The sequence below is a fragment of the Hyla sarda genome, chromosome 4 (genome assembly GCF_029499605.1).
Source record: "Hyla sarda isolate aHylSar1 chromosome 4, aHylSar1.hap1, whole genome shotgun sequence".
NCBI classification, from domain to species: Eukaryota; Metazoa; Chordata; class Amphibia; order Anura; family Hylidae; genus Hyla; species Hyla sarda.
The window spans coordinates 309,497,219-309,641,397 of NC_079192.1; the positions used below are offsets into that span (position 1 = coordinate 309,497,219).

General features: G+C 45.1%; 1 long non-coding RNA gene and 1 pseudogene across 1 annotated transcript; one reads left to right on the forward strand and one right to left on the reverse strand.

The window, feature by feature from the left end:
* The first annotated feature begins 46,697 nt into the window (after nucleotides 1-46,697).
* Nucleotides 46,698-91,124, forward strand: LOC130369493 (uncharacterized). The gene is made up of 3 exons (XR_008892785.1): nucleotides 46,698-46,780; nucleotides 85,635-85,728; nucleotides 90,742-91,124. It is a non-coding gene; the product is annotated as an uncharacterized LOC130369493 (long non-coding RNA).
* A 30,128-nt stretch (nucleotides 91,125-121,252) lies between these two features.
* On the reverse strand, nucleotides 121,253-121,394 carry LOC130267970 (U2 spliceosomal RNA; annotated as a pseudogene).
* Between the last annotated feature and the right edge of the window lie 22,785 nt (nucleotides 121,395-144,179).

A 144,179-nucleotide genomic window follows, 5' to 3' on the forward strand; every position in this document is an offset into this window, starting at 1 on the left:
TCCATATCTTTTATCCTTTCCTCATTTTCTTACCGGACCGCAGAGTCACGGGAAAAGGGACGCGGAGGCTGCTACCTTCATTGGCTCATAGGGTCTATATGTTATCGAAGGTGTTGCACTCTCAGTGCAACACCACATGGTAAGGTGCATCATTTTACATTCATCTTACTGATTTACCCCGCAATATTTCACTAGGAGCGCACCTCTTTTTGTTCATTTTTACTTAAATGGCAAGGGACAGACTCATAGCTTATTGGTTCCACCAACTGTCAGTCCTTTCACAAAGCATTGTGGTACACCATGTGACCCACTCACGTGGCCTGGAAGGTCCTTAAGCTTAACCTAACAGTAGACGTAGTAGTCATGTGACCTAAGGTCCTGGAAGCACTATACACATATATAAATTATATACAAATTATATACATTAAACACATAAAATTAAAGAAGGAAGAGGTGACAAGGGGTTATCCCACTAGGAGGACCCTACCGGTATGCAGGAACTCTGACTTTGGGGACTTAGCACAAGAGGTATGGTACAAATTACGGTACCGGGACACCAAATTTTTCCTGACTTTGGAAATACCCTACATGTGGCACTAAACTGTTGCCTAGAAATACAACAGGAAAGAGCTCCATGCACATGTGAGGCCTAAATTAATCACTTGCCCAGGAATGGCTGACCATTGCAGAGATTCTGAGGGCCTTGGATAAAGGTTGTGAGCAGAGGGCTCGCCCTTCTCACAAGCGAAAAGGCCAACTTGTGACACGTAAAGTCACAGAAATATACATCACCTCTATATGTGGTGTATATTTCTTCCCCCGATGCAAGGGTTAAAATGGCAGACCGAAAATAGGCAGAGCTCTATTTGTATGTAGCTTTACAGGGGTTTACATGTTTAAAACTGTCCCTAGCACTTCTTTCAATCACATACATATACCGAGAACACAGATGTGGTGTTATTCTATAGCTGAACAAGGAGCCATAAGCTATATGTCTAGCCATACACTCTAACAGGCTGCAGGCACTAAAGGGGAACTATTACTGTGTAGCGGAGTAAGGAGGGCACAGTATGTTCAGCTTTGTATTTGAGGGATATCTGCAGTTATAATGGGGACACAGCTTATAGAGTATTGGTGAAATTAGCATAAGCAGGATGGGACTGTATAAGGGGAAGCAGGGTGGCAATTTTGCGTAGGGGGAAATTGGTAGGGAGGGTACAGGAAAACTGTGCTGATACAAGTTGTGGCTGAAAAATGTTTTCATGGACAAACAGAGAAGGGAGAAGAAAAGAGGAAATGAATGACTCTAATAAGAAAAGATGTTGCTAGATGTGTCACTAGATGTAACTATAGTAGTTACCCCAGTGATGTCACAGCTCTATATATTCGTCAGCCATTTTGCTGCTCGTCATTTCATTCATTACACTGCATAGAGATAGGATGGACATTGCTGTGTGTGTGTTAAACAGAAAAGCTTATTGCAGCAGCATTTCACCTCTTAGTCACCTCAGCCATCTGTAGGACACAGCGTTGTTGCACAGAAATTAATTCTTACTGCAGCATTTAACCCCTCAGTCACTGTGAACAGCATTGTATTACAGAGAGGGGCAGAGAGCTATGCGTTGCCTCAGCTGCAGAAACGTTTTTACAGGAGGGGGAAATCATTTTTTAGGGCAAATCTGTGTCTTTGTTCCACAACAACTGGTCTGCTGGCTATACTAGTCTGTAGACAGTATAATCCATACCCAGCAGTCCATTCCTAATAGTATTTGAGAGAGCGTATTTTTGCAATTTTGGGTTTAGTACACAGTGACTGTGTGCTCCAGCATGGTTGTGTACTTCTGCTGTACTGCTTTTTTTTTTTTTTTTTAGCATACTGTAGCGCATTTTTCTGCCCTCATGAGTGCATAGCACATACCTACATCTAAGTGGTGTACTATGTTGTACCTGTTAATCTGTTAAGGGCCTACATACTGTGAAATTTCTGCCAAAATTAATCACCGGCTGGTGTTTTAGTCAAATAATTTTTTAAACTTACAGTAGTGCATTTTTCTGCCTTCATAAGTGCATAGCACATGCCTACATCTAAGTGGTGTACTATGTTGTACCTGTTAATCTGTCAAGGGCCTGCATAATGTGAAAGTCCAGGCAAAAGTAATCACCGGCTGGTGTTTTAGTCAAATAATTTTTGAAGCGTACAGTAGCGCATTTTTCTGCCCTCATAAGTGCATACCACATGCCTACATCTAAGTGGTGTACTATGTTGTACCTGTTAATCTGTCAAGGGCCTACATACTGTGAAATTTCAGCCAAAAGTAATCACCGGCAGGTGTTTTAGTGAAATAATTTTTGAAACGTACAGTAGCGCATTTTTCTGCCCTCATAAGTGCATAGCACATGCCTACATCTAAGTGGTGTACTATGTTGTACCTGTTAATCTGTCAAGGGCCTGCATACCTTGAAAGTCCAGGCAAAAGTAATCACCGGCTGGTGTTTTAGTCAAATAAGTTTTGAAGCGTACAGTAGCGCATTTTTCTGCCCTCATAAGTGCATAGCACATACCTACATCTAAGTGATGTACTATGTTGTACCTGTTAATCTGTTAAGGGCCTACATACTGTGAAATTTCAGCCAAAAGTAATCACCGGCTGGTGTTTTAGTCAAATAATTTTTGAAACGTACAGTAGCGCATTTTTCTGCCCTCATAAGTGCATACCACATGCCTACATCTAAGTGGTGTACTATGTTGTACCTGTTAATCTGTCAAGGGCCTACATACTGTGAAATTTCAGCCAAAAGTAATCACCGGCTGGTGTTTTAGTCAAATAATTTTTTAAACGTACAGTAGCGCATTTTTCTCCCCTCATAAGTGCATAGCACATACCCACATCTAAGTGGTGTACTACGTTGTACCTGTTAATCTGTCAAGGGCCTACATACTGTGAAATTTCAGCCAAAAGTAATCACCGGCTGGTGTTTTAGTCAAATAATTTTTGAAGCGTACAGTAGCGCATTTTTCTGCCCTCATAAGTGCATACCACATGCCTACATCAAAGTGGTGTACTATTTTGTACCTGTTAATCTGTCAAGGGCCTACATACTGTGAAATTTCAGGCAAAAGTAATCACTGGCTGGTGTTTTACCCAAAAAATTTTTGAAGCGTACAGTAGCACATTTTTCTGCTCTCATAAGTGCATACCACATACCCACATCTAAGTGGTGTACTATTTTGTACCTGTTAATCTGTCAAGGGCCTGCATACTGTGAAAGTCCAGGCAAAAGTAATCACCGGCTGGAGTTTTACCCCAGTGCTTTTTTAAGCATACTGTACAGCATTTTTCTGCCCTCATAAGTGCATACCACATACATACATCTAAGTAGTGTACTATTTTGTACCTGTTAATCTGTCAAGGGCCTAGATATTGTGAAAGTCCAGGCAAACGTACTCACGGGCTGGTGTTATTACTCAAGATACTTTTTTAAGTATACTGTAGCGTGTTTTTCTGCCCTCATAAGTGCATAACACATATGTATATCTAAGTAGTGTAGTATTTTGTACCTGTTAATCTGTCAAGGGCCTGGATACTGTAAAAGTCCAGGCAAAAGTAATCACCGGCTGCTGTTCTAGACAAATACTGTTTTAAGCATAGTGAAGAATATTCTACTCCCCTCATATACGTAATAAGAATGTCAGGCAGAGTAGTGCCATGACGTGCACAGAGGAGTGACAGAGGCCTAAATTTATCAGGCGCAGGCAGAGGTCGCAGCAGAGTAGGGGTGTGTGGCAGCCGGAGTCACAGCGAGAGGTCTGAGCTCCCGGTGTCAGCTAGCAGTCGTGTCGCGACCAGCAGCCGTGATTGATCGGTTCACTCGGTCATCCACTTCATCCCAAGTGACATCTGACACCCCCAGTCAACAGTTGGTTGGTTCCTCAGACTCAACCCTCAGTTGGCATGGCCCTCATGCTGCTGCTGCCATCTCCAGGCTCTCTCATTGTGCTGCTCTATGGTCTCCTCATGCTAATACTACTACCTCAAGGCTCTGTCATTGTGCCGCCATATGGTCTCTTCATGCTGATGCTGCCACCTCCAGGCTCTCTCATTCTGCTGCTCTATGGTCTCCTCATGCTAATGCTACCACCTCCATGCTCTGTCATTGTGCCACCATATGGTCTCCTCATGCTGATGCTACCACCTCCAGGCACTGCCATTGTGCCGCCATATGGTCTCCTCATGCTGATGCTGCCATCTCCAGGCTTTCTAATTGTAGTGCTCTACGGTCTCCTCATGCTGATGCTGCCACCTCCAGGCGCTCTCATTGTGCTGCTCTATGGTCTCCTCATGCTGATGCTACCGCCTCCACGCTCTGTCATTGTGCCACCATTTGGTATCCTCATGCTGATGCTACCACCTCCAGGCACTGTCATTGTGCCACCATATGGTCTCCTCATGCTGATACTGCCACCTCCAGGATCTCTAATTGTGCTGCTCTATGGTCTCCTCATGCTGATGCTACCACCTCCAGGCTCTCTAATTGTGCTGCCATGGATACTGCAAAGCATAATTAAGGTGCTGGTCACCAGTTTCAGAAATTCCTTGCATTAGGGTCATTTTCAGGACTCCTGATGCCAACTCCAGGCTGTCTCATTCAGCCACTATATGGTCTCCTGATGCTTCAGACAACTCCAGGCTGTGCCATTCAGCCACTATATGGAATCCTCATGCTTCAGCCAACTCCAGGCTGTGCCATTCAGACACTATATGGTCTCCTCATGTTTTAGCCACCTCCAGGCTGTGCCATTCGGCCACTATATGGTATCCTCATGCTTCAGCAACCTCCAGGCTGTGCCATTCAGTCACTATATGGTATCCTCATGCTTCAGCCAACTTCAGGCTGTGCCATTCAGCCACTATGTCCTATCCTCATGCTTCAGCCGCCTCCAGGCTGTGCCATTCAGACACTATATGGTCTCCCTATGCTGCCACAAACTCCAGGCAGTCATTCAGCACCTATAGGGTCTCCTCATACTGATGCCACCTCCAGGCTCTGTCATTGTGCCACCATGTGACTCCTTGTTCGATTTGGTCCTTTGTACCCACACGCCGGGGCCCGGGACACTAAAAATTGGGAGTTAAAATTTCAATTTCAAAATCCTCAATTTCAATTTCAAAATCTTAAATTTTAATTTAAAAATCTTAAATTTCAATGGTCTCCTCATGCTTCTGCCATCTCCAGGCTGTGTCATTCAGCCACTATATAGTCCCCTCATGATTCAGCCACCTCCAGGCTGTGTCATTCAGCCAATATATGGTTTACTGATGCTGCTGTGCCTGCACTAGCTACCATAAATCTTCAATTAAAATTTCAAAATTAATCTTTTAATCTTAGGGATTGTGAAGCCCTGGTGTCTACTCATGCTGCTGCCAGCTCCAGGCTGTGTCATTCAGCAAATGTATGGTTTAGTGATGCTGTTGGACCTGGGACATTACCTTAAATGGTTCATGGTAGCACTAGCTACCATAGATCTTCAATTTAAATGTCAAGATTAATCTTTTAATCTTATGGATTGTGAGGCCCTATTGTCTCCTCATGCTACCAACACCTCCAGGCTGTGTCATTTAGCCACTATATGGTCTCCTCATGCTGCCAACACCTCCATGCTGTGTCATTTAGCCACTATATGGTCTTCTCATGCTTCAGCCACATCCAACCTGTGTCATTCAGCCACTATGTGGTCTCCTCATGCTGCCAACACCTCCACGCTGTGTCATTCAGCCACTATATGGTCTCCCCATGCTGTCAACACCTCCATGCTGTGTCATTCAGCCACTATATGATCTCCTCATGCTGCCAACACCTCCACGCTGTGTCATTTAGCCACTATATGGTCTCCTCATGCTGCCAACACCTTCACGCTGTGTCATTCAGCCACTATATGGTCTCCTCATGCTGCCAACACCTCCACGCTGTGTCATTCTGCCACTATATGGTCTCGTCATACTGATGCCACCTTCAGGCTCTGTCATTGTGCCGCTCTGCAGCAGTGATTCTAATAATGATGCCTGTAATCTGCATGTCATACTGAATAACAGTATTATTTCACTACCCAAGCACACGCCATATGAACAAAGCGAATCGGCCAAATCAAATTTTTCAAAAGTTCGCTCATCTCTAATACACACCATCTACAGTAGCTAAACATTAATGTAGACTAAGTACACCCCTTCATGGAAACTGCATTTCCTAATGAAAGTGGCCTCTTACATAAGGATATTGTTGCCTCTATGCCTCAGTAAATGTTCAGAAATGATTTGAGGAACATGACAAAGAGATCCAGGTGTTGACTTGGCCTCCAAGATCTCTAGTTGGGTAATGGGATGTGCTGGAAGTCCAATTCTTTGAGGTAAAACTTCACAAGTAAATGCCCCTTTTCAAGGGTCAATTATAGGGCAAATTAGAGTTCATAATAAGGATCTTTCCCAATAATCCTCCTGTGTAAAAATACCAGTGATAAGCCAATGAATGAGGAAATGCTTGTTCATCTGCTGATCACATCTTTTTTACAGGCAATAAAATCTTTTTTTATTGGCTGCACATCGCACTGTGTAAACAAGAGATGTGCGGGCAACAATGATGAAGTCAATGGCAGCATGATCAATTCAGCAATCAAACATGCAGCCCTATGGTACAATTAATTGAGAAGTGCGAAGGCTCAGTAAAAAGGGCTTCAAGTATCCGGCATAATGTAAAACAAAAATAGAGAAACAGTTTAAAGCCGCACATCTTACTTCTCAGCATAATTTCAAAAATTAACAGGTTGTTGGTATACATTTGGATCAAAAAGTACAAGCCCACTCGCCACGTCAAGGCCACCTTGTTAGAGTGGGTTCCTAACCTAGCACTGGCGTAGAGTCGGGCAGGGACCACTGCCTCAGTGACACCAAGCCCATAGGGGGGATGACCCAGTGGCCAGGCAGCCCCGCTGCTGCCCCCCTAACAAAGCCCCTGGCTCTGAGCCACTCCCCCCCACAGACAAAGCATCACAGCAACAATGGCTGCCACAGAGCACCACACCAGTGTGAACACCTACCATTCTGCTTCCTGCCAGAGGACTGGGAGAATGCTAGGAGGAAACCCATATGCAGTCTCCTGCTGATTATAAAAGCCTGGGCCGAATGGGTGCAGTGGAGTGCTGGCCATGAAAGAGGGGACAGACTACAAATGTAAAACAAAAATAGAGAAACAGAAACATGGCCGCAAATCCACAATTCATATTTTGATTTAATTGCTTCTCAGCATAATTTCAAAAACTAACTGGTTGTTAGTATACACTTTGATCAAAAAGTACAAGCCCACTCACCAGGTCAAGGCCACCTAGTCAGAGTGGGTCCCTATCCTATCCCTGGCATTGCGACTGGCGGTTACCACAGCCCCCGCGATGCCTTTCCCAAGAGTGGGCTTGTACTTCTTGATCAAAATGCATACTAACAACCTGTTCGTTTTTTAAATTATTCTGAGAAGCAATTAGATCAAAATACAAATGGTGGATGTGCGGCTGTGTTTCTGTTTCTCTTTTTTTGTTTTACCCAGCATAATGTGATTCTACAACACACAGGGCCTTGCATGGGAGAGTGAGGAAAACAGCACCTCTCCGTTGAGGCATTTAGGCACTGAATTAAAAATGAAGACGAGTGCACAGTTACTGGCATTGCTGGTGTGTGGGTGTGAGATTACATGTAATGTAAAAGAAGTGTAGAGGCAAAATACAAGATATTCAGTTATTTTAAGAGATATCCAATACACAAAACAGTGTGATTATAATTTACAGATCATATGGTCCCTAGACATACAAACTACAGGGGTAGGACAAAATAACTAGAACATCAATTACAGATCACACATTTTCTAGGGGTTGGACCCCCATTTGCACATAATACAACTGAAATGCATAAAAATTTTTAGAAATGTAAATCATGAACAAAATTTATGTCATTTTTTCCACTCTTTAATACAGATGCAATTTCATTGACAGGGCAGGTGGTGTGAATCTATCTAACCATATTCTCTGGAATGCCCCACACAGGCTCAATAATATTTCAGAATAGTGATTAGCCAGGGTCCAATGCACCAAGCAGTGTGGATAGAAGCCTGGAATATTGTCATCCTGGAATACTGCATCACTCTACAGGCTGTAACACATGTTTACATGCCTCCAGTGTCCATATTTTTTGACATTTCATGGTGTCAAGAAAGGTCTGACCATTGCAGCTTTGCCATCTTTATGCAGTGCATGCCTAATGGTTTTCATTGATACTGGTGCCCCAAAAGTTACATTTAACTCTGCAGTAATTTGATCTGTATTTTGGGCTCTAATTTTGTGTTTTAGTAGCTACAATTTAAGGGTGAAGAAGTTTTTCCCTGGATGAATAGTGCACTTCCTGAAACCTGGTTTCCACATATGATAGGTACCTTGGGGAAATATAGCAATTCCTGAGGACCATTCCTGTCATTGTCTCACACTAGGTACCATCTTTGCCTAAAATCAAGTCACTGTTCCATCTCCTGTGTCAGGATAAATAGCTGTTATAAAACCATCAATTAAAGGAACAGTGACCAAATATCCATTCTTCTGGCTAAAAAGCTGCAGCGTTCTATTTAATGGAACTACACCAGAAGTTTGAGTAAAGTTGTTCAAGTTGTTTGACATAATCCTAGCATCCAGAGGTCTCATTCCTGCACTTTACATATGGAAACAGCTTGACATATATCCCAGACTACTATACCCAGCACAACCCTCTTCACAGTAGGTGAATTTTAGGCTACTCTAAACTCCCTGTGGGCATTAATGACTATGCTGTAGTCGCAGATCACAACTCTTCCCAACAGAACATAGGTAAAAAGAAGTTTAAGGGAAAATATCAGCAGTTTAGAGCATGCTTACACCTTAATTTGCATATTTATGAAATTGCATATTGTAAATAAAGGGTGCACAGGTAACATGATAATCACAGTACTGTGGCCTATTAGCCTACAACAGCAGGTTAGCAATAACTGAGGAAATGAATAACAGGAGAGCATGACAAAAGGTACTTACATTATTTATAAGTTCTAAAGATCAGTTTATCTTAGATATTCACATTAGATAGGGATAAGCAGCTCCCACATTTCTCCTTCCCTAAACATGCATGATTTTGAGGGTGACCGTTGGGGTGCGACATGGGTATACGACAGCGGCTGTTTTTTTTTTAATCATCCTGCCAGATCCGGCTACCGTATCCCATATTGTGGTATAACTGCTCCCTTAAGTTGTAAAGATAGATCCATTGTTACATGAAAGCATCATAGATATCGTAAGTTAGATATCTATGAAGTTCCCTGAATAATTATGAATCCAGGAATGCCACTCTGCTGGGGGAACACTTAGAAGGGTATGCAGTACTACATCTACATCATTTCAGTGTTGTATCTTCTTATTGTGAAGATTCTTGGGGTCCCAGAGGTCATAAAGTGAGGGCATATCCTGGTTAGGGTAACCATTTTTTCTTTTTCCCTTATTAGCTTCCTTGTTTGGAGCTAACTACAATCTATTCTACTAATTTGGTGTCTTATCTTTATTATATTGATTACTTACCGGTATATAATCAACAACTATTACCCGAGTCAACTGGGGATTGAGAGATAAAAAGGCTGCATACTGGTAAAATATTACATTTATTGCATGCATCACTATTGTAGGCCAATTTGGAGATCATGAAACTCCATTTTGTATAATTTTTTTTGTGTGATATTCACAAGATATGTCTTGTCTCAATCCCCTGTCTAGATGTGTGATGGTAACTTTTTTGTATTCTTTGTTACATTTCAAGATACCAGCTGTAGGATTTACAGTAGCAGTAAAATATGGCAGCCTATCGGAACCCCCACATCCCGAGAACATTATCAATAATATCATATTCTATATTCAAATGTACCTTTTAAATAATAACTATCATTACGTTTAGGGCAAGAATAAGGACATGTATATGCTATGCACATATAGCCTGATTCATTACATAACGTGTAACTAGAATGTTAATGGGGTTATGTTTCCACCCTTAAAACAATCATCCTTTTCTCAAATGATCTTATTCTCTGAAGATTTGGGAAACCTATAAATTAACTACAATTCTAGTTTTACTTACAGTTATTTAAATTTCATCTTGTAAGCCAAAACATTCCTAGCTGAAGGGAGTGTGAAATAACTTTCCAATTGGTGTTCTCTTGGTACATTAATAGCAAAGATTTTTGTGGTTTACTGAGCCGCAAACTATTTATCTTGTTCCTTTTGAATGCCAATGTATGGGAAAATATTGATAAATTGCCCACCCTTGAGACAAATAACTTTATTTTTATTCTTTATAACAGTTTCTCACTGGTATTAAAGAGAAAATTACAAACATAACACTCCTCACCCTTACTGTGATTATTCACATATGTGCGCGCCCACATATGTGCGTTCCCTTTACCTCACTTGTTTGCACTATAGTATCTGCAGAAGTCCTGCAGGGACAATTGAGTAGAGAAAAGGTAAGCTAGTTGAGAAGGTAAGTCAGGTGATTTACCATCTCCCAACCCTTCAGGAAGGATCAGAGCTTGGCTGTTTGCCAGTAGTACACACACAGAGGTACTTTTTCATGACTTCTCTGGCCAATCACAGTACACACTCCTCTCTGATGTCATTACATAGTCAAAATGCACTGAACAGGCTGTTTCTATGCTGGGGATTATTTACACTGTATACTACTAAAGATGGCATGTGGAGGGAGAAGAGTTTCACTGGGTATAAAAGGTGCCGTATGAGAAGAAATGTAAGAAACTGCTGCAGCAATGAAGGGGTTTCACTAAGCACTCGCCTGCTGCTGAGCAGCTAAAGGGAGGTGGCGATTACAATGTGGACATAGAGCAGTAGGTACACTGATATTTTCACAAGGGACAGCTGCCATGAACTTGGTCATGAATGGTCAGAGATTAGAGGAAAGCCTTGATTTACCTTTGAGGAACAGTGTGGATCATATTCAGTAGGCTGACTGGCTAAGCTTGCAGGCACAAAGCCAAGGCTTTCTCAGAATCTCTCCCTCTCCTGCACAGAGTACATGGCTAAATCCTGCTTCCACCCAGCCCTTGGGTGTTTGTTTGTTACTAGAGACAAATTTCCCCAAACAACAGGCAGGGCACAGTCAAGCTGTTGTCCCTTGCCTGTTGCTAGAGGAATTCTGTACTGCATACAGTCTCTTGACATAAATTTTACATTACAATATGTGTAGGGTTGTTGTTGGCTAGAGCAGAAAGCTTCTGAAGAGGGAACAAAGGCTCACTACACAGCCAAACTATTTGGTTTCCCCAGGGAAGCTCTGATGGTGTTATTGTGTATTTATGAACAGTTACCATATCTAAACAGCCTTTATATGATAACTGTATGTGTGTATATATATATATATATATATATATATATATATTGTTACGCTGAGCGCTCCGGGTCCCCGCTCCTCCCCGGAGCGCTCGCAACATCCTCGCTACTGCAGCGCCCCGGTCAGATCTACTGACCGGGTGCGCTGCGATACCGCCCCCAGCCGGGATGCGATTCGCGATGCGGGTGGCGCCCGCTCGCGATGCGCACCCCGGCTCCCGTACCTGACTCGCTCTCCGTCGGTCCTGTCCCGGCGCGCGCGGCCCCGCTCCCTAGGGCGCGCGCGCGCCGGGTCTCTGCGATTTAAAGGGCCACTGCGCCACTGATTGGCGCAGTTGGTCTAATTAGTGTGTTCACCTGTGCACTCCCTATGTATACCTCACTTCCCCTGCACTCCCTCGCCGGATCTTGTTGCCATTGTGCCAGTGAAAGCGTTTCCTAGTGTGTTCCTAGCCTGTGTTCCAGACCTCCTGCCGTTGCCCCTGACTACGATCCTTGCTGCCTGCCCCGACCTTCTGCTACGTCCGACCTTGCTCTTGTCTACTCCCTTGTACCGCGCCTATCTTCAGCAGTCAGAGAGGTTGAGCCGTTGCTAGTGGATACGACCTGGTTACTACCGCCGCTGCAAGACCATCCCGCTTTGCGGCGGGCTCTGGTGAATACCAGTAGTAACTTAGAACCGGTCCACTAGCACGGTCCACGCCAATCCCTCTCTGGCACAGAGGATCCACCTCCTGCCAGCCGAATCGTGACAGTAGATCCGGCCATGGATCCCGCTGAAGTTCCACTGCCAGTTGTCGCCGACCTCACCACGGTGGTCGCACAGCAGTCGCAACAGATAGCGCAACAAGGCCACCAGCTGTCTCAACTGACCGTGATGCAACAGCAGCTACTACCACAGCTCCAGCAATCATCTCCTCCGCCAGCTCCTGCACCTCCTCCGCAGCGAGTGGCCGCTTCCGGCCTACGACTATCCTTGCCGGATAAATTTGATGGGGACTCTAAGTTTTGCCGTGGCTTTCTTTCGCAATGTTCCCTGCACTTGGAGATGATGTCGGACCAGTTTCCTACTGAAAGGTCTAAGGTGGCTTTCGTAGTCAGCCTTCTGTCTGGGAAAGCTCTGTCATGGGCCACACCGCTCTGGGACCGCAATGACCCCGTCACTGCCTCTGTACACTCCTTCTTCTCGGAAATTCGAAGTGTCTTTGAGGAACCTGCCCGAGCCTCTTCTGCTGAGACTGCCCTGCTGAACCTGGTCCAGGGTAATTCTTCCGTTGGCGAGTACGCCATCCAATTCCGTACTCTTGCTTCCGAATTATCCTGGAATAATGAGGCCCTCTGCGCGACCTTTAAAAAAGGCCTATCCAGCAACATTAAAGATGTTCTGGCCGCACGAGAAATTCCTGCTAACCTGCATGAACTCATTCATCTAGCCACTCGCATTGACATGCGTTTTTCCGAAAGGCGTCAGGAGCTCCGCCAGGATATGGACTTTGTTCGCACGAGGCGTTTTTTCTCCCCGGCTCCTCTCTCCTCTGGTCCTCTGCAATCCGTTCCTGTGCCTCCCGCCGTGGAGGCTATGCAAGTTGACCGGTCTCGCTTGACACCTCAAGAGAGGACACGACGCCGCATGGAGAATCTTTGCCTGTACTGTGCCGGTACCGAACACTTCCTGAAGGATTGTCCTATCCGTCCTCCCCGCCTGGAAAGACGTACGCTGACTCCGCACAAAGGTGAGACAGTTCTTGATGTCAACTCTGCTTCTCCACGCCTTACTGTGCCTGTGCGGATATCTGCCTCTACCTTCTCCTTCTCTACTATGGCCTTCTTGGATTCCGGATCTGCAGGAAATTTTATTTTGGCCTCTCTCATCAACAGGTTCAACATCCCGGTGACCAGTCTCGCCAGACCCCTCTACATCAATTGTGTTAACAATGAAAGATTGGACTGTACCGTGCGTTACCGCACGGAGCCCCTCCTAATGTGCATCGGACCTCATCACGAAAAAATTGAGTTTTTGGTCCTCTCCAATTGCACTTCCGAAATTCTCCTTGGACTACCGTGGCTTCAACGCCATTCCCCAACCCTTGATTGGTCCACAGGAGAGATCAAGAGCTGGGGTACTTCTTGTTTCAAGGACTGTCTTAAACCGGTTCCCAGTACTCCCTGCCGTTACCCTGTGGGTCCCCCTGTAACCGGTCTCCCTAAGGCTTATATGGACTATGCTGACGTATTTTGCAAAAAACAAGCTGAGACTTTACCTCCTCACAGGCCTTATGACTGTCCTATTGACCTCCTCCCGGGCACTACTCCACCCCGGGGCAGAATTTATCCTCTGTCCGCCCCAGAGACTCTTGCTATTGTCACGATGCCGGCTGGCAGGTAGTGGATCCTCTGTGCCAGAGAGGGATTGGCGTGGACCGTGCTAGTGGATCGGTTCTAAGTCACTACTGGTTTTCACCAGAGCCCGCCGCAAAGCGGGATGGTCTTGCTGCGGCGGTAGTGACCAGGTCGTATCCACTAGCAACGGCTCACCTCTCTGGCTGCTGAAGATAGGCGCGGTACAAGGGAGTAGACAGAAGCAAGGTCGGACGTAGCAGAAGGTCGGGGCAGGCAGCAAGGATCGTAGTCAGGGGCAACGGCAGGAGGTCTGGAACACAGGCTAGGAACACACAAGGAAACGCTTTCACTGGCACGATGGCAACAAGATCCGGCAGGGAAGTGCAAGGGAAGTGAGGTGATATAGGGAAGTGCACAGGTGATCAGACTAATTGGAACCACTGCGCCAATCAGCGGCGCAGTGGCCCTTTAAATCGCAAAGACCCGGCGCGCGCGCGCCCTAAGGAGCGGGGCCGCGCGCGCCGGGACAGGACCGACGGAGAGCGAGTCAGGTACGGGAGCCGGGGTGCGCATCGCGAGCGGGCGCTACCCGCATCGCGAATCGCATCCCGGCCGGAGGCAGTATCGCAGCGCCCCGGGTCAGTGGATCTGACCGGAGCGCTGCAGTGAGGAGAGTGTAGCGAGCGCTCCGGGGAGGAGCGGGGACCCGGAGCGCTCGGCGTAACAGTACCCCCCCCCCTTGGGTCTCCCCCTCTTCTTAGAGCCTGAGAACCTGAGGAGCAGACTTTTGTCTAGGATATTGTCCTCAGGTTCCCAGGATCTCTCTTCTGGACCACAACCCTCCCAATCCACCAAAAAAAAGGTTTTCCCTCTGACCTTTTTTGATGCCAGGATCTCTTTGACGGAGAAGATGTCCGAGGAGCCGGAAACAGGAGTGGGAGGAACAGATTTGGGAGAGAAACGGTTGATGATGAGTGGTTTAAGAAGAGAAACGTGAAAGGCATTAGGAATACGAAGAGAAGGAGGAAGAAGAAGTTTGTAAGAGACAGGATTAATCTGGCACAAAATTTTGAAAGGACCAAGATAGCGTGGTCCCAACTTGTAGCTAGGGACACGGAAGCGGACATATTTAGCGGAGAGCCATACCTTGTCTCCAGGGGAAAAAATGGGAGGAGCTCTTCTTTTCTTATCCGCGAACTTCTTCATGCGTGATGAAGCCTGTAAGAGAGAATTTTGGGTCTCTCTCCATATGATGGAAAGGTCACGAGAAATTTCATCCACAGCGGGCAGACCAGAGGGCAAGGGGGTAGGGAGGGGGGGAAGAGGGTGACGGCCGTACACCACGAAAAATGGGGATTTGGAGGAAGATTCAGAGACTCTGAAGTTATACGAGAATTCGGCCCATGGAAGGAGATCTGCCCAGTCATCCTGGCGGGAGGAAACAAAATGTCGTAAATAATCACCCAAGACCTGGTTAATTCTTTCTACTTGTCCATTGGATTGGGGATGATATGCAGAAGAAAAATTTAATTTAATCTTGAGTTGTTTACAGAGAGCCCTCCAGAATTTAGACACGAATTGGACGCCTCTATCCGAGACGATCTGCGTGGGCAACCCGTGAAGACGAAAAATGTGTACAAAAAATTGTTTAGCCAACTGAGGCGCTGAAGGAAGACCAGGAAGAGGGATGAAATGTGCCATTTTGGAAAATCGATCAACGACCACCCAAATAACAGTGTTGCCACGGGAAGGGGGTAAATCAGTAATAAAATCCATACCAATCAGAGACCAAGGCTGTTCGGGGACAGGCAGGGGATGAAGAAAACCAGCGGGCTTCTGGCGAGGAGTCTTATCCCGGGCACAGATAGTGCAGGCTCGCACAAAGTCCACAACATCCGTCTCCAGAGTCGGCCACCAATAGAAGCGGGAGATGAGTTGCACAGATTTCTTGATGCCCACATGACCTGCGAGATGGGAGGAGTGACCCCATTTGAGGATTCCGAGGCGTTGGCGTGGAGAAACAAAGGTCTTTCCTGGAGGAGTTTGCCTGATGGAGGCTGGAGAAGTGGAAATCAGGCAGTCAGGAGGAATGATGTGTTGCGGAGAGAGTTCAACTTCCGAAGCATCCGAGGAACGAGAGAGAGCATCGGCCCTAATGTTCTTATCAGCAGGCCGAAAGTGAATTTCAAAATTAAATCGGGCAAAGAACAGAGACCACCGGGCCTGGCGAGGATTCAGCCGTTGGGCAGACTGGAGGTAGGAGAGGTTCTTGTGATCGGTGTAAATAATAACTGGAAATCTTGATCCCTCCAGCAGATGCCTCCATTCCTCAAGTGCTAATTTGATGGCTAGAAGCTCTCGATCCCCGATGGAGTAGTTCCTCTCCGCGGGAGAGAAGGTCCTAGAAAAAAAACCACAAGTGACAGCATGCCCGGAAGAATTTTTTTGTAGAAGAACAGCTCCAGCTCCCACTGAGGAGGCATCAACCTCCAATAGGAAGGGTTTGGAAGGGTCAGGTCTGGAGAGCACGGGAGCCGAAGAAAAGGCAGACTTGAGTCGTTTAAAGGCGTCTTCCGCTTGAGGAGGCCAAGACTTGGGATCGGCATTTTTTTTGGTTAAAGCCACGATAGGGGCCACAACGGTAGAAAAATGTGGAATAAATTGCCTGTAATAATTGGCGAACCCCAAAAAGCGTTGGATAGCACGGAGTCCGGAGGGGCGTGGCCAATCTAAGACGGCAGAGAGTTTGTCTGGATCCATTTGTAGTCCCTGGCCAGAGACCAAGTATCCTAGAAAAGGAAGAGATTGGCATTCAAACAGACATTTCTCAATTTTGGCATAGAGTTGATTGTCACGAAGTCTCTGAAGAACCATACGGACATGCTGGCGGTGTTCTTCTAGATTGGCAGAAAAAATCAGGATATCGTCCAGATATACAACAACACAGGAGTATAAAAGATCACGAAAAATTTCATTAACAAAGTCTTGGAAGACGGCAGGGGCGTTGCACAGGCCAAAGGGCATGACCAGATAATCAAAGTGTCCATCTCTGGTGTTAAATGCCGTTTTCCATTCATCCCCCTCTCTGATGCGGATGAGATTATAAGCACCTCTTAAGTCCAGTTTAGTAAAGACGTGGGCACCTTGGAGGCGATCAAAGAGTTCAGAGATGAGGGGTAGGGGGTAGCGGTTCTTAACCGTGATTTTATTAAGACCGCGGTAGTCAATGCAAGGACGTAGGGAGCCATCTTTTTTGGACACAAAGAAAAATCCGGCTCCGGCAGGAGAGGAGGATTTACGGATAAAGCCCTTTTTCAAATTTTCCTGGACGTATTCAGACATGGCAAGAGTCTCTGGGGCGGACAGAGGATAAATTCTGCCCCGGGGTGGAGTAGTGCCCGGGAGGAGGTCGATAGGACAATCATAAGGCCTGTGAGGAGGTAGAGTCTCAGCTTGTTTTTTGCAAAAAACATCCGCAAAGTCCATATAGGCCTTAGGGAGACCGGTTACTGGAGGAACCACAGAGTCACGGCAAGGGTTACTGGGAACCGGTTTTAGACAGTCCTTGGAACAAGAGGGCCCCCAACTCTTGATCTCCCCAGTGGACCAATCCAGGGTTGGGGAATGAAGTTGAAGCCAGGGAAGTCCAAGGAGAATTTCCGAAGTGCAATTGGGGAGGACCAAAAGTTCAATCCTCTCGTGATGAGATCCGATGCTCATTAGAAGGGGCTCCGTGCGGAAACGTATGGTACAGTCCAATCTTTCATTGTTTACACAATTGATGTAAAGGGGTCTGGCGAGACTGGTCACTGGGATGTTGAACCTGTTGACGAGAGAGGCCAAAATAAAATTTCCTGCAGATCCAGAGTCCAAGAAGGCCACAGTAGAGAAGGAGAAGGCAGAGGCAGACATCCGCACAGGCACAGTAAGACGTGGAGAAGCAGAGTAGACATCAAGGACTGTCTCACCTTTGTGCGGAGTCAGCGTACGTCTTTCCAGGCGGGGAGGACGGATAGGACAATCCCTCAGGAAGTGTTCGGTACTAGCACAGTACAGGCAGAGGTTCTCCATGCGGCGTCGTGTCCTCTCTTGAGGTGTCAGGCGAGACCGGTCGACCTGCATAGCCTCCACGGCGGGAGGCACAGGAACGGATTGCAGGGGACCAGAGGAGAGAGGAGCCGAGGAGAAGAAACGCCTCGTGCGAACAGAGTCCATATCTTGGCGGAGCTCCTGACGCCTTTCGGAAAAACGCATGTCAATGCGAGTGGCTAGGTGAATGAGTTCATGTAGATTAGCAGGAATTTCTCGTGCGGCCAGAACATCTTTAATGTTGCTGGATAGGCCTTTTTTAAAGGTCGCGCAGAGGGCCTCATTATTCCAGGATAATTCTGAAGCAAGAGTACGGAATTGTACGGCATACTCGCCAACGGAAGAATTACCCTGGACCAAGTTCAACAGGGCAGTCTCAGCAGAAGAGGCTCGGGCAGGTTCCTCAAAGACACTTCGGATTTCCGAGAAGAAGGAGTGTACAGAGGCAGTGACGGGGTCATTGCGGTCCCAGAGCGGTGTGGCCCAAGACAGGGCTTTTCCAGACAGAAGGCTGACTACGAAAGCCACCTTAGACCTTTCAGTGGGAAACTGGTCCGACATCATCTCCAGATGCAGGGAACATTGGGAAAGAAAGCCACGGCAAAACTTAGAGTCCCCATCAAATTTATCCGGCAAGGATAGGCGTAGACCAGGAGCGGCCACTCGCTGCGGAGGAGGTGCAGGAGCTGGCGGAGGAGATGATTGCTGAAGCTGTGGTAGTAACTGCTGTAGCATAACGGTCAGTTGAGACAGCTGTTGGCCTTGTTGCGCTATCTGTTGTGACTGCTGGGCGACCACCGTGGTGAGGTCAGCGACAACTGGCAGAGGAACTTCAGCGGGATCCATGGCCGGATCTACTGTCACGATGCCGGCTGGCAGGTAGTGGATCCTCTGTGCCAGAGAGGGATTGGCGTGGACCGTGCTAGTGGATCGGTTCTAAGTCACTACTGGTTTTCACCAGAGCCCGCCGCAAAGCGGGATGGTCTTGCTGCGGCGGTAGTGACCAGGTCGTATCCACTAGCAACGGCTCACCTCTCTGGCTGCTGAAGACAGGCGCGGTACAAGGGAGTAGACAGAAGCAAGGTCGGACGTAGCAGAAGGTCGAGGCAGGCAGCAAGGATCGTAGTCAGGGGCAACGGCAGGAGGTCTGGAACACAGGCTAGGAACACACAAGGAAACGCTTTCACTGGCACGATGGCAACAAGATCCGGCAGGGAAGTGCAAGGGAAGTGAGGTGATATAGGGAAGTGCACAGGTGATCAGACTAATTGGAACCACTGCGCCAATCAGCGGCGCAGTGGCCCTTTAAATCGCAAAGACCCGGCGCGCGCGCGCCCTAAGGAGCGGGGCCGCGCGCGCCGGGACAGGACCGACGGAGAGCGAGTCAGGTACGGGAGCCGGGGTGCGCATCGCGAGCGGGCGCTACCCGCATCGCGAATCGCATCCCGGCCGGAGGCAGTATCGCAGCGCCCCGGGTCAGTGGATCTGACCGGAGCGCTGCAGTGAGGAGAGTGTAGCGAGCGCTCCGGGGAGGAGCGGGGACCCGGAGCGCTCGGCGTAACAGCTATGTCTGAATACATCCAGGAAAATTTAAAAAAGGGGTTTATCCGCAAATCCTCCTCTCCTGCCGGAGCTGGATTTTTCTTTGCGTCCAAAAAAGATGGCTCCCTACGTCCTTGCATTGATTACCGCGGACTTAATAAAATCACGGTAAAGAACCGCTACCCCCTACCTCTTATCTCAGAACTCTTTGATCGCCTTCAAGGTGCCCACATCTTTACCAAACTGGACTTAAGAGGTGCTTATAATCTCATCCGCATCAGGGAGGGGGACGAATGGAAAACTGCATTTAACACCAGAGATGGACACTTTGAGTATCTAGTCATGCCCTTTGGCCTGTGCAACGCCCCTGCCGTCTTCCAAGACTTTGTTAATGAAATTTTTCGTGATCTCTTATATTCCTGTGTTGTTGTGTATCTGGACGATATTCTGATTTTTTCTGCCAACTTAGAAGAACATCGCCAGCATGTCCGCATGGTTCTTCAGAGACTTCGAGACAATCAACTTTATGCCAAAATGGAGAAATGTCTGTTTGAATGTCAATCTCTTCCTTTCCTAGGATACTTGGTCTCTGGCCAGGGACTACAAATGGACCCAGATAAACTCTCTGCCGTCTTAGATTGGCCACGCCCCTCCGGACTCCATGCTATCCAACGTTTTTTGGGGTTCGCCAATTATTACAGACAATTTATTCCACATTTTTCCACTATTGTGGCTCCTATCGTGGCTTTAACCAAGAAGAATGCCAATCCTAAGTCCTGGTCTCCCCAAGCGGAGGACGCATTTAAACGGCTCAAGTCTGCCTTTTCTTCTGCTCCCGTGCTCTCCAGACCTGACCCATCTAAACCCTTCCTATTGGAGGTTGATGCCTCCTCAGTGGGAGCTGGAGCGGTCCTTCTACAAAAAAAATTCTTCCGGGCATGCTGTTACTTGTGGTTTTTTTCTAGGACCTTCTCTCCGGCGGAGAGGAACTACTCCATCGGGGATCGAGAACTACTGGCCATTAAATTGGCACTTGAGGAATGGAGGCATCTGCTGGAGGGATCAAAATTTCCAGTTATCATTTACACCGATCACAAGAATCTCTCCTATCTCCAGTCTGCCCAACGGCTGAATCCTCGCCAGGCCAGGTGGTCGTTGTTCTTTGCCCGTTTTAACTTTGAAATTCATTTTCGCCCTGCCGACAAGAACATTAGGGCCGATGCCCTCTCTCGTTCCTCGGATGCCTCGGAAGTAGAGGTCTCTCCGCAACACATCATTCCTCCTGACTGTCTGATCTCCACTTCTCCAGTCTCCATCAGGCAAACTCCTCCAGGGAAGACCTTCGTTTCTCCACGCCAACGTCTCGGGATTCTCAAATGGGGTCACTCCTCCCACCTCGCAGGCCATGCGGGCATCAAAAAGTCCTTGCAACTCATCTCTCGTTTCTATTGGTGGCCGACTCTGGAGACGGATGTTGTTGATTTTGTGCGGGCTTGTACTGTCTGTGCCCGGGATAAGACTCCTCGCCAGAAGCCTGCTGGTCTCCTTCATCCTCTGCCTGTCCCCGAACAGCCTTGGTCTCTGATTGGTATGGACTTTATTACAGACTTACCCCCATCCCGTGGCAACACTGTTGTTTGGGTGGTCGTTGATCGATTTTCCAAGATGGCACATTTTATTCCTCTTCCTGGTCTTCCTTCAGCGCCTCAGTTGGCAAAACAATTTTTTGTACACATTTTTCGTCTTCACGGTTTGCCCACGCAGATCGTCTCGGATAGAGGCGTCCAATTCGTGTCAAAATTCTGGAGGGCTCTCTGTAAACAACTCAAGATTAAATTAAACTTCTCTTCTGCTTATCATCCTCAATCCAATGGGCAAGTAGAAAGAATTAACCAGGTCCTGGGTGACTATTTACGGCATTTTGTTTCCTCCCGCCAGGATGACTGGGCAGATCTTCTACCATGGGCCGAATTCTCGTATAACTTCAGAGTCTCTGATTCTTCTGCTAAATCCCCATTTTTTGTGGTGTATGGCCGTCACCCTCTTCCCCCCCTCCCTACTCCCTTGCCCTCTGGTTTGCCCGCTGTGGATGAAGTGACTCGTGATCTTTCCACCATATGGAAAGAGACCCAAAATTCTCTTTTACAGGCTTCTTCTCGCATGAAAAAGTTTGCCGATAAGAAAAGAAGAGCTTCCCCAATTTTTGCTCCCGGAGACAAGGTATGGCTCTCCGCTAAATATGTCCGCTTCCGTGTCCCCAGTTACAAACTGGGACCACGCTATCTGGGTCCTTTCAAAATCTTGTGCCAAATTCATCCTGTCTCTTACAAACTTCTTCTTCCTCCTTCTCTTCGTATTCCCAATGCCTTTCATGTCTCTCTCCTTAAACCACTCATCATCAACCGTTTCTCTCCCAAACTTGTTTCTCCCACTCCTGTTTCCGGTTCTTCTGACATCTTCTCTGTGAAGGAGATACTGGCCTCCAAGACGGTCAGAGGGAAAAAAAATTTTTTGGTCGATTGGGAGGGCTGTGGTCCTGAAGAGAGATCCTGGGAACCTGAGGACAACATCCTAGACAAGAGTCTGGTCCTCAGGTTCTCAGGCTCCAAGAAGAGGGGGAGACCCAAGGGGGGGGTACTGTTACGCCGAGCGCTCCGGGTCCCCGCTCCTCCCCGGAGCGCTCGCAACATCCTCGCTACTGCAGCGCCCCGGTCAGATCTACTGACCGGGTGCGCTGCGATACCGCCCCCAGCCGGGATGCGATTCGCGATGCGGGTGGCGCCCGCTCGCGATGCGCACCCCGGCTCCCGTACCTGACTCGCTCTCCGTCGGTCCTGTCCCGGCGCGCGCGGCCCCGCTCCCTAGGGCGCGCGCGCGCCGGGTCTCTGCGATTTAAAGGGCCACTGCGCCACTGATTGGCGCAGTTGGTCTAATTAGTGTGTTCACCTGTGCACTCCCTATGTATACCTCACTTCCCCTGCACTCCCTCGCCGGATCTTGTTGCCATTGTGCCAGTGAAAGCGTTTCCTAGTGTGTTCCTAGCCTGTGTTCCAGACCTCCTGCCGTTGCCCCTGACTACGATCCTTGCTGCCTGCTCCGACCTTCTGCTATGTCCGACCTTGCTCTTGTCTACTCCCTTGTACCGCGCCTATCTTCAGCAGTCAGAGAGGTTGAGCCGTTGCTAGTGGATACGACCTGGTTACTACCGCCGCTGCAAGACCATCCCGCTTTGTGGCGGGCTCTGGTGAATACCAGTAGTAACTTAGAACCGGTCCACTAGCACAGTCCACGCCAATCCCTCTCTGGCACAGAGGATCCACCTCCTGCAGCCGAATCGTGACATATATATATATATATATATATATATATATATATATAGCCAGGCTAGATAGAAAGTAGTTTTTAGCTTTTAATGGCCAATTGACCTCACAGAGCTGGTAGATGTTAGAGACCTTACTATCCCCACCTTCTGTTTGAGGATGCCCCGCAGATGCTCAATAGGGTTTAGGTCTGGAGACATGCCAGTCCGTAATTAATTGCTCTATACTCTAGAGAATGTTACCATCACCTATAAACAGCAATAACTATCATTGGATGGTGTTAGGGGTCTCAAATACTTGTATATTTTCAGAAGTTTAGGTAAGTACACCTTTGCTATTTTGTTGCCAAAACAATATCACTTAATAACTATATATTTCCATTAACTTGTCACACTTGCACCATGTCCTGAATATCCCCACTTTTAGCTTGAATGGTGGTAACATAATAAAATCCTGGAATCCCTGTAATTCCTACTGACAGATAGACTTTGTAATTAACAATAAAATGTTTACAATGCTGACTGGTATAATGTTACATTCGTTGATTTACATACATAATCCAGGAAATGTTTAAATCATTAAGATATTCAATTTTTTTCCAGAAAGAATTAAGAAGGGAGAGCCAAAAGGAATAAAATTTAAGTCTGAATAAACACTAAGCCTTTAGCTTTAAATCAGGATTAGCTACATTTCTAAACAGTTATTCTTTTTCCTATATTTCTTCCCCAGCGTAGTCTTGACTGTCGGCAATCAGATCAAATCCAGCTCAATCCGCCCGGATCTGGTAGTGTATCTCCTCCTTATGTCTTTACAGTCATACATTATTGCCGGGTCTTATCGTAAACTAAACAGTTTGTGTGCACTTAGAAGACATTTATTAAATGTGGTTAAAGGATGAAGTTTACTGTTATATTAAACCCCTGCCACATACCTTAAAATAAAAGAGTGAAAGGAGGGACAATTTCTGCCATGCACAAATGGCATGTATATATTATCTGTGAACAGTTCAGTCACGCACTAACCAAATAAAATCACTATATGGGGCCAAATAATACCACCACACCATGAGCATGTATAGTTATGACAAATACCAATACAATACCAGTACAACTGATAATATGGCCCTACACTGATGGTGTAGTGGTGATATTCCAGTTCTACATTTGCATTCTCGAGAGCAGGGGTCCTCAAATTACGTCCCACGGGGCACATGAGGCCCGCCGAGAACATTTATCCGACCCACCGCTGCCTAAGGACATCCCTGTGTCCCGAAAGATATTTTCGGGACACAGGGATGCACTCTCGGCGGCCCCTGGGATGCACTCTTGGGAGCGAGCAGAACGTGCGCTGGCCAGCTTGGTAAGTGTTACCAGCGGCACATCAGCTTCAGTACTCAGAGCACTGAAGTGGGGCAGTACACAGGCATACAGCCTCCAGCCATACACAGTATGGCTGTAGGCTGTATGTCTGTGGGGGAACTATACTGCACCTAATGTGGGGGACTATACTGCACCTAATGTGGGGGACTATACTGCACCTAATGTGGGGAACTATACTGTACCTAATGTGGGGGAACTATACTGCACCTAATGTGGGGGACTATACTGCACCTAATGTGGGGGACTATACTGCACCTAATGTGGGGGACTATACTGCACCTAATGTGGGGAACTGACAAGTAAAAGCAAAATGTCCAGCGCGAATATGAAGGAACTGGATGTTTATTCCAATAGCCAAAAAGACAAGGAGAACATGACAAGGTGACGCGTTTCGGTCCTAAGGCTGGACCTTAGTCATACACTAGTATACAGTGAGTACAAACCTTATATAGGTGGCCCCTCAAACAACGACCAGTAATCCGGCCGCATCTGAATAGGGTCCTCCTCCTCTTTCCGTGACGTGGGGGTGATAGGTAAAACCCGGAGAAAAAATAAGAAGGTGAGGAGGAAAAAGCGGAGACAAAGAAGGAACCAAGGGAAAAAATAGAAAAAAGAGAGAAGAGAAGATAAAAAACGGGGAAGAAAAGGAAAGAAAAAAAGGGGGAAAAAAGAAAGAAAGAGAAAAAGAAGAAAAGGAAAGGAAAAGAAAGGAGAAAAGGAATGAGGACCATGGGTAATCACCCTCACGTAACAGAAAAAGGTTACAATCTTAGACAATACAGAAATATATAAAAACAGTAAATGTTTATTACATGTAAGTGAAATATTTTAAAAAGGTCAATAATAAAACACATAATCTTATTCTAAGACTGCTCCCCAAAGGGAGAGAAAAGATGAAAGGAATGAGCTATGTTTGAGGTTTCATATGGAAAAAATGTTAAGCGATAAACAGTAGATTAGATGGTAGTAATATTTTTTGTATAATAAATAAAATAAAAAAAAATTTTTTATAAGAAGATACATAATGTAATAATATAATATATACCAATCACTTTCTCACAAGAGAAAGAATACTGTATCCTATGAAACCATAACATAGATACTCTTACAGGATCAGCAAGTATCCTAATTTATCTGGGACACTGAAACCGGCCAAGGAAAAGGGGAGAAAAACTAGGGGGAGGGACGAGGGAAAAAAAGAGGAAAGAAAGCCTATAATAGAATGGTCATGGGCATCCTGATTGAGAGGAACAAAGGAAAATTAAAGAAGAATAACAACACCAATTTGATGGAGAGAGCAAAAATAGATCAAAACATAAATATAAACTTAAATATGGGGTACCCATATAAATGCACAAATAAGTGTTATGTTAAGGCGAGCAGGAGGAACAAAGCTAGATGAATCTCAACCAAAATGCCTAATAGTGGAGAATGGTGTCCATCCTTTTATTAAGGCCCCGAGGGACGCGACTGTCCAATCTCAAAATCCAATAGACCTCTCGGTCCAGGAGTTTGAGCTTGACATTGCCACCCCTCACAGGTGGGCTAACTCGTTCCAACCCCTGTAGCATAAGGGATGACGTATTCCCGGCATGTACCTCGGCTATGTGCCTGGAGACCATAGAGATATGTCTTGAATTAAAATGGGGTATATCCGAGATGTGTTTTCGGATACGGACTTTCAGAGGAGTAGAAGTGCACCCCACATATTGGAGATTACAGTCTCTGCAGGTAAGGACATAGACAACGTACGGTGTGTTGCAATTAATATATGCATTAATTTTATGGGTATCGCCCGTAGTAGTCGAAACCACCGAATCTGAATTCTGCATAAAACCGCAACACACGCACCTGTTATGTCCACACCTGTAGGACCCTGTATAACGTAGCCAGGTTGGCTGTGATTTCTGCTGTATAGAAAATAAACTGGGTGAAATGCTCTGACCGATAGTCGGGGCCCTTCTAGATATACATTTATATCCTGCAGGGAACACCCCTTGAAAGGCAGGATCACATAAAACAATGGGCATGTATTTGTGTATGATGTTACAGATCCGTTTGTATTCAAGACTGTATTTGGTGCAGAAGACCACCGGAGAATCGGGGGTCTTCTGGATACCTCGTATCTTGTTGCAAGAGGGAGAAATCAACAACGCCCTATTCTTATTCGAGGCAATATTGATACCCCTCTCTATATCCCGAGACTGATACCCACGGGCTTGGAGACGAGAAGAGATTTCACATATCTCCCGTCTGAAATCGGGGTCGGCCGAACAGTTTCTGCGGGCTCTCACCATTTCACCCGTGGGCAAGTTGCGAGTTACATGTGATGGGTGGCAAGAGGACGCGTGTAATATTGAATTTACTGCAGTTTTTTTACGATATGTAGCAGTTTTCACACAGCATCTCTCATTGTCACCCACCAAATGCAAGTCAAGAAAACTTACCATGGATACCTCATAATTAAGAGTGAACCTCAAGTTAAGAGAATTCTCATTGATGTACGTGCAGAAATCCGGTATGGCCGCCACATCAAAACTCCAGATGATAAGAATATCATCTATGTAGCGGCCATACCAGACTATGGACGACAAAAATGGGTTGGATGGGGAGAAGATTTTCCCCCTCTCCCACCAGCACATGTAAATGTTGGCGAGAGAGGGGGAGAACTTCGCCCCCATAGACGCTCCCGTCACCTGCAAGAAGAAATGATGATCAAACATAAAAAAATTGTGGTGTAACAGGTAGTCCACTGCCTGTACAATATACTCTCGTACTGTATGGGAATAATCAGAGTATGTGATAAGGAACCATGTCAAAGCCTGAAGAGCCAGAGAGTGGGGGATAACAGAATATAATGAGACAACATCAGTTGTAATCCATCGGTATGAATCTCTCCACTCTATCTGGTTCATCATGTGTAGAACATGGCCTGTGTCCTTGATGTATCCCGGCATATGTGCAATCAAAGGCTGCAGGGAAGCATCAACCCAAGCGCAAAGGCGCTCGTTGAGGGAAGATATACCCGCAACGATAGGCCTCATAGGGGGAGGAAAAGTGCACTTATGGATCTTGGGTAAGGAGTGGAAAATGGGGACCACAGGGTCCTCCACAATCATATATTCCGCCTGTTTTTTGGAAAAAATATTATAATTAACCCCAAGATCCACAAGTGCACTTAGTTCACGTTTAAAGATTTGAGTGGGGTCACTCCGGAGTGGCCTGTATGTATCAATGTCAGATAGCATAGACATATTGATTTTAGCATACAGACCAGCGTCCAGAATGACCACAGCTCCCCCCTTGTCCGCCTGGTGGACAATTATGTCTCCCATATCTGTTAGTTGTGAGAGAGCTGTTCTTTCCCTGTGGGTAAGATTGTGATTATATTTCCCTGTATTAGCTTGTCTAGCCAATGTAGTGAGATCCCTCTCCACAGCTTCCTGGAATAAATCCAGTGAAGCGGTACGAGAGCCAATGGGGTAAAAGTCCGGGTTCGGTGTCGGAAATGCAGGAGGTCCGGACCGAAACTCGGAAAACCGGAGCTCCTGCAGCTCAGAGACCGAAACCAGATCCCTAAAGGTAAGCGCAACCCCCCCACTGTTGCAATCACGCGCAGACAAACATGGGGGAATAGATGACATAGCACCAGGATCATCATGCATAGATAATATATTGGAGGTCTCACAATCAAATTCAACAGGAGTAGGCTGCATATCACTACACAGATCTGTACTGGCATTGTCCCTCGTATCAGGATTACTCTTGGAGATATTATGAAAATGTCTCTTGACGGTAATATTACGGACAAACTTATTGATGTCCAAAAGAGTCCGATATAAATCAAAATGCACCGAGGGAGCAAACGTCAGTCCTTTAGACATAACAGACAGTTGATCGGCCGTAAACATCTTTGCAGATAAGTTGTAAATAGGTATGGTGGTTACCTCTTGTTCCTCTGTGATCTCCGGACGTCTTGACCTGTGTTTCTTCCCCGCCCTCCTGCGTTTTTTGGACGGGCAGATGCATACTGGTCCCGGGTCGTTATGGGTGCTGGTAAGCTCTGTGAGGCTTGTTGCATATCCTTATGTTGCTGGAACGAGTCCTCAGCCTCAGACGCGGAGGTAATAGTCTCGGCGTCTGTATCACAGAAGCTGACTTTTCTGGCACGAACTTTACGCCCACGTTTCTTGTTCCTATTGTTGTTTTTGAGGATAGAACGTGGCGTTGATTGACCCATCTGTGTATTCGGCCATAGAAAGACACTGTCCGTTTTATAGTCTTGTAAATCACGAAGGAATTTTTTGTGTTTAATGTCCGTAATACTTTCCTCCATCTGTGCCAAATTAGTAGTGATTTTGGCGTTCAATTCAGCATACAGAGGGTGTTGTTCAAATGGGGTAAGCTCCTGCTTAAGGGCTTGGATTTGGTCATTAACCCCTTGTAAAGCGGTTTCCTCATGTGCTATGAGGTCCGGACCTCCTGCATTTCCGACACCGAACCCGGACTTTTACCCCATTGGCTCTCGTACCGCTTCACTGGATTTATTCCAGGAAGCTGTGGAGAGGGATCTCACTACATTGGCTAGACAAGCTAATACAGGGAAATATAATCACAATCTTACCCACAGGGAAAGAACAGCTCTCTCACAACTAACAGATATGGGAGACATAATTGTCCGCCAGGCGGACAAGGGGGGAGCTGTGGTCATTCTGGACGCTGGTCTGTATGCTAAAATCAATATGTCTATGCTATCTGACATTGATACATACAGGCCACTCCGGAGTGACCCCACTCAAATCTTTAAACGTGAACTAAGTGCACTTGTGGATCTTGGGGTTAATTATAATATTTTTTCCAAAAAACAGGCGGAATATATGATTGTGGAGGACCCTGTGGTCCCCATTTTCCACTCCTTACCCAAGATCCATAAGTGCACTTTTCCTCCCCCTATGAGGCCTATCGTTGCGGGTACCGTATATACTCGAGTATAAGCCGACCCGAGTATAAGCCGAGACCCCTAATTTCAACCCAAAATCCCAGGAAAAGTTATTGACTCGAGTATAAGCCTAGGGTGGGAAATACCTCATCCCCCCCTGTCATCATCCAGACCCGTCATTAACATCCTCATCATCCCCTTGTCATCATCCCACACACCCCCCCTTCATCATCCCCTTGTCATCATCCCACACATCCCCTTATCATCCCACACATCCCCCCTTCATCATCCCCTTGTCATCATCCCACACATCCCCCCTTCATCATCCCCTTGTCATCATCCCACACATCCCCTTATCCCACACATCCCCCCTTCATCATCCCCTTGTCATCATCCCACACATCCCCTTATCCCACACATCCCCCCTTCATCATCCCCTTGTCATCATCCCACACATCCCCCCCTTCATCATCCCCTTGTCATCATCCCACACATTCCCCCTTCATCATCCCCTTGTCATCATCCCACACATCCCCTTATCATCCCACACATCCCCCCTTCATCATCCCCTTGTAATCATCCCACACCCCCCCCTTCATCATCCCCACCCCCCTTCATCATCCCCACACCCCCCCCTTCATCATCCCCACCCCCCTTCATCATCCCCACACCCCCCCCCCCCTTCATCATCCTCTTCTCATCATTCGCCCTCAGTGGTCTTCAACCTGCGGACCTCCAGAGGTTTCAAAACTACAACTCCCAGCAAGCCCGGGCAGCCATCGGCTGTCCGGGCTTGCTGGGAGTTGTAGTTTTGAAACCTCCGGAGGTCCGCAGGTTGAAGACCACTGCGGCCTTCAACCTGCGGACCTCCAGAGGTTTCAAAACTACAACTCCCAGCAAGCCCGGGCAGCCATCGGCTGTCCGGGCTTGCTGGGAGTTGTAGTTTTGAAACCTCCGGAGGTCCGCAGGTTGAAGACCACTGCGGCCTTCAACATCATCCAGCCCCCTCTCACCCCCTTTAGTTCTGAGTACTCACCTCCGCTCGGCGCTGGTCCGGTCCTGCAGGGCTGTCCGGTAAGGAGGTGGTCCGGTGAGGAGGTGGTCCGGGCTGCTATCTTCACCGGGGGCGCCTCTTCTCCGCGCTTCCGGCCCGGAATAGAGCCGTTGCCTAGACAACGACGCATCTGCGTCGTTGTTAAGGCAACGTGACTATTCTGAGGCCGGGCCCGAAGCGCTTAGAAGAGGCCTCCCCGGTGAAGATAGCAGCCCGGACCACCTCCTCACCGGACCACCTCCTCACCGGACAGCCCTGCAGGACCGGACCAGCGCCGAGCGGAGGTGAGTACTCAGAACTAAAGGGGGTGAGAGGGGGCTGGATGATGTTGAAGGCCGCAGTGGTCTTCAACCTGCGGACCTCCGGAGGTTTCAAAACTACAACTCCCAGCAAGCCCGGACAGCCGATGGCTGCCCGGGCTTGCTGGGAGTTGTAGTTTTGAAACCTCTGGAGGTCCGCAGGTTGAAGACCACTGCGGGTGGGGGAGTTCACTCGAGTATAAGCCGAGGGGGGTGTTTTCAGCACGAAAAATCGTGCTGAAAAACTCGGCCTATACTCGAGTATATACGGTATATCTTCCCTCAACGAGCGCCTTTGCGCTTGGGTTGATGCTTCCCTGCAGCCTTTGATTGCACATATGCCGGGATACATCAAGGACACAGGCCATGTTCTACACATGATGAACCAGATAGAGTGGAGAGATTCATACCGATGGATTACAACTGATGTTGTCTCATTATATTCTGTTATCCCCCACTCTCTGGCTCTTCAGGCTTTGACATGGTTCCTTATCACATACTCTGATTATTCCCATACAGTACGAGAGTATATTGTACAGGCAGTGGACTACCTGTTACACCACAATTTTTTTATGTTTGATCATCATTTCTTCTTGCAGGTGACGGGAGCGTCTATGGGGGCGAAGTTCTCCCCCTCTCTCGCCAACATTTACATGTGCTGGTGGGAGAGGGGGAAAATCTTCTCCCCATCCAACCCATTTTTGTTGTCCATAGTCTGGTATGGCCGCTACATAGATGATATTCTTATCATCTGGAGTTTTGATGTGGCGGCCATACCGGATTTCTGCACGTACATCAATGAGAATTCTCTTAACTTGAGGTTCACTCTTAATTATGAGGTATCCATGGTAAGTTTTCTTGACTTGCATTTGGTGGGTGACAATGAGAGATGCTGTGTGAAAACTGCTACATATCGTAAAAAAACTGCAGTAAATTCAATATTACACGCGTCCTCTTGCCACCCATCACATGTAACTCGCAACTTGCCCACGGGTGAAATGGTGAGAGCCCGCAGAAACTGTTCGGCCGACCCCGATTTCAGACGGGAGATATGTGAAATCTCTTCTCGTCTCCAAGCCCGTGGGTATCAGTCTCGGGATATAGAGAGGGGTATCAATATTGCCTCGAATAAGAATAGGGCGTTGTTGATTTCTCCCTCTTGCAACAAGATACGAGGTATCCAGAAGACCCCCGATTCTCCGGTGGTCTTCTGCACCAAGTACAGTCTTGAATACAAACGGATCTGTAACATCATACACAAATACATGCCCATTGTTTTATGTGATCCTGCCTTTCAAGGGGTGTTCCCTGCAGGATATAAATGTATATCTAGAAGGGCCCCGACTATCGGTCAGAGCATTTCACCCAGTTTATTTTCTACACAGCAGAAATCACAGCCAACCTGGCTACGTTATACAGGGTCCTACAGGTGTGGACATAACAGGTGCGTGTGTTGCGGTTTTATGCAGAATTCAGATTCGGTGGTTTCGACTACTACGGGCGATACCCATAAAATTAATGCATATATTAATTGCAACACACCGTACGTTGTCTATGTCCTTACCTGCAGAGACTGTAATCTCCAATATGTGGGGTGCACTTCTACTCCTCTGAAAGTCCGTATCCGAAAACACATCTCGGATATACCCCATTTTAATTCAAGACATATCTCTATGGTCTCCAGGCACATAGCCGAGGTACATGCCGGGAATACGTCATCCCTTATGCTACAGGGGTTGGAACGAGTTAGCCCACCTGTGAGGGGTGGCAATGTCAAGCTCAAACTCCTGGACCGAGAGGTCTATTGGATTTTGAGATTGGACAGTCGCGTCCCTCGGGGCCTTAATAAAAGGATGGACACCATTCTCCACTATTAGGCATTTTGGTTGAGATTCATCTAGCTTTGTTCCTCCTGCTCGCCTTAACATAACACTTATTTGTGCATTTATATGGGTACCCCATATTTAAGTTTATATTTATGTTTTGATCTATTTTTGCTCTCTCCATCAAATTGGTGTTGTTATTCTTCTTTAATTTTCCTTTGTTCCTCTCAATCAGGATGCCCATGACCATTCTATTATAGGCTTTCTTTCCTCTTTTTTTCCCCCGTCCCTCCCCCTAGTTTTTCTCCCCTTTTCCTTGGCCGGTTTCAGTGTCCCAGATAAATTAGGATACTTGCTGATCCTGTAAGAGTATCTATGTTATGGTTTCATAGGATACAGTATTCTTTCTCTTGTGAGAAAGTGATTGGTATATATTATATTATTACATTATGTATCTTCTTATAAAAAAATATTTTTTTATTTATTTATTATACAAAAAATATTAATACCATCTAATCTACTGTTTATCACTTAACATTTTTTCCATATGAAACCTCAAACATAGCTCATTCCTTTCATCTTTTCTCTCCCTTTGGGGAGCAGTCTTAGAATAAGATTATGTGTTTTATTATTGACCTTTTTAAAATATTTCACTTACATGTAATAAACATTTACTGTTTTTATATATTTCTGTATTGTCTAAGATTGTAACCTTTTTCTGTTACGTGAGGGTGATTACCCATGGTCCTCATTCCTTTTCTCCTTTCTTTTCCTTTCCTTTTCTTCTTTTTCTCTTTCTTTCTTTTTTCCCCCTTTTTTTCTTTCCTTTTCTTCCCCGTTTTTTATCTTCTCTTCTCTCTTTTTTCTATTTTTTCCCTTGGTTCCTTCTTTGTCTCCGCTTTTTCCTCCTCACCTTCTTATTTTTTCTCCGGGTTTTACCTATCACCCCCACGTCACGGAAAGAGGAGGAGGACCCTATTCAGATGCGGCCGGATTACTGGTCGTTGTTTGAGGGGCCACCTATATAAGGTTTGTACTCACTGTATACTAGTGTATGACTAAGGTCCAGCCTTAGGACCGAAACGCGTCACCTTGTCATGTTCTCCTTGTCTTTTTGGCTATTGGAATAAACATCCAGTTCCTTCATATTCGCGCTGGACATTTTGCTTTTACTTGTCAGTTCCAGTCGGTGTTGCCCACGCCGGTCCTGGCGCGACGGGCTGAGGGAGTGAGCTGGACTATACACTTCTTTGTCTGCAGTTAATGTGGGGAACTATACTGTACCTAATGTGGGGGAACTATACTACACCTAATGTGGGGGAACTATACTGCCAACTAAATGTGGGGGAACTACAACCTAATGTGGGGGGAACTATACTGCACCTAATGTGGGGGGACTAAAATGCACCTAATATGGGGGAACTATACTGCCAACTAAATGTGGGGGAACTACAACATAATGTGGGGGGGAACAATACTGCCAACCCTAATGTGGGGGAACTACAACCTAACGTGGGGGGGATCTATACTGCCAACCTAATGTGGGGGGAACTTTGCTGCCTACCTAATGTGGGGGAACTGTGCTGTGTACTTAAAGGGGTAGTAATAAGATGTATAAGTGTCTATAGGAATTTGTTCATATTTTATTTTATTTTTTTAAATCTACAGTCCGGCCCTCCAACGGTCTGAGGGACCGTGAACTGGCCCCCTGTTTAAAAAGTTTGAGGACCCCTGCTCTAGAGTATAACCATATTGGCAATACAGTACGGTTTTCCTTTTCTCTCTGTCTGACCCAGACCGTCATAACAACTGTTCCTGGGCCAATTTGTCTTTGGAACTTCCCTTTTCCAGCACTCTCTCACCCTATACACAAAGTTCCTACCCTGCTGCTCCAGTTCTGCATAGAAAAAGTGTCATGCAGCTGTACCCTAAAAAGAAAACAGTAGCTCTCACTGCTATAGTGACCCCCATAGTCCCCCGTATAGTAATAGTACACTAACTTTTTCCCTGCACAGTACAGTAGAAAGGACCCCCCACACTCTAATACTGCACCTACACAGTAGTAGTTGCCTATAACAGTAATAGTGCAATCTTTTAGCCCCCACGAAGTAATAGCACCCACGCAGGGATGATGCCCTCACAGTTATGATATCCCTTAGTGTCCCCCTTAATAACGACACCCTCTTAATGCACCACACACAGTAAGAATACCCCCTTAGCTCCCCTCCCAGTATAAGGGTGCTTTCTTAGGCCCCCACACAGTAAGGATGTGCTCTTTGTCTCCCATCTACTTTATTTTGCTGATGCTTTTAATTAAATGGGCAATGTCAAATCCCCAAAATTGTTTTTACTGATGAAAATTAAAGACCTTTTGTTGGTTGCAAAAATTTCCTTGAATATTTAATAAAGAAAACAGCCATTGAAAATCCCACCACTGGGGGTCACCATACCTACTGGGACACTAACTAGTCCCGAAGCAGTATCAGTTTGTCCATAATGTAGAAATCCACACTCTTGGTGAGGTTTGGAGGAAAAGGACACTTGTCTGGTGCTTGCTGGATCTGGAGACGAAGTTATAAGGGTGCCCAAACTCCAAGTGGTTTAGAACAGCGTTCTTTATTATAACAAACAGTTGACAATGTTTTTCAAGGGGATCTGCACCTATCCTATCTTCCTCGGGTCAGGGAGAGGGACACACATAAACAGGGGTTGTTTTATACATGTCCAAATTGTAAAAAGCCCGCGAGGATGCACCCGGTTTGTGGGCAGGTCGGATGACGTTGTCACAGTAAACAAAGAACATGTGCTAGGGGTGCATTTAACAGACAATAAAGTTTTTCATTATAGATGCTGGCAGTAAAAACCTGATCTTGCTGCCATGTAATTATCATAGTAAACGCAGGGATCGCTGTATATGTGTGTCCCCCTTCCTGACCTGAGGAAGAGGGGTGCAGATCCCCCCAAAACGCATTGTCAACTGTTTGTTATAATAAAGAACGCTCTAAACCACCTGGAGTTTGGGCATCCTTACAACTTCGTCTCCAGATCCAGCATGCGCCAGACAAGTGTCCTTTTCCTCCAAACCTCATTGAGAGTGCGGATTTCTTCATTGCTACACCGCCCCAGGATGCTGGGCACGGACAGACACAGGCTGCTGCTGTTTCCTTCTTGCTTAACAGTGATGATGGTGTTGCGCTCGAAGCGTAACACATCAAGGTGAGCAGTTATATTATATACACTTATTATATCTGCCACTATAAGGTAAAGGCACAAGGTGCGCCAGTGCATGTCCCTATTTTTTCTTTTTGTATAAAGTTGCAGTTTGGCCATAAGTCATGGACAAGAGATAGCATGAGCAGTCACACCAATCACTTTCCACTCCCACAAGGGAGGGACATGCCCCCTTCTTCATTTGGTTTGTGGGATCTGACAGGTAAGCTTTAAGACAGGGATACCTAATGTAGCTACCACCAAGGCCTCTACACCTTTGGTGAGAATTTTTTTTTAGTACTGGATGTCATGAAAATCCTATTAGCAGAACATAGCACCTGACATGTGGGACTTAATTATTTTATTATACATATTTATATCCTCCATTCCATTACTGTATATGCGTAGCCGCATGCGTCTAAAAATATATGCTACTGTTACATTTATGGATAATAAAATCTTTTCTCAGACTGTAGAATCTAGAGAAGGAATGTACTATACAAATGTTACACTTTGCTTTAGTTATGACAAGATGACCTTCACTGATGTAGTTGCCAACACAAAGATCTGAACCACACTACATAACTGTGAAAGTACCCGCTATGAATTAATAGGTCATTCACTATGTTCATGAATCACTTAGACATAGATAGTGTATATAACATATGTTTATAGAGTATATAAGATAAATGTTTGGTTCAAAAAATATTTCTTCGCTCGTATTGTGTAATCCATTCATCCATGTTCACCATTTCTGTTTTCTGTCTGAATTTATTGGAACTCTACACACAACTCCTTTGTCCTCCCTCTCTGTAAAATGTTCTCATGCTAAAAATATCCCATCTTGTCCATTGTTATCATTTGACCGTAAATCTATAAAAAATAGTAGTCACCAGAAGTTAGCTGAAATACCAGCAGACGCGTACATGCGAGACGCCTCTGCTGCTTTCCCAGCGCTCAGCAACTCTGTATTTTATAGATAAAGTAATCATGAAACCTTTTTCTTCCTATGTACCCATTTCCTGCCTTTCGATTTCAGGTGCCAGCTTTCTAGTAGTAAGCATTTCAGTGGGTGCTGCCTTTCACACCATCTCTGATAAGTTTGTCTGCAGCCAAAGGTTGTGAAATATATGAAGCTTGTTTACATTCTGCTGCCAGCACTGGAGGTAGTATTTAACAATGAAAGAGAAGCACGCACATTTGGACTAGTGCAAAAAAAAAACACTACAGATAGCTGGCAGACCAACACTTTAAAGGAGAAAATTCTAATGTTAAGAGAAAGTTACATATCTTACAAAACGGAGGGAAACTGCAAGATCAAACACTGTGCTATTTACATGTCAAAAATACAGTGATCTTCTATGGGAGTGGTCTTCTCAAGGAAAAAGTGCACTTTGCACACCGTGTATTGTCAAATCTGTCAAACAAAACCTTGATCTATCTTGAAAATCTGTCAAACGGTTCTTGAATAATTGTGGTGGTCTCAGTTATGTGCTGATGCTTGGTTTAGCTGTTTTTATGCTTTTAAACATGCCCTCCTAGACCTACATTGCCAAAATAGTCTTCATCAAAACAGCATCTTTGCAAATTTCCAACACAGTGGAACTCAACATTACTCATGTTGGGCTTCCTGTACCAGCAGTGCAAAGTGGTGACAGACTCCCTTATGCAGCAGACAGACAGGTTTTTGAGCCAGTTTGACTTTCATCAGCAGGTAATCAAAGAGACCTGTCTTGTTCTTATATATTTTTGAAGAGGCAACAAGATTTGTCAGCAAGGACTACGGTAGAATTGTGATCTTATGCTGCTGATATTCCATCTGAAGCAAAGGATGACAGTGATGATTGAGTAATTAGGAATGGAGGAGGGTTAACATCTGGCAGTAGTATTAATGCTCTTTTTGAGGAGGAGTTAGATGTAGTGGATAAAGAGGATTTGAACAAAAACCAAGGTAATAATGATGGACAACCTTGGCAGTATGGGACAGAGACAGAACAAGCTGGCAAGAATGGTGAGCTGTATGCTTTCTTGCTTGCGCAGTGACAGCCATATTACGCGCTTAAAGTAAGAGATGAGTACTAGATAGCCACACTTTTAGACCCTTAGTGTAAATCCAGAAAGGGGAAAAATTTTCACCTTCTGAGAAGAAGGATAAATTGAATTTTTATAAGGAGAAGTTACACAGTCTGGTTTCCACAACATTCCAGCAGCAAAAAACCTGCCAAACGGCTGTCCACTCTCTTCCCTACTAAGTCAACGCTCCACTCCCTCTGCCCGCACTACCACTTTAAGAGGCAGGAGCAGCAGCAGCATCTTTATGTTTGAATACATGATGACAAAGCTTTTACATCCGGTATTCCTACCTGACATGAATTGTCACCAAAGGGATGTATACCCTCACCTAAACAATTAGGTTGATGTGTATCTACGATGTGCCCTGTCTCTGACAGACACCACAAGTCCGGACCATATGGACTTTTGGATTACCAGATTAAACCATTAGCCATGATGCTCTGTCTTGTCCACCCTTCAGTGTAGCATCAGAGAGAGTGTTCAGCATGGCAGGCGTCGTTGTTACCCCTAAGTGAACAAGATTGTCTGCCATCAATGAGAAAAAAAAATCACATTTGTTTAAATTAATCGGGTTTGGAGCAATGAGGAATTTAAAACTCCTGTGTCAGATGCCACTGATTAGACAGTACTATTACCACCTCTGCTGTCCTGTCCACTGGTTACTAAAACTCGCACCAGTGCACCACTGCCTGCTGTCCACTGGATACTACATCTAGAACTAGTCCACCACTGCCTGCTATCCACTGGCTACTGCAACTGCCACCAGTCCACCCCTGCCTGCTATCCACTAGCTGCTACAACTACCACCAGTCCACCACTGCCTGCTGTCCGTTGGCTACTACAACTATCACTAGTCCACCACTGCCTACTGTACTATCCGCTGGCTACAGCTACAACCAGTCCACCACAACCTGTTGTCTGCTGGCTACAAGTCCATCCCTGCTACCAGCCAGGTCTACATATTCACAACCCATGATCCCCAAAAAAGGGATAATTTCTTTGGGTTTCATACAAAAACTTCTTTTTGTCTATTTTGGGACACCAATCCTCTTGAATTTTTTGGAACACTTAGAAAAATCCATTGCGTGTTTACTTGTCAGACTCAAAACCTGTTGCTACTCCCAAAGGGGTTTTGAATTTTGAAAATCTTGGCATTTGCTAACAAAAAAGGGATCCTTTATGCACCTTTATTTTAATTTTAAAAAGACCTGCTAGCACAGTGTGTTTTTAAACAAGCTGTTAGTTACCATGTTACAAACTGCATGTTGTAACTTTGACAATTCCTTAGCCTAAAACCACATTAAAACGACTTTTTTTTCCCCAAAACTTTATTCTTATTACATGCTTTTTACAAAATATTGAGCAAACAAAGAAACATAACATCCAGTAATTCCATAATGCACAGTAAAGATTCCTAACCACCTAGACAGGCCTTCCCATAACCCAAGAAAAAAAAGAAAAGAAAAATAATTAAAAGGGGGGGGGGGTGGGAGAAGGGGGGAGGGGAGAAGGGGGGAGGGGAGAAGGGGGAGGGGAGAAGGGGGAGGGGAGAAAAGAAGAAGGGGAGGGAAAAGAAAAGAGAGCCCCTACCCACCCCAATACTCCATTCCGATATGCCACTTCAGCTACTATTTGGCCACTTACACCATACTAGCCTACTTTTCTCAGCAAGGCCCCTTTTTGTGTAAATTGCTCTCTCCCATAGCACTATCCTATGCATCCTCCTAATAAGCTGTTCTTTAGTCGGCGGATTATAATCTTTCCAAAATTGAGCTATTAATTTCCTAGCATTAAATAAAAGTCTGCCAATAGCGATTTTAGTAAAAGCTGGTATTGTTAAACTATCCAGGAAGCCCAATATGCAAATTTTTTATTCAAGAGGTATAGTAACTTCCCACACCTCCCTAATAAGATCTATTATTAAATTCCAATATTTTTGGATGCGCACGCATCCCCAAAACATACGTGTGACATCCGCCATTTCATATAGACATCGTGGACATCTTGAGTCTTTACGGTAACCTATCTTGTATAGAAGTGCCGGAGTCCTGTAAGCCCTATACAATATATATATATATATATATATATATATATATATATATAATTGAGTTAGTCTTGCCCCTTCTCCCAGTGCTTGGCTTGGGATATTATCCAGGATAGTCTTCCATTCCTCCCCACTGACTTTTGCCTCTGCTTGCCATTTTTGAAATGCCGGTATGGTGTTTATAAATAGCTTTTCAGCTATTATTTTATATATGTTAGATATGTGTCCCCTCTGTCTCTTCGGCTTTAATATATGGCTCAGCACTAGATCGTCCCCAACCGTCAGAGAACACTTCTGCTGAGCCGCTATTGCATGACGAAACTGAAGAAACTGAAAGAACATTTCAGTGGGGACATGGAAGTCATCCTGGAGTTCTGCAAAAGAGCGTAGCTTAACCGATTAAAAAAGATCTTTTACCCATATAACCCCATGCCTAACCAATCAAGCCACATTTTCTAATTTGTATATTTCTGTTAGTAATGGATTCCCCCATAATGGGGTATATCCATTAACTATCCCTACCCCCCCTAATTTGTTTAATTTTAGTCTAGGTTTTATGCATTAGATTAAAGGTTGGGAGGGGGGAATATAATTTCCTTCCAAGTTCATTCTTCTCCATTTCCATAACTAAGTTTTTACCTTGGAGCACACTTGTTATAAAAGTCATAATAGGGTTATCAATATCTAAGTTATCCCAACCCCTAAGATGCTGGGCTTGTGCTGCAAGAAAATATACCCATGGATTGGGCAGGGCCAGTCCCCCCTCTGTCTTCTGACGCTGTAAATGTTCTAATTTTAATTTGGGCTTCCGCCCATTCCAAATCACATCCCGAAACTGAGTGTTGATTCTTTGAAAAAGATGATATGGGAGCCAGCTAGGGCAGTTACCGCATGTAACAAATATAACAGCTGGGGCATTAAAACTACTAGAATGCATTCCTTGGTGACCCTAGCACCTTCAGAACCTATAGAGCTCTTAGGCAGTGTTATACATGTGTTTTGAGGCTTACTGCCTTTCTGGTTCTTGGAGAACCTGTTCACTACGAACAAAACTTTAAAAAAAAGTTCGCTCAACTCTTATTAAAACCCCATGGAACTTGCTGGGACCCTAAGCAAAATGTAGGATGCAAGACATCCTTTCTACTCTATTCTGTAACTAAAGACAACAAAAAAGACATGAAAAATTTAACAATATGGAGCAAACGTTCTCAATTTCTAAAATGGAATAATGTTTTACTAGAAATGTCACACTGCTTTTACAGTAAAATTTTTGAATAAATCCTTATGGTGAGGCCCCATGGAACTGATGTCACTACTTCATAACCTAACATTTCTCACTAGACTAAACTGAGTAAGAACAGACATTCTTTCTATTTACATTGATCTACTCTTACCACATTGGGCCCCACTTCTCTTAGAGAAGTATATTTAATAAACTACATTTCTTCCATACAATTAACCTGGCTTTCTTTCACTGGGAGTTTGTAAATGAATACATTTGTGTTTAGCTAAGTCCTGTATCTGAATGAAAGATTCATTTTTTGCAGATATGTTATTTAGATTATTGTCACGATGCCGGCTGGCAGGAGGTGGATCCTCTGTGCCAGAGAGGGATAGCGAGGACCGTGCTAGTGGACCGGTTCTAAGACACTACAGGTTTTCACCAGAGCCCGCCGCAAAGCGGGATGGTCTTGCTGCGGCGGTAGTGACCAGGTCGTATCCACTAGCAACGGCTCACCTCTCTGGCTGCTGAAGATAGGCGAGGTACAAGGGAGTAGGCAGAAGCAAAGTCGGACGTAGCAGAAGGTCGGGGGCAGGCGGCAAGGTTCGTAGTCAGGGGAGATAGCAAAGTTCTGGTACACAGGGTATAAACACACAAAAACGCTTTCACTAGGCTCTAGGGCAACAAGATCCGGCAAGGAAGTGCAAGGGAGGAGACTAGATATAGCCAGGAAACAGATGGGAACCAATTAAGCTAATTGGGCCAGGCACCAATCATTGGTGCACTGGCCCTTTAAGTCTCAGGGAGCTGGCGCGCGCGCGCCCTAGAGAGCGGAGCCGCGCGCGCCAGCACATGACCGCAGGAGACGGGAACGGGTAAGTGACCTGGGATGCGATTCGCGAGCGGGCGCGTCCCGCTGTGCGAATCGCATCCCCAACGGCCATGACAGGGCAGCGCTCCCGGTCAGCGCTGACCGGGGAGCTGCAGGGAGAAAGGCGCCGTGAGCGCTCCGGGGAGGAGCGGGGACCCGGAGCGCTAGGCGTAACAGTACCCCCCCCCTTAGGTCTCCCCTTCTCTTTATCGGGTAACTGCCTCCCCTGGGATGAGGACACCGGGAAAGGAAGGAGGGATTCCTCAACGGCAGGCAGAACCGCAGGAGTAGGAATGGGGAGAGAGGGCAGAGGGCGAGACCTGGCACGGGGCAGTGTGACACCAGGACGGGGGCCATGGGGTGGCACAGAGGCTTGCCTGACGGGACTGGGAGGGGGGGAGGGGCATTTCCTGTGGCAGGCAGAGTCCTTAATGACCTTAGGGGGACCGGAAACAGGAGGAACCACAGGGTCACGGCAGGGAGTACTGGGAACCGGTTTTAGACAGTTCTTGGAACAAGAGGACCCCCAACTCCTGATCTCCCCAGTGGACCAATCCAGGGTAGGGGAATGAAGTTGAAGCCAGGGAAGTCCAAGGAGAATTTCCGAGGTGCAATTGGGGAGGACCAAAAGTTCAATCCTCTCATGATGAGATCCGATGCTCATAAGAAGGGGCTCCGTGCGGAAACGTATGGTGCAATCCAACTTGGCTCCGTTGACCGCGGAAACGTGGAGTGGCTTGACAAGACGGGTCACCGGAATGCGAAATTTATTCACTAGGGACTCTCGAATAAAATTTCCAGAAGCTCCAGAGTCCAGGCAGGCCACGGCTGAGAGAGAAGAGCTGGCTGAAGCAGAAATCCGCACGGGTACCGTGAGACGTGGAGGAGCAGACTTGGAACCAAGAGACGCCACACCCACGTGAGCTGGGTGCGTGCGTGCGTTTCCCAGGCGTGGAGGACGGATAGGGCAATCCACCAAGAAATGCTCGGTACTGGCACAGTACAGACAAAGATTCTCTTCCTTACGGCGATTCCTCTCTTCCTGGGTCAGGCGAGACTTATCCACTTGCATGGCCTCCTCGGCGGGAGGCCCAGGCGTAGATTGCAACGGATACTGTGGGAGAGGTGCCCAGAGATCTAAGTCTTTTTCCTGGCGGAGCTCTTGGTGTCGCTCAGAAAAACGCATGTCAATGCGGGTAGCTAGATGGATGAGTTCTTGCAGATTGGCAGGAATCTCTCGTGCGGCCAGCACATCCTTGATGCGACTGGATAGGCCTTTTTTGAAGGTCGCGCAGAGTGCCTCATTATTCCAGGATAATTCTGAAGCAAGGGTACGGAACTGTACGGCATACTCGCCAACGGAAGAATTACCCTGGACCAGGTTCAACAGGGCAGTCTCAGCAGAAGAGGCTCGGGCAGGTTCCTCAAAGACACTTCGGATTTCCGAGAAGAAGGAGTGTACGGAGGCAGTGACGGGGTCATTGCGGTCCCAGAGCGGTGTGGCCCAAGACAGAGCTTTTCCAGACAGAAGGCTGACTACGAAAGCCACCTTAGACCTTTCAGTGGGAAACAGGTCCGACATCATCTCCAGGTGCAATGAACATTGCGAAAGAAAGCCACGGCAAAACTTAGAGTCCCCATTAAATTTGTCCGGCAAGGACAGGTGGAGGCTAGGAGTGGCCACTCGCAGCGGAGGAGGTGCAGGAGCTGGCGAAGGAGATGATTGCTGAAGAAGTTGCGAATGTTGGCGCACAATGGTGGACACTTCCGACAGCTGGTGGGTTAGATGGGCGATCTGTCGGGCGATATCAGAGACAACTGGCAGGGGAACCTCAGCGGGATCCATGGCCGGATCTACTGTCACGATGCCGGCTGGCAGGAGGTGGATCCTCTGTGCCAGAGAGGGATAGCGAGGACCGTGCTAGTGGACCGGTTCTAAGACACTACAGGTTTTCACCAGAGCCCGCCGCAAAGCGGGATGGTCTTGCTGCGGCGGTAGTGACCAGGTCGTATCCACTAGCAACGGCTCACCTCTCTGGCTGCTGAAGATAGGCGAGGTACAAGGGAGTAGGCAGAAGCAAAGTCGGACGTAGCAGAAGGTCGGGGGCAGGCGGCAAGGTTCGTAGTCAGGGGAGATAGCAAAGTTCTGGTACACAGGGTATAAACACACAAAAACGCTTTCACTAGGCTCTAGGGCAACAAGATCCGGCAAGGAAGTGCAAGGGAGGAGACTAGATATAGCCAGGAAACAGATGGGAACCAATTAAGCTAATTGGGCCAGGCACCAATCATTGGTGCACTGGCCCTTTAAGTCTCAGGGAGCTGGCGCGCGCGCGCCCTAGAGAGCGGAGCCGCGCGCGCCAGCACATGACCGCAGGAGACGGGAACGGGTAAGTGACCTGGGATGCGATTCGCGAGCGGGCGCGTCCCGCTGTGCGAATCGCATCCCCAACGGCCATGACAGGGCAGCGCTCCCGGTCAGCGCTGACCGGGGAGCTGCAGGGAGAAAGGCGCCGTGAGCGCTCCGGGGAGGAGCGGGGACCCGGAGCGCTAGGCGTAACAATTATGAAGTACAGTATAGCATATGTTGGCTCACGTAAGATTTATATGCTATGGCCTATCGTTTAGAGGGTCCCTTATTTAACAAATCTTTCGACATGTCATAGAAACGTGTCAAAAGTTTTGATCAGTCAGGTCTGGGTGTTCACACTCCCATCGATCATTGGAAAGAGCAAGCAAAAGGACATAGCATCAACTTAAAGAAACAAGAGCAAAGCTGTTACTTTGGTATGCCTAATGCAACATGAGGAGCCATAATTGTTATTGGCTGTTTTTATGGTTATATTACCATCACATAGCGACTGAATATCCCAATCCTGTTACTGAATACAAGACTATATACTGTTCAACATTACCCCATACAATGATCATATATTTATTATAGTGCAGTTACATCCAGTTACTCACAGGGAGCGTTTTCTCTAAATGGAGTTGCTCACTTTTCCTTTTCTCCTCCATCTGGCTCAGACCATCATTCAAGTCATGAATCATCTCCACAGAATCTGCCAAACAAATGTCTTAAACTGTGCACTTTTTTTAAGCATCTTATCCTTATAAAAACTTCCCATCCATAGTGCCTAAAAGATAATGCCCCCTTTTGTGTCCCAAAAAGTAACATGACCCCTTAAACAGTAGTTATACCCTAATTATGCCCTCACAATAGATAATTATCAATAGTAGTGCCCCCTCACTGTAGATAGTTCCCAGTATTGACCTCTCCCAGTAGATGAGGTTCAACACTGATAATTGGAAGATTATGCACATGGAGAGTAAAAATCCAGAGAAAGGAAAATGTACTAAATGATAAAATACTAGGGACAACTGACTTGGAAAAGGTCATAGGAGTTTTAGCTCTCCACAGTAGCCCTTCTCACATTAGATAGACCCCCGTAGTGCCCCTTCTCATTAGATAGTGCCCTGTAGTGCTCTCACACAGCAGAACCCCCTCCCCCCGTGGTACCCCCTTACATTAGGTAGCCTTCAGTAGCCCTGACATTAGATAGCCCAACAATAGTCCTTTCTTACCCCAATAATAAATTCTCCTGTTCGCAGCAGGAAAAAAAAGAAACTTACCTCACTTCACTCTTGTGCAAAAGCTCCTCTCCCTGCTACTGTACTGTAACTTATTGCCTGCAGCTACAAGGAAGAGGTACAGGGCAGGGAGCTGATGGCTCCCCATTCTGTCACACTAAAGTGGTGCTCGCTCTAGGATTGGGGAATATAGCCCCTTATTCCCAGTGCAGGGGCTACAGCATAACATGGATGGTTTGGACAGCCATTGGTCTACTGGGAGCCATATGTACTAGGCATAATTTAATGACAGTTTTGCCTGTTTTGTTTCTTTAAATTGGTTAAAAGAGCATTCATACAGACCCCCAGGGCCCATATAACAGTGTAAGTTACACAGCTCCCCTATAACAGTGCCAGCCACAAAAATTCCCTGCTTAAAGGGGTATTCCAGACAAAAACTTTTTTTTATATATCAACTGGCTCTGGAAAGTTAAACAAATTTGTAAATTACTTCTATTAAAAAATCTTAATCCTTCCAATAGTTATTAGCTTCTGAAGTTTTCTGTCTAACTGCTCAATGATGATGTCACGTCCCGGGAGCTGTGCATGATGGGAAAATATCCCCATAGAAGCTGCACAGCCCCCTGGGATGTGAGTCATCAGAATGCAGTTAGACAGAAAACAGCAACTCAACTTCAGAAGCTAATAACTATTGGAAGGATTAAGATTTTTTTATAGAAGTAATTTACAAATTTTTTAACTTTCCGGAGCCAGTTGATATATAAAAAAAAGTTTTTGCCTGGAATACCCCTTAACTATTCTAACCACACAACTTCTCCCTATTACACTGTGGGGAGCTGCTCACAGGTACAGTGATACCCCTCCAAAAGACCACCTCTTTGTGATTAGTCCAGCCCTTTATCAAGACCAGGTTTTGTCTGACAGATTTTGACTGTACCACACATTATGCATAGTGTACTTTTTGTTGAGTAGACCACTCTTATAGAAGACCACTTTTAAGTGCAATTTTGGGAGGTCTTTTCAAAGAGGTTTCTCTGTATCTCTTAAGACCCACACTGACATCTATGGCCACTGCAGTGAAGACAGAAAGCAATTATAGTCTAATGATGCCATGAAAAGGAGTTGCAGTATTTTGACAGTCCTGCCTTTGCGAACTATTGAGTAGTACAAGTTGTTGTAGGCACTGATATAGAAGCAGAGGAATGCATATATTTCCAAAATGTGTCCTGTTAGGATGTGGATCTAAATAAACCTACCCTTTGCATAGCACTGGTGAGTGCTGGTGTTTGTACATTACCATTTAATGAACTATTGAGACACAGACAATCATTACTGTGACCTCATATTTAAGAACTCTGTGTCAAATCTTATAAACATCAGGCCTGAACCGCCTGTATCCTATAAGAGTGAATGTGTGTTCTGCCATATCCTTTATGTACATCTGCATCCGGTGGACATGGATGTAGTTGACAGGAGTGCGACAGCTGGTTTCAAAGTATTACCGCCCTTCCTTTTACACAGTGAGAAGGCAACACCATGTAAGTGGGCCAAACCTGCCCCTCTGCTAGCTATACCACTCCTCTCAATTCTTCTGGAGTCCCACTGAATAAAAGGAGGGATACTTTTATTCTCTGCTCTGGCCTACAATTCCTCGGTCTATCAAATAGGTGGGGCTTTACCACTCAATTCACCTTTACACTTTGCCTTGACCGCATTCAACACTTGTTCTAGAGCTACAGACCACAATCCTCATGCTTTCTGTGGTCATCTGCATCAGGTTAAACAGGTGACCAGTGCCCTGACTGGTCACCAGAAGGTTTATATGAAGCAGGACCTTCAAGCTGGATGCCATCTGGTGATTAAGGTGCAAACCTCTCCTCTAAATACTAGACTTACTAGTCTGATACTAGTCTTCCAGTTTCCAGTTTTGATCTTGATCATGTGGGTGGGGTTGTTTTTTGACCCTATTCTCTTTGGCAAGGCAATCTTGGTACTTTCTTCTTCTTTCTTCTTCTGACTACATTTTTATATTTACGCCTTTTCCTTTACACTGTGTCTGCTCCCAAATCCTGCGTCTTCTATCTGCAAAGCTGCTGCCACCAACCCAATCCTATTCTGGAAACTGCGACCAGGGGAACTTCCTCTAGTGAATTCCACATCTCCTCATGGGTGCAAAATGAGAGTATTCTGGTTGCAGACTCATACCTTGCAAAAGTCCTAATTTTATTAATTACTTTTTTGCCACCTGTATAGTGCCATCCCATCAGTTCTATGCTATATTTCTTATTTCTAGCTTTTAAATTCCCTGAGCCATTTGTGGTCTAAATACATATTCTTCTCGCCACTACATTGTTATGTTATTAGTTTCCATGATTTGTTGTTAAGCATGAATTTGTGGAGTCTGTTGCCTTTTAGTTTTTTTGGTAGCATTGCTATGTAACACGAGGCAATTTTTATAGCCTTACTTTGAGGTTATTTAAGTTTGTTCAATATTCTTTTCAGAAAGTGAGTAAAAATGTTACTGCTTCTTCTTGCTCCTCAGTGATACAAGCCGTCTGAAGCATGCACTTGATGGTCATGCCATTACTATAATGTGGATATTTTTTTTTTTAAATTCCGACTGTGTCAGGCTAGGATTCCACTTGGTTTTTTTTCTGGCAGTTTTTGGAAAACTGCCACTGCAGTTTTTGGGCCAAAGTCAGAAGTGGATCCATAAGGGAGGAGAAGTATAAGTCCTTCCTTTATATTTCCCATTCCTTTTGAATACACTTCTGGCTTTGGCTCAAAAACTGCAGTGGCAGTTTTCCAAAAACTGCCAGAAAAAAAACCAAGTGGAAACTTAGCCTTAAGGTTACAATATTGTAACATGCATTATAGAAGGACCTTTCACATGAAATTGCATGATGTGAAGAATGTTGCAATAAGTGTAGAGAAACATAAGAAACTCAATATATAAAATGATTAGTTGTCAAAGGTAACAGGAAAATGTATACTCATTTGGGTGATGCCAATTTAACTGCACTTTTTGTAAAGCTTTATGACTGCCCGTAACACAACACCCCCAATGTAGGTTGACTCCCATCCCAGCCTCCCCATAAATAACAACGCTTGACTACCATATAGCGACTGGACTGGACTGGGTGGTTGGTCACAATTTTATTCAAGTAAACCAGGGATAATAACCACAAACAACTGCATGGCAGTTAACTTGTAAACATATATAACCATTTTTTTTATAACTGTTTTTATGACTGTTTATTTATTTGTTTTTCAAAAATAAAATAACATTTACATTTTCAAAATCAACCAATGAGAAAGACAGTAGTACAAAGTGACATTAGAAAGTAAGCTAATATTCCCAGGTATGTCTTTACCAAATATAAAAATAGTATATCAAATAGAAGCACAAGTAATATAACAGGTATCCATAGCTAATTTTGACATAAGTAAAGTTGATTCATTATATCATACGATACCTATAGATAGGGTATATTCTAGACCTTATTGTGCCTCTCAACACGTCCCAGCGTGAATGACTAATATCACGGGAGAACGAACAGTGCGAGCAATATCCACCACCTCCATAAGCACCGGAATCACCGCATGCCTCCAATACCTCTCCAATACACCAACACGTTGGGAAAGCCTAGGGAGTGGCCCCCAGGATGGCAGTCAGCCCTCTGAGCCACACAATGGATGTAGGAGTGTCCAAGGAAACACACCGGGCCATCTGAAAAGAAAAATAAGTTAGAGCAACAACTCAGGGCAAACATAACCCGCATAACATGAAGACTTCCATTTGCCAAACCTTTGAATATCCTGCACCTACAGGCCAGCCCTAGACGCATCCATTTGAAATGAATGGGTACCAAAATCTCAAGCTGGGACCCCCACATGAGCCAAACAATGCTTAAAAAACCCCTGGAACTGATAGTGTGTCAGATGAGACCCATCAAAATGAGACAAAAAGTTAACATCAGCAACCCAGAGTGAAAGAAATTCACTAACTGCCCTAACCAGACATACCAAACCATCAGCTGCCTGTAGACGAACCCACGCACCCTGCCCCACCTGGTCTGTCTCAGAGCATCTCACTCCAGTTGTAGGAACACACCACATCCTCCAACATTAAACCCCCGAGCCCGCCCGAGAAAGCGAAACCAATTCCTCTATGTGAAAAGTCCCAAAAAACTCCAGGCAAAAGGCAGCCCTATACAAAGCAGACTCATATGCAGAAACAAAACAGTGCAACGTGGCCTCCAAAAGTGAACCCAACAAAGAATAAGAAATAGAGTGTCTGCTGTCCTTCTGCACATGCACACACTGCCAACCATTTAACGCCTGCTGAAAAGAGAATAGCTTCGTAACATCTAACCAACCCAACAACTTAAAATAAAAACTCACCCCTGCAAGCCGCCGCATCCGTATACAACTCAATTTCGGCATTCGCATCCTCTGCCGCCTGTCAACAAGTGCACCCGTTATAGCACCGCAGAAACTCTCTCCAAACCAACAGATCCGCACGCATAGGAACAGAAATCCGGATATGATGCTCCGGCCTGGAAACACCCCTCGTCACCAAAGAGAGGCACCTAGAAAAATCCCTTCCCATGGGCATAACCCGACAAGCAAACACCAAGTGGCCAAGGAGAACCTGCAACGTGACCTTCTTGACACTACAAAAACTCTTCACCAAACCCAACAGATGTTCCCGGTTCTCCTCCGGAAGCTGAAACACCATCTCCGCAAAGCCAATTTCAATACCGAAGAAGGAAAGCATCATGGTAGGACCTTCCGTCTTAGCAGCAGACAGGGGAACACCAAAACGACCCATGAAAAAACTAAAAAACTAAAAACATAAACTGACACATCACATCTGAGAATTCCCCGGAGCTATAAAAAGAAAGCCATCCAAGTAATGAATAACGGAACGACAACCCATCTCATAACGCACACCCCCCACTCCAAGAATGTACTAAACATCTCAAAGTAGTGGCACGAAATGGAACAACCCATAGGCAGGCAGGTGTCATAGTAAAGATTACCATCCACTCGACAGCCTAGCAGGTGATAACATTCCGGGTGCACCAGCATCAACCGAAAAGCCGATTTAATATCTGACTTGAACAACAGGGCAAACCTTCCTGCCTCCCTAACCACGGCTACCACCCTGTCAAAGGAGACATAGGCATCCTCCTTAGGAATTCCGTCATCCACCGACGAACCTTTCGGATACGAAAGGAGATGAATGAAGCTGAATTTACTGGCCTCCTTTTTCGGGACAACCCCGGGAAGAGGACTTAAAAGACGACCTATGGCCGTGCCTGGCAGACCTCACATCGTCACGGGCTAGCGACTGCGGACTGACTAAAAGGCAGGAGAGAGGGAGTGCGAGGAAGGGGGGGAGGGGCAAAGGACCCCACACTAGCAGGCAGGGACTCATGTGCATCCATCCATAAAGGGGGTCACTGCCAGAACCCTCATGAGGGGTATATGGAGGGGGAAGACATAGGCAGCACTACAGCCTGGGAACTAACAGAAGGAGGAGGGAGACTTGTAACCTCCTCAGCCAAGGAAAAGAGAGCAGAGCCAGCAGAAGTAGAGGCTCCCATAACAGCACGGGCGGCAGACGCAGCAACAACACGTGCAGCTGCAGAAGACACTGGGACCCCGGAAACAGAGTGGGAAGGTGCACAAGAGAGAGGGGGCAGGGCCACAACTCCCAACAGCCTTGCTATAACTCGAGTCCTCCCAGCGCTTCCCTGCACAGGGGGCCGCACAGCTGAACAGCCCCGCTGACTGCTGGCACCAGGGGGAGAAATACTGGGGCTCAATCTGTTTGGGGGGTGGGATTGCCTAGTAGAGCGGCCACCACCCACCAGACCAGGGACAACAGCTGGGTCACAACAACCTGAGGGGGCAAAGGAGGAACCGCAGCAGGTCCTCTTAACTCAACAAGGAGCCGAGAAAGGAAACCCACGTCAGCCCGCATACGCTCCCGCTAAAACATTCTCGTCAGCCATGAGAAGGACATGCTTCCTTCCATGCTTGTGAGTAAAAGACCAGGCAGAGGGAGAAGGAGGGGTTATAACTGAAGGGGGGTGTCCTTCCCTACCTAAGCCCTCCCACTACCCTGGGCATCATGGACCGGCTGCATTAATCCCCTGCAGAACCTCCTCCTGTCTGGCCATCCAGATTCACCTACTCCTATACGAACAGGTGAATAACAGATTAGGTGCTCAATGAAAGGTAGTGGTGCAGCTATAGGGGTCACAGAGGTTGTGGTTGTGACTGGGCCTGTAAGCTATTTTTAGCTATTTGGTTTAACAGGAAAGTGAAAGTTACATTCGCCATGCTGTTTTTTTTAATGAGATTGTTCAGCAAACCTTCAGCTGAACTCATAAAGGAAAGGTGCAGATGGTCACACAGGGAAAATTTTATATAACTTTGTGCCTCTTCAAATGAAGGCGTAACCATGTAATATGAAGTCATGGCAACTTCTCCAAGGCAAAAACTATTATTTTCAGCAGGTCTGTGCTTTAAATAATACACGGTTTCCTATGGTTTTAGATCGAAGAGTGGTTCTGGGGCCAGTAAGAATGGGAAGCAGAATGGATCAGTCTATGTGAAAATGGGGGCATAAAAGTAGTGTGTTTGAGATTGGGGCATATTGAAGCAGTCTATGTGAGAGAGGTATCATGGGGAGCAGTGTGTATGAGACAGGAAGCATAGTTTACTGTGGGTGCAGTGATTTCTCTCTAAAGTTGTTTACAGCTCAGGCAGGTGGGGTGAGCTGACGCAGCAATAGAATATAATGAAGCAGAGCTGACGGTGTTATATCAGAGCTAAAGCTGTTAGAACAGAAAATATGAGAACCTCCGATGCAGCTAGGTGGAGCAAGCTTGATCAACAGACAGAAGTGTGGTTGTCAATCCAGGTCATACGCAGGAGAATGAAGCAGGTACAAGGGAACAGTCAGACCCATATTGGGACTTGTTTTTTTGCATGACCAATTGTACTTTAAAATGAGGGTGGGTGTTTTACATCAAAAATGACATGTTATCTCCATGCTTTGGGTCAATATGATAAAAATGATACTCATGTTTTGTTTTGTTTTTTCAGTAATGCAACTTAAAAGGTGAAACTAATATATGAGAGAGACTCATTACATGCAAAGCAAGGTAGTTCAAGCTGTGATTTGTCATAATTGTGATGATTATAGCTTACAGCTCATGAAAACCCCAAAGACCCCCCAAATTACTGTGATTTGGGGAGCCATGTCATCTGCTGGTGTTGGTGCACTGTGCTTCATTAAGTCCAGGGTCAACGCATTCGTCTACCAGGAGATTTTGGAGCACTTCATGCTTCCTTCAGCAGACGAGTTGCATAACTGAAATAAATGAACTTTTGCACGATGATCAAATTTTTTATTTTCACCTATATATGAAGTTAGCACAGCTCCTGCACTTGCTTCATAGTCTGAGTGCTGCACAGGATGTCAACGTATGTCCTGGTGTGTTAAGTACCAGGGTACCAGGACATTTAATGTCCTCAAAAGGTTAAAGAGGTTATCCAACATAAGGTGATTTTAGTACATTCCTGTTAGACAGTAATGGACATGCTTAAGAAGGATCTGCGCTTGTCTTGGGGCTAAATGGCTATGTTGTGAGATTACCATAATGTTGACACTATCATTTTGTAAACTGGCTATTTCCTGTTGAAGTTTGTTCCCTAAAACTGCAAATCACAACATTTCTTGTTTGTAAGTGTGAGGTCACTTTTCTTCCTCCCACACATCAGCCACTTGAACCATTGAAACCCACCTGTGAATCATTCCATGCAATAGGCCAGTGTTTTCTGACCAGGGTGCCTCCAGCTGTTGCAAAACTACAATTCTTCTCCCTCCCACCCAGCGGTCACTCCATCCATGGAAGCAAAGACATGCTCCCTCTGAATACCTGACTAGTTGTGTAATGTCTCAAACTGCATTGCAACCTAGGAAAACGCAGTTATTTTGTTTGCTGAGATGCCAGTAATTCTATATGCTGTTAAAAATAAACTTTGGGGCAATGATCACATAAGAATTGTGAGGCCACCATGAAACACAGGTACAGAAACTCTATTATGAACTACACTGACTTTACAATCCCTGCAGCACAGTCAAAAAAAAAAAAAAGGAAACAGAATACCCCCTTTAAGGTTAAAGGGGTTATCGGGCCAAAGACATCTTATGGCGGGGGGCCCGTCTCTGGGACCCCCCGCAATCTCTGTGCAGAGCCTGAATTCTATGCCGGGCTTCATCTACAGTCTCGGAAAGCTCTTTCTTTATGGGACTGGAGATGTGACGTAACGCCACGCCCCCTTGTGATGTCACACCTCGCCCCCTCCATCCATGTCTACGGGAGGGGGGGTGGCGACCGTCACACCCCTTCCCATAGACATGGATGGAGGGGACGTAGCATGACGTCACAAGGGGGAGTGGCGTTACGTCACTTTACAGTACAAATGACAAGTTATCTTTAGTCTGTAGGTCAAAACGATTACAACCGTAACAAATTATATATACTTTTTTATTTTACTACTTTCAAAAAATCTAATTTTTAAAATCTTTTTTTTTTTTTTAAAGAAATGCTTAAAATTAACCCTATTCTTAAAATCGCTTATTTGTCTATGAAACTGTGCGTGTACCATTTTTTCTTTTATATGCCACTTTTTCATCACCTGTAATAACTTTTTTCTTGACATATGATGCAACCAAATTTCACTGATTCTAGTGTATGGTATTTTCAGGGGTTTTTGTTTGTTTGTTTAATTTTTTTGTTATCGCTGGATCATAAACATTATATTTTCATAATTTGGACAATTCAACATGCAGCAGAGCCTATTATGTTTTTTTTGTTTACATTTTTTTTATTTTGACAAATTGAAAAAGATTAGAATAGAGCCAATATGGCTGGCATGGATGCCTCCTGCCATATTAACTGATTGCCACCATGCAATCTTATCGCAGGGATGCCGATCAGTCATAGATTAAAAAAAAAACACAAGAAAACTATAACAAAAACAACATAAAACATAACTCGGGTACTCCGCGTTTCAGAAGCAATATCGGCTTCCTTCGACAGGGACAAAGGAAGCCAATATTGCTTCTGAAACGCGTTGGAAGGAACTTTGAGTCTTCTCACACTCTGTAGTGACGTCACTAACAGGATACGATCTGATACCTTAGCAACCATCAAGCTAACCGCGAAGCAGGGTGAGTACGGTTGAGACGCCACCGGCCGTGGCGTACTCCCGTTATCCCCAACTGGACTTTTCAAAAGAAGCATTCAGGAACGAACGAAAAAAACGTTGCAGGAACGCACCTAAACCGCGAGTACAAACAATACAAGAAGCAACCTATAGGCAACACTGTGCAGGTTAGGTGTGTTCAGGCAAGCAATTAGCCGGCACTCTTGCACGTACAGTGCCAAAAGTGTGCACCACTAAGAGGTATCTCTTGATTTACAGGGCCATTGCCGCTACGGCTAATCACATACCATTCTACAAATTAGTCATCACTAGAAGCCAACACAGGTATTCGTACAACCCCTATACCCTGTATATACCTCTATACATTGGTATATCATTATTTCAGAAACATTCATCACTCAACTCTACATATAGGAAAAGCAACCAAATACCACTATTGGGCATCTATAAGGATCATCTACTCTCCATTACCACCACATATAGGTATATATACCTTCTCTAACTTCTTTATATATAATATATAACTTACTTGCGGTCCTTGATACATTACACTTACTTATATTTGATTTTATCCGCAACCTGCTACTATTCATTATTTGTACCACTAGTGCATCTATACTATTTATTTATATTTATCTCTTGCCAATTACAGCACCAGTGTACTTTACCTACTTATAGTGATATATTGCTACTTTATATACAGCACTAGTGCACCTTATCCATTCACATTCATTTATTTTCTTATCGCTACAGCTGAATTAACCCTGCATATATCCTAACACCGCATCTACCATATCAATTCCGATCAATGTAGGTATGCGTTATCTCATATATCATTAATTAAGCGTGTACTGGTATGTATGTGTATTTTACACACACACACATATATATATATATATATATATATATATATATATATATTATTCATTTAAATTATCGTACTATATGAGGAACGGGCACTCATATCTCAGTATCGCAGCTATCTATATTCACAATATTTCAGACTCAAAGCGCTTGTTGTATACTATTTTTTAGTACCTTTTACAGATTTGTAAATTACTTCTATTAAAACATCTTTAGCCTTCCAGTACTTATCAGCTGCAGTATGCTTCAAGGAAAGTTCAGCTGTTCTTTTTAGTCTGATCACAGCGCTCTCTGCTGACACCTCTGTCCATGTCAGGAACTGTCCAGATTAGGAGCAATTCCCCATACCAAACCTCTCCTGCTCTGGACAGTTCCTGACATGTACAGAGATGTCAGCAGAGAGCACTGTGGTCAGGCAGAAAAGAACTATACAACTTCCTCTGGAGCTTACAGCAGCTGGAGGGATTAAGATTTTTTATTTTTTTATAGAAGTGATTTACAAATCTGTTTAACTTTTCTGGAACCAGTTAATTTGAAAAAAAATGTGTTTTCCACCGGAGTACCCCTTTAAAACATTTAAAAATCAGTGACCATTTTAACTGTTTTTTTTTTTTTTCTTCACAGTTTAAAATACAAATGATAAACAAAAAAGTATGTAAATTAGTATGTACACTACCTTAAAGGGAGAATTGAAAGTAAAATGAGCATTATGGACAAAGAGACTGAGAAATAAGACACAATAAAGCATATGATCAGCAATGAAAGTGGCAAAAATGTTTACTTTTAATATGTTTTACATTACCATAACTTTTACTTTACTTGGTCTAAAGACATTGATTATTTTTTGGCACTATTTTCTTCTCTGTAAATACAACTTCTTGAGAACTGGCACCACCTAGTGTCTTTATAGGTGCATTGTTTGTATGTACTGTATATATGAATTACAGAGAGTCTGCCAGAAGATTCATGCTATTTAGGAAAGAGACCAAGTCCAGCAATGTTCTACTATGAAATCCTGCAGCGATCAAGAGAAAACATAGGTAAAAATGAGCTGGGTCAGGGGGTGAGTTGCCATCTAGGCCATCTCTGCCAGCTTTAATAGCTTTAAAGTTAAACATTCCTGCATTAAACATTCATGAACTAAATGAAAGTAAATAATTTAAATTGATGGCTTATGTTATTTTAGTAGAGGAACAAATTATAACATTCTTATATTTCACATAGTTTGTAACAAGACACAGCCACTCCTTAACATCTGAGAGTACATCACGATACAGATTATCTACAGGGGTGTAACTAAAATGTATGGGGCCCTGTAGCAATATGAGATGGGCCCCCCTCCCCCTATTGAAAGGAAACTCAAACAAGGTCATAACTAGCAATGATAATAGCACATATATCAGAGAACCCACAAAGCAGTGATAGAAAGTAAGGGGACACCAATCTGTTATTCCTTAGAGAAACTTGTTAATCCCTAGTATTTTCCCTACTTAAAAAGAGTTCTTGCACCTCTGAGCCCCATAACAACTGCTATAGCTACTACAGCTATAGTTACAAATGTAACACTCACGTTTCAGAAGACAGGAACACCAGTGCATGTGGATCTGCTGAACCTGTGTGGCAGATGACTCGGACTGTACCAGGGAGTCCGCCGCAAAAAGGGATGGACTTGCTGAGGCAGGTGGCACCCAGGTATCTACCCCTGGCACGGCTCGACCACACAGGCGGCTAAGGAGATGCTATGCACAGGAGGGATACAGCAGCTCGTAGTCAGGATAGCAGAAGGTCAGGGCAGGCGGCACAGTAGTGTAGTCAGAACGTAGTAGAAGGTCAATAGGCAGGTGGCAGAGGAGCAAGGTCAGGTCACAGAGCAAAGGATAAGATACACGCCACGCCAATGCTTTCTCTTAGACCCAAGGCAACAAAGATCCAGCAGGGAAGTGTGGGAGGAGGAGGAATTTATCAATGAGCCACAGGTGTACTACACTAATGGGCGCACTGGCCCTTTAAATCTTAAAGCCCCGGGTCGCGCGCCCTAGAGGACAGGGACACGCGTGCCGGAGCAGAGAGAGAGAGGCGGGGGTTGGAGAAGCACCTGGTAAGTGACGGACTGGGATTCACATGCAGGCGCGTCCAAGCCCCACCGGCAGCAGCAGGTAACGGGACCATGCGCTCACAACGCCCATGACTATCTCATAATGGCCAAGGAGGAAACTTTGGTTTGAGGGTTTGGCTAGTATGTAGGACCGGCGTAAGGAAGGGCAGATTAAACAAGTTCCCAGGGCCCTTATCTTTAATCTGTTAAGGACCAAGGGTGTACAGGTACGCCTTTGCTCCCTGGTACTTAACCCCTTAAGGAAACAGGACGTCCCCGCACCCTGGGCTTTAAGGACCCAGGACGTCCCCGTACTTCCTGGCGTTTTCCGGTCCCTGCCGCGTGCCGGGCAGAGATCGGAAATGCATGTCTGCTGATATCCTTCAGCAGGCATGCCGTGCAAATGCCGAGGGGGGTCCCGGGACCCCCGCATGTCGGCGATCGCCGGAGATCGCTTGCGAATTCACGCAAGCGATCTTTGGCGATTCAGGTCATTCGGGTCACTTGTGATCCGATGACCTGGAAATAAATGGTGATCGGCGGTGTACAGTACACCACCTATCACCTGCCGTTGCTGGGGAGCGGTGACAATACTGTCACCGCCCCAGCAACGCTGCTGTTGGCTGGCGATCGTCCAGCCAATAGCAGAGCGGCAGAGGAGGGGTTAACGGTCCCTTCCCGCTGCTACACCCGCTCTCTTTGTTCAGTCAGCGGGTGCAGCAGTGAGAAGAAGCCGTAAATCCCCCCTCAGAGCTCCGGAGCCCCCTTAGGAGCCTTAGAATAGGGACAGTGGATTGCAGGGACAGGTAGGAGTAAATAAGTAAAAAAGTGAAATAAAAGTTAAAAAAAAAAAAAAGTACCCTCCCCCGACCCCATATAATGGGGTCATTTGTGTGGTATTTCTAAGAAGAAGACCCTTCAAATCTACTTCAAACCTGAACTGGTCCCTGAAAAATAGTGAGTTTGGAAATTTTGTGAAAAATTGGAAAATTGCTGCTGAACTTTGAAGCCCTCTGGTGTCTTCCAAAAGTAAAAACACGTCAATTTTATGATGCAAATATAAAGTAGATATATTGTATATGTGAATTTAAAAAAATTATTTGGAATACCCATTTTCCTTACAAGCAGAGAGCTTCAAAGTTAGAAAAATGCAAAATTTTCAAATTTTTCATCAAATTTTGGGATTTTTCACCAAGAAAGGATGCAAGTTACCAAAAAATGTACCACTATGCTAAAGTAGAATATGTCACGAAAAAACTATCTCGGAATCAGAATGATATCTAAAAGCATTCCAGAGTTATTAATGTTTAAAGTGACAGTGGTCAGATGTGCAAAAAATGGCCGGGTCCTAAGGTGTAAAATGGCTGGGTCCTTAAGGGGTTAAGGACCAAGGGCGTACCTGTACGCCCATGGGAATTTCAGTCCCCGCCGCGCGCCGGGACCGGACCGGGGGACTGCTGATATCAATCAGCAGGCACCCTGCGCAAATGCCCAGGGGGGGGATCATCAGACCCCCCATGGCGGCGATCCGTGCAAATTTGCGCTATTCCGGGACATTACGGGTCTATGGTGACCCGGAAAATAAGCGGGATCGCGGTTGTCCAAGACACCCACGATCCCCCTGAAGGGATAGGAGTGAGGTGGCAGGGGTGCCACCCCTTCTATCACTGCTATTGGTGGTCTAGACACGACCACCAATAGCAGATCGGGGGCGGGGGTTAACTTTCATTTTCCCCGTTCTGCCCACCCACAATAGGCGGGGCAGGACGATGGGAAACGAAGGGGAACGGGCGCCGAAGTCAACTTACCCTGCGGGCGAGGCTGCGGGCGACGATCCGTGTCGGAGATCGGCGCGGGCGGCATGTCGTGCGGAAGAAGAGGACGGCTCCCTGGATCCGACGGAAGCCGGTAAGTTGCTTAGGAACATCTAGGGGACTACAGTTTGAGACCACTATACAGTGGTCTCTACACTGTTGCCCTCCAGATGTTGCAAAACTACAACTCCCAGCATGCCCAGACAGCTGTCATGCTGGGATTTGTAGTTTCGCAACAGCTGGAGGGTCACAGTTTGGAGATCACTGGGCTGTGAACTGTGGCCCTCTAGATCTTGCAAAACTACAACTCACAGCATGCCCACATAGCATTTTGCTGTTGTTGATGTTGCAACATCTGGAGGTCCACAGTTTGGAAATCACTGTGTAGTGGTCTCTAAACTGTAGACCTCCAGATGTTGCAAAACTGCAAATCCCAGCATGCCCAAACAGCAAACAGCTGTCTCAGCATGCTGGAGTTGTAGTTGCGTACCTCTAGCTGTTGCATAACTACATCTCCCAGCATGCACTTTGACAATCAGTACATGCTGGGAGTTGTAGTTTTGCAACAGCTGAGGGCACACTGGTTGGAAACAGAACCAAACTGAAGGTTTTCCAACCAGTGTGCCTCCAGCTGTTGCAAAAGTACAACTCCCAGCATGCATGGTCCGTTAGTGCATGCTGGGAGTTGTAGTTTTGAAACAGCTGGAGGTTTGCCCTCCCCATGTGAATGTACAGGGTACATATACACGGACGGGTTTACAGTGAGTTTCCTGCTTCAAGTATGAGCTGCGGCAAATTTTTTGCCCCAGCGCAAACTCCTAGCGGTAAGCTCACTGTAACCCGCCAGTGCGAATGTGCCCTAAAAACACTACACTACACTAACACATAATAAAGGGTAAAACACTACTTATACACCCCTTACACCCCCCCCCCTCCCAATAAAAATGAAAAACCTATTGTTCAGCAGTGTTTCCAAAACGGAGCCTCCAGCTGTTGCAAAACAACAACTACCAGCATTTCCGGACAGCCACTGACTGTCCAGGCATGCTGGGAGTTTAGCAACAGCTGGAGGCACCCTGTTTGGGAACCACTGGCGTAGAATACCCCTATGTCCACCCCTATGCAATCCCTAATTTAGTCCTCAAATGGGCATGGCGCTCTCTCACTTCAGAGCCCTGTCATATTTCAAGGAAACAGTTTAGGGCCACATATGGGGTATTTCCGTACTCAGGAGAAATTGCACTACAAATTTTGGGGGGCTTTTTCTCCTTTTACCCCTTATGAAAAGGAAAAGTTTGGGTCTACATCAGCCTGTTAGTTTAAAAAAAAAACATTTACACTAACATGCTGGTGTTGCCCTTTACTTTTTATTTTCACAAGAGGTAAAAGGAAAAAAAGACCCCCAAAATTTTTAGCGCAATTTCTCCTGAGTACGGAAATACCCCATATGTGGGCATAAAATGCTCTGCGGGCACACAACAAGGTTCAGGAGTGAGAGCGCACTATGTACATTTGATGCCTAAATTGGTGATTTGCACAGGGGTGGTTGCCATAAACGCAAAAAAATTAATACCCACATGTGACCCCATTTTGGAAACTACACCACTCATAGAATGTAACAAGGGGTATAGTGAGCCTTAACTCCCCACAGGTGCTTGACAAATTTTCATTAAAGTTGGATGGGAAAAAAATATATATATATTTCACTAAAATGCTGGTGTTACCCTACATTTTTCATTTTCACAAGGGAAAATAGGAAAAAAGCCCCTCACAATTTGTAACCACATTTATTCTGAGTATATAAATACCCCATATGTGGATGTAAAGTGCTCTGAGGGCGAACTACAATGCTCAGAAGAGAAGGAGCACCATTGGGATTTTGAAGAGAAAATCTGTCCGGAATTGAAGGCCACGTGTGTTTACAAAGCCCCCATAGTGCCAGAACAATGGACCCCTCCCACATGTGACCCCATTTTGGAAACTTTACCCCTCACGTAATGTAATAAGGGGTACAATGAGCATTTACATCCCACAGGTGTCTGACAGTTTTCTGGAACAGGGGTGCGTGAAAATGAAAAATAAAATTTTTCATTTGTTCAGCCCACTGTTCCAAAGATCTGTCAAATGCCAGTGGGGTGTGTGGTGAAGCACTATGTGGAAAGCCTTGTGGGGGTGTAGGGTAGTTGGGGTGTTGTTGTTCAATATAATAAAGGGCGCTGTTAACCCTTGTCTCTCGTGACGCCAGGGTGAGGGTTAAAACTCTGTAGTGATGCTGGGCCTATCACCACCCTTACCAAGAGTGATAGGTGAGTGTAAAACAAAATGATTGTCCACAGCAGTGCTGAACTTAAAACTTGCAGGAACTTTACTGAAGATTTTCTATACATGCAGTATTGGTAACAGTCCAGATAACAGAGTCTATATAGATAGCACAGCAGTGACTGACAGTTGCTTAGGACCGGAAAGTTCTCTTAAGATTAGGAGAATTGAACTTGCATAGATCCGCTGGATTTAGGGGTTAAATTAGGTCCAGAGGTCTTGCGGAGATAGCGGGGAATTGTAAGAACTATCCGTCTCTAGCGTAGGCCTAGGCCGCAAGGCTTTGGCCTACAAATTGCCTTGAAAGCTGTGCAGGTCCTACCTCGTCCAGAGTCAGCAACCCAAGAGCAATGATGCTGCTTGCTTGGCAGCGCAGGAACAAGAGAGGGACAAAATGGCGCAGCTCCCTTATATGGGCAGGGGCTGAGCCGTTTTGGATTGGTCCATATCAGCTGTCACTCACCGTTACAATGGATTGTGGGTGATCACCTGACTAGAACAACCAAAGGTCCATTAGCAAAACCATAGAGTTCTGTAACCCGGTCACATGACCCGCAGGTCCTGCGACACAAACAAAGTAGGAATATTAAATGTACATCTTTACATTTATATTTACATAAATTCTAGCTAACTGAGGGGTGATGAGGGGTTAACTAAGGAAGAGGACCCCCACTGTTCCTAGGGACTCTGACTTTGGGGACCTCACCACAAGGTAACGTATGAAATACGGTACCGGAACACCACAAACCCGCTAACTTAAAACAAGTCGACCCCGACGCCTGTCCCCTAAGGCAGAGGGACTAGGACAGGATTACTAACTAAAATACACATCCTAACAAAATCTGAGTAAACATCAGACACCTTTAAATTCTCTTGATACTTTGACTAGCATTTTGACTTGACAATTATGAAGCTATCAAGACATTTTGAGTCTATCTAGACACTTTGAAGCTTACTATACATTTTGAAGCTTACTAAACACTGATGAAGCTATCTAACCTTTAGTTTCTAGCTCCTTGGACCTTTTTATAGCATTCTATACATAGGCTAACTAGACATTAGTACAGCTCTCTATACCTTTAGTTTCAAGATGACTAAACATTTTTGAAATTTCACCACATTTACTTTTGTTTTGCCACGATGAATTACCTGTTAGTACACAGAAGGGTATATTGGCTTGCCTGAGGCTCTCTACTAATAAGGTTAGCTACTAGGGTGTATCGGCTACACGCTACTTACCCCTAGAACACAACAGTATAACCTTACCTAGGTTATCTTTAGAAATACGTGTTTAATTTTAAGCTCACAAGAGCACCTACTGGCCAGGTAGAGCATCTCACACACGTAATAACAGAGAGAGAAGATTAGTGGACCTAACAGTGGCAGGAATTGGAAATCAATAGGCTACAATTCCTAAAATGTTTCTTGAGTGTGAGACATATTTTTATTTTGTGTATGTACTGAAGAAGACTGAGGTAATACATTTAAGTGAACAATTTAAGGTACTATGTGTGCAGGTACCGAATGTGAATCTTGATATCTTAAGGGTAGTTTAGTTTGATGTAAGGTGCTAGCGATTGGCGATTGGAATGCTACTCTCGGAGGATACTCTCGGAGGATAGAAACACCTTTTTTAGTATTTCTATACATTTGTATGTACATGTGTACAAGAATTATGTTACGATTCGGCAGGCTGGATGTGGATCCTCTGTGTCTGCGAGGGATTGGCATGGACCGTGTCGGTGGACCGGTTCTAGGGTTGCTACTGGTTTTCACCAGAGCCCGCCGCAAAGCGGGATGGTCTTGCTGCGGCGGTAGCAACCAGGTCGTATCCACCGGCAACGGCTCAACCTCGCTGACTGCTGAGAAGGCGTGGGACAGAAGGACTAGGCAGAGGCAAGGTCAGACGTAGCAGAAGGTCGGGGCAGGCGGCAAGGTTCGTAGTCAAAGAGGATAGCAGGAGATCTGGAACACAGGCTTTGGACAACACTAAACGCTTTCACTGGCACAAGGCAACAAGATCCGGCAAGGAAGTGCAGGGGAAGTGAGGTAATATAGACAGGGAGCAGGTGGAAGCTAATTAGGCTGATTGGGCCAGGCACCAATCATTGGTGCACTGGCTCTTTAAATCTTAGAGAGCTGGCGCGCGCCAGAACATGACAGCCGGGGACCGGGACGGGTAAGTGACTTGGGATGCGATTCGCGAGCGGGCGCGCCCCGCTATGCGAATCGCATCCCCGCCGGCAATGTCAGTGCAGCGCTCCCGGTCAGCGGGTCTGACCGGGGCGCTGCAGAGAGAGAGATGCCGCGAGCGCTCCGGGGAGGAGCAGGGACCCGGAGCGCTCGGCGTAACAAATTATTTACGTTTTTGATTTTAGTGTACACGTGCATCTAGCAAACATGTTTTTTCATGTACAACACTTACTTACTTTTTATGTACACAGACACAAAGCTATTTTTCTGTGTACAAGAACCATATGCATTTTTATTATACAGATCTACACATTTATTAACACTCCAACAAGGTTCAGGCGCATACACCTGATAAGTGCAATTTTTAGCAAGAAAGTCCTATGAATATAGGAATATGTACACAAAACTGGCGTGTAAGGATCTGCAGTCCACCTACACACAAAACTTACGAATCTCCTACTGGCTAGGAGTCTCTTGACCTGATGGTCAGGCACAAAGCTTAGTGGTTACGTTACTGAACTTGGAACTGGAACAATCTTAGCATAGACCTGCTAGGCACAATCTCTTGAACTTGGTCACTGAAAAACAAAAGTGGTTAGCAAAGAAGAGCAATAGTCATTACTTTACAGTCCTTCCAAAGACGTTTTTCTGAACTCTTCTTGTGCCTCTTGTAAATCCCCTAGCCCTTCCAACATCAGGGACTGGCTGGGAGTTAATGTAACTCTCCCACACCACATTGGTGAGAGTAGAATGGGTAACAGTGGGATTCAAAGTGACCAGGGGCTTACTGGTTGGGATCAAGGTTGGTGCGTAAGGTTTTAGCACCATCTCCATGCCAGGAGTGGCCAAAGCACTTTCGTTGGTACCTTTGCAGGAGGCAAACTCTCATTGCTCCGAGAGGGCCTAGGTACATACGTTGGTACCTTGGAATCAGACAAACTTTCATTGCTCCGAAAGGGTCTAGGTACGGTCTTTGGTGCCCTAGATTTGGGCTTAAATTCTTGGACTTGAGCAGGTCTTGGCACTTTGCTGCAGGAAACAGATGACTGATGCAGTAGAGGCTCCTCCTCCTTTAGTACGTTGGTAGAGGCATCAGGAGCGGACCATTTCGGCCTCAGGTTCAAGGGATCCGATTCCCAATCTGTAAATGGAAAGTATTTGAAGGGAAGCTGTGTTGGGGCTGTTGGTCTTGTGACCGCAGCAGCCCATTCTCCACACAGGCTCTGGACGGGGGTGTACTCCACTATCTCACCCACCTCCAGAGAGTAGAACTTTTTGTGAAGATATGGCCTCTGTACTGCTCGCCGGTTTACGAGGATGGTTTGCCCTGTGTGGCAATATAGGAGTGTCCCATAACCTCTGGCCTTGTCGAACTTGGCCACAGTTGCTCTTTGTCGTTCTAAAGGCTCCTCCCCTTCTCGGGGATGATCCCACTTGCGGATGAATAGTGCTTCCATTTCTTTAGTATTCACCTGATAACGCATTCTTTCCTCAGAAGGCAAATGCACATGCTTAGGGGCGTACAGTTCTCTGTGTCGGGCCTTTAATTTGTCCATCAACTCAGCTAGCTCGGCTTCCTGACAGGCCCTTTCTCTTTGTGCAGTTGGAATTGATGGGAGTGGCTTCCCAGGTACAGGTGGTAGAACCACGTGCATATACTCAATGAGTCCTGGCTCGTTCCCAAAAATCCACTGGGGCAAATCTGGTGAGCGCGGCCGTGCACTCAGCAAGTTGGATAGGGGTATTTCAGGCTCAGGGCTTGAGGAGGAAGAAAAGGCCGCCTCTGGCGGGGTACTCACTGCAGACTCCTCCGATGGGATTTCGGCCCACGAGCCCCAAGTTCTGTGGTGAGGGGACAATCTCACCGGCGATGCACCTCCAGGTGTCCCTGCGCTCACTGCTGGAGGTGTGTCTGGCCAATCGTCATCATCATCAGGCAGTGGGGGAAGATTGCAGGCCCCCTCTTCATCTAATTACAACCGCTGCAGTCGGTCTGCAAGTTCTTGGAACAGTTGGGCTGCGACAGCCACAACTTTCTGTTGCTCCGGCGCCATTTTGCTGTTCTCACCACGTGGAATGCTGCTCTCCTCCATGTCTGTACTCTCCGGCTCCTTGTGCAGACTGAAGAGGTCGCTGTGCAGGGTGTCCTTTATACTGGGCTTCCCCAAAATGGCGGCCAGCAGGAAGGACTTCATTGGTGCAGCCCCGACTTCCTGTCCTCCTAGAAACAACTACTCTGTTTCCAAGTTCCCTTTCGGCTGCGATACAGCAACTTGACAGCCACGCCCAGGGGCGGGACGTGGCGCAGCGCGGGACTTTTTTGCGCGCTTCTCCGGCAGCAGGTTAACTCTTCCTTTGCTGACTGGACCAGAGGATCGTAGCATGTATTCATTTCGCAGTTTGCACATTCTTGCTGTGAATAAATATTTGCCTCCCCCCTTACTTTTCGCGTGGCCCCCTTGTATTGCACACCGCTCTTGTACACAGAAATGTGGTTTGCAGCACATGAATAAAGTCCGTTATATTGGGGGGAGTACAGTTTCACTAGTGGCAACAGTATCAGGCACACACCCGAATCCTGTTCGTCAGACGCCAAAAAGGCTTTGTAGTGAAGCACTATGTGGAAAGCCTTGTGGGGGTGTAGGGTAGTTGGGGTGTTGCTGTTCAATAGGCTGTTAAGCCTTGTCACTCGTGACGCCAAGGTGAGGGTTAAAACTCTGTAGTGATGCTGGGCCTATCGCCACCCTTACCAAGAGTGATAGGTGAGTGTAAAACAAATGGATTGTCCACAGCAGTGATGAACTTAAAACTTGCAGGAACTTTACTGAAGAATTTCTATACATGCTGTATCGTTAACAGTCCAGATAACAGAGTCTATATAGATAGCACAGCAGTGACTGACAGTTGCTTAGGACCGGAAAGTTCTCTTAAGATTAGGAGGATTGTATTTGCATAGATCCGCTGGATTTAGGGGTTAGATTAGGTCCAGAGGTCTTGCGGAGATAGCGGGGAATTGTAAGAACTATCCGTCTCTAGCGCAGTCCTAGGCCGCAAGGCTTTGGCCTAGAAATTGTCTTGAAAGCTGTGCAGGTCCTACCTCGTCCAGAGTCAGCAACCCAAGAGCAATGATGCTGCTTGCTTGGCAGCGCAGGAACAAGAGAGGGACAAAATGGCGCAGTTCCCTTATATGGGCAGGGGCTGGGCCGTTTTGGATTGGTCCATATCAGCTGTCACTCACCGTTACAATGGATTGTGGGTGATCACCTGACTAGAACAACCAAAGGTCCTTTAGCAAAACCATAGAGTTCTGTAACCCGGTCACATGACCCGCAGGTCCTGCGACACAAACAAGGTAGGAATATTAAATATACATCTTTACATTTATATTTACATAAATTCTAGCTAACTGAGGGGTGATGAGGGGTTAACTAAAGAAGAGGACCCCCACTGTTCCTAGGAACTCTGACTTTGGGGACCTCACCAAAAGGTAACGTATGTAATACGGTACCGGGACACCACAGGTGTAAATACTCACTGCACCCCTTATTAAATTCTGTGAGGGGTGTAGTTTCCAAAATGGGGTCACATGTGGGGGGGTCCACTGTTCTGGCACCACGGGGGGGGGGGGCTTCCATTCCAAACAAATTCCCTTTCCAAAAGCTCAATGGCGCTCCTCCTCTTCTGAGCATTGTAGTCCGCCAGCAGAGCACTTGATGTCCACACATGGGGTATTTCCATACTCAGAAGAAATGAGGTTACAAATTTTGGGGGTCATTTTCTCCTATTATCCCTTGTAAAAATGTAAAATTTGGGGAAAAAACAACATTTTAGTGAAAAAATTTTTTTTTTCATTTGCACATCCTACGTTAACAAAAAGTTGTGAAATACCTGTGAAGTTTTAAGGCTCACTGTACCCCTTGTTACGTTCCTTGAGGGGTGTTGTTTCCAAAATAGTATGCCATGTGTTTTTTTTCTGTTTTGGTACCATAGGGGCTTCCTAAATGCGACAAAAACCATTTCAGCAAAATTTGCTTTCAAAAACCCAAATGTGACTCCTTCTCTTCTGAGCATTGTAGTTTGCCCGCAGAGCATTTTACATCCTAACATGGGGTGTTTCCATACTCAGAAGAGATGGGGTTACAAATTTTGGGGGGCATTTTCTCCCATTACCCTTTATTAAAATGGTAAATTTGGGAAAAAACTGCACTTTAGTGGATACATTTTTTTTCATTTACACATCCGACTTTAATGAAAAGTCCTCAAACATCTGTGGGGTGTTAAGGCTCACTGGACCCCTTGTTACGTGCCTTAAGGGGTGTAGTTTCCAAAATGGTATGCCATGTGGGGGGTTTCTGCTGTTCTGGCTCCATAGGGGCTTCCTAAATGTGACATGCCCCCCAAAAACCATTTAAAAAAAATTCACTCTTGAAAATCCCAATGTCGCTCCTTCCCTTCTGAGCCCTACTGCGCCCGCCGAACACTTGACATACACATATGAAGTATTTCCTTACTCGAGAGAAATTGGGTTACACATTTTGAGAGGATTTGTCTCCTTTTACCTCTTGTAAAAATTCAAAAACTGGGTCTACAAAAACATGCGAGTGTATAAAATGAAGATTTTGAATTTTCCCCTTTATTTTGCTGTTATTCCTGTGAAACACCTAAAGGGTTAACACACTTACTGAATGTCATTTTGAATACTTTGAGGGGCGCAGTTTTTATAACAGAGTCATTTGTGGGGTATTTCTAATAGGAAGACCCTTCAAATCCACTTCAAACCTGAACTGGTCCATGAAAAATTCCGATTTTGAAGATTTTGTGAAAAATTGGAAAATTGCTGCTATACTTTGAAGCCCTCTGATCTTCCAAAAGTGAAAACATGTCAACTTTATGATGCAAACATAAAGTAGACATATTGTATTTGTGAATAAAAATATAATTTATATGGAATGTCTATTTTCCTTACAAGCAGAGAGCTTCAAAGTTAGAAAAATTCAAAATTTTTAATTTTTTCATCAAATTTTGGAATTTTTCACCAAGAAATGATGCAAGTATCGACAAAATTATATCACTAACATAAAGTAGAATATGTCATGAAAAAACAATCTCGGAATCAGAATGAAAGGTAAAAGCATCCCAGAGTTATTAATGCTTGAAGTGACAGTGGTCAGATGTGCAAAAAACGCTCTGGTCCCACAGTGAAAATTGGCCTGGTCCTTATGGGGTTAAGCCCCCTGAGGATTCCAGGCACAGGTTTGTGCCCCTATCCCCAGACTTTCAATTGTCCCTTTTAACCCTATGCAGAAGTTAAGACGTATACACAACTGAAAGCTTTGACAGAAAAAAAAAAGCAATTAGCCCCATCGCTTACACCTGTAGGCTACAGGCAGCAAAGGGTGGCTCATGACTTCTGTATCCCGGTAAAGGCGCATGTGATGACATCATTGACAAGAATATGGAAGGAAGGAGAAAGCCATGGTGCCCTGCGTGGAAGCAAGGAAAAAATTTGTTTTTTTTTTAGTTTTTTTAAGTTTGGTGCAGGGAGAATTAGTGGAGAAAAGGTAACTAAACTATCTGCCTAATGGGACCTACAGTACTGGGGGATCTACTTAATGCGGAACATACCTAACTACTGAGGGGACCGAGCTAACGGGGAGGCTACCTTACTAAATTCGACAACCTGGGGGACAACTGTACTGGGGGACAAACCTAAAGGGATAAATAATATAAACGGTCCTGAGTACCTTGTAGCTATCAGGGACAGCATTCAGCTTCTGTGCTTGTGAGTCTCCTGCAATGTCGATTTTTCAGTGTAAACAATTTTAATTCTGTAACTAACTCTGTATGTATTATACAGCAGCTGATAAGTACTGGAAGGGTTAAGATTCTTAAATTGAAGTAATTTACAAATCTGTTCAACTTTCTGCCCCCAGTTGATTTAAAAAAAATGTTTTCCACTGGAATACCCCTTTATGGGAATAAAACTTTGCTGTATTCTTCAGTTTATGGGTGAATAAACTTTCTAATAACATTCATTCTTGCATAGAAAAAAAATGTCATAATGAACTGCTTGTTCTCCTTTAGCACATACAAGGGATGATGGTAGAAGCTTTTGCTTTACTTTACTCTCCAAATTCAAAATTCCACATTCTTCCAAACATTTCATACCATAGGCGTGCGCAGCCTATTGCATTAGGGTGTGCACCCTAAAGCACAAACTCACGCAGCGCATGCGTGTGTGTGATATATATACACACACACTCTTGCTTGCATGCACACATACATAAACATACCTACACTCATAAATATCAATACAAACAAAATGAAAAACTTTATTAAAACTTTTTTTTGGATTGGAGGCTTTTTTTTTGGATTGGAGGCTCCATTATACATACACTGTACAGCAATCATACATCCATTATACATACACTGTACAGCAAGCATACCACCATTATACATACACTGTGACTGTACAGCAATCATACATCCAATCCATTAATAATGGATTGGATGTATGATTGCTGTACAGTCACAGACAGTGTATGTATAATGGCGGTATGCTTGCTGTACAGTGTATGTATAATGGTGGTATGCTTGCTGTACAGTGTATGTATAATGGTGGTATGCTTGCTGTACAGTGTATGTATAATGGAGGTATGATTGCTGTACAGTGTATGTATAATGGATGTATGATTGCTGTACAGTGTATGTATAATTGCTGTACAGTGTATGTATAATTGCTGTACAGTGTATGTATAATGGATGTATGATTGCTGTACAGTGTATGTATAATGGTGGTATGCTTGCTGTACAGTGTATGTATAATGGAGGTATGATTGCTGTACAGTGTATGTATAATGGATGTATGATTGCTGTACAGTGTATGTATAATGGTGGTATGCTTGCTGTACAGTGTATGTATAATGGTGGTATGCTTGCTGTACAGTGTATGTATAATGGATGTATGCTTGCTGTACAGTGTATGTATAATGGTGGTAAGATTGCTGTACAGTGTATGTATAATGGATGTATGATTGCTGTACAGTGTATGTATAATGGATGTATGATTGCTGTACAGTGTATGTATAATGGCGGTATGATTGCTGTACAGTGTATGTATAATGGAGGTATGATTGCTGTACAGTGTATGTATAATGGAGTTATGATTGCTGTACAGTGTATGTATAATGGATGTATGCTTGCTGTACAGTGTATGTATAATGGTGGTATGCTTGCTGTACAGTGTATGTATAATGGCGGTATGATTGCTGTACAGTGTATGCATAATGAATGTATGATTGCTGTACAGTGTATGTATAATGGATGTATGATTGCTGTACAGTGTATGTATAATGGCGGTATGCTTGCTGTATAGTGTATGTATAATGGTGGTATGCTTGCTGTACAGTGTATGTATAATGGAGGTATGATTGCTGTACAGTGTATGTATAATGGTGGTATGCTTGCTGTACAGTGTAAGTATAATGGTGGTATGCTTGCTGTACAGTGTATGTATAATGGCGGTATGATTGCTGTACAGTGTATGCATAATGAATGTATGATTGCTGTACAGTGTATGTATAATGGATGTATGATTGCTGTACAGTGTATGTATAATGGAGGTATGCTTGCTGTACAGTGTATGTATAATGGTGGTATGCTTGCTGTACAGTGTATGTATAATGGAGGTATGCTTGCTGTACAGTGTATGTATAATGGAGGTATGATTGCTGTACAGTTTATGTATAATGGATGTATGATTGCTGTACAGTGTAAGTATAATGGATGTATGCTTGCTGTACAGTGTATGTATAATGGATGTATGCTTGCTGTACAGTGTATGTATAATGGCGGTATGCTTGCTGTACAGTGTATGTATAATGGCGGTATGATTGCTGTACAGTGTATGTATAATGGCGGTATGATTGCTGTACAATTTGTATAATGGCGGTATGATTGCTGTACAGTGTATGTATAATGGAGGTATGATTGCTGTACAGTGTATGTATAATGGCGGTATGATTGCTGTACAGTGTAAGTATAATGGAGGTATGATTGCTGTACAGTGTAAGTATAATGGCGGTATGATTGCTGTACAGTGTATGTATAATGGAGGTATGATTGCTGTACAGTGTATGTATAATGGAGGTATGATTGCTGTACAGTGTATGTATAATGGCGGTATGATTGCTGTACAGTGTAAGTATAATGGATGTATGATTGCTGTACAGTGTAAGTATAATGGAGGTATGATTGCTGTACAGTGTAAGTATAATGGAGGTATGATTGCTGTACAGTGTAAGTATAATGGCGGTATGATTGCTGTACAGTGTATGTATAATGGATGTATGATTGCTGTACAGTGTAAGTATAATGGATGTATGATTGCTGTACAGTGTATGTATAATGGAGGTATGATTGCTGTACAGTGTATGTATAATGGCGGTATGATTGCTGTACAGTGTAAGTATAATGGAGGTATGATTGCTGTACAGTGTATGTATAATGGATGTATGATTGCTGTACAGTGTAAGTATAATCGAGGTATGATTGCTGTATAGTGTATGTATAATGGACAGGGCCGTCTTTAATTTTGATTGGACCCTGGGCAAGCAATTTTTTTTGGTCCCCCCGGTCCCCCACCCCCATCCCACACACACTCGGGATCAGTACAGGATCAGTAATGTAATGTATGTACACAGTGACCTCACCAGCAGAATAGTGAGTACAGCTCTGGAGTATAATACAGGATATAACTCAGGATCAGTACAGGATACGTACGGGGGAGGGGATTATCAGATTATGCATGTGAGGGGAGGATAATAGTGATTATTATAATCCTCCCCTCACATATATGTAACATCTCCCCCTCACATATATAATCTGATAATCCCCTCCTCACATTGATTATCCCCTCACATATATATATATAATATCATACTCAGATTATATGTGAAGGGATTATCAATGTGAGGAGGGGGTTATCAGATTATACATGTGAGGGGGAGATGTTACATATATGTGAGGGGAGGATTATAATAATCACTATTATCCTCCCCTCACATGCATAATGTCCTCCCTTCTCACATTGTATAATAAATCCCCCCTCACATTATATAATAAATCCCCCCTCACAATATATAATAAATCCCCCCCACACTATATAATAAATCCCCCCTCACATTATATAATAAATCCCCCCCACACTATATAAATCCCCCCTCACACTATATAATAAATCCCCCCCACACTATATAATAAATCCCCCCTCACATTATATAATAAATCCCCCCCACACTATATAATAAATCCCCCCTCACACTATATAATAAATCCCCCCTCACATTATATAATAAATCCCCCCCACACTTTATAATAAATCCCCCCTCACATTATATAATAAATCCCCCCCACACCATATAATAAATCCCCCCTCACATTATATAATAAATCCCCCCCACACTATATAATAAATCCCCCCTCACATTATATAATAAATCCCCCCCACACTATATAATAAATCCCCCCTCACATTATATAATAAATCCCCCCCACCCCACACACACACACACACTATATAATAAATCCCCCCCACACTATATAATAAATCCCCCCTCACACTATATAATAAATCCCCCCTCACATTATATAATAAATCCCCCCCCCACACTATATAATAAATCCCCCCTCGCATTATATAATAAATCCCCCCCACACTATATAATAAATCCCCCCTCACATTATATAATAAATCCCCCCCACACTATATAATAAATCCCCCCTCACATTATATAATAAATCCCCCCTCACACTATATAATAAATACCCCCTCACATTATATAATAAATCCCCCCCCACACTATATAATAAATCCCCCCCCACATTATATAATAAATCCCCCCTCACATTATATAATAAATCCCCCCCACATTATATAATAAATCCCCCCTCACATTATATAATAAATCCCCCCCACACTATATAATAAATCCCCCCTCACATTATATAATAAATCCCCCCCACACTATATAATAAATCCCCCCTCACATTATATAATAAATCCCCCCCACCCCACACACACACACACACTATATAATAAATCCCCCCACACTATATAATAAATCCCCCCTCACACTATATAATAAATCCCCCCTCACATTATATAATAAATCCCCCCCCACACTATATAATAAATCCCCCCTCGCATTATAGAATAAATCCCCCCCACACTATATAATAAATCCCCCCTCACATTATATAATAAATCCCCCCCACACTATATAATAAATCCCCCCTCACATTATATAATAAATCCCCCCTCACACTATATAATAAATACCCCCTCACATTATATAATAAATCCCCCCCCCCACACTATATAATAAATCCCCCCCCACATTATATAATAAATCCCCCCTCACATTATATAATAAATCCCCCCCCACATTATATAATAAATCCCCCCTCACATTATATAATAAATCCCCCCTCACATTATATAATAAATCCCCCCCCACATTATATAATAAATCCCCCCTCACATTATATAATAAATCCCCCCTCACATTATATAATAAATCCCCCCTCACATTATATAATAAATCCCCCCCACACTATATAATAAATCCCCCCTCACATTATATAATAAATCCCCCCCACACTATATAATAAATCCCCCCTCAAATTATATAATAAATCCCCCCTCACACTATATAATAAATCCCCCCTCACATTATATAATAAATCCCCCCCACACTATATAATAAATCCCCCCTCACATTATATAATAAATCCCCCCCACACTATATAATAAATCCCCCCCACATTATATAATAAATCCCCCCTCACATTATATAATAAATCCCCCCCACACTATATAATAAATCCCCCCCCACATTATATAATAAATCCCCCCTCACATTATATAATAAATCCCCCCCCACATTATATAATAAATCCCCCCTCACATTATATAATAAATCCCCCCCACACTATATAATAAATCCCACCTCACATTATATAATAAATCCCCCGCACCCCACACACACACACACACTATATAATAAATCCCTCCCACACTATATAATAAATCCCCCCTCACATTATATAATAAATCCCCCCCACACTATATAATAAATCCCCCCTCACACTATATAATAAATCCCCCCTCACATTATATAATAAATCCCCCCCACACTTTATAATAAATCCCCCCTCACATTATATAATAAATCCCCCCCACACCATATAATAAATCCCCCCTCACATTATATAATAAATCCCCCCCACACTATATAATAAATCCCCCCTCACATTATATAATAAATCCCCCCCACACTATATAATAAATCCCCCCTCACATTATATAATAAATCCCCCCCACCCCACACACACACACACACTATATAATAAATCCCCCCCACACTATATAATAAATCCCCCCTCACACTATATAATAAATCCCCCCTCACATTATATAATAAATCCCCCCCCCACACTATATAATAAATCCCCCCTCGCATTATATAATAAATCCCCCCCACACTATATAATAAATCCCCCCTCACATTATATAATAAATCCCCCCCACACTATATAATAAATCCCCCCTCACATTATATAATAAATCCCCCCTCACACTATATAATAAATACCCCCTCACATTATATAATAAATCCCCCCCCACACTATATAATAAATCCCCCCCCACATTATATAATAAATCCCCCCTCACATTATATAATAAATCCCCCCCACATTATATAATAAATCCCCCCTCACATTATATAATAAATCCCCCCCACACTATATAATAAATCCCCCCTCACATTATATAATAAATCCCCCCCACACTATATAATAAATCCCCCCTCACATTATATAATAAATCCCCCCCACCCCACACACACACACACACTATATAATAAATCCCCCCACACTATATAATAAATCCCCCCTCACACTATATAATAAATCCCCCCTCACATTATATAATAAATCCCCCCCCACACTATATAATAAATCCCCCCTCGCATTATAGAATAAATCCCCCCCACACTATATAATAAATCCCCCCTCACATTATATAATAAATCCCCCCCACACTATATAATAAATCCCCCCTCACATTATATAATAAATCCCCCCTCACACTATATAATAAATACCCCCTCACATTATATAATAAATCCCCCCCCCCACACTATATAATAAATCCCCCCCCACATTATATAATAAATCCCCCCTCACATTATATAATAAATCCCCCCCCACATTATATAATAAATCCCCCCTCACATTATATAATAAATCCCCCCTCACATTATATAATAAATCCCCCCCCACATTATATAATAAATCCCCCCTCACATTATATAATAAATCCCCCCTCACATTATATAATAAATCCCCCCTCACATTATATAATAAATCCCCCCCACACTATATAATAAATCCCCCCTCACATTATATAATAAATCCCCCCCACACTATATAATAAATCCCCCCTCAAATTATATAATAAATCCCCCCTCACACTATATAATAAATCCCCCCTCACATTATATAATAAATCCCCCCCACACTATATAATAAATCCCCCCTCACATTATATAATAAATCCCCCCCACACTATATAATAAATCCCCCCCACATTATATAATAAATCCCCCCTCACATTATATAATAAATCCCCCCCACACTATATAATAAATCCCCCCCCCACATTATATAATAAATCCCCCCTCACATTATATAATAAATCCCCCCCCACATTATATAATAAATCCCCCCTCACATTATATAATAAATCCCCCCCACACTATATAATAAATCCCACCTCACATTATATAATAAATCCCCCGCACCCCACACACACACACACACTATATAATAAATCCCCCCCCACACTATATAATAAATCCCCCCTCACACTATATAATAAATACCCCCCAACACACACACATTATACTACATACTCACATATCCGGCGGTGGGTCCCCTGCTGCGGCCTGGATCCTGGGGGCGGCCGTGTGGGGACTGAGAGGAGCGGGAGACTCTCTCTGCTCCGCTCCTCTCTATGATGCCGCCCGTGACGTCGCACGTCACGTGACCAACTCCCAGACAGCCATTGCGGTACTGGCTGCCTGGGGATGAGTGACGACGGCGGCGAACATAAAAAGGTAGCCTTCCCCGGGCCCTCTCCTTCCCCCTGGGCCCCCTCCCACTAACATTTTGACCGGGCCCCTGACGCCTGGCCCGCCAGCCTTTATCAGCTTTATCAGGGCAGGGCCCATGGGGCAAAAGGGGCGAGCTGCTTTTGGGCCCCCAGGAATTACAGGGCCCGGGGCATCTGCCCCTTTTGCTCCACGGCCGCAGTGATTAGGGTGTGCCTGGGCACACCCGGCACACCCTGTGCGCACGCCTATGTTTCATACATGACCACATCAAATGTAAAAAGTCACCCTCCAAATGACTCTCCCTTGGACATTCTGAACCCTCTCTAACCCCTGTGCGTGGACTAAGATAGGATTATCCTAAATGTATTCTTATGCATAGAGGACAATTTTATATATCTCATCTGGATCTACATCCAGACTTGCCCAGTTAACCTTTTTACAATAAATAATTTTGTAAATAACAGATAAACTCTTTTATAACCTCCCTAGAGATCTAAGCAAAAGGCATACACAAGAGCCTCTCCATTATTCTCTAATAATAATTTCTTTCACACTACAAAATCCTCCGTTTTTAAACATCCGTAGGAAGATCCGTGTGAAAATCAGCTGAAAACGGCAGTAACAAAATCCTATACGTCCGTTAGAAAATCCCATTATAATCTATGGGATTTTCTAATATCCGTATGAATCCGTTATAGTCCGTTATTGATAACGGACATTAGTTTGTTACGGAAGATAGTTACGGAAGAAATGGCTCATGAACTATTTCTTCCGTAACTATCTTCCGTAACAAACTAATGTCCGTTATCAATAACGGACTATAACGGATGCATACGGATATTAGAAAATCCCATAGATTATGATGGGATTTTCTAACGGACGTATAGGATTTTGTTACTGCCGTTTTCAGCTGATTTTCACACGGATCTTCCTACGGATGTTTAAAAACGGAGGATTTTGTAGTGTGAAAGAAGCCTTATACTGCACTATAAAAGCTAAAAAAAAAAAAAAACATTTACTTTATGTTTGTTGGTTTGTTTGTTTTTTGTGCCTTTTCTTTTAACTCAGAGTGTACATGTAATGTTTGCTATATTATAGAGACAATTTAAAAGTTTTTATTAAAGGGGTACTCCACTGGCTAGTGTGGAACTAAACGTTCCAAACGCTGTTTTCGCGCTGCGGGGGTCTTCCACACCCCCCCCCCCCCCCTCGTGACATCACGACCATGCCCCCTCAATGCAAGTCTATGGGAGTAGTGAGAAAACACCGTTCGGAACATTTAGTTCCACACTGGCCAGTGGTGTACCCCTTTAAGGTGTAAATGATGGCTAGTATAGGTGGGGAGTGAGATGGTCCTGTAGACTGACATCGTATGACAATCTAGGTCACATTACACAGAGCCAGGAGAAAACCAGCTTCACATACGCTTCTCTGCGTTCTTGCGATAGATTGGGGTCTGAATGCCCAAACCCCACTAATCAAAGCCTTTGGTATGTCTATGACATATAAAAAGTTTTTTTTTTTTTTTTTGTGACAATGCTTAATACTTTGCTGATCTTCTTCTAATTTAAAGGGGTATTTCAGGAAAAAAACTTTCTTTTTAGATCAACTGGCTCCAGAAAGTTAAACAGATTTATAAATTACTTCTATTAAAAAAATCTTAACCCTTCCAATAGTTATCAGCTGCGGAAGTTGAATTGTTCTTTTCTGTCTGACAACAGTGCTCTCTGCTGACACCTCTGTATGTCTTAGGAACTGTCTGGAGCATAACAGGTTTGCTATGAGGATTCGCACCTACTCTGGACAGCTCCCGAGACAGGTGTCATCAGAGAGCAGTTAGACAAAAAAAGAACAACTCAACTTTAGCAGCTGATAAGTACTGGAAGGCTTAAAAAATGTAATAGAAGTAATTTACAAATCTATTTAACTTTCTGGAGCCAGTTGATACTATATATATATATATATGTTTTTTCCTGGAATAACCCTGTAACTTCAGGGCTTTTACTTTTTGTTCTACTTTTAATTGCTATTTTGTAATAAATTTGCTAACAAGATTAGAAGAATTCACAGCAAATGGAACAAACTTGCAAGTAAAACCTCTTTTTAATTGCTCAACAGCAAGTATAACACGGGAGGACGAGTCAAAACACTAACACTAATGCTCCTAACGCTACAATCATTTCATGTGACACTCTTTAATTCCTGTTCGACCAATCCCATTAATCCACAATAATCCCGGCAAATTGTTTTACCAATATTAAAGAAATTGCATGAATCGCATAGACAGCAAAATCTGACCTACAGGTTATGAAGTCAGTAATCTCATATGGAACTCCCCCCCCCCCCCCCCCCCCCCAAATAGACAGAACAGGAAATATGCATGTACTAACAAAAGGAACAATCGTTACATTTAAAGTTTCACTTGGGTAATCCCCATTGTATTGAGTTGCTGCGTTGCTCAGTTACACAGCCACTCACTAGCTTTTCTCTGAGATTCCTAGCTCTACGGACTGACACCAGTGGAGGTTCAGCAGTTAGCCCAAATAAATTAGAATCCGACTGCCAAATATGCCAGTTCTTTCTAAGTGCCCTCTCCCCCTCAATAGTCTCAAACATTAGGCTATACTCAACGGAAATAAAACTTGTGATAATTTCTGCTTATTCTTTCTCCTCTAACCAAAAATCAAACTACCTCTTTCTGGTTTCATAGCCTTCGAAAAAAGCATTAGAAATGGTCCCCTCATCATAACCTCTCAATCTGAGTCAGCTCATGAGATCACAGGACTTTTCTTAGAATTATGCATAGTCAGACTTATTCTGCCATAACATCAGGGACTGCCCTTGGGGCAAAGACCTGGTGACATGGACAAGATGGAAACTGTGAAAGTGTAATAGGGCATTAGTACAGGTGGGTATTCTATATTCATTCACTTCAAGTCACTTGTCAGTACCACTCAAAATTACATTCAGAAATAAAAAAAAATTAAAAAAATTAAATTCAGAAACCTGCAACCCCCCAAAATTAGCAGTGAATTGCATATTCAGGTCATTGTTGTTAATGTAAGAAACAAAATCATAGAACCCATTTTTAGAGCCTGCCCAAACTATTGCAACGTCGTCTATAAACCTAGACTAGTGGTCAATCTATTTTATAAATCTATTTGATGGCTGGTAAATTAATAGTTCTTCCCACATTGCAAGAAATACAATTGACAGTGTAGGTGCCAAGGGTGTATTCATGGCTGTGCCTGTCCTCTGGGCATACCACCCCTCACCAAATTTAAAACCATTATACCCCAAAACAAAAAGTAATGCCTCACATATAAAATCAATACAATTGCCATCCTTCCCTGAACATTACAGCCTAACTGTGTTGACACATCCGGTTGGAAAATCTTGGTACACAGTCCTATGACTTCTATCGTCGCTAGACTGCACTCAGAACGCCAAGTCAGTCCTTTTATTATCTATAACAATGCCTTAATATCAGCCGGGTATGAAGGAACAGAATGTAAGAGAAGCCAAAGAAGCCAATCAAGATAGCGAGACAGGGGCTCAGTCAGTGATCCCCTACTCACACTATAAGTCTTCCAAGTGGATTCTGGAGCCTTTTAAAAATTTTGGGTAATAGCATTTGCAATTTTCGGTTGATGCCAGGGGTTCTGTTACAGATGACAGAGAGAATTGCACAGTCTGCTGAAAATACCAAAACCCTGATGCAAACTTGATCGACCCCATAATACGTCAATAGGGTCTGTCAGGATTTGCTAGGGCATGAAAATGTACAGTATCCAGAGTAGCTATGGTTCCATTGTGAATATAAACCATTCTCTGATGTGTTTATTATTCAGCAGAGCCTAATGTTGAGGCATTTTTCTATATTCCATTGCATATGCTTTGCACATAATATGAGCCCCGGAGACCTTACTTGTGTTGTTGGGGCTCTCAGTGAGATAACAAAGGGGCCTCTATCTCTTTAGATTATACTTCTTAGATGGCAGTCTTATATAACACTTCAATATCACAAGTGATAATGTCATACACTGCCAGAAGGGCTCCTTAGTATCATACAGTACCCAATAAAATGACGCATGTTTCTTAAACAGTTTGACTTGAAGGTTATTTCTATAAAAACAGTGACCAGTTTATCATGACCAGTAGGACATTTTATGCTTATTATGCAAATATTCACTGGGGTGTAGAAGAATGTGAAAGCATTTCCTTCAAGACAAACTAAACAATGTGAGCTCACAAAGTGTGAATGTATGGTAATAATTGATAAATCACTGCTGTGCGTATAAGAAAAATTGCTGAACTTTGCTGAACCTGGCTCTAAGGAACAAGACCACCATCCGAAATTGTGGTGCCCCATACAGTTGAAGTCTCTGCCCCCATCTTAACAAAATCCGTAAAAAGGACCTGACCCATTTATATATTTCATTTAGCCCGGGCGCCTATTGGCAGCACTCTCAGTACTGCCCTGATGGCAGCTCCAATAAGGACCCACCAGTAAAATGGAAAATAAATATTTTTACTATGGTCTAGGGTAGTGCAGGGGCAAATGCCAGCTTTCTGCTGCTCTCTTGTGGTGTGGTGGGATGGATAACTGGCTTTTACTTTCAGGATGTGCAGATGTCAAAGTTTTTCGTCGTATAAGACGCACTTTTTCGTCCCCAAAACTGGGGGGGGGGGGGAAGTTGGTGCGTCTTATACGGCGAATACACATGCCTATCGCGGTGGTCCCTGCGGCCATCAATGGCCGGGACCCGTGGCTAATACAGGACATCACAGATCGCAGTGATGCCCTGTATTAACCCTTCAGACGCGGCGATCAAAGCTGACCGCCGCATCTGAAGGGAAAGTGACACTAACCCGGCTGCTCAGTCGGGCTGTTCGGGACCGCCGCGGTGAAATTGCGTCGTCCCGAACAGCTTACAGGACCTTATCTGCCTCGGTGTCTGCTCCGGGATCCCCTGCTTGGCCGGCGCTCCAATAGGAGCGGCGTGCGTAACGACAGGATGACGGCGACAGAGAGCATGGATCCCAGGGAAGAAGACGTCCGGAGAGTCGGGGACACCATGGGGACGCGGCGACAGCGATGGAGCAACATCCAGGGCAGCGGTGACGGGTCCGGAGCGGCGGGGACACGTAAGTACTACCTCCTATCCAGTGGTCTTCAACCTGCAGACCTCCAGATGTTGCAAAACTACAACTCCCAGCATGCCCGGACAGCCAATGGCTGTCCGGACATGCTGGGAGTTGTAGTTTTGCAACATCTGGAGGTCCGCAGGTTGAAGATCACTGTTGGGATCAGAATCTTTATTTTTTTAGATTTCGGCGCTGCAGCGCTACACCGGCAGAGTGGAAATTAGCAGTCGGAGCTTTTTTTTTTAGGTTATAAATTTTTTTATTATAGGTCATAAAAAAGATCAGGTGTGGACAAGGCGTTTCGGAGGGGCTCCCTCCTTCGTCGGCGGCCTAAGTGGCCTAATGGAAGAGCCGCCTATGGTCCCATAGACTTGCATTATGAGACCATCACGCTCATGTGGTTTAGAGACAAGATAAATCATGCTTAACAAGGACTTCTCCATGTTGTATCTGATGATCACTCTGGGTCTTAACACTTGGACCCCAACTGATCAAAACTTGTCTCTACAACACATAAAACATTTTTTTTTTTTTAAATGACAGTGCTCATTTAGCTTACCTCTACAGGCTCCTACAATGTGCCATGCTGTGTCTTGTCTATGTCTTACAGAAAGTTTAAAAGGGAGTGTTCCCACTAAATCATTTATCAACTATCTACAACATAGGCAATATATATTTGATCGCTGGGGGTGTGAATACCAGGATGTGGATAGGTGATACATTATTTAAATGGGAAACCCCCTTTAATACAACACACTCTGTATAATTATCTCTCTGACTAAACAGACAACTCTCCTTTGTGTACATGTGCCGTAATGGGGAAGGTAAAAAGGGAGTGCCCTCATATTTTTTATTCAATGGAGAGCAGTATTTCCCAGCTATGGTGCCTCCAGCTGCGGCAAAACTACAACTCCCAGCATGCCCGGACAGCCTTTGGCTGTCCGGGCATGCTGGAAGGTGTAGTTTCGCCACAGCTGAAGGCACACTGGTTGGGAAACACTAATGTAGAGGTACGGCACAGAAAACAGTGCTTTAATGTATTTTACCATACACTTATGCTCTCGAAATAGTGTAGAGACTAAACATTTGTCCCTCAATCACCACATATGAAACCTTGCAACTCAATTGTGGGGTGCCAATGGGTTACCATGGCAGCTGGGGTTGAGGCCTAAGAAAGGCCTGCCATGCCTAAATAGTATATATATTAGACCTAGTAGTAGGATCATAGATTCAAGCCCCCTTCTGAAGCTAAAAATAAAAGATAAAATTACATTTAATCCATGAAATCATATGTATCCCAAAATGAAACAACTAAAAACTACAAATTGTCTTGTACAACAACAAGCTCTCATACACCTACACTGATGAAAATAAGCAAATAAAAGTTATACAAAAAAAAAGAAATCTGCTTTCTAAAAGGAAAAAAATAGGCAGCAAATTTAATGGGTTAAAGAATAAAAACCTTCTGTTTCCTGATCTACTTTGTTATAAAGTGGAGAAAAATACCGTATATGCCGGCGTATAAGACGACTTGGCGTAGAAGACGAGCCCCAACTTTTACAGTTAAAATATAGAGTTTGGGGTATACTCGCCATATAAGACTACCCCTCCTACCGCGATGTATGGTACCTTGTATTTCCCCCCACATTAGGTAGGCATCATGTTCCCCCACATTAGGTAGGCAGTATAGTTCCCCCACAATAGTAGGCAGCTCCCCCACAATAGGTCGGGAGTTACCCCACATTAGGTCAGCAGTTACCCCACATTTGTAGGCAGCTCCCCACACATTAGTAGGCAGCTGCCCCACAATTGTAGGCAGCTCCCCCCACATTTGTAGACAGCTCCCCCCACATTAGGTCAGCAGTTCCACCACAATAGTAGGCAGCTCCCCCACATTTGTAGGCAATTCCCCCACAATAGTAGGCAGTTCCCCCACAATAGTAGGCAGCTCCCCCCACATTTGTAGGCAGCTCCCCCCACAATAGAAGGCAGTTCCTTCCACATTTGTAGGCAGCTCCCCCCACATTTGTAGGCAGCTCCCCCCACATTTGTAGGCAGCTCACCCCACATTAGGTCAGCATTTCCCCCACAATAGAAGGCAGTTCCTTCCACATTTGTAGGCAGCTCCCCCCACATTTGTAGGCAGCTCCCCCCACATTTATAGGCAGCTCCCCCCACATTAGGTCAGCAGTTCCCCCACAATAGTAGGCCGCTCCCCCCACATTAGATTGGCAGCTCCCCCCATCAGACATTCAGCTTCCAGCCATATACAGTGTATGGCTGCAGGCTGTATGTCTGTACTGGTCTGCCCCCACAGTGTTCCGATCACCGCTCCTCCGGCCCGGGTCACCATCTACTGCTATGGTCTATGGACCATAGCAGTAGGTGTCGGGACCGAGGAGCTGTGACCGGATCACTTAAGATAGCACGGCCGGTCACTCACCAGGCCCCGGTCGGCACGCGTCCTCCTGCGGTCCTCCTGGTCCTGCGCTCCTCTGCCTCTATGGTTGTAGGCATGTGACGTCACTGACGTCCTGTGCGTACAACCATAGAGACGGAGGACCGGACCGAAGGAGGACACCGGGGAATGGTAAGAGACCGGCGGACATCCTTATGTCCCGAAAAGATTTTTCGGGACACAGGAATGTCCGGCAAAGGAATACCTATGATTATCTGCCTGGGCCGGCTCCCGTGTGTGGCTGCAGGCGGGGACTGGCCAGATAAAGTAAAAACTAATACTGTATACTAAAAACCAGGGGGCCTCCAGCTGTTGTAAAACTACAACTCCCAGCATGGCCGGACAGCCTTTGCCGTGCTGGGAGTTGTAGTTTCACAACAGCTGGAGGCACCCTGGTTTTTAGTATACAGTATTAGTTTTTACTTGCTCTGGCCGGCCCCCGCCTGCAGCCACACATGGGAGCCGGCCTGGGCAGATAATCAGAAGTTTTCCTATCCCGGACCTCAATACCCGGCGTATAAGACGAACCCCGACTTTTCAGAATAAAATTCGGGGTTAAAAAGTCGTCTTATACGCCGGGATATACGGTAATATGTATAATTGAATACCTTTTTATAATGCACTCAGTTCCTTCCAGTGTCCACTAGATGGAAACCTTTACACGTAGCACAACTCGTAAAATATTGGAAATTCCTAAATAGTGGCTGTAAAATCACCTTTGCAGGCATGCATATACAGAGATCCCTCAACTTACAATGGTCTCAACATACCAAAGTTTCAACATACAATGGTCTTTTCTGGACCATTGTTCCTTGAAACCAGAGTCAACAAACAATACTACGGACAGTCCAGATCTGTGAAACATGTCAATGGCTGGAAGAACTGACCAATCAGAATGGGCATTCACTGGTAAAACACCTGTATTACTGAAGTGCATGCTCTGAATTCCTGTTTGGTAGCGCCTCCTACAGTACAGGGAGGTATTACATGTTCTGTACTACTTATAACCTATGCCTCGCTTTGCTGCTCCCTTGGACACCAAGTAATGGCGGCTCCATTTTACTTTTTTAGGACATTGCGTGTACTGTCCCGACCCTGAAGAAGCTCCTGTCCTCTACATAGACAGTGATTTACAGCTCCCTGCAGATCTTTATTACATTTATATGTAAGAACTTGCTTTATCTGTATTAGTTATCTGCTTATTTTTGTTTAATCCTCACTTTTTTCCTATTTTTGGATGACATTTTGGTGGCTTCAGAACCAATTACCAGTTTTCCATAGAGTTATGGTCTCAACATACAATGGTTTCAACATACAATGGTCATCCTGGAACCAATTAATATTGTAACTTGAGAGACCACTGTAAACAGACTTATATATATATATATATATATATATACACTCCAAAAGATCTGAAAGTTGTGGGCGTTTTTTGTTTGTTTGTTTTAGCCCACACGTGCAATGTTTTAGCTCTCTGTATTAGGGTCTTTTTCAAACAATATATAATGGTGCATGGGTTAAGTATAAATAGTGTCCCAATGCATCAGATCAATTCCCTGTATGTGTGTACAGAGACAGTTGTCAGTCAGCCTTCTATTTGCATATGGGCCATCTTTTGAGCCTTTGATTCAAATGTTTGTTTATCGTTACATATTTGTGGTGCAATTTTTCAGCTATTCTTTAACCCCTTAAGAACAAGTCCATTTTCACCTTAAGGACCAGGCCAATTTTATTTTAGCATTTTCGTTTTTTCCTTCTCGCCTTCTAAAATCCATAACTCCTTTATATTTCCATCTACAGACCCATATAAGGGCTTGTTTTTTGCATGACCAATTGTACTTTGTAATGAAACCTCTCATTTTACCTTTAAATGTACGGCGAACCCACAAAAAAAATTTTAGGGAGGAAATTTTTATGAACACCACAATTTTGCACATTTTGGAGGGTTTCGTTTTCACACTGTACAATTTATGGTAAAAATTACATGTGTTCTTTATTCTGTGGGTCAATACGAATAAAATGATACCCATGGCTAGATACTTTTATATTTTTGTACCGCTTTAAAAAAAAATCTAAAACTTCTTGTACAAAATCAGTAATCTAAAATCGCCCTATTTTGACCACCTATAACTTTTTTATTTTTCCGTATATAGAAAGCTCCGTTCTTTCTTTGCACATGCGCATTTGCATCCTAAAATCCCCACCCAAGACCCCTCCCATTAAAAATGGACAGAATTTTCAAAAAGATATGTTTATTTTTTTATTTTTATAAAAATGGACGGAACAGTATGCACTTTTAAAAACAGTATACTGTTTAAAAACGCATACGGTTTACTTTTTCCCATACTGTTCCATCCGTTTTTTTCCCATACGGTTTTTGATAGAAAATGTATGCGGGAACCGTAGCTGAAAAACGTAGTATGAACCCAGCCTTACTGGCTATCTTCTGCTCTGGTCTGCTCGACCAGAGCAGGAGACGCTGGGAGACGGACAGAGGCAGGTGAGGGGACCTCCGTCTGCCATTACAGATGATTGGATCGCCGTGGCAGTGCTGCGGGCGATCCGATCATCTATTTTATCATGCGCATTGCCACAGATGCCGTGATCTGTATAGATAACGGCATCTGAGGGGTTAATGGCGGACATCCGCATGATCGCGGATGTTGGCCATTACCGGTGGGTCCCCGGCTGCTGATAACAGCCGGAACCTGGCGTGTATGACGCGAGCACCGCACTGATGCTTGCAGTCATACACAGGACGTAAATGTACGTCCTGGTGCGCGAAGTACCGCCAAACCAGGACGTACATTTACGTCCATGGTCGTTAAGGGATTAAGCTACCGTAAAAGCTATAGCCCAAAATATGGCTCATTGCAAATAAGACTTTTTTGGAACATTTACTGTATTTCCCAAAATGCATGACAAAATACATGCCAAAATGATGTATTTTGGTACATAAAAGACCCAAAATAAATTCAATGAGAATCAAGGTACATTTACCTATTAGATTCAATAGGGAAAAAATTGCACTTTTGTATAAATCTGCAAAAAGGGTCCAAAAAATGTGTTTCAGATCATATAAAAATATATATCACCGAGCTCAGCATTTGTCCATTTGTCATAAAAATCTGACAAGTTCACTTTAACAGCTATAACTTTTATTTATATTGCAAGGATTCCTTTCCTTTTTGTTTTCTGGCATTTTTTTTTAGAATACTGCCACTGGACTTTTAAGCCAAAGTCAGAAGCGGATCAAGGAGGAAGGAGGAGTATATGCCCTATATATCCCATTCCTTTTGAATACACTTCCGGCTTTGGTTCAAAAACTGCAGTGATAGTTTTTTTAGTCTATTACTGTTAACCTCACATGGGCCTTCTGACTAGTGTTGTCTTCACACAGCTCCGCAACAAATAACTCAAATTCAACCCTGTTACACAATTTCCAGTGTGAACATAGGAAAAGGACTATACCAGTTTTAGGCTGGGTTACGGGGACCAGATCCGGCTGGGGGTTATAAAAACTGGGCGCTCCTGTACCCCAGCTGGACCCGGCCCGCATCTCATTCATTTAATTGATATTGTGACTCCGGTCGGCTCATTTTTGCCCTGAAATCGGTTTTGTAACCGGATCTAGAACCGTGATATACTATGGTTTCAGGTCCGGTCACAAAATTAGCCGACCGCAGTCACTATCTGAGTCCAGTCGACTCGGTCCCCGTATAGACAAAATGTGGTGTGAACCCAGCCTTAGCACTACTTCTAAAATCCCATCCTTACTAGATTCAACCAGTCTGTTCACCACACTTTAAAACTGAACAAACTACATCACAGCCCTCAAGGCAGCCTACCTCCTACTACAAGCTGCTCACCAACCCCTCCCAACCTTTTGTATCTTCCAACATTGAAGAATACTCTCCAGAACTGACCCCTCCCTAGGAAGACAAATGCTTTAGTCACACTGCCTCAGTGGGGCCACAGTCACAGGTCACATTCAAGCAGGTGTGAGGGCAGATTAACCCCACACTAAAGTAGCAGACAAGTAGCCTGTACAGAATCCAGCAAACTACGTACTACCATGGCCATACTATCATAACCCACTACACTAAGGTAGAGTAACATACTCACCCGTAGTAAAAATTAAAAAAAAAAAGAGGGGAAAATTTTTTTTTAATTGATTAAATAAATAAATAATAAAATAAAAAAACAGAGGATCCCCTCTATTTTTCATAACATGCCAAGGACAAAACCAAACAACGCCTTATACTAAAGTCGCCCAAACCCACCACGATCAGATGATGGCATACCCCTTCTCTCCACATAGACAACAAATGAATGTTTGGCCATGCAGAACATTCATGTGTATGAGGAAGTCTGAAGAGTATGGCCACCATGTCGTAAATAAGTCCCATCTTTAGGGTATGTTCACACTGAGGAATTGACAACAAATCTTTTGGTCAGGAAATTCAGCAAATTTGCTATCTTCTGCTTAGCGCAGAATTGTGTGTAGAAATGGTGCTGAAATTGAAAAGGAATTTCACATGGAAGTTGATGAGGAGATCAGGAGGAGGAACAGGAAATGCTGCGGAGGAAGTTAAGCCATTTTGTGGTTTGATCTGTGCAAAAATTCTGCGTCAATTTTGTGGTATCCCGGTACCGTATTGTATACCGTACCTTGTGTGGTGGTCCCCAAAGTCAGAGTTACTTCATTCCAGTAGCATCCTCCTGGTAGGATAGCCCCTAGTTGCCTCTTTCATATGTAATTCTATGATGTTTACATGTATAAATAATTGTATATTTAATTAGCTATATAGTGTCGCAGGACCTTAGGTCACATGACTAATGTTAATTCCAGTACAGTGTATTGAAGGACCTTTGTAGGTCTCATGTGTGGTCACATGGTTAGACCATAATTCCTTGTAAAGTGAATAACAGATGGTATGGACCAGTGAGCTTAAGGCCAGCCCCTGCCCATATAAGGGAGCTGCCAGCCAATCATCACTATCTGGCTCCTGAGCTGCAAAGCAAGCAGCGTATCTCTTGGGTGCCGGACAATCAGAGAGAGAGGAGATCCGTGTTACTTACAAAGACAAGCTTAGGCCTGAAGCCTGCCAGCCTCAGCCTGAATATAATCATAAGTTACGATATCAATCCCGCTAAAGCTAGTGTGACTGCTGGACCTAAACTCAATCCCCTAAATCCAGTGGAACAGCACTTATTCCTTTTCTAAGCTCAAGAAACTCACGAGGTCCCAAAACTCCAAATAGATTCTTGTACAAAGGCTGTTTCCTGTTTAATGTTGCATAAAAGCTGCAGTAAAGGTTCCGACAGTTTTCTGAAAACCTTTGGTTGTGGACAATCATTTATTATACCTCCCTATCGTTCTTGGGATGGGTTGCGATAGGACAAGCATATACAGAGGAGCCCTCACCCTGGCGTCATGAGTGATAAGGGTTAAACAAGCGCCCTTTAGTTACCGCACAGCTACACCCAATATACCCTACATCCTCAGGCTACCACAATTTCATGTCTCATTCCGCTCCAATTGGTGCAAATGTACATCAGCCCCTGGATATATTTCACAGCAGCAACCAGTCTTTGAGGTTTAAAGGGGTACTTTTTTTTTTTTATATGAACAGAAAATTAAACAGATTTGTAAATTACTATTAAAAAATCTTTACCCTTCCTGTACTTTTTAGCAGCTGTATGCTACAGAGGAAATTCAGTTCTTTTTGAATTTCTTTTTTGTCTTGTCCACAGTGCTCTCTGCTGACACCTGATGTCCATATCAGGAACTGTCCAGAGGATAATCCCCATAGCAAACCTTTGCTGCTCGGGACAGTTCCTGACACGGACAGAGGTGTCAGAAGAGAGCACTGTGAACAAGACAAAAAGAAATTCAAAAAGAACAGAATTTCCTCGGTAGCATACAGCTGCTAAAAAGTACAGGAAGGGTAAAGATTTTTTAATAGAAGTAATTTACAAATCGGTTTCACTTTCTGGCACCAGTTGACATATAAAGACCTAAAAAAAATCGTAGTACACCTGAAGCAATGAATAACCCTTGTTTTTAGAAAATGTATATCGGTTTTAGGGGACTGTATAGCATTATTATTTATACGTCGGATTACCCTTTTATTTGGATATTGTGGTGATATTATTATTTTTTTTTTTATTATAGTGGCATTATATGGACACTGCAGAAAGAGTTTTATACAGGGGCCCCAACAGATCTTGGGCGGGGAGGGGTTTCGACCTCTAGGACCCCCACGATCTCCCATGATTGCTCCATGCAGGAAAAAAGCCAAGGTGCTGGGCAGAAGATTGACAGGGGTCTGACCCCCAGCGATCAGACACTAAACTCCTATGCTGTGGATAGGGAATAAGAACATGTATTGTGTTTAATGTACTGTATTAAAGTAATAATCAATGAACCAAAACTGGAAGTAACAACTAACAGATGCAACATAGACAGCAAAATTTCCCTAAATTCTTCCTCCCATTAACTTACATATCTTCCCACTCACAATCTCTGTAAATACAGTATTCTGGTTATGGCTTCTGCAGTTTAGTCCCGCGCTCCTTGGGCTAGACCAGTGCTGAGGGAGCTGCAAGGTACAGTAATCACACTAAACACACATAGGTTAAGGGGGAATGATTAAGTCTTGTTACAGATTAAAGATCTTTTACAAAATGTGAAAGCACAGACTCAGATATGGGGTCAAAGTATTCTCTGTTCTACTCTAGCCTGAGTAGATCTAGCCTAAATACTCTTCCTTAAGGCTCCAATCAATTCCCAAATGTAACTATACTCAAGTTCGCCTTGTACCACCATTTACTTACCCTGCTGACTCGTCCCTACGAGTGTCAATGAGGGGAACCAATACTGGACCGGGTGAAGTAAGGCTGGGTTCACACCACGTTTTGTCCAGCTCTGGGATGGAAAAACTGGTTCGTTCCCGTGCCCCAGCTGGCCTGCATCTCATTCATTTGAATTAGCCGACCAGAGTCAGATAGTGACTCCATTTGGCAAATTTTTGCCCCGTATCGGGTTTTGTGACCGGACCTAAAACCGTAGTATACCATGGTTTTAGGTCCGATTACAAATCTGGATACGGGCCAAAAATATCTGACTCCAGTTGGCTCATTCAAATGAATGAAATGAAAACCAGGTCCGGCTGGGGAACGGGAGCGCCCGGTTTTCCCATTCCCCAGCCAGATCTGGTCCCCGTATAGACAAAATGTGGTGTGAACCCAGCCTTAGTATGTTTTATGTTGTTACTTACGCCTTTACTATGAGGTTTGGATTATGCAATCCTTTTAATCAATGCTGTAGGCAGTGGTATATCTTCTGTATATCTTTCATATTGTTAGTATAGATAGTCGTTTTCCTTTTTGTTTTTTAGAAGTGGCCAACCTAAAGACAGGCAGGGAAAATTCAAAGGTGACAGAAAAAATTAGGGCGACAGACAAATGTCTTAGTTAGAAAAGGCTAAAGCACTACAGAGGATGAAAACTGTCAAGGCAGAACAGGAAAAGGAAAGGAGGTCAGAGATTCTGTCATCTGTCACACAGTGGAAAAAATACACAGTTTGGGCCATTAGGTATGGAAAAATGAGTGACTGCGGATGGGAAATTATGATGAGTTTACATGTGGGTGGGGTGTCTTATCCTTAAAATACATGAGAAGCATGTACAGCTCCATGACTATGACCAAAATCTACATTTTTAGTTTTTAGTTTTCATAGATTTAGTCATAATGCTTTGCAGCCCATGGTTGGTACCTACAATGCTAAATAAGGAGGATTACACTACTGATGGATATTAAGATTATTCTAAGATATCATTTATTGGCAAAAATAAATGTCTAGAATCTGCTACAAATGAAATGAAATGTTTATTTGTATTTATAAAAGTGCGCTGGATTTGGCTAAACTCTCTTGCGGCATCTTAATGTCAAATTGGTCTTATGGTAAATTCACAAGACAAATGCAGACATGTCTGAAATGGCTTTTTCAGTCACCAAAGGGGGGTAGCTGGTGAGTTTAGCACCAAAGGGGGGAGGAAACATTCACTGCCGCAGTGGGCCCTAACTAGGTAATATATGTTTGCAATGCCTAATGAGTCTTACCCAGGCACTCTACAGACCATATATATATATATATATATATATATATATATATATATACATACATATATATATATATATATATATATATACATATATATATATATATATATATATATATATATATATATATATGCTCGATCAATTCACCAAAGAAACAGCAGGTAAGTAGCTAGCACAGGTTCAGCCAGGTACTGAATGGGAGAAGACTATTAGGTGGCGCTGCACGCTCCAAACAGATAGACTTCAATACATATTCACATAGAAGAGAAAAGAGGAACTAGCAGAGCGTTCACCGTGTCAGATGCACGGCAGGTTACTTCGGACACATCCGTTCACGGGATCTGTTCGTTTGTGGGACCTGTTCGGTCCTGGCAGGGAGGCGGCGGATGACTTCAGGGGGAGCTCAGACGCCAGGCCTCGGTCCGTATCACGCCTCGTCAGGCCCCTCTCAGATGTTTAAAGGAGCATGAAGTGACAGTTTTAGTGTGTCTATTGTGTGAACATACCCTAAGGTGGACTCTCAGGTGGATACTGTACAACTACACTTACTAGAAATGCATAGGAAAATCTACAGCATTTCTGCAGCAGCAAATCCACACAAAAGTGTGTATATATATATATATATATAAATATATATATATATATATATATATATATATATATAGGGAATATGCAAAGCATCTCATTACATCACCTTTTCAGGTAATGTTCCCTGGTATCAGCTTAGCTCCTGGTAAGGAATATAAAAAGCTGATCAGGATTTTATGCCGAGCCAGACTACACCCCAAAAGGGAAGTTTCTACCCATCTGCACTACTGTTTCGTGGTTTTTGCCACTCGTCAGTACAGAGCAGGGTGATCTGGCTTGGCTGGGGTAAGAGGCCTGAGAGCAGCTAAAGGGGATGAGTATTTGCCTCAGGGCGAGGCCACCACTCCTGGTGTAACGGAGCTTCAGAAGGCCATTAAGCACTCCGCGGGCATTCTGGGTAGGGGAATATGCAAAGCAGCTCATTACATCACCTTTTCACGTAATGTTCCCTGGTATCAGCTTAGCTCCTGTTAAGGAATATAAAAAGCTGATCAGGATTTTATGCCAAGCCAGACTACTCCCCAAAAGGGAAGTTTCTACCCATCTGCAGACAGCTTTTTCGTGGTTTTTGCCACTCGTCAGTACATATATATATACATATAAACAAACAACAAAAAACGTGGTCTCAAATGGCTGGAGGTGCTCAACCCCAAATGCGGTTGTGCATTTATACTGGGGGAGCAGATCCTCCCCTTGTAGTCCGTTGCTAAGGGCGATCCCCAGCATAAAAATGCATACAATGGAGGATGCCTGCAGCGGACTACAAGTGCCGCATTTGGGGTTGAGCACCTCCAGCCATTTGAGACCACGTTTTTTGTTGTTTGTTTAAATTTTATATTTGGAGGTGTGTAAACTCCAAAATTAATGCGCCTTGAATATCTACAAGGCAGCATTAAGGTAGCACCTGTGAGGCCAGGCACCCATATTAGCCAGCTCAGGTGGGGCTTGCAGCTTGCCTCCCTCCTCCCATTGCATGTGTGCTCAGTCACGCTGGAGGATATCTGGGAGGAAGTTGTGAGTCAACCGAATGCTGCCGTAATTGCCCACTGGCCCCTGTTTTGCTTATCAAGCACAGGTAGGATTAGCGTTAGGTCTCGCACCAATTTGAGAAACCTTGGTGTTGGTGTGCGGGCTCTGGTGTGTCCTTCATATAAGGATACACTGGCGAATGTCTCAATTTTAACATCAGTGTTGAGGGATAGCCAATGTCATTGTTTACATCTACCACAGTAGTGCACCGATATTCCTGTATTGTATTCTAATTGTTACACATCCACACCGTTTATCTGGTGTAGGATTCTATTGTGGCACTTGTAGTCCGCTGCAGGCATCCTCCATTGTATGCATTTTTATGCTGGGGATCGCCCTTAGCAATGGACTACAAGGACAGGATCTGCTCCCCCAGTATAAATGCACAACCGCATTTGGGGTTGAGCACCTCCAGCCATTTGAGACCACGTTTTTTGTTGTTTGTTTAAATTTTATATTTGGAGGTGTGTAAACTCCAAAATTAATGCGCCTTGAATATCTACAAGGCAGCATTAAGGTAGCACCTGTGAGGCCAGGCACCCATATTAGCCAGCTCAGGTGGGGCTTGCAGCTTGCCTCCCTCCTCCCATTGCATGTGTGCTCAGTAACGCTGGAGGGTATCTGGGAGGAAGTTGTGAGTCAACCGAATGCTGCCGTAATTGCCCACTGGCCCCTGTTTTGCTTATCAAGCACAGGTAGGATTAGCGTTAGGTCTCGCACCAATTTGAGAAACCTTGGCGTTGGTGTGCGGGCTCTGGTGTGTCCTTCATATAAGGATACACTGGCGAATGTCTCAATTTTAACATCAGTGTTGAGGGATAGCCAATGTATTGTTTACATCTACCACAGTAGTGCACCGATATTCCTGTATTGTATTCTAATTGTTACACATCCACACCGTTTATCTGGTGTAGGATCCAATTGTGGCACTTGTAGTCCGCTGCAGGCATCCTCCATTGTATGCATTTTTATGCTGGGGATCGCCCTTAGCAACGGGCTACAAGGGCAGGATCTGCTCCCCCAGTATAAATGCACAACCGCATTTGGGGTTGAGCACCTCCAGCCATTTGAGACCACGTTTTTTGTTGTTTGTTTAAATTTTATATTTGGAGGTGTGTAAACTCCAAAATGAATGCGCCTTGAATATCTACAAGGCAGCATTAAGGTAGCACCTGTGAGGCCAGGCACCCATATTAGCCAGCTCAGGTGGGGCTTGCAGCTTGCCTCCCTCCTCCCATTGCATGTGTGCTCAGTCACGCTGGAGGGTATCTGGGAGGAAGTTGTGAGTCAACCGAATGCTGCCGTAATTGCCCACTGGCCCCTGTTTTGCTTATCAAGCACAGGTAGACTGTTGAGACCCAATTAGCTCCTAGCAGGCTATAACTACCCCTCCCCCTTATTACAATAATTAATTAAATAATAACTGACACAACAACAATTTAACTTTTCCGTGGGTGGGAATCGGCCACAGCTTTATTTATAAAATTACTTATTATATAAATAACAATTTAACTGTAACAAAGACACCGATTGGCTTCTTACCAACCCGAGAGGTGCTGCCACACTGTCCTGTGTGGAGGTCTACCCCGGGTTGACCCCGCTTTCACCGTCTTCTTACCGCCAAGCTGTGACTTACAATAAACAAAGATACAAAAAGGGAGGGAGGGAGGGCAAAACTCCGGGTCCTGGGCAGATTGAGGGGGGAAGGGAGGCACCACACTATAAATACCCAGGGGAGGGCCTCTGAAAGCCCGGGAAACTATTAAACCCCTGATTGGTGCACTCCTTCCCCCCTACCCATGGGACATACCACTGTAGCCACTGGCAAGTTTTACAGGCGGGGGAGGGGGCTAAAAAACCTTGCCTGTATATTTCTTAACCCCTTAACTGCTCACCAGTCAGGGGGCAAGCTAGTTATGCACAGCTTGCCCCTCCAGACTGTTGAGACCCAATTAGCTCCTAGCAGGCTATAACTACCCCTCCCCCTTATTACAATAATTAATTAAATAATAACTGACACAACAACAATTTAACTTTTCCGTGGGTGGGAATCGGCCACAGCTTTATTTATAAAATTACTTGTATAAATAACAATTTAACTGTAACAAAGACACCGATTGGCTTCTTACCAACCCAAGAGGTTCTGCCACACTGTCCTGTGTGGAGGTCTACCCCGGGTTGACCCCGCTTTCACCGTCTTCTTACCGCCACGGAGGAGACCAGTTAGCCCTACACTGGGCTCCGACCCCCACCCAAGAGAAACTGGATAGCCAACACTTGGGGCCACCTCAGCCCCCCGGCACACCCAAAACATTTCCTCTCCAGGAAATCCGCCCAACACATTTCCCATCCAGGAAATCCGCTCAACACATTTCCTCTCCAGGAAATCCGCCCAACACATTTCCTATCCAGGAAATCCGCTCAACACATTTCCTCTCCAGGAAATCCGCTCAACACATTTCCTCTCCAGGAAATCCGCTCAACACATTTCCTCTCCAGGAAATCCGCTCAACACATTTCCTCTCCAGGAAATCCGAGGTACCTGCCACCAGGACCATTTTTTTAATTTTTAATTTTTTTTTTTTTTTTTTAAATTTTTTTTATTTTTTTTTTATAATTTTAAATAACCCATGTGAACTTCCCTCTCAGACTCGCCCATACACCGAAGAGTGCTGCAGCACTCGCACCACCTTGCGGAAAGCCGCTCTTAAAACAAAAACACACATGGGAAAGATCAAACTGGGCGAAAATAGCAACATAACATGCAGAACGCCCGCGCCCCACGTGCAGCGCTACCCTCTCCGGAAACCCCATCCACCTCCGCCGGCCCCGATACAAAAAGAGAGCAAATCCCGAACTCACAAAACAGTCATGGAGCACGAGCTGCGTCTCCCGGATCGCCTAAACAGTCTCGGACCGAAGGGCCTTTTTTTTTTTTTTTTTTTTTATTGTATTTTATTTTTTTTATTTTATTTTTTATTTTTTTTTTATTTTTTTAAACTTATTCCATGAAACGCAAAAAATAGGCACCCAAAAACACGGACACCCAAGTCCCATGGAAGGAGACGAGGAGAAAGAAAAAGTGCCCCATCCACATAGCCCTGAAAAAAGCTAGCGCAAAATCTGGGATCAGAAAAATTACGCAAAACGAAAACCAAAAACCCGACCCGCAGCCGCCACCAAGCGACCCAAAAATGATAGGAAAAAAACGGTCGCCGACAGCAAGGCCACCCACTCGTGGGCCCAGCCCCTAGGTATACACCACCTGCAAAGCAGAAAGAAAATCACCCCCTGCCATGTGCCGTGCGCCAACCGCACCCCACTGGATCGCAGCACAGCGGGAAAGCCAACCAACTTTTTTATTATTTTTTTTTTTTTTTTTTTTTTTTTTTTTTAGGTGATTCACATTAACAGGTGAAGATCCCAGCATCACATACTCAGAATGTTATTTGGATACACTGAGAACACTGCCCAAATCTCGAAACTCCTAGGAGAGGTGACACAGCAGATAACTTCCGTTATCACATCCTATTAAAACGAAACAGTAAATCAAACATCAGAGCCTAATAAGGTTACATCAAGGGGCATTCCAGGTATGGAAACCAATGTTTTTATTTTTTTTTATTTTTTACGTTTTTATCCGCCGTCCACAGACCCTCTGGAACCTCCGGGACCCTCCTCGACTGTAGACATCCCTGCCTCCACACCAACACTAACCACTCGCAAGCGCCGTACCGTGAGTGCGACCAAACCGCAGGAGCCACCAAAGCGGACCAAGAAGTACACCACTCTCACCAAGGACCCACGGGCCGGCCGCACAAGCAACCCTCCGGAACTACAGCCAGAGAAAACGGGACAAAACGTCAACACCCAAAAACCGACCCCAGGGAGCGTAGCCCTGAAAGAAATCGTAACTCCAAACAGCGAAGCACTAGATGCAACAGGCAGAGCACAGGAAGAAAACACGCCCCCTGATCACTCAAATCACACACCAGAAAAGAAGAAAAGCATCACAAAAGTAGCGCGCAACCAAGCACAGGGGCCATGCCAACCCACACAGTAACGTTACAAGTCTAAAACATGAGCTGCCGAAGCAAGCACCCAAAGTCCCACAACCAACACCAAGGGAAAAGCTCAAACAAAACCCCAAGCATGGCAGAAACCCACCGCAGCACCACTGGAAAACCAAACACCACACCAACAACCGACCAAACCAGCCACAACAGAGAACAGAGCGAGCTCCTCGTGCGCTGCAATGGGGAACTGAAAGCAGGCCAGTCCACTGCCCAACTCCTGAAAAAACCCCAACCAACCGAAATGCCAGCCCATAGCGTACCAGGGGCACATATGCGGGGGCACAAATATCAGACACTCTCGGTGGCCAGAGACAACCTGCAGGAAAAAACTCCGCCCAGAACCATATTCCATGCGGAACATACAGTAAACCAGCAAGGACCGGAACAGGGGCACCTAGCGAGCCCCGAGGAAACCAAAACAGAGAAAACGCAAACACTCCCCGTACACAGGAAAACTGCAGACCAACACCACACGGCATGCGGAAGACTACAACAAACCACACCCTAACAAGCGTAGAGCACAGGAGAATCCCCCTCTGGAAAAACCACCACAAACAGAAGAACCCACAAGGAAAGACAAACTGAAACCCAAGCAAAACCTACCCACCGCCACATCAGCTAAAGCACCCAGCACGACATACAGGAGTCCCATGCCTACCAGAGATCGGGAGCAAAACAGGAGAAAACATCAGACAATACACTAGGACAAACAGAGCAGCGGAGAGGGACTACAGCTAGTGACGGAGAGAAACACCAAACCAAGGGGGGAGAAAACCAAAAGAAACAAAACCGTAACTGGGTGCCACCGATTCAGGATAAGGAACAAGCCTCAGGAGCTAAGTAACATCTACATTGGCCGGAAATTGAACCCAGGCCTCCCGCGTAGCGGCAAGAATTCTACCACAAAACCCGGTCATCCAGAGCGTAAGGCCAAAAGACCACTCACCTAAGTGAGCACCGCAGAAAATGATACCACACCAAAGCACCCCGTCAAGAAGAGACGTACCCAACTCACAACCAGAGACCAACATAGACATACACCTATATCCGAGACCCAAACCCACCAAACACACAGGAACAAACGGCGGATACTACCCTGAACAGCCATAAGCACACGAACCGGGGAAGGAGAGGGCACCAACCCAACCTAGCCAGCTGAAGACAACTGGCCTGCCAAAGCCCCAAGAGCAGGCACGAAAATAGAGCCACCACTGCCCCCCGCAACAGAAAGCTCACTAAGTCCAGAAGATGGAGAAGGCACAAAAGATGGAGGAACCACTTCACCACCGCAGGCGTGGGACAAGGCACGCTGGAGACCACCTGGTTGTGGGTACTCTGCCGCCGCCCGGAATGGCGCCGGGAAACCAGCAGCAGAGGAGAGGTGATGGAGGGTTTGGGGTGCAGTGGCTGCAAGAACCACGCGCCGTGATCTGAAGTTTACAGCGGTACCATTGTCGTGTCAATTAGAGTTGTGATTATTTATTCATTTTTTTTTTTTTTTTTTTTTACGTATAAAAAGCGACCAAAATACGCTATATGGGACTGTAGAATATATATATGTAATTATTAATTTGCGCTTACACCGCAAACCATGCAATCCAATGAGGATGTATAACTTGATAGTTCGGACATTGACGCACGTGGCCTTTGATCCCCCATGCGTATGTGCAGTGAAATCTATATAGTTTGTACTTTTTCATATCATTGTAATTTATTATTTATAATTTTTTATTTATGTATTTATATATTTATTTATTTATTTATTTATTTTTTTAATTCATTTATGTATTCATGAATTTTTATTTATTTTTTCATTTATTTTTTTGGCGCGTACGCCATTGAAGGAGTACTGCAAACGAAGATATATTTAAATAGTACGGACATGTACGCAAGCAGCGATACCGTATAGGTGTATATGCTTGATGTAATACAGATATTTATATTTTATTTAATTATTTTATTTTATTTATTCAGTTATTTAGTAATTTATTTATTTATTTATTTATTTATTTATTTTTTTTTATGTATGGGGGGGGGGGGAGTAGTGATCCAACGTTTAATGGCAAGGGTTAAATTGATCTTCATAATTTTTTTTTTTTTTTTTTTTTTTTTTTGTGTGTGTGTGTGCAATGCTATAGCTCCCATAGGGAGCCACAACACCGCACACACAGTACCTAACACAGATCACTTGCCATGTGTTAACATGGCAATGATCTGGGTCATCAGTGATTGATTGCTCAAGCCTGAATTTCAGGCTTGGAGCAATCAATCCACGAGCGGACGCGCAGGAGGCAGGTAAGTGACCCTCCTGCTGCGTTCCAGCTGATCGGGACATCGCGATTAATCGCGATGGTCCCGATCAGCCCGACTGAGCAGCCGGGACTCCCGTAGATACATTCAGATGCGGCGATCAACTTTGATCGCCGCATCCAAAAAGGTAATGCCGGACATCTGCCCGATCGGCGATGTCCGGCATTAGCATGGGTCCTGGTTGCTAATAGCAACCGGGACCCCGCGGCTATGATGCGCGCTCGACTTGTGATCGCGCATAATAGCTGGGGACACGCAAATGGACGTTAATAAACGTCCATTTGCGCGAGCCCGCAAAGAACAGCAGCAGCCACCCAGGGGGCAGCCACCGCAGACGGAGAGGACAGTAACGGGGAAGGAGGCAAAGCGCGCTCAAAAGGAGCATGCATGAGAAAGGGGCTCGGGCCAGTTAAGAGGACTGAAGGAACGGGCAGAGAAAAGATGAAATGGAAGGGGCAGGAGATTAAAGGAACGGGCAGGGGATTAACGGAACGGGCAGGAGATGAAAGGAACGGGCAGGAGATTAACGGAACGGGCAGAAGATGAAAGGAACGGGCAGGAGATTAACGGAACGGGCAGAAGATGAAAGGAACTGGACAGGGAAGGGGATTAAAGGAACGGGCAGGACAGGGGGAAGGAGAGCGGGGCTGTGAGAGGTCCGCCAGCCTCCCGAACCCAACGCCAGGGTGCAACAGCCAGGGTGCAACAGGAGGGGAGGCCAGCTCAGCCACAAACGAGCATGCCAGCCCTCACCCTCCTGCTCCATCCGGGCCATAATATAAGGGGCAGATACATACCAACCGGCAGACAAAACTCCGGGTCCTGGGCAGATTGAGGGGGGAAGGGAGGCACCACACTATAAATACCCAGGGTAGGGCCTCTGAAAGCCCGGGAAACTATTAAACCCCTGATTGGTGCACTCCTTCCCCCCTACCCATGGGACATACCACTGTAGCCACTGGCAAGTTTTACAGGCGGGGGAGGGGGCTAAAAAACCTTGCCTGTATATTTCTTAACCCCTTAACTGCTCACCAGTCAGGGGGCAAGCTAGTTATGCACAGCTTGCCCCTCCAGAATTAGCGTTAGGTCTCGCACCAATTTGAGAAACCTTGGCGTTGGTGTGCGGGCTCTGGTGTGTCCTTCATATAAGGATACACTGGCGAATGTCTCAATTTTAACATCAGTGTTGAGGGATAGCCAATGTATTGTTTACATCTACCACAGTAGTGCACCGATATTCCTATATATACATATATATATATATATGTGTATATATATATATATATATATATATATATATATATATATATAGCATTGAAGCTGCATACAGAAGTGGGGCCTCTTGTTTATCTCTGGACTCCCTGCTCCTTGTCAGATACAAAAACTTTTTATATGTTGTATATCTTGGCATAACATTAATCTTTCTAATATACTTCATAAGAAATTCAGAGGAGTGCTATCAGACAGGAGAGAGCACAGAGGAATACTATGAGACAGGAGAGAGCACAGAGGAGTCCTATCAGACAGGAGAGAGCACAGAGGAGTGCTATCAGACAGGAGAGAGCACACAGGAGTACTAACAGACAGGAGAGAGCACAGAGGAGTCCTATCAGACAGGAGAGAGCACAGAGGAGTGCTATCAGACAGCAGAGAGCACAGAAGAGAGCTATCAGACAGGAGAGAGCACAGAAGAGTACTATCAGACTGCAGAGAGCACAGAGAAATACTATCAGACAAGAGAGATCACAGAGGAGTACTATCAGACAGGAGAGAGCACACAGGAGTACTGTCAGACAGGAGAGCACAGAGGAGTACTATCAGACAGGAGAGAGCACAGAGGAGTACTATCAGACAGGAGAGAGCACAGAGGAGAACTAACAGACAACAGAGAGCACAGAGGAGTCCTATCAGTCAGGAGAGAGCACAGAGGAGTCCTATCAGACAGGAGAGAGCCCAGAGGAGTGCTATCAGACAGGAGAGAGCACAGAGGAGTACTATCAGACAGGAGAGAGCACAGATGAGTACTATCAGCCAGGAGAGAGCACAGAGGAGTACTATCAGACAGGAGGGAGAACAGAGGAGTACTATCAGACAGGAGAGAGCACAGAGGAGTCCTATCAGACAGAAGAGAGCACAGAGGAGTACTATCAGACAGGAGAGAGCACAGAGGAGTCCTATCAGACAGGAGAGAGCACAGAGGAGTACTATCAGACAGGAGAGAGCACACAGGAGTACTAACAGACAGGAGAGAGCACACAGGAGTACTAACAGACAGGAGAGAGCACAGAGGAATACTATGAGACAGGAGAGAGCACAGAGGAGTCCTATCAGACAGGAGAGAGCATAGAGGAGTGCTATCAGACAGGAGAGAGCACACAGGAGTACTAACAGACAGGAGAGAGCACAGAGGAGTCCTATCAGACAGGAGAGAGCACAGAGGAGTGCTATCAGACAGCAGAGAGCACAGAAGAGAGCTATCAGACAGGAGAGAGCACAGAAGAGTACTATCAGACTGGAGAGAGCACAGAGAAATACTATCAGACAAGAGAGATCACAGAGGAGTACTATCAGACAGGAGAGAGCACACAGGAGTACTATCAAACAGGAGAGCACAGATGAGTACTATCAGACAGGAGAGAGCACAGAGGAGTACTATCAGACAGGAGAGAGCACAGAGGAGTCCTATCAGACAGGAGAGAGCACAGAGGAGTACTATCAGACAGGAGAGAGCACAGAGGAGAACTAACAGACAGAAGAGAGCACAGAGGAGTCCTATCAGACAGGAGAGAGCCCACAGGAGTGCTATCAGACAGGAGAGAGCACAGAGGAGTACTATCAGACAGGAGAGAGCACAGAGGAGTACTATCAGACAAGAGAGAGCACAGAGGAGTACTATCAGACAGGAGAGAGCACAGATGAGTACTATCAGCCAGGAGAGAGCACAGAGGAGTACTATCAGACAGGAGGGAGCACAGAGGAGTACTATCAGACAGGAGAGAGCACAGAGGAGTCCCATCAGACAGGAGAGAGCACAGATGAGTACTGTCAGACAGGAGAGAGCACAGAGGAGTCCTATCAGTCAGGAGAGAGCACAGAGGAGTCCTATCAGACAGGAGAGAGCCCAGAGGAGTGCCATCAGACAGGAGAGAGCACAGAGGAGTACTATCAGACAAGAGAGAGCACAGAGGAGTACTATCAGACAGGAGAGAGCACAGAGGAGTACTATCAGACAGAAAAGAGCACAGAGGAGTACTATCAGACAGGAGAGAGCACAGAGGAGTGCTATCAGACAGGGGAGAGCACAGAGGAGTACTAACAGACAGGAGAGAGCACAGAGGAGTCCTATCAGACAGGAGAGAGCACAGAGGAGTGCTATCAGACAGCAGAGAGCACAGAAGAGAGCAATCAGACAGGATAGAGCACAGAAGAGTACTATCAGACAGGAGAGAGCACAGAGAAATACTATCAGACAAGAGAGATCACAGAGGAGTACTATCAGACAGGAGAGAGCACACAGGAGTACTATCAGACAGGAGAGCACAGAGGAGTACTATCAGACAGGAGAGAGCACAGAGGAGTACTATCAGACAGGAGAGAGCACAGAGGAGAACTATCAGACAGCAGAGAACACAGAGGAGTCCTATCAGTCAGGGGAGAGCACAGAGGAGTCCTATCAGACAGCAGAGAGCCCAGAGGAGTGCTATCAGACAGGAGAGAGCACAGAGGAGTACTATCAGACAGGAGAGAGCACAGAGGAGACCTATCAGACTGGAGAGAGCACAGAGGAGTACTATCAGACAGGAGAGAGCACAGAGGAGTGCTAGCCGACCCTCACTTACTGGACAAAGCCATGATTTTGTAAGCCATGATTTCTATAGAAAGTAAATAAAATTTTCTTCTGAAGTATTTTGAAGGTTAATGTTTTGCCAAGATGCACAACATATAAAAAGTTTTTGAATCTGACAGTGCCCATTTAAAGGAGTCGTCACATACAGAATTGTACAAGAGCAGAATGTTTACAAATAAATAGTACATAAAGTACTCTCTAAAAATAAAAAAAAAAGGGAATGTATATCAAGTCTGCAACAGCTGCAGACTGATTGTGAATTTTGACTTCCCCATTGAATTCAATGGGAAAAATCTGCAGTAAATCTGCACTTTATTCAACGTGACAATTGACATGAATTTAAAGGGGTACTCCGCTGGAAAAAAAAAAAAATATCAACTGGTGCAAGAAAGTTATACAGATTTGTAAATTACTTCAATATAAAAATCTTAAGCCTTCCAGTGCTTATCAGCTGCTGCATGTTCCAGAGGAAATTGTTTAGTTTTTTCCAGTGTGACCACAATGCTGCTATCACCTTTAATATTTTTAAATAGATATAATTTACAAATCTGTTGTTACAAATATTTCTGGCAACATTTATTTGAATTACCGTATTTATCGGCGTATAACACGCACTTTTTAGGCTAAAATTTTTAGCCTAAAGTCTGTGTGCGTGTTATACGCCGATACACCCCCAGGAAAGGCAGGGGGAGAGAGGCCGTCGCTGCCCGCTTCTCTCCCCCTGCCTTTCCTGGGGTCTAGAGTGCTGCTGTCGGCCCTTTTCACCCCCTGGTTAGCGGCGCCGCTGCCCGTTCTGTCCCCCTGACTATCGGTGCCGGCGCCGATAGCCAGGGGGAGAGAAGGGGCAGCGGCACCCATTGCCGGCGCCGCTGCCCCGTTGCCACCCCCCCATACCTGGTGGCATAATTACCTGAGTCCGGTCCGCGCTGCTCCGCTGCTCCAGGCCTCCGTAGTGCGTCCCCGGCGTCATTGCTATGCGCTGAACGGCGCGGCGCTCTGACGTCATGCGCCGCGCCGTGCATAGCAATGACGCCGGGGACGCACTACGGAGGCCTGGAGCAGCGCGGACCGGACTCAGGTAATTATGCCACCGGGGATGGGGGGAGGCAACGGGGCAGCGGTAGTCAGGGGGACAGAACGGGCAGCGGCGCCGATAACCAGGGGGTGAAAAGGGCCGACAGCAGCGCTTTAGACCCCAGGAAAGGCAGGGGGAGAGAAGCGGGCAGCGACGGCCTCTCTCCCCCTGCCTTTCCTGGGGGTATATCGGGGTATACACGCGCACACACGCACCCTCATTTTTTCATGGATATTTGGGTAAAAAACTTTTTTTACCCAAATATCCGTGGTAAAATGAGGGTGCGTGTTATAGGCCGGTGCGTGTTATACCCCGATAAATACGGTATTTGAAAACATTTGTTTTCCACCAGAGTACCCCTTTAAAACCCGATTTTTTTTCTGCAATGGGTAAGATTTACCAAGTCTCATCCACTTTGCTGGTACTGAAAATGCTGCAGATTTTAGCCTAACTCAGTATAAGAACACCTTCACCTATGACGACAGTGAAATGCTTCTCCACGAGAATTTCCTTCTGAGTTATTTTATAATCCTACTAGCTGAGTACCCGGCGTTGCCCGTTTTTTCCTTCCCAATCCTTGTTGTGAAGGAAAATCCACAAAGGAGGAAGCTTTTGACTTCATATCCCATCCCCATATATTGTTGTCATATCCCAATCCCATATCCCGTCCTCATGACCTCCTATCCCAACCTCCTATCCCGACCTCCTATCCCGTCCTCCTATCCCGTCCTCCTATCTCGACCTCCTAACCTGATCTCCTATCCCGACCTCCTATCCCGCCCTCTTATCTCGACCTCCTATCTCGACCTCCTATCGCGACCTCCTATCCCGACCTCCTATCTTGACCTCCTATCCTGACCTCTTATCCTGACCTCTTATCCTGACCTCTTATCCCGACCTCCTATCTCGTCCTCCTATCCCGTCCTCCTATCGCGACCTCCTATCCCGACCTCCTATCCCGACCTCCTATCCCATCCTCCTATCCCGTCCTCCTATCCCGTCCTTCTATCCCGACCTCCTATCTCGACCTCCTATCCCGACCTCCTATCCCGACCTCCTATCTCGACCTCCTATCTTGACCTCCTATCCCGACCGCCTATCCCATCCTCCTATCTCCACCTCCTATCCCCACCTTCTATCCCTTCCTCATATCCCGTCCTCCTATCCCGTCCTCCTATCTCGACCTCCTAACTCCACCTCCTATCTCCACCTCCTATCTCCACCTCCTATCCCATCCTCATATCTCATCCTCCTATCCTGACCTCGTAACTCTACCTCCTATCTCGACCTCCTATCCCGATCATCCCATCCTCCTATCTTTACCTCCTATCTCAACCTCCTATCTCGACCTCCTATCCCGACCTCCTATCCCGTCCTCATATCCCAAACTGTAAGATGTGTACCAGGTATTGAAATATCTCCAGCCGTACGGATGTTATGTGAGAACATACATTTCCCATTGATTTGCATGGGACTTTAAACAAAAACCATGCCCCTGGCAAATGGGGGGGAGTAAGGGTTAAATCACCTAATCCTTGTTGGGGAGGAAAATCAACAAAGGAGGAAGCTTTTGACTTCATATCCCATCCCCATATATTGTTGTCATATCCCAATCCCATAACCCGTCCTCATGACCTCCTATCCCGACCTCTTATCCCGTCCTCCTATCCCATCCTCCTATCTCGACCTCCTATCTCGTCCTCCTATCCCGACCTCCTACCCCGTCCTCCTATCCCGTCCTCCTATCCCGTCCTCCTATCTCGACCTCCTATCCCAACCTCCTATCCCGCCCTCCTATCCCGACCTCCTATCCCGTCCTCCTATCCCATCCTCCTATCCTGTCCTCCTATCCTGACCTCTTATCCTGTCCTCCTATCCCGTCCTCCTATCCCGTCCTCCTATTCCGACCTCCTATCCCGTCCTCCTATCCCATCCTCCTGTCCCGTCCTCCTATCCCATCCTCCTATCCCAACCTCCTATCCCGTCCTCCTATCCCGACCTCCTATCCCGTCCTCCTATCCCGTCCTCCTATCCCATCCTCGTATCCCGTTCTCCTATCCCGTCCTCCTATCTTGACCTCCTATCCCGCCCTCCTATCTCGACCTCCTATCTCGACCTCCTATCCCGACCTCCTATCCCGACCTCCTATCCCGACCTCCTATCCCGTTCTCCTATCCCATCCTCCTATCCCGTCCTCCTATCCCATGCTCCTATCTCGACCTCCTATCCTGACCTCCTATCCTGACCTCCTATCCTGACCTCCTATCCCGACCTCCTATCTCGAGCTCCTATCTCGACATCCTATCCTGACCTCCTATCCCGACCTCCGATCTTGACCTCCTATCCCGACCTCCTATCCCGTCCTCCTATCCCGTCCTCCTATCCCGACCTCCTATCCCGACCTCCTATCTCGACCTCCTATCCTGTCCTCTTATCTCGACCTCCTATCCAGACCTCCTATTCCGCCCTCCTATCTCGACCTCCTATCTCGACCTCCTATCCCGACCTCCTATCCCGTTCTCCTCTCCAACTTTCTATCCCGTCCTCCTATCCCGTCCTCCTATCCTGTCCTCCTATTTCGACCTCCTATCCCGCCCTCCTATCTCGACCTCCTATCTCGACCTCCTATCCCGACCTCCTATCCCGTCCTCCTATCCCGTCCTTCTATCCTGACCTCCTATCCCCACCTCCTATCTCGACTTCCTATCCCGTCCTCCTATCCCGTCCTCCTATCCCATCCTTCTATCCCGTCCTTCTATCCTGTCCTCCTATCTCGACCTCCTATGCCGACCTCCTATCCCGACCTCCTATCTCGTCCTCCTATCCCGTCCTCCTATCGCGACCTCCTATCCCGACCTCCTATCCCGTCCTTCTATCCTGACCTCCTATCCTCACCTCCTATCCTGACCTCCTATCCGGTCCTCCTATCCCATCCTCACATCCCGTCCTCCTATCCCATCCTCCTATCTCGACCTCCTATCCTGACCTCCTATCCTGACCTCCTATCCCGACCTCCTATCTCGACCTCCTATCTCGACATCCTATCCTGACCTCCTATCCCGACCTCCGATCTCGACCTCCTATCCCGACCTCCTATCCCGTTCTCCTATCCCATCCTCCTATCCAGACCTCCTATCCCATTCTCCTATCCCGTCCTCCTCTCCAACTTTCTATCCTGTCCTCCTATCCCATCCTCCTATCCTGTCCTCCTATCTCGACCTCCTATCCCGACCTCCTATCCCGCCCTCCTATCTCGACCTCCTATCTCGACCTCCTATCCCGACCTCCTATTCTGTCCTCCTATCCCGTCCTTCTATCCTGACCTCCTATCCCCACCTCCGATCTCGACCTCCTATCCCGTCCTCCTATCCCGTCCTCCTATCCCATCCTTCTATCCCGTCCTTCTATCCTGTCCTCCTATCTCGACCTCCTATGCCGACCTCCTATCCCGACCTCCTATCTCGACCTCCTATCCCGACCTCCTATGCCGTCCTCCTATCCCGACCTCCTATCCTGACCTCCTATCTTGACCTCCTATCTCGACATCCTATCCTGACCTCCTATCCCGACCTCCGATCTTGACCTCCTATCCCGACCTCCTATCCCGTCCTCCTATCCCGTCCTCCTATCCCAACCTCCTATCCCAACCTCCTATCTCGAACTCCTATCCTTTCCTCCTATCTCGACCTCCTATCCCGACCTCCTATCCCGACCTCCTATCTCGACCTCCTATCTCGACCTCCTATCCCGACCTCCTATCCCGTCCTCCTCTCCAACTTTCTATCCCATCCTCCTATCCCGTCCTCCTATCCTGTCCTCCTATCTCGACCTCCTATTCCGACCTCCTATCCCGCCCTCCTATCTCGACCTCCTATCTCAACCTCCTATCCCGACCTCCTATCCCGTCCTCCTATCCCGTCCTTCTATCCTGACCTCCTATCCCCACCTCCTATCTCGACCTCCTATCCCGTCCTCCTTTCCCGTCCTCCTATCCCATCCTTCTATCCCGCCCTTCTATCCTGTCCTCCTATCTCGACCTCCTATGCCGACCTCCTATCCCGACCTCCTATCTCGTCCTCCTATCTCGTCCTCCTATCCCGTCCTCCTATCGCGACCTCCTATCCCGACCTCCTATCCCGACCTCCTATCCCGTCCTCCTATCCTGTCCTCCTATCCCGTCCTTCTATCCCGACCTCCTATCCCCACCTTCTATCCCTTCCTCATATCCCGTCCTCCTATCCCGTCCTCCTATCTCGACCTCCTATCTCGACCTCCTAACTCGACCTCCTATCTCCACCTCCTATCTCCACCTCCTAACCCATCCTTATATCTCATCCTCCTATCCTGACCTCCTAACTCTACCTCTTATCTCGACCTCCTATCCCGATCATCCCATCCTCCTATCTTTACCTCCTATCTCAACCTCCTATCTCGACCTCCTATCCCGACCTCCTATCCCGTCCTCATATCCCAAACTGTAAGATGTGTACCAGGTATTGAAATATCTCCAGCCGTACGGATGTTCTGTGAGAACATACATTTCCCATTGATTTGCATGGGACTTTAAACAAAAACCATGCCCCTGGCAAATGGGGGTGAGTAAGGGTTAAATCACCTAATCCTTGTTGGGGAGGAAAATCAACAAAGAAGGAAGCTTTTGACTTCATATCCCATCCCCATATATTGTTGTCATATCCCAATCCCATATCCCATCCTCATGACCTCCTATCCCAACCTCCTATCCCGTCCTCCTATCCCATCCTCCTATCTCGACCTCCTATCCCGACCTCCTATCTCGACCTCCTATCCCAACCTCCTATCCCGCCCTCCTATCCCGACCTCCTATCCCGTCCTCCTATCCCGTCCTTCTATCCCGACCTCCTATCTCGACCTCCTATCCCGACCTCCTATCCCGACCTCCTATCTCGACCTCCTATCTTGACCTCCTATCCCGACCGCCTATCCCATCCTCCTATCTCCACCTCCTATCCCCACCTTCTATCCCTTCCTCATATCCCGTCCTCCTATCCCGTCCTCCTATCTCGACCTCCTAACTCCACCTCCTATCTAGACCTCCTATCTCCACCTCCTATCCTGTCCTCCTATCCCGTCCTCCTATCCCGTCCTCCTATCCCGACCTCCCATCCCGTCCTCCTATCCCGTCCTCCTATCCCATCCTCCTATCTTGACCTCCTATCCCGACCTCCTATCCCGCCCTCCTTTCTCGACCTCCTATCTCGACCTCCTATCCCGACCTCCTATCCCGTCCTCCTATCCCATCCTCCTATCCCGTCCTCCTATCCCATTGTCCTATCCCGTCCTCCTATCCCATCCTCCTATCTCGACCTCCTATCCTGACCTCCTATCCTGACCTCCTATCCCGACCTCCTATCCCGACCTCCTATCTCGACCTCCTATCTCGACATCCTATCCTGACCTCCTATCCCGACCTCCGATCTCGACCTCCTATCCCGACCTCCTATCCCGTCCTCCTATCCCGTCCTCCTATCCCGACCTCCTATCCCGTTCTCCTATCCCGTCCTCCTCTCCAACTTTCTATCCCGTCCTCCTATCCCGTCCTCCTATCCTGTCCTCCTATCTCGACCTCCTATCCCGACCTCCTATCTCGACCTCCTATCTCGACCTCCTATCCCGACCTCCTATCCCGTCCTCCTATCCCGTCCTTCTATCCTGACCTCCTATCCCCACCTCCTATCTCGACCTCCTATCCCGTCCTCCTATCCCGTCCTCCTATCCCATCCTTCTATCCCGTCCTTCTATCCTGTCCTCCTATCTCGACCTCCTATGCCGACCTCCTATCCCGACCTCCTATCTCGACCTCCTATCTTGACCTCCTATCCCGACCTCCTATCCCGACCTCCTATGCCGTCCTCCTATCCCGTCCTCCTATCCCGACCTCCTATCCCGACCTCTTATCCCGACCTCCTATGCCGTCCTCCTATCCCGTCCTCCTATCCCATCCTTCTATCCTGTCCTTCTATCCTGTCCTCCTATCTCGACCTCCTATCCCGACCTCCGATCTCGACCTCCTATCTTGACCTCCTATTTCGACCTCCAATCCCGTCCTCCTATCTCCACCTCCTATTCTGTCCTCATATCCCGACCTCCTATCCCGACCTCCTAACTCGACCTCCTATCTCAATCTCCTATCCTGATCATCCTGTCCTCCTATCTTGACCTCCTATCTCAACCTCCTATCTCGACCTCCTATCCCGACCTCCTATCCCGTCCTCATATCCCATACTGTAAGATGTGTACCAGGTATTGAAATATCTCCAGCCATACGGAAGTTATGTGAGAACATACATTTCCCATTGACTTGCATGGGACTTTAAACAAAAACCCTGCCCCTGGCAAATGGGGGTGAGTAAGGGTTAAATTACCTATCCTATGTTTGTTGTTGACATATAAGTAACATGTGTGCCAAGTTTCATGTTAATATCTTTAGCCGTTTGGACTTGATGCTCGAACATACACACATACATACATACACACACACTACATAAATACACACACACACGTTGAGTTTTATATATATAGATTGCTTTTATCATTGTTTTTAATGTCTTCCTCTTTGGCTTTTGGTCATATAGGATTCCACATTATTTTGAAGTTCTATACTGGAAACCGAATTATCAGAATTTCCGGAGCAGCAGATACCAGATTAAAGGGGTACTACTGTGGAAAACTTGTTTGTTTAAATCAACTGGTGCCAGAAAGTTAAACAGATTTGTAAATTACTTCTATTAAAAAATCCTAATCCTTCCAGTGCTTATTAGCTGCTGAATACTACAGAGGAAATTATTTTCTTTTTGGAACACAGAACTCTCTGCTGACATCATGACCACAGCACTCTCTGCTGACATCTCTTGTCCATTTTAGGAACTGTCCAGAGCAGCATATGTGCTACGTCCGACCTTGCTCTTGTCTACTCCCTTGTACCGCGCCTATCTTCAGCAGTCAGAGAGGTTGAGCCGTTGCTGGTGGATACGACCTGGTTGCTACCGCCGCTGCAAGACCATCCCGCTTTGCGGCGGGCTCTGGTGAATACCAGTAGCAACTTAGAACCGGTCCACCAGCACGGTCCACGCCAATCCCTCTCTGGCACAGAGGATCCACCACCTGCCAGCCGAATCGTGACAGTAGATCCGGCCATGGATCCCGCTGAAGTCCCACTGCCAGTTGTCGCCGACCTCACCACGGTGGTCGCCCAGCAGTCGCAACAGATAGCGCAACAAGGCCACCAGCTGTCTCAACTGACCGTGATGCTACAGCAGCTACTACCACAGCTTCAGCAATCATCTCCTCCGCCAGCTCCTGCACCTCCTCCGCAGCGAGTGGCCGCTTCCGGCCTACGATTATCCTTGCCGGATAAATTTGATGGGGACTCTAAGTTTTGCCGTGGCTTTCTTTCGCAATGTTCCCTGCACTTGGAGATGATGTCGGACCAGTTTCCTACTGAAAGGTCAAAGGTGGCTTTCGTAGTCAGCCTTCTGTCTGGGAAAGCTCTGTCATGGGCCACACCGCTCTGGGACCGCAATGACCCCGTCACTGCCTCTGTACACTCCTTCTTCACGGAGATTCGAAGTGTCTTTGAGGAACCTGCCCGAGCCTCTTCTGCTGAGACTGCCCTGCTGAACCTGGTCCAGGGTAATTCTTCCGTTGGCGAGTACGCCATCCAATTCCGTACTCTTGCCTCCGAATTATCCTGGAATAATGAGGCCCTCTGCGCGACCTTTAAAAAAGGCCTATCCAGCAACATTAAAGATGTTCTGGCCGCACGAGAAATTCCTGCTAACCTGCATGAACTTATTCATCTTGCCACCCGCATTGACATGCGTTTTTCCGAAAGGCATCAGGAGCTCCGCCAGGATATGGACTTTGTTCGCTCAAGGCCTTTTTTCTCCCCGGCTCCTCTCTCCTCTGGTCCTCTGCAATCCGTTCCTGTGCCTCCCGCCGTGGAGGCTATGCAAGTTGACCGGTCTCGCTTGACACCTCAAGAGAGGACACGACGCCACACGGAGAATCTGTGCCTGTACTGTGCCGGTACCGAACACTTCCTGAAGGATTGTCCTATCCGTCCTCCCCGCCTGGAAAGACGTACGCTGACTCCGCACAAAGGTGAGGCAGTTCTTGATGTCAACTCTGCTTCTCCACGCCTTACTGTGCCTGTGCGAATATCTTCCTCTACCTTCTCCTTCTCTGCTATGGCCTTCTTGGATTCCGGATCTGCAGGAAATTTTATTTTGGCCTCTCTCATCAACAGGTTCAACATCCCAGTGACCAGTCTCGCCAGACCCCTCTACATCAATTGTGTTAACAATGAAAGATTGGACTGTACCGTACGTTACCGCACGGAACCTCTCCTAATGTGCATCGGACCTCTTCACGAAAAAATTTAGTTTTTGGTCCTCTCCAACTGCACTTCCGAAATTCTTCTTGGATTACCGTGGCTTCAACGCCATTCCCCAACCCTTGATTGGTCCACAGGAGAAATCAAGAGCTGGGGTACCTCTTGTTTCAAGGACTGTCTTAAACCGGTTCCCTGTACTCCCTGCCGTGACCCTGTGGTTCCCCCTGTAACCGGTCTTCCTAAGGCTTATATGGACTATGCTGACGTGTTTTGCAAAAAGCAAGCTGAGACTTTATCTCCTCACAGGCCTTATGACTGTCCTATTGACCTCCTCCCGGGTACTACTCCACCCCGGGGCAGAATTTATCCTCTGTCTGCTCCAGAGACTCTTGTTATGTCTGAATACATCCAGGAAAATTTAAAAAAGGGGTTTATCCGCAAATCCTCCTCTCTTGCCGGAGCTGGATTTTTCTTTGTGTCCAAAAAAGATGGCTCCCTACGTCCTTGCATTGATTACCGCGGACTTAATAAAATAACGGTAAAGAACCGCTACCCCCTACCTCTTATCTCAGAACTCTTTGATCGCCTTCAAGGTGCCCACATCTTTACCAAACTGGACTTAAGAGGTGCTTATAATCTCATCCGCATCAGAGAGGGGGATGAATGGAAAACGGCATTCAACACCAGAGATGGACACTTTGAGTATCTGGTCATGCCCTTTGGCCTGTGCAACGCCCCTGCCGTCTTCCAAGACTTTGTTAATGAAATTTTTCGTGATCTCTTATATTCCTGTGTTGTGGTTTATCTGGACGATATTCTGATTTTTTCTGCCAACTTAGAAGAACACCGCCAACATGTCCGCATGGTTCTTCAGAGACTTTGAGACAATCAACTTTATGCCAAAATGGAGAAATGTCTGTTTGAATGCCAATCTCTTCCTTTCCTAGGATACTTGGTCTCTGGCCAGGGATTACAAATGGACCCAGACAAACTCTCTGCCGTCTTAGATTGGCCACGCCCCTCCGGACTCCGTGCTATCCAACGTTTTTTTGGGTTCGCCAATTATTACAGACAATTTATTCCACACTTTTCCACTATTGTGGCTCCTATCGTGGCTTTAACCAAGAAAAATGCCAATCCCAAGTCCTGGTCTCCCCAAGCGGAAGACGCATTTAAACGTCTCAAGTCTGCCTTTTCTTCTGCTCCCGTGCTCTCCAGACCTGACCCATCTAAACCCTTCCTATTGGAGGTAGATGCCTCCTCAGTGGGAGCTGGAGCTGTCCTTCTACAACAAAATTCTTCCGGGCATGCTGTTACTTGTGGTTTTTTTTCTAGGACCTTCTCTCCGGCGGAGAGGAACTACTCCATCGGGGATCGAGAATTACTGGCCATTAAATTGGCGCTTGAGGAATGGAGGCATCTGCTGGAGGGATCAAAATTTCCTGTTATCATATACACCGATCACAAGAATCTCTCCTATCTCCAGTCTGCCCAACGGCTGAACCCTCGCCAGGCCAGGTGGTCGTTGTTCTTTGCCCGTTTTAACTTTGAAATTCACTTTCGCCCTGCCGACAAGAACATTAGGGCCGATGCCCTCTCTCGTTCCTCGGATGCCTCGGAAGTAGAGGTCTCTCCGCAACACATCATTCCTCCTGACTGTCTGATCTCCACTTCTCCAGTCTCCATCAGGCAAACTCCTCCAGGGAAGACCTTCGTTTCTCCACGCCAACGTCTCGGGATTCTCAAATGGGGACACTCCTCCCACCTCGCAGGCCATGCGGGCATCAAAAAATCCTTGCAACTCATCTCTCGTTTCTATTTGTGGCCGACTCTGGAGACGGATGTTGTTGATTTTGTGCGGGCCTGTACTGTCTGTGCCCGGGATAAGACTCCTCGCCAGAAACCTGCTGGTCTCCTTCATCCTCTGCCTGTCCCCGAACAGCCTTGGTCACTGATTGGTATGGACTTTATTACAGACTTACCCCCATCCCATGGCAACACCGTTGTTTGGGTGGTCGTTGATCGATTTTCCAAGATGGCACATTTTATTCCTCTTCCTGGTCTTCCTTCAGCGCCTCAGTTGGCAAAACAATTTTTTGTACACATTTTTCGTCTTCACGGTTTGCCCACGCAGATCGTCTCGGATAGAGGCGTCCAATTCGTGTCTAAATTCTGGAGGGCCCTCTGTAAACAGCTCAAGATTAAATTAAACTTCTCTTCTTCTTATCATCCCCAATCCAATGGGCAAGTAGAAAGAATTAACCAGGTCCTGGGTGACTATTTACGGCATTTTGTTTCCTCCCGCCAGGATGACTGGTCAGATCTTCTACCATGGGCCGAATTCTCATACAACTTCAGAGTCTCAGAATCTTCTGCTAAGTCCCCATTTTTCGTGGTGTACGGCCGTCACCCTCTTCCCCCCCTCCCTACTCCCTTGCCCTCTGGTTTGCCCGCTGTGGATGAAGTGACTCGTGATCTTTCCACCATATGGAAAGAGACCCAAAATTCTCTTTTACAGGCTTCATCCCGCATGAAAAGGTTTGCCGATAAGAAAAGAAGAACTCCCCCCATTTTTGCGCCCGGAGACAAGGTATGGCTCTCCGCTAAATATGTCCGCTTTCGTGTCCCCAGTTACAAACTGGGACCACGCTATCTTGGTCCTTTCAAAGTCTTGTGCCAGATTAATCCTGTCTCTTACAAACTCCTTCTTCCTCCTTCTCTCCGTATTCCCAATGCCTTCCATGTCTCTCTCCTTAAACCACTCATCATTAACCGCTTCTCTCCCAAACTTGTTTCTCCCACTCCTGTTTCCGGCTCTTCTGACGTCTTCTCCGTGAAGGAGATTCTGGCCTCCAAGACGGTCAGAGGAAAAAAAAAATTCTTGGTGGATTGGGAAGGCTGTGGTCCAGAAGAGAGATCCTGGGAACCTGAGGACAACATCCTAGACAAAATTCTTGTCCTCAGGTTCTCAGGCTCCAAGAAGAGGGGGAGACCCAAGGGTGGGGTACTGTTACGCCGAGCGCTCCGGGTCCCCGCTCCTCCCTGGAGCGCTCGCAACATTCTCGCAATTGCAGCGCCCCGGTCAGACCTGCTGACCGGGTGCGCTGCGATACCTCTCTCAGCCGGGATGCGATTCGCGATGCGGCAGGCGCCCGCTCGCGATGCGCATCCCGGCTCCCGTACCTGACTCGCTCTCCGTCGGTCTTGTCCCGGCGCGCGCGCCCCCCGCCCACTGATTGGCGCAGTTAGCTTAATTAGTGTGTTCACCTGTGCACTCCCTAGTTGTACCTCACTTCCCCTGCACTCCCTCGCCGGATCTTGTTGCCATTGTGCCAGTGAAAGCGTTTCCTTCTGTGTTCCTAGCCTGTGTTCCAGACCTCCTGCCGTTGCCCCTGACTACGATCCTTGCTGCCTGCCCCGACCTTCTGCTACGTCCGACCTTGCTCTTGTCTACTCCCTTGTACCGCGCCTATCTTCAGCAGTCAGAGAGGTTGAGCCATTGCTGGTGGATACGACCTGGTTGCTACCGCCGCTGCAAGACCATCCCGCTTTGCGGCAGGCTCTGGTGAATACCAGTAGCAACTTAGAACCGGTCCACCAGCACGGTCCACGCCAATCCCTCTCTGGCACAGAGGATCCACCACCTGCCAGCCGAATCGTGACAATATGTTTGCTATGAGGATTTTCTCCTACTCTGGACAGTTCTTAAAATGGACAGAGATGTCAGCAGAGAGCACTGTGGTCATGATGTCAGCAGAGAGCTCTGTGTTCCAAAAAGAAAACCATTTCCTCTGTAGTATTCAGCAGCTAATAAGTACTAGAAGGATTAACATTTTTTATTAGAAGTAATTTACAAATATGTTTAACTTTCTGGCACCAGTTGATTAAAAAAAAAAAGTTTTCCACGGTAGTACCCCTTTAAATGAACTCCACTGAATGTATCCAGTTTAGCTGAGGATTGGTATATTTTCTTGGTGTTATTACTCGCCAGCTTTTAAAACTGTTATGCTATATCTTAACAAGCGGAAGCTAAGTCTGTACGTAATATTACATGTTATTCCCATAAAAGTAAAGCAGTTTTCTGTGTTTGCCTGTATGCATGCATTTGTAAATCCTGCCTACACTTGGCAGACTCTCCTGACAGGACTATAATAATTCCATGAAATATTCTCATGCTTAACAAGTCTCATTTATATCCGTGGGACCCTGATAAGGGCTTGTGGCTGCTGGCCAAAGCATGAAGGTCATTCTATCTGTGTGTCATTCTCCATAAGTGTTTATGGCATGCACTGCCAGTCAGTACCGGACAGAAACACCGAAATTAACAAGAGTCCCACAGGAAAGTGTGACTCGGGTTTTGTAAGCTGAGGTGTAGGACCTTGGAGCAGCTCCAAGTGATGACCAGTGATGACCTTGGCCTAAAATCACTCCATACTTTCAACTTTAAGCAGTGGCCCAGTTGCCAGCATTATGTTTGTGATGTGAAGTTCTGCGCTCTATCACTTGTAAACAATTGAGACTGCTTCAAGAATCTGGACCGCCTGCACCTTCACATAACCTCTCCAATATCTTGGCAAGCAGTCTTAAACAAATTCCTGTGTTTTTCCACTGCGAGCACAAAAGCTAGTTTGTTCAGGCAAAGATCTCAAGGTTAGGACTGCAGCTTCAGAATTATAGGAGCCATTACCATTGTGAATTATTGTTTTTCCATCTTAAAGCCTAAAATCACTGCAGCAATAAGTATTAGTACCGCTATATGTGGTTACTAGACCACTACTACTTTCTATTTTACAGATTTTTCAATAGCCTAATCTGTTCAAAGAAAGCAAACTGTGGTGTTGCTCAAATAACTTTAGCTCCTTTTCTAACACACCTTCCCTGCCTACCCCTTGTCCTCTTCAATATAGGGATATGTCGGCACATCTGTGGAATCTGCGGTGGTGCACGAGGTAGGGTAAAGCCATCGGTAGAAGAAAGATGATACCCAGCACTCACCAGTGATGCACAGTGAAGATTTATTATGCCATAGTGTAGTACAAGGACGCGTTTTGGCATGGGAGCCTTCCTCAGCTGTTGTTTTTTGTGGTATGAGGGTACTTGCACACTACAGAATATCCACTCTAAGAAATTCCAGGTTGACATTGGTACAGTACTATTATAGCAATACTATCATTCGTATTGTGTGATTTTTATGTTTTACTAAAATTTCACAAGAAAGGCCTATTCATGCTAAGTATTTTGTGAACAGAATTCCGCTCCTGAATTCCATGTGAAAAATATGGTGCAGCAGCCTCCCATTGTTTTTAAAGGGAACCAATCAGCAGATTTTAGCATATATAACACTTGAAAACGCGTTATATATGCTAAAATCATTATCCTCACCATCCCTGGGGGGATGTTTGTGCGCCCAAGGATGGTGAAGATATTAAGTTATAAGGTCCCCCTGGCCGCCCGGCAAGTAGTCCCCTGGGCGGGGACTTCTACTTACCAGCACCCGTTGCTCCGCATTGCTCCGGCCATGGCCCCACCCCAAAGGCTTGAATGATGGCTCGCAACATCGCTCTGCTCCCTAAGCAGACGGAGCAGAGTGGTGACGCGAGCCGTCATTCAAGCCATTGGGGCAGGGCCATGGCCGGAGCAATGTGGAGCAATGGGTGCTGGTAAGTAGAAGTCCCCACCCAGGGGACTACTTGCTGTGTGACCGGGGGGACTTTTTAACTTAATATCTTCATCAGGTATCTGTGAAACGCGTTGCATCATGGGTGAATACATTTCAGATCCCTTCACCTGTGTATCCTGCACTTTGAATCCTGTCGACATGTTGGAGGTCCTTTTCTTTTGTTGAATTGATTTGGACGTGGAGCGTCTGCAGACGCTATTGCTATTATTGCCTCTTCCCATTGTTGCACTTGGCTGAGTGTAACCTGTTGTGGTAAGCGCTACCTCTGCCTAAGTTAACTGTGTGCAACAACGGTATCACACTACGGAGCGCTGTCTGTCTTTTGTTTCATATTTGTTGCAGAGCCTAATAGGTATAGAGCACCAGGTTCCTAATGGGCACCAATGAGTTGCTATCTCTGTATAACCACCAAGATGCCATGGTCACTATTGACTGCAGCATTCAAGGGGTTGAATGGCTGAGATCATATTTCCTCCAATCCCAGCTGATGCAGATATTTCAGCTGTATTTTACAGAAGGCATCTTCTGCAGATGGTAAGTGCGGGAACAGCTGCCATTCTCACCCGATCCACAGGATGTACCTGTACACCCATTTGAGGAAACACACTGCAAGAAATGGGTATTCAGTTACAGGCCACATTCAATATAATAAAGTGGTTCTACTGACAAACTGGTCATCAGTCTGTGATATGTTACAGGGAAACATGGGGGGAGATTTACAAAGCTGTCTCATAGTAAGATTTCCAGTATTGCCCATAGCAACTAATCAGAGCACACCTGTCATTTCTCATATTGCTTAGTTAAAATGAAAGCTAAGCTGTGATTGGTTGCTATGGGTAAGGAAGAGAATCTTTTTAATTTTTTTTTCTCTAGGAGCCGAGGAACGTGCTCTCAATCACCCAAAGTGCAAGAAAAGGTGTGCACTTTTTTAGTGTAACATGTTTGCAAAGGATGCTGTCTATTGCAAGCCCTTCTCCGAAAGGAGAGGGGTCCCCCAACAAACCTTACCCTTCCCATCTGGGCCAAAAGGCACCTGAGAGGTTCCAGGTTCAATGTCCCTTTTTGCTGAAGCTACTAAGGGACCACAAATGCTTGCGGCATCCACCTAGGCAATAACCAGTGTATCTGCCTGCAGGGCTGTTAAACGGTCAGTACCCTGCCTGTGCAGGAGTACCCGGGGTTTTGGCAAGGAGGTGACAAACCTAATGGCCATACACACCTAGACCACCAGGAGGGACACCCAGAAGGGCTACCGAACCATGACAAATCCTGTGGACACACAACACGCAAAGTGACACAATGACGACAAAAAAAGTGGATGAGTGCAGATATACTGTCCAGACATCCAGACGGATCTATAAAGATTTCTCTGATCCCAGCCAGAAAGCCGGGAATAAGGAGGTAAAGCGCCAAAAGGGGAAGAGGTTAGTGCCCGTGCTTCCAATCAGTGAGGCCATCCCCCTGAGTTTAAGCACCTCAAGGTCACCACTCGCCGAGGCACAAATGTACCCCGGCTCTAGACCCCCCACCCCCAGCCTAATGACCAGACACGGAGGGAACAAGTTTCATTGGGCAGCTGTTGAACTGGTGTTGTGGCACCAGCCCCGGAACATCCTGGTATACCTGTCCCCTCCATGCAGCTCCATCCTCACCAGTGGCAGAGACTAGACCACTGATAAGAACAGATACTACACTTGATCTTAGCCAAAAGGCTGAAAATAAAGTGGTTTTATTGGCAAATTGGCCATCATTCTGTGATATGTTATAAAGCTGTCTCATAATAAGATTTATGTTATTGCCCATGGCAACCAATCAGAGCTCAGCTGTCATTTTGCAGGGTCCTTCAGAGGGTGAGTGAATTATGTATTTGTGGTGTCCCGGTACTGTATTTTATACGTTACCTTTGCAGAGGTCCCCATAGTCAGAGTCCCTAGGACGTCGGGGTCCCTCTTCTGTAGTTATCCCCTTGTCAACCCTCAGTTAGTCAATGACTATATAGAAGTTCATATAAGTATAAGTATAGATATATGTATATATGTAATTGCCTACCTGTTTAAGCATAGCAAGACCTGCGGGTCACCTGATTAGATTAGAACTCTACCTTTGGAGGTTCCTGTGACGTGTTCACCCACAATGCACTGAAACGGTGAGTGACAGTCGTTATGGACCAATCCACAACGGCCCTGCCCCTGCCCATATAAGGGACCTGCGCCATCTTGATCCCTTTCTTGGGTTGCTGACTCTGGAAGAGGTAGGACCTCTGCAGCTTACAAGACGATTTACTAGGCCAAAGCCTTGAGGCCTAGGCCTCTAAAATAGCGGATATACTAAGCAATTCCACGCTACCCATCGCAAGATCACTGGACCTAAACGCACCCTTAAATCCAGCGGATCTCTGCTATACAATCCTTAAGAAGCTAAATTGAGCTTATCTGATCCCAACCAACTGTCAATCGTTGCTCAGCTATATCTATAGAGGCTCTGTTATCTGGACTGTTACTATTGCTGCATGTACAGAAATTCTTCAGTTAAAGTTCCTGCAAGTTTTCCGTTAACAGCGGTTGTGGACAATCCTTTATTTCTGCATCACCTATTGCTCTTGGGAAGGGTGGCAATAGGCCTATCAAGAACACAGCATTTAACCCTCACCCTGGCGTCACGAGTGACAAGGGTTAACAGCGCCCTTTACTATCCTGAACAGCAACACCCTAGTTACCTTACACCCCCACAAGGCTTGATCCCAAATCCGCCACCACAGATTCCTCTTTGTTGTCTCCTGACAACATACTTCCGATTACAATTGCACGTAAATTTTAACCTCCATGTTCATACTTTTTCACCAATAGCCAAGTTGCTTTGTTATCTTTTTATTAAACATAGGTAGCCTTGCACATTTATGAAACAAAATAAACTAATATGAAAGCAACAAAATTGATGAATCTCAGGATTAACCCATTTGTATCCAGCTGACACTAGAATCCAGGCCCTTTTGGATTAGTAGAAGTGTAGAATATATTGCTCTTTATCACATGCAGTGGATATGCTGCATTATATCTCTCTATTGTATTCTATATCATCATTTGTTCTGTGGTTCTCATTGAGCCTTCAGCACATCTCTCTGCTTGTTATTTCTCTCACACTTAGCTGCGATTTTAAAAGCCTGAACCACATAGATTAGGAAAGCGCTGACAGTCGAGAGCGTGGGTGGAGTGTTTGCAGCATGCTGTTTGCTGTTGCTATGCTGAGTTTTTTTGGCTTGAAAATCTATCTCTTAGCTCTGACGCCAGCTCTGCAAATGTGTGGTTGATTTCCTATGCAATCCTGGCATAACCGGCTGGATTGAACTAGATAGGCACATACGAGGACGCCAAAGGGCTTCTCAGGTTGTGTTGCTTCCTATAAAACAAAACATAAATACTCACAACATTATAATCATTTGCATAATGTACGATGATGCACCCTGGATGGTGTCCAGTTGTCGTATATGATTTATCGGATCATCGGCAAGTTTCCTTTGTAAAACTGTGCTTGTCATACACTATCTAACAACAAGGTGATACCTTCTTTTCACTTTTATAACCGCAAACTTTATGTCTTGTGACAGGAATTTGAGAAGCACTGGGAACCGTTTTAGTGCATAAAAGGAAACAGTAAGGCAAGGTTTCCACTTGTTTTTTTGGCCAAAAACACTGATAAAAACGCCCATTTTGCCGCATGGCGTTTTTTGTGTGTGAAAAAACAAAGTCAATAGGGAATTGCAAAATGCCATATCCGCTTGGCGTTTTTCAGTTTGTTTGTTTTTTTAATCCTTTTGACGTTTTTCAGCTATTTTTGACTCTTTGGCAGTTTTTCAAAAACAACCTCTTGTTGAGACTTTTTTCATTTTTTTTAAAGGAAAATCTTTAAACGCCAAGAAGAATGCCATGTGGGTTTAACTATGGCGTTTTTTCAGGCGATTTTAATTCTTTTTTGGACTTTAGCAATCCAAAAAAGTGATGGAGATACCTTTTTTAATAAAAATTTCGTAGGGTACCATAAAAACATAAATAAATAAAAAAGATACAGTAGTGATGGAAAAAATAGTTTTTAACGATATTTATCTTTTTTATAATGACTTTTTTATTAATTTTTAAACAGGGATCAATTTATGTGGGCGGGCAGGGAACTAAAAAATGCAGCCGACAATAATAAAAATTTAGAAAGGGGCAATTTAAATATATTTGTTATAATTAATTTTGTTAAACTTTTAATTAATGTATTTTAATAATGTTTAGAATAAAGTGTGTGTTTTTAATTTTTTTCACTTGTTTTCTTTATTTTTTTAAATTGTTTTAGGTAGTACTACTACTCCCAGCATGGAACACACGGTTTCATGATGGGAGTAGTAGTACATGTACTAATTGACAGATCACACCAGCCAATCACAATTCTCTGTGGGAAATATGAATAGATGTATATATACGTCAGTGTAGGGGACCATAGAAGAGAGGCCGGCCACCAGCATCTATACATTAAACAGGAGGATCACAGCGGGTATCAGGAGTTACATCCGCTGTGATCTTTCCTTAACTGCAGGTACTACTGCTCCCAACATGGAGCACACTCTGCTCCATTCTGGGAGCTGTAGTACCTGCATTAATAGACAGATTGCAGCAGGTGTCAGAAGTGACACTTGCTGGGATCTATTAAGGGACAGATCGCCGTAAGGGACAGATTGCCGCAAGTGTCACTTATGACACCTGTTGCAATCATCCTGATGTGAATTCCGGGACTCAGCTGTGCTCACAGCTAGAGAGCCAGAAGAACAGCTGATGCTGAGCAGTAGATATATGTCCTGCGGATAAATTGAATTTTCAGGCTTAGCAGTGGAAGCCGTCTTATTGACGGAATCCATTACTAAGCCGGGGCTTATCGTTAGCCCCAAAAACAGCTAATGCTAACCCCAATTATTACCCTGGTAACCCATGCCACAGGGGTGCCGGGAAGAGCCGATAACAACAGGAGCGTCAAAAATAGAGCTGTTGGGCCTAGGCAGTAACAGGCTGGCGTTATTTAGGCTGGGGAGGGCCAGTAACAATGATCCTTGCCCACCCTGGTAACATCAGGCTGTTGCTGCTTGGTTGGTATTTGGCTGGGAATAAAAATACAGGGAACCCTATGCGTTTTTTATTTGTTTGTTTTTTTAAATAAATTAAAAAAAGAACGCATAGGGTTCCCCGTATTTTTATTCTCAGCCAGATACCAACCAAGCAGCAACAGCCTGACGTTACCAGGGTGGGCTAGGACCATTGTTACTGGCCCTCCCTATTGGAAACAATTGGAAAAAGTGTCACTCCTAGCAATCGGTAGCTAACAGTTTAGAGGAATAAGGTATGTCTGCTAGGCTACCAAGAACAACATCATATATCCCTCTTTCACAGCTACAGCCTTTATTAATGGCACCTATTATTCTTATGACTGGAGAAATCAATTTATCCAAGGTTAGGTTTACAATGTGAATTTCAAGAATTTGTTCATAACATTAAAGGGGCACTCCGGTGGAAAACATATTTTTTTTATTTAAACCAACTGGTGCCAGAAAGTTAAACAGATTTTTAAATTACTTCTATTCAAAAATCTTTATCCTTCCAGTACTTATTAGTTGCTGTATACTACAGAGTAATGTGGAGTATGCAAAAACATTGGGGTTTTGTATGAGAGCACTACTGTATATCGACGGGAGTCAAATGAAATGGAAAGCAAGCCAGCACTTACGCAGGACTAACTTTTATTGGTAAAAGAAGTCAAAAGTAAAACAGGACAACGCGTTTCGGCGCACACTCGCGCCTTCCTCCGGTCCACATATAAAATGTTGTGTAGTCCTGGCCGGGAATCCTGCGGGCGGGCTGTCAATAGCTGTCCACAGCCCGCCCGCAGGATTCCCGGCCAGGACTACACAAAATTTTATATGTGGACCTGAGGAAGGCTCGAGTGTGCACCGAAACATGTTGTCCTGTTTTACTTCTGACTTCTTTTACCAATAAAAGTTAGTCCTGCGTAAGTGCTGGCTTGTTCTCCATTTCTTTTGACTCACTTTGATATACAGTAGCGCTCTCATACAAAACCCCGTTGTTTTTGCATACTCCACATTACCTTGTTATACGTCTCCCTTGGGAACACAGAAAAAAGGGGTGAGAGCAGCACACTGTGACGATCCTTTCTTTGCGTACCCTGAACCACACATCAGAGTCCCTACTGACCTCTCTACACATCCACTCAAGGTCAGTGCCTCACCTTGGGTGCTGGTGGTGGGTATTTGCACCATTCACTTATCTTTCTAGAAATACTATACGAGGGAGCGCCCCATTGTTTTTTCTCCTCCTTTTTCCTGTATACTACAGAGGAAGTTGTATAATTCCTTTCTGTCAGACCACAGTGCTCTTTCCTGACACCTCTGTCCATGTCAGGAACTGTCCAGAGCAGGAAAGCACTGTAGTTAGCGTCAACCTACACGTTCCAAGGTTTAGCTTCTCATGGGCCAGGTGCGGGGTAATGAATACAAAGATGCAAGGTTATGGATAACTTTACTTTGTTGGAGGTAGCAGATCTCAAACAATACAGTCTCTGGTGCAGAGGGATGGGCGGAGTGGAACCCAGGAAGCCTGTCACCTCGCTGGGAGTTGCAGTTGTTGAATGCAGCTTTAAGATTTTTAGCAGCACACACTGACTTGAAAGACTTAACTTGACTGACGGACTGAAGAAGAGATTTTCTCCAAGAGCTTTGCGTGCCGCCAGGCTTTGTGTGACAATTTACCTGAGTGCCGGGGTCTTTTCCTGAGATTTGCCGTGGCTGTGGAATTTAGTAGTTTTCTTCTCCCAAGGCTTCTCCTCAGCTTGCTAGCTTGAACACACTCTCCTTCTCCTCACTGACTGAAGACTATACTCCAGACATGAATGGACAGCTACCCCCCCCCCCTCCTAACCCCCCCCCCCCCCCCCCCACAACACATAAGGGCTAAGTTTGTGAGTCTCCCACTGTGTGTCAGGGTAACTTGGTTACAATCACTTAATGGTACAGTGCATTTACTAATACATGACATAACACTTTCATAAATCACATTATAACAGTTCAGACAATGGAGCAGTGGGCCCAACATATAGACAGCAGGGATTGCTGAGGTAATCTTTAGCCCACAGGACAGCCTTTGGTTCTGGGACACCACACAAGGGCTACATAACTTCCTGTCAGGAGTAAATTAAGCAGAATTTCTTCTAACACTTTATTAGTAAGTTTATTGGTAAGTTTGTTTTAGGGGGGTATTCACATGTACAAGATCTGCTGCAGATTTGATGCTGCGGATCTGCTACAGATTTTCTGCATGTTGTTTAATTAACAAAAATAAATAGGTGAACACAGCGGAATGTCTGCCAGGATAAACAGTGGATCCTGTATGTGTGAATACACACTAAGGGTGCGTTCACACGCTAGTAGATAGCAGCGAGTTTCTCACTGCGGGAAACCCACTGCGAGTTATGCTACCATTGATTTAAATGGGTCCGCGGACAGTCCGCAAATCTGACACTATTGCAGACTGTCTGTGGACCCAATGGTAGTGTAACTCGCAGCAGGTATCCCGCAGCGTGAAACCCGCTGCTAGTGATAGCGTGTAAACGCACCCTTAGGCTATGTTCACATGACAGAATGTCTGCTGAGATATTTTCTTCAGACAGAACATGACATGCTAGTACTAGAACCACACTGTGCTAAGAAATGCACTTCCTCCATAGACAGCAATGCATTTTCAAGCAGATTCTGCAGAAAGAATTGACAAGGCAATTTTTTTCTGCAGAGGCCGGAATCAGAATTTCCACAACAGAGGTTTCCATCCTATTCTGCTCCATGTGAAAGAGGCCTAAGAGAATGTTTAACAAGTTTCCTGCTGTAGGTTTGAGCCATGGGAGGTTTTCTGTGGCTGATTTTAGGCAGCGGAAAATCAGCAGCAGATTACATTAACTTCAGTGGGGTCTTCTGCTTATTTTCCACCAGAAAATGTACAGCAAAATAGGCACATGTGAACATACCCATAAGGCCATGTTAACACTGATGAAAAATGTGCAGAATGTCCACAAGAAAAAAAAAGGATATTACGCACATTTACTTGATTTGGTGGCACTGGTACCGATCGGAAATGCACCAGATGACTGAACTCGGCTGCAGGGGAATTTCAGAACTGAAAATCTGTGCAGAATTCTGTTCAGAATATCTAATGTGTGAAAATAGCCTAAGTAGGACCGAATTTAATAAACATCATGAGACACTGTGATACTATGAAGTTTTAGTAAATTGGCCTAAAGCAATGTTCACATGGCCAAAAGTGTGCAGAATGTTTGCCTGGGCGGACATTTCGAACATTTGCTTGATTCAGTGGCACGAATCTGTGGCACTAGGACCGCTCAGAAAAACACCATTTATAGACAGCAATGCATTTCCGAGTGGAATCCGCAGAAGCATTGAATGGCTCAATGTCCTGCGGAAGCAGGAGGCAGGATTTTTCCACCGTGCGCACAGTGCAGCAGAATCCCATTGAAATAAATGGGACTCTGCTGCAGCGCAATTTCTGAGCGAAATATTTCCGCTGATATCCACTCAGATATTCCCACATGTAAAATAGCCTAATAGTGTACAGTTGTGGACAAAACACAAGTGCATAAGAAAAACATGGTAGAGCAGATTCACAGGTGGCGGTCCAGAGTAATGAATTGAATTGGTGGACAACAGTACCCAAAAAGATTATAACAATTGGACCTATTTAGGTTAGAACACAGAAGACTAAGGGGTTACCTAAAATCTATGTATAAATATATTAAGGGGCAATAGAAAGATCTCTCCCATGATCTACCTGTACCCATGACTATATCTATAGCTAGGACGCATCCTCTATATCTAGACAAGAGAAAAGAAGTTTGTAAGAACTGTAAGAGCAGTCAGAATATGGACCTCTCAGGAACTGATCATCGTGAACTCAAAAGAGAACTGGATAGATTTCTAGAGTAACAATACTACAGGTTCTAGATACTGGAGAAGGGTAGGGACAATATTGCATGATATGCTATAGTATTTTCCTGATATATATCTTACATGCAACTATAAGGCTGTTAGGCCCTTTTGCATATCAAATAAACCCCACCAGGGCTCTCAAAATTATAATTTGAACACAGTATTAAAATATTTAAAATATACCTGTTAATATATCCTTAACCCCTTGGGGACGGAGTTCATTATAACCCTGAGGATTGGAGCATTTTTGTTCAAATCTGACCTCTATCACTTTGTGCATTAGTAACTATGGGATGCTTTTACTTATAAATTTTATTCAGAGAATGTTTTTTCGCAACATATTCTACTTTATGTTAGTGGTAAATTTTCGTCGATACTTGCATCATTTCTTGGTGAAAAATTCCAAAATTTCAGGAAAAATTTGAAAATTTAGCATTTTTCTAACTTTGAAGCTCTCTGCTTGTAAGGAACAGGGGCATGTCAAATAAATTACATATTAATTCACATATACAATATATCTACTTTATGTTGGCATCATAAAGTTGACATGTTTTTACTTTTTGAAGACATCAAAGGGCTTCAAAGTATAGCAGCAATCTTCCAATTTTTCACGAAAATGTCAAAATCTGAATTTTTCAGGGACCAGTTAAGTTTAGAAGTGAATTTGAGGGTCTTTATATTGGAATTATGAAAACTGCACCCCTAAAAGTGTTCAAAATTACATTCAAAAAGTTTGTTAACCCTTTAGGTGTTTCACAGGAATAGCAGCAAAATGGAGAAGAAAAATCTAAATCTCAATTTTTTACACTAACATGTTTTTGTAGCCCCAATGTTTTCATTTTTACAAGGGGTAAAAGGTAAAAAGGCCTGCCAAAACTTGTAATTAATTTTCTCTCGAGTAAGGAAATACCTCATATGTAGATGTAAAGTGTTCTGTGGGAACACTAGAGGGCTCAGAAGCGAAGGAGCGACAATGGGATTTTGGAGAGCGAATTTTGTTAGGAATTTAGGAGGCCCCCTCCTAATTAGGAGGCCCCATTTAGGAAGCCCCCATGATATCAGAACAGTAAAAAAAAAACACATGGCATACTATTTTGGAAACTAAACCCCTCAAGGAACGTAACAAGGGGTAAATTGAGTCGTTATACCCCACAGGTGATTGACAAACTTTCGTTAAATTGGGACGTGAAAATGAAAAATTTGATTTTTAACACTAAAATGCTGGTGTTACCCCAAAATTTTCATTTTCACAAGGAATAATAGGAGAAAATGCCCCCCAAAATGTGTAACCCCATTTCTCTCGAGTAAGGAAATACTTCATATGTGGATGTAAAGTGCTCTGTGGTTGCCCTAGAGGGCTCAGAAGGGAAGGAGTGACATTGGGCTTTTGGAGAGCGAATTTTGCTGAAATGGTTTTTGGGGAGCATGTCGCATTTAGGAAGCCCCCATGGTGCCAGAACAGTAAATAAAACTCCCACATGGCATACTATTTTGTAAACTACACCCCTCAAGGAAGTAACAAGGGGTATAGTGAGCCTTAACACCCCACAGGTGATTGGCAAACTTTTGTTAAAGTGGGACGTAAAAATAAAAACTCTTTTTGTTTCAATAAAATGCTGGTGTTACCCCAAATTTTTCATTTTCACAAGGGGTAATAGGAAGAAAAGCCCCCCAAAATTTGTTCTCAGTATGGAAATACTCCATATATGGATATAAAGTGCTCTGCAAGCGAATTTCAGTGCTCAGAAGAGAAGGAGCGCCATTGGGCTTTTGGAGAGAGAAGTTGGTGTGAATGGAAGTTGGAGTCCATGCGCGCTTACAAAGCCCACATGGTGCCAGAACAGTGGACCCCCCCCCCCCCCCCCACACACACACACACACACACATGTGACACCATTTTGTAAACTACACCCCTCACTGAATGTAATAATGGGTGCAGTGAGCATTTACACCCCAGATCTTTGGAACATTGGGCTGTGCAAATGAAAAATTTTATTTTTCATTTTTACGGTCCACTGTTCAAAAAATCTGTCAGACACCTGTGGGGTGTAAATGCTCATGGCCTTAAATTCCAGCCTAATTCTCTCTCCAAAAGCCCAATGGCGCTCCTTCTCTTCTGAGCCCTGTAGTTTGCCAGAGGAGCACTTTACATCCACATATGGGGTATTTTTGGTGTTACAGATTTTGGGAGTCTTTTTTCCTATTACCCATTGTGAAAATGAAAAATTTGGGGTAACACCAGCATTTCAGGGGGGAAAAAAACAAAGTCCAACTTTAACAAAAATTCATCAAAGACCTGTGGGGTGTTAAGGTTCACTATGCCCCTTGTTACATTCCTTGAGGGGTTTATTTTCCAAAATGGGGTCACATGTGGGTGTTTTTGTTTTTGCGTTCATGTCAGAACCGCTGTAACTATTAGCTACCCCTGTGTAAATCCCCAATTTAGGCCTCAAATGTACATGGCGCTCTCTCACTCCTGAGCCTTGTTGTCCGTCCGCAGAGCATTTTACGTCCACATATGGGGAGAAATTGTGTTACAAATTTTGGGGGTCTTTTTCTCCTTTTACCTCTTGTGAAAATGATAAGTATGGGGCAACACCAGCATGTTAGTATAAATGTTTTTATTTTTTTCCACTAACATGCTGGTGTAGCCCCTAACTTTTCCTTTTCATAAGGAAGTTATTCCTGAGTTAGGAAACAGACTCTAGCTCAGGCATGCTGGGAGTTGTATTTCTGCAACATCTGAAGGGCCAGATATTGCAGAACTACACCGCCCAGCATCCCTGACTGTCTGGCCATGCTGGGAATTGTAGTTTTGCAACATCTGGAGGGCATAGTGGTCTCCAAACTGTGCCACTTCAGATGTTGCAAAACTACAACTCCCAGCATGCCCAGACAGTCAGTGCATGCTGGGAGTTGTAGTTTTGCAATTTTTAGAAGGCCACAGTGAAGGTCACTTACCAGTGATCTTCACTGCAGCCTCCTCCACCGCTGCACTTTCCGCACTCCTGCCGCCACCCGAGGTCTCTGCTGCCGGTGCTTCCCCCCCCCTGATCTGCCCCAACTTCAATCAGTGGGCAGAGCGGGGGGAAATTAACTTTAACCCTCCCGCCCCCAACTGCCATTGGTCGGTCAGCCTGACCGAACACTGGCTGGGGAAATGAGGAGGTGGCACCACTGCCACCTCGCTCCTATCCTTTAGGATGGTCGGAGCTGTGTCTGACAGCTCCGATCATTCTTATTTTCCATTTTCCTTATTTTCTTATTTTGCCATGGAATGCCTGCTGATAGATATCAGCAGTCATCCTGGTTCGATCACCGTCTGGAGAGCGTTGGTGATCGGAAATACGGAGGGCATACAGGTACGCCAACCGTCCTTAAGTACCAGGACGCAGGGACGTACCTGTAAGTCCTCTGTCCCCAACAGGTTAAAAGCATGCATGTCAGATCCCACAAAAAAAATATATATGTATTTTAAACAGGAGGCTAGTGACAGTGGTCATTACACTGATAAAATAATATTGCAGTCTATAAGGTGCATCCTAATCTCAACGATTTCCCTAAAAATTCTCAATGGTACCCGCTAGAATTTATCTCTGGACCTACAAAAGTCCCTTACTGTTTGGTGAATAAATGGGCTATTTACCCTATTAAAGAAGACCCCCCCACACACACACCCCACCACCATATTTTCCTGATATCGTGCATATTCCTTAAATACAGTAGATTACATAATAGTACTTTACAAGCCCTTCACTATAGCACTGGAGAATTCAAACTAACTGCTTCCTTAAATGGGCACAGGCATTAAAACAAATTTTAGTGCTATTGCACTCCTTATGGTAAAAAAAAAAAAAAAACTTGCTAATGTACTTTGCTTAAAAAATGAAGTTTTCCATGTTTTATTTGTGTTTAAAAAAAAACTGCCACTACGTGTTTCCCTACTTGTCCAGAACACATTTCCCAAAATCTCTTGAACATAATTTGGACCCCTGCTGGTCTGGAGAAGTCCAAAATCAGGAAAAGCTCAGGGGGGGGGGGAGCAGCCTTAGCCAATCATAGTTCATCTTACAATGAACTGCTCTGGGTGTGTGTAGCAGATTGAGGGAGGAAGTTCTCCCCTGTATGGCTTATGTGAATCTGACTGAGGAGAAAATACAGAGCAATATCAAGGTAGAAAACTAAAAAATAGTCAAAAGAACAATAAAGGTAGGGGGTGGTTTATCATGATGGGGGCAGTGAACTGGGAGGATTATAAAATGTATGAAGATCATGACGGGTCCTTTTTAAGTGGTCACCAGAGATTAAAAATTGTTTTGTTTTTTAAAGCAATGATGGCGCTGTAAATAGTTTGTGAATGTGATAAAGTTCAACCCAGTGCAGTCTACTTTTCTTTCTGATAGTTCAAGAGCCATGTATACAATATTGGTTTCTAATCCTTGATCTCAGATTCTCAGATTAAGCAATAATGTGATGGACCAGTGACAAACCATGTTTTATCATAATGGGGAACCCTTTAAACCTGTAGAGGTTAAATGCCCAATTCTGTACTATGACGCTTTTAGAAGTCCTTGTTCTGTGCAGTTGTTTATCTATACGCTGTCTCATTAGAACTGTGTTTTGCTGTGGTTTCTTGGCTGTTATTGGTGTTACCATGGTACTGTGGTGACTAATTTTGTCCAACGTTCCTGCTTCGGTTGCATGCGTTAGATGAGTACATAGAAACAGGCAGCTGAAGGAAGAAGCCAGCAGAAATTAGCACAAGTCATTGAAAGCCCTGTGTTGCTTCTCAGAGCCATAATCCAAATGTACATATAGTATTATTAATATTAGTATTATTTATGATAATAATATCTACATAGCACACAAACTGACCTGGGAATGATCATGCTTGATGTCTACAGTTAACTTTTAATGCATGTGTGGTTCCCCGGTACCGCATCCTATGCGGTCCCTTTATGTGTATGGGTCCCCATAGCCAGAGTCCCTAGGACGTAGGGGTCCATGTTGTATAGTCTACCCCTTGTCACCTCTATTCCGTCTAGTAAACCAGTAACTTATGCAAGGTTTATGTAAATATAGTTATATAAATGTAAATGAATAGTTAATTACCTGCGCGTAGCGTACCAGGACCTGCGGGTCACGTGACTAGGTGAACTCTATGGTATTTCTGCTTGAGGACCTGTGGAGGTCCCTATGACGTATGCAATCCCATCATTCTGTGTACGAGTGAATGACAGGTATTCGGACCAATCAGATTCACCCCGCCCCTGCCCATATAAGGGAGCGGCAGCCATTATTCTCTCTCTTGTTCCTGCACAGCCAAGCAGTAAGCATCTCTCTTGTTCCTGGGCTGTCAACCGAGAAGGACCTGCGCAACTAATCTCGCAGTGAGTTAGGCCTGAGCCTTGCGGCGATGGCTGATCCATGCTAAATCAAGAGTGTATCAATCCCCAGACACTCTGCAGCATCACCAGACCTAATCTAACCCCTAAATCCGGACGGATCTGCAATATCTACCCTAAATTCAGAGACTTTCTAAATACCTCAAGGTCCGCAAAAACTGTCAGTCACTGGGCAATATAAGGACTGTTATATTAGACTGTTACTGTGCCTTGGATGTACCGTAAGCACTTAAGTAAAGTTGTTCAAGTTCAAGTTAAATCTCCTTGTGGACCTTCAGTCATTTCATGCACCTATCGTTACTGGGAAGGGCGGCGAAAGGCCGGAGAATTACCTCAGCATACTAGCCCCCAGCCTGGCGTCACGAACTATAGGGTTAACATTAACCCCTCATATACCGATACAACATCCCCACTACTATACACCCCCCAAGGGCTACCACACATATTAATGTGGACAAAAGCTAACAAACATTATCCAGCAATGTATCTAGCCAAACAATTACAATTTGACTATATTAACAATACTTGTATTAGATACTTATAATGCTTATTATGATGGCTTTTGGCCAACCATCTTGGGGACACACATGTAATCCCAGCTGTGCAGTATTTAGGAATGTGAAGTGAAAATGGATTCTTCAGCATCAATCTAACGTTTCCCTTTCTGATTTACAATTACATGGTTCAACTCTCAAACAAATAGTTTTTTTTTTTTTTTTTTTTTTTTTAACATAACAACTACAGTTTATGCACCAGAAAAAGTCAATGCATGCTAAAAAAAAAAAAAAAAAAGGATATAAATAAGTTTTGGCCTAGTAAGGCTGGGTTCACATATGTCTGGCATCCGGCATAGGTGAACTCAGCCTAAATCTCGACGCAACTGATGCCACAACTGATGACAACTTGTCATCAGTTGTATGGCATCCGGCATCCATTGTTTCTGGCCAACAGACAGGGGAACGCACCAAGCAGGTTAAAAGCTTGTCCAACCATCCAACCATCCGGCGTCAAAATTGAGATGCTGGATGATTGGGAACTGTCAGTTCAAGCATCAGTTCAAGAATTAGTTTCCCTCCAGTGCACGCCAAAAATGTTATTTCCTTTTTATAGAAATCATGGCTTATAAAATCATCGCTTTGTCCAGTAAGTGAGGGTAGGCTAGCACTCCTCTGTGCTCTCTCCTGTCTGATAGGACTCCTCTGTGCTCTCTCCTGTCTGATAGGACTCCTCTGTGCTCTCTCCTGTCTGATAGCACTCCTCTGTGCTCTCTCCTGTCTGATAGCACTCCTCTGTGCTCTCTCCTGTGTGATAGCACTCCTCTGTGCTCTCTCCTGTCTGATAGCACTCCTCTGTTCTCTCTCCTCTATGATAGGACTTCTCTGTGCTCTCTCCTGTCTGATAAGACTCCTCTGTGCTCTCTCCTGTCTGATAGTACTCTTCTGTGCTCTCTCCAGCCTGATAGTACTCCGTTGTGCTCTCTTCTGTCTGATAAGACTCCTCTGTTCTCTCTCCTGTCTGATAGCACTCATCTGTGCTGTTCTCTCTCCTGTCTGATAGAACTCATCTGTGCTCTCTCCTGTCTGATAGCACTCCTCTGTGCTCTCTCCTGTCTGATAGGACTCCTCTGTGCTCTCTCCTGTCTGATAGGACTCCTTTGTGCTCTCTCTCCTGTCTGATAGGACTCCTCTGTGCTCTATCTCCTGTCTGATAGGACTCCTCTGTTCTCTCTCCTGTCTGATTGGACTCCTCTGTGCTCTCTCTCCTGTCTGATAGGACTCCTCTGTGCTCTCTCCTGTCTGATAGCACTCCTCTGTGCTCTCTCCTGTCTGATATGACTCCTCTGTGCTCTCTCTCCTGTCTGATAGGACTCCTCTGTGCTCTCTCCTGTCTGATAGCACTCCTCTGTGCTCTCTCCTGTCTGATAGCACTCCATCTGAATATCAGATAGCAAGGTCAACATAACACATTCCCTTGAAATTACATAACACAAATGTGACTCAAAGGGAAACTTCAAGCCACCATCCTTCCCCTTCCTATCTTCATTTATATTTTTTCTATGTTCCTACTATGACTGGGCCAGTTAACATAAGGTTGTGATTACCAAACAGTGATCTGAAGAAGTGACTGTCCAACACATTGTTTTTCCCTTATTGATTTAAAGGTTTGGTCCAATACTTAGAATAACATATGTGTAGTAGAAGTGAAACTAGTTCTCCCCGTTCCTCCCTTCTGCTACCACTACCACTGTCAAAATTCTACTGCACAGCATAGTTCCCTTCACTCAGTCGTTCCTCCAAAGGGTATAAAAAGCCACAACATGGGTCACAGGACATCTATCCTCCCAAAAAGTGTGGTTCCCAGATGTAAAAAAAATTCACAGATATATATAGCAAAATTATAGGCTATGCCAAAATGTCATTGTCAATTGATGTGCAGCAGCCCAGGGGGAATTACTGAGATGATTGTGATGGTAGTAGTCCATAGTGGTCACAGTACATTTCTTAGTGGTCTCAATGGCTTGAGTGCTTTTACTAAAGTTTCCACACTGCCCCTAGGCTGGCATAGTGACAGGGGGCAACACTAGTGATGGCAGTAATGTTGTTCCCCTGGGCATACTCTCTGTATAGGCTGACAGTATTTTCGAGTGCCCTTGATGATTATGTGCCAGGAATAGACCAGACCACTGGGGAAAACTTGAGCAACTCACATTTCCTTAACTGAAATTCAGCATATTCTTCCACAAGGGAGACAGAGTTCTTGAACATGAAGACGAAGGCTTGCTAGTGGTTGGAGAAGAGTAACCCTCAGTGCTGGTGATCCTATGGTACCTGGAGTCCCTTAGGCTAAGTTTCCACTTGTTTTTTTTTCTGGCAATTTTTGGAAAACTGCCACTGCAGTTTTTGAGCCAAAGCCAGAAATGTATTCAAAAGGAATAGGACATATAAAGGAAGGACTTACACTTCTCCTCCCTTATGGAGCCACTTCTGACTTTGGCTTAAAAACTGCAGTGGCAGATATCCAAAAACTGTCAAAAAAAAAAAAACGAGTGGAAACTTAGCCTTAGTCTTTCTTCCTACATCCTAGGAGAGAATAAAGGTGGCATCACTTGTTGCTCTTTCAATTAATAGGGTGCATATCTATATTTTTCTCACTAATCTTCAAACAACTTTCATAATATCACTAGAATGCCTTGGATGAAAACTCTTAACAGGAATGAACTACTGGTTCAGGATTCTAAGCAGAAACTGTCATCTTCCCAAGCTGTCCTCAGCTGTTCTTCTCTTACAAAATCCTCTCTTTTGCTCATGGGGAGAGTGACTTGCACACCAGAAGAGTAGCTGCCCCTACACATCCAAGAGGAAATAGCTCTCTACTCCTGACACTTTCTTCCCTTTAATAGAGAGGCTGGACTCAAGTATGCAATCGTGGTTGCAGGGTGTAAAATTGTGACCAGACTTGGAAAAGAAGGGAAGCAAACCCAGAATTCTGCCATGGATTCTTGGACAAGTGTCACTTTGAATTGTGTCTGCATCTTTCAGAATTTCTATAAAACTGTCACACGTAACGGATCTGCAGTGTATTTTATGCTGCGGATCCACCGATGACCCGACCCTATATTTTGCCTCCAGCTGTTCCCCCCGCGTCTTGCTCGCAGCAACAATGCACCACTCTGAGAAAGCCACATGGGCCTGTGAGTCCCTGTGTGGCTGTTCGGAGTGGTGCATTGTTGCTGCGAGCAGGACACGGTGGGAACAGCTGGAGGCACAATATAGGGTTGGGTCATCGATGGATCCACAGCGTAAAATACGGTGTGGATCCGTTATGTGTGACCCTACCCTAAAAGAAAAAATGTCTTCCTTGCCCATAGCAACCATCACAAAGTAGCTTTAATTTTTGAAAATTGCAATTAATCGAATCAGCATTCTGTATTTCATGGGTGGGGAATTCCCAGCCCGCAGGTCAGACCTGTCAAGGCAATAGACCAGTGGTTCACAACCCACATGCCACAGTATACAGGTGGAGAAGATGGCAACAGAATGTGCTTGAACGCCTGTGGCTTAACACTGCCACAGGTGTCCTGGCACGTCCTAGGCTTTAAACTCTCTAGGCTGCAGGCCACTAGAGGTCACGATGTCATTGTGCGCATCCTGAATGTATAGATGTTCCTGGCCTCTAGTGGCTGAAGGAAGAAGCTGTATATGGCCTTGAAGTAGGAGAAAATGACAGTGACTGCGGGGAGACGAAAATGGGAAGCAACCTTCAGGAGGCAAGTTTCCTTTATGGGGGTCCTAACTTCAGAGGGTCCTACCTACAGCTAGCAAGCTACATATAGGGTGAAAGCATACTTCAGGGGGGTAGTTTGCTCCCTATATACAGAAGACAAAGTACCTACAGGGGCAAGCCATCTCCAGATGATTGACTGCCAATCTGGAATTGCTAAAAGCAACACCAGCTAACATCACACACCTCAAAGGGAAGCGGTTCCAGCCATCCCAATAAAGTGTCTCTGTCATTTAAAAAAAACTTTTGACATGTCACAGAGACATGTCAAAAGTTTTTATTGGTCAGCAATCTTTATCTTGAGACATGTCATAAGTTTTTAGTAAATAACAGGGACACAAAGGTTGAGGTCATTAAATGCAGCTCGAGTATAAGCCAACCCGAATATAAGCCGAGGCCCCTAATTTCACCCCAAAAACCCAGGAAAAGTTATTGACTCGACTATAAGCCTAGGGTGGGAAATACATCATCCCCCCATGTCATCATCCAGACCCCCATCATCATCTCCCCCCCCCCCCTTAATCATCACCGCCTGTCAATCCCTTCAGCCATTGGCTGTCCAGCCATGCTGGGAGTTGTAGTTTTCAAACCCCTGGAGGTCCGCAGGTTGAAGACCACTGCAGCCTTCGTCATCATCAAGACCCTCATCATCATTCCTCCCCCCCCCATCATCATCACCGCCTGTCAATCCCTTCATCAGTGGTCTTCAACCTGCGGACCTCCAGAAGTTGCAAAACTACAGCTCCCAGCATGCCCGGACAGCCATCGGCTGTCCGGGCATGCTGGGAGTTGTAGTTTTGAAACCTCTGGAGGTCCACAGGTTGAAGACCACTGAGGAGGGATTGACAGGCGGAGAGTTCACTCGAGTATAAGCCGAGGGGGGCGTTTTCGGCACAAAAATTGTGCTCAAAAACTCGGCTTATACTCGAGTATATACGGTAATGATTTTATGTGGCCTGCGAACGATCACAAAAATTTTGGGAAGTTGATACAAAAAGAAGGAAAAGTATAAATGAAAGACTATTACCTCTTTCTTCCTTTTCTATGTCTTGTTAAAACCCTTCCTTTCATAAAAGAAATATAGTTTGGGCCTGACATGTTATACACATCAGATTTTAGACACTGATAAATATGTAACATATGTAACAAGCCATGTTCCAACAAGGGAGGTAACTATCGGAGGTGCAGAGGTCACAGTGGGGCCCTGGTGTCTAAGGGGGTCCCAAGGCACATTTGCCTCGTAAGAGACCGGTTTTCCAAATGGCACATGGGGCCCTGTTGTAGGTTACACCTCTGGTCACAACACATCATGTCCCCTTCAAAAATGTCTCAGCTATCAATTATAAGGCATGCTTACTGAACCATCTTAGGCCCTTTAAGGTTGCAGGTGCGTAGGAAAAATTCAGGAATTGCGCTGTTTTTAAAAGGAATCTTTCGCTTAAATGCAATCTTTGCATGCGAATATGGCTTTAATCTGCAGGGCACAGGGCCAGCTTTGTGATTGCCTTTATGTAAGCTTCTCCCCACACTCACATTCCTACGTGAGTATTCATCCTGATAATTTGAGCCACAAGCTGTTGGGTTGGAAGCCAATCCCCTGGGCATAAAATGTCTGCACAGATCAAGTTTTATAAACACAAGCCCTTCAGCGTGTTCCACTGATACTCAGCTGAGGATTACCGAAGCTAACAACACATGTAGTGTGTGCCTGTCACATGTTACTCATATGCTGCTGCATGGGTAGATCGAACAATGCATTTCACTTAAAGCCTCTTTTATTTACTGTGACGGAAGGCAAATATAACCCCATCTGACATGTCAATCAAGTAGCTAAACTTGGATCTATGGCTGTATTGATATCTGGAAAAGTAGAAAAGCAGCACAGCCAGGCGAGGTTAGAGGTGGTGCTCGCAGGTTCCGTGGATTTTGGTCAAAAATCCTCCATACAAAAATGAATAGACTCCCACAGCACACAAAGGTAAAGTGCAAAAAGGGGGTTGTGTTTATTCCATCAGAAAGTGCAAAGTACAGCTACGTTTCAGCAGTCTCACGCCGCCATTTTCAAGCATGCTTGATACAGGTACCAACCCCTTGAATAGTTCACAACGTCTTGATCTGTGTAGGGGGTCTTTGGCAAGCATACATTATAAGAAATGAAACAGAAATGTATACAGTGGTCCCTCAACATACGATGGTAATCCGTTCCAAACGGACCATCGTTTGTTGAAACCATCGTATGTTGAGGGATCCGTGCAATGTAAAGTATAGGACAGTGGTGTACAACCTGCAGACCTCCAGATGTTGCAAAACTACAACACCCAGCATGCCCGGACAGCCGTTGGCTGTCCGGGCATGCTGGGAGTTGTAGTTTTGTAACATCTGGTGGTCCGCAGGTTGAAGACCACTGGCATAGGAAGTTGTACTCACCTGTCCCCGCTGCTCCGGACCATCACCGCTCGTCACCGCTGCCCTGGATGTCGCCTTCCATCACTGTCGCCGGTGTCCCCGATGCTCCGGCAAGGCCTCTGCTTCCCGGGCATCCTCACTCTCTGTCGCCGCTCTCCGTAGCCGCCATCACGTCGCTACGCAGCAACGTGATGACGACGATGGAGAGCACCGACGATGGAGGGGATCCCGAAGAGGACGCGCCGGAGCCCCGAGGACAGGTAAGTGATCGTCAGCGGACCACACAAGGCACCGTAAACGGCTATCCGGCAGCAGCTGAAGAAGTCAGCGCTGTCGGATAGCCGTTTATGCGATGGCCCCGACATACAAAAGCATCGTATGTTGATGCTGCCTTCAACAAGCGATGGCCTCTGAGAGGCCATCGCATGTTGAAATTATCGTATGTTGGGGCCATCGTAGGTCGGGGGGTCACTGTACATAATCACCATGATTCTAGACCAATCACAGAACAGTGTCACACTTCTTCCCCATGTATTCATAATTTACATACACTGCCTACTTGTATAATAAATATAGCTGAAATGGCTCATGAAAATAGAGATCCCAGTCTCCTGTTAGACTAAAGCACATGCGTGCCGCCACTCCGTTCATTCTCTATGGAAGACAGCCGAGTACAGTGTTCACCGTTTCCGGCAGCTCCCATGCAAAATGAATGGAGTAGCAGCTCAAGATCGCGGGGGACTCCAGTTGTAGGATCCTGCGTGATTAGTTAGTTATGCCTTATTTGTTTTTATCCTGTTTTATGTTTTGGAGCCACAATGAGCAATTCTAAATGTCCTTTTTTTATCTGAACAACTCTTTTAAGAGTAGGCTGACCTGTACATGAAAAAAGAGAAAACAATTAAAGAAGATTGTACATTAAATGTATTTATGTTTTTAAATCTTAGGCTAGATTTACATGGTGTCTTCTGCCTCACATAGAGCTATATGTTAGCAACCTGCCAAAAATGTATGACTACGTTCTGCCCATTCAAGTCAAAGGGCCCATTGGCATCCTTTTTTGGCAGGTTGTTGATATATAATTCATTGTAGGGTTAGTATTGGGTAGGTGATGTTTGCTTTTCTTCAGACTTGCAGGAGGATATGTGCTTAAATGTCATGCTCACTTTTGATCTTGTCACTTGCTCCATGACTATTGCAATATGGAGACGCATTTGCCAGAAGTCCTATGCAAGTCAGCAAGCCTTGGTATTGGCGGCAGGATATTGTGCTTAAACTTCACAGCCACTTCTGATCCTGGGACGTTCTCTGAGACTATCATGATGTGAATTTCAAGTACATATCCTGCCGCAGGTACCGCGATTAGAATTACAACTTAAATCTTGCTTTCATCAGAACAGAGAATCTTGTTTCTCACAGTCCTTTAGGTGTTTTTTTGCATACTCCAGGTAGGCCCTTATGTGTCTTTTATTGAGGAGAGGCTTCTTTCTGGCCAATGGAGTACTGCAGTGAGAGCTGAGCTCCTATAAGTTTCTCCTATCTACACACAGGATCTTTGGAGCTCTGCCAAACCATTGGGTTCCTAGTCACCTCTCTTACCAAATACCTTCTCCCCTGATTACTAGTTTGGTGAAGCTACAATCTCTTGGAAGAATCCTGGTTCTTCCAAACTGTTTAAGAATTATGGGAACCTCTGTGCTAGTGTTGAGCGGCATAGGCCATATTCGAATTCGCGAATATTCGCGAATATATGGACGAATATTCGTCATATATTCGCGAATATTCGCATATTCGTTATATCCTCGTTTTATTTTCGCACACGCGAAAATTCGCGTATGCGAACATTTACAGATGTGAAAATTAGCATATACAAAATTAACATAAGGTAAAATTCGCATATACGAAAATTCGCATATGCTAATTTTCGCATATGCGAATTTCCGCACGCCAGTCTCACACAGTAGTATTAGAGCCTTCTTTACACCACACAAGCTGGAAGCAGAGAGGGGTGATCACTGTGATGTGTACTGTGAACAAAAAAAAAAAAAAAAAAAAAAAAAAAAAACGAATATTCGTAATTACGAATATATAGCGCTATATGCGATATTCGCGAATAATATTCGAATTGCGAATATTCGCGAGCAACACTACTCTGTGCTACTGGAAACTTTCAGAACAGCGAAAACTGTCTGTGATCTGTGACTCCACACAATACTGTCTCTGAGCTCAACAGGTAGTTCTTTCCCCTTTATGGCTTGGTTTTTGCTCTGATATGCATTGTCAGCAGTTAAGACCTTATATTCAGGGTTGTGTCTTTCCAAATCATAACCAATCAAAATTAGAGTTTTTCCTTTTTAATACATTTATGATTATAGGGTATTGAGTGCAGACTGATGATGGAAAACTTTGATAAGCTTTTTGTTATATTTTAGCACAAGGCTGTGACATAACAAAATTTGAAAGGGTCTAAAGACTTCCTGAATGCATTGTATTATCATTAAAAAAAAAGCTACAGTCTCAATGGAGCTATGTAGAGATATGAATGGAATGTGGGAAGGATTCTTAAGAACACTGCGTTCTTTCCTGAGATGGAGAACTGACGTCATCCATTGACTGCTTGTGGCCGAGGAAGGAAGCATAGGCTTATTCCTAACCTCTTGTATCTTTTGAAAGGAAAAATACATTACACAAAACATCAGCATCATAATTGTACTAATCCTGAAAAGTACATGCAATTGAAGGGTGCAGTTCTAGCTGCTGTACTGAATCTCTGAGTAGTGTAAGACACGCTCGTCTCTGCTCATTTACATTGTATTATGTCACATCAGATAAAATTTATGCATATTAGGAAGAAAAATCTATTATTTAAGGGTATAGTCTCACAAAGTGAATATAGCGCAGCAGAGAGATGGGTCCAAATGTGTTGCCAAAAATGGGCAGGCGTGTTATTTGATGCATGTGATAGTTCCTAGAGTCACCCTACCCCTTCCCTATTGTTGCCTGGGCTCCTAGAGTGACTATTGACTATGGAAGAGTGACGGTGCGGAACTCAGACGAGCCTGCATTTTGATGGACTTTAGGACATCACTATTTCCAGTTTGTGCCCCTCAGTTAATGTTGTCCAGTGACATAAAGTGCCTTGTTGTATATCTTATTAAAATACCTTTATATTCTGTTTTCATGATACCTTCTGCACACGGTCCACCTTCTGCACATGGTCCACCTTCTGCATATGGTCCACATTCTGCACACGGTCCACATTCTGCACACGGTCTACCTTCTGTACACGGTCCACTTTCTGCACACGGTCCACTTTCAGCACACGGTTTACCTTCTGCACACGGTCCACTTTCTGCACACGGTCTACCTTCTGCACACGG